The 144,179-nt window shown below is 41.0% G+C and overlaps 1 non-coding gene across 1 annotated transcript; it reads right to left on the bottom strand.

Annotated features, from left to right (window-relative positions):
• Window positions 1-120,373: 120,373 nt before the first annotated feature.
• Window positions 120,374-120,457, bottom strand: TRNAL-UAA (transfer RNA leucine (anticodon UAA)). The gene has a single exon. It is a non-coding gene; the product is annotated as a tRNA-Leu (tRNA).
• Between the last annotated feature and the right edge of the window lie 23,722 nt (window positions 120,458-144,179).

Below are 144,179 nucleotides of genomic sequence, written 5' to 3'. Positions count from 1 at the left end.
GGCGATCAAAAAGCTTTAGTTTGACGCTCGTACAGTGCTGAATCGAGATAACTATCAGGAAAATTCTCCGTGAACATTGAAGCACTCATCTCACCGACGCACGAGGTTGAAGAATACCGTTTGGTAAAGCACCGTGTCCTACTGCGTGAAGAAGTCCTTAACCTACTGCACATCTTCGTCCAACAGGAAGCGTCGACCCTTCAGGGCCTTTTTAAGGGGACCGAACACACTCTAGGGCGGGTGTTCCAGGGTCTCCACCGCCCGCTTGCTGTCCATAATGGATGAGACTGGCGTTCTAGATCGACCGGCGTCTTGTGTCGATTCGTGAACCACACGGAACTTGGAGCACCATTCCACAACGGTTGTATTCGACAGACATGCTGCCCCATACACAGTATTCTCTGATGGATGTCCACCGGTGTTTGATCACCGTCAACCAAGAACAGAATAACAGCACGTTGGTCCTGTTAGGACGCATTTGGTATTAACGTCGTCATAGATCACGTGGCCGCATTTAACTCACTCACCTCGGCACGACACCACTGCTGCACTAATCCCTTTGCCTACATGTCCGTGCTTATATATCCGCATCGGAGTCACGCTACGTTGTGTGTCCGCTGCAGCAAGGCCCTCAGATAGAAACTTTTGATCATGATTTATAGCTAATATCCCATTCACCCTTACGCTAAACTTAAATAAAAAGTTACAAGAAAATCTCCCCATATATTTTAAAGTGATGCAGCGACAAACTAACATTAAACTGAACCCTACATCGGCCACTGTCAGTTTTGCTTGGAATATAAACCAAGTATCAGGTTAATATTTAACAAGTAAACACACAAATATGATTATATAATAAGATGTAGTTGATGACCTGGATCCTCGGTTTAATGATCAGCACAGGGGGCTGTGCTGTGGTTAAGAGGGCCCCGGGATTGAATCGTAGACTTTAACAGTGAATGTTTAATACAGTTCATCTAGCATGGGGACTGGGTGTTTATGTTCCTCTCAAAACACAACTCCATCTGCATACGAGAACATCACACTACTAACCACCATAATTTGTAGCTGTAGGCTGATAGCGTTCATTAATTAATTAATTCATTAATTCATTCATTCATTCATTCATTCATTCATTCATTCATTCATTCATTCATTCATTTTCTCTTCCCATTTGGTGGTCATTCCTGACTGGGAGAGAAGAGTTTTATTCATTCCTACATGAAAATGAAAATCTACAGCCTGTTTTCAGACATTCGACCGGGTAGGAATGGAGTGAAAGAAGCACCATCTAGCGGCGAGGATAGGAAATGTGCCACCTACCGAAGCCTGTCGCATTCCTCTGGGGCAATGTGTAATGCCTGACAGATGAAATGAAATGATATTGGAAAGAATTTCTGGAATGAAAGGTGACAGGGAAAACCGGAAAAGAACCTGTCCCGACCCTGCTTTTTCCTGCACAAATGACACATGGAGTGATTTAAAACACGCAACCCAGCGGTAAGGGGCCGGCGCGCTGCCACCTTAGTGACGATCGCTCTAACTCTGCACAGATTTGCGAAATAAATAAATAGTCAAAATACTAACGACCATAAGAACACGCAAGAGTAAATACAATGGTCAGGAAGGTCGTCCGGCCGAACAACTAGGGCAAATCGAGAGAACATGCCGACCCCAATTAGTTTCGGAAAATGCGAGGAAGGAGACCAAGAAGAAGGGGGAGGAGAAAGATGAAATTTCATAGAGATCCAAGTCTTTCACAGGACTGACAGTAAAAGTGTTTCTAGAAGGATGTTGAACAGTTTTCTCACACTACACAGGTACACTCTCACAGGGTGAGGTAATGGTCTTTACATTCCCGTCCTCCACTTTGGTAGCTTAGCAATCACGAGACTGCCAGAAAATCAAACCGGGGACAACAACAGATTGCAATACGTTTGCTGCTCGCCAGTGAAAGGCTAGGTATGCACAATACTGTGCGGCTCCATCCTGTGCTTGCCACAAGCGCTGGACCCCCTGCCGTTTACTGTAAAAGGTAGAATTCTCAACCTTATGATTGGCTTTGAGCACGCTATCGTGCAAAATCCATCCACCTAACGACAGCACGAATTCTGAACTGTATATAGTGAATGGAACATTGAAGATTGTGCATTGGGCCAACACTATAACACAAATACAGCACATTCTATTGTCGGTTTCTACAACATACGAAGGTATTATTATTATTATTATTATTATTATTATTATTATTATTATTATTATTACTATTATTATTATTATTATTATTATTATTATTATTATTATTATTATTATTATTATTATTATTATTATTATTATTATTATTATTATTATTATTATTATTATTATTATTATTCGTATCGGAATACTAAGTACCACGTTTTTTCAGCTGTCTTCTCTGCGCTTTGTTCTTTCCTGAATGCGACTTCATTCGTTGCCCGTGTTGTACTTTCCTTTTCTCGGTCCACGTCTTTTCCGTCTTCAACTTTTTCCCTCCTTGAAAATCCTGGTGGTTTTTAGTTTCCTCCTGAGTGGTTTGCATTCCTGTATATCTTCATAAGTGATCCCGATTTTCTGTACGTCCTTCCTTGAACCATGTTGGCTGAGTCTCCTTATCTTCAAAATAGGTAAAGATCTGGTTCGAGAATCGTGTGGGTTTCATTATAGCAAGTAGCCATAAAATGCAATTCTCCTTCTCCGCATGACAGTAGAGAGGTTTCTATTCCCACCTGAGACATCCTCAAAGTGGTTTTCTGTGGTTTCCCACTTCTCCTGCAGGCAAATGTCAGGATGGTATCTAACTTAAACGGCCGCTTCCTTCCCTCTTCCTTGTCTCTACCTTCCATTCTTCCCATCCCCCACAAGACCCCTGTTCAGCATAGCAGGTGAATCCGCCTGTGGAAGGCACTGGTTATCCTGTCCAGTTGTATCCCCGACCAAATGCTTCATGGTCCAGGACACTGCCCTTGAGGCGGTAGAGGTGGAATCCCTCGCTGCGTTCGAGGAAAAACCAACCCTAGACGTTGAACGGATCAAGAAAGAAAAAAGAAAGAAAGAAAGTACCACGTTCCAGTTTATAAGTAGGCCTACGTAAAAATTTAAAATTCGAAATTGTAAGAAATATAGAGATGGCCATCAAATATTTAGTACTCTTCTAAGGCAGCGACATTCAAATGTTCTGTGAAAAACAAAAAATACCACATTTCTACTAGCAACATGATCCTTCCATTTTTGCACCAATATTTTCAATAAACCATATTTTGGTTTACTATATAATGTTACGTGCCAGCCCTGTGCTAGCCCCTATCGGTACTTTGTGGGAGGAACTGGTGAGTTAAATGAGAGCTCCCAGTCTGGAGGGCATGGCCGGCCACCAACTGTATTTCTTCTCTTCGACTTGTTTACTCGCGCGCTTTATGGGAGGTGCAACTAGAATGTTCCGTCTTTAGCACATCTCTAATATTCCGGTACACATCACCAGAGCTATAAAACGGAGGCTAGCCGAGGACAGTCAGCCAGTGTTGGAGTCAGTGTGCTAGGATGGTGGGTGACAGTGGTGTTAGCTGTCGCCAGTGACCCACCGGAGTGTGAACGAAGAGTTGCTGTGTGTGTACATTCGTGGACTGAGGACCATCATAGAGTCAGAAATTGCAACCTGTGTGCGGAACAGTGAAGTGAGTAAAGTAGAACAGAGTTAACTGCCCTGCTGTTAAGGCACTGTTGAACTGTTGTTGTTTACTTTTTCGCTGTGTTTGGCTGTGTGAATTACTGGACTGTTCCTGGAGTCGAACCAAGGAATAGGCAATGTGTGTTGTGCGGCTAGTAGCCCTATGATCAGACCTACCTCTCTGCACGCAGCCGCTGTGTGTCGATGACTGGACTTGGAGGAGAAGTGAAACTTAGGCGAGTCTGTCAGTCAGGATAACCGTCTCCCTGGTAATATCAACGGACCGGACTTCCTGCTGTGCAAAGAAGGCAAAGACGTCTAGATACGCAGTAATTAGTGAGTGTGATCGCTCGCGGTTAAATAGAATTCTGCGTGCGTCTATTGGATCAACCTGAAATAAATTGGAACTATAAAACGGACAATATTTTATCTTAACAATATTCAGCTGAAATATTCCTGATATTTGATAAATAACGATATACTACTACAGTCGATAAGTTCGTGGACTGTCGCCTACAATGTAGGCAACACAGTGTACACTTACATGGTGCTGTCGATAAGTTCGTTGACTGGCACCCACAATGTAGGCAACTTAGTGTACACTTACGTACTGCAGTCGATAACCCGGTGGACTAGCGCCTACAGTGTAGGCAACACAGCGTACGGTTCCGTACTACTATCGATCAGTTCTTGGACTGGCACCTGCAGTTGAAGCATCACCCAGTCTTTTGACTTGACTTTTCGTCAGTCTTTCCCTTCTTGGTGATAGTCTGACTTCGCCTTAGTTATCTCAAACGTTTAACTAGGGGATTTGCCTGATTTTTTTCAGTACTTGAAATTTTCCCATTGCTCAAACGAAGACATTCTCAAGTTTCGCCGCTCACATTGAATTACCCTTCAAAACGGAGACCGCAATTCCGCTTTCACTGAATGAAGCCAACTACTTCCTGCTGGGACTTGCGAAGATCTGTCACGGCACCAGGCTGCGGTGCAACTAATCCACTGTAGTGCACTACAGGGACACTAGGTGGACAGTCCAGGAATTTAATGAATGTGCTACGTATTTCTTTTAGTGGCGCAAAGAAATCCAATATCGTTTCCACTGCATATCTGTTCTAGGATTATTATCTCTAAAAGTTTATCATTCACGCTACACACAGAGAACTATACGCAGTACTGTCGCTGAAATCCATACACTAATCGTTTAAATCATGCCGACATATGTTCTCGTCCACAAATCATCCAAATGGTTATTAATGTGTCCTTCTCGCTGATGAACTCCCGCTGTCAGCACATAATATATCAGTTTTTTAATGACGTTGCTAATGCCTCCACTCCTCTGTATGACTACAGTATGTGATAAAATAAAGGAGTGCAAATTAGCGCCTTTCATTCTTTCTTCTGTAGCACAATTCTATTTAAAAATAAATGTTAAAAAGTTAGAATGTCCTCATCACTTCCGCACTCTCAAGGCAACACCTAGTCTTCGCTGTCTTAAATAAGGCAGTGTTATCTGTCGTTGCTGTGAATAATGTTGTCCTGCTGTTGAACACGGCTCAGCTGTTAATGTTTAGTTGTTCACTGCTATTTGATAAATAATATATTTTTGTTTGAGTAGCGCAAAGAAACGCATTAATATCTTTTCCACTACATATACATTTTCGGGGCTATTATCTCTAAGAGTTGTTAACCGCCCAAGGCATGAGCATCCTATCTAACGTCTACAATGGTCTATTTTAGAACATACAGATGTTTAAAAATATTCCTTCGCATATTATTCATGCCTTATTGTCACAGATAAGCAAAACCCTCCTCAAAAAGGTACTAATAATGGAAATGGTAGCGACAAATATTGTCTGATAATGACTCACCAAGTGCGAAAGAGAACGACAGGAAATAAACCTACAGGAAGGGCATAGGGAATCTTTCTAGGTAAGGTTTTCATATACGCCAAAATAAAGGACACCATAGAAGTTCACATAATATTCAAAACAAACCAATAATTGTCACCATAAGTAGTGAATGAAGGATGTTGCACCACAGAGATCACAGACAGTTCACACCACCGACAGTAAAGACAAACCCTTTGGGAATTGCAAACCTTTCAGATTGGCATCCAGCTTTACAGAATGCATAGATAATCATATTTTTATAATGTTGCCCATACCTGGTGACAATAACTTGCTATTCCTTGACATCTTGTCTACGTACAAAAATCACACCATTTTAGAGTTAACTACCTTCCTGGAGAGAGTGTACACTGAAATTCATAGCACTTTCTGCAACTGAACAAATTTAGCGTCTGGATTTTTGCTTCTCCCCTCCCTACGAAACATTATATCGTACTACCTACAAATATGCCCTTACAGCAAGATGCCTCAACTCAATACCCTAGGACGTCGTAAAAGAATGCCCTGCCGCCCAATATGCTGCAGCGGGCGCTGTGCTGACGATATCGTTAGCAGTGTTGGTCCATCGCACTAGTTGTTCATACCTGAGCATATTAACCTTAACACTAATGTTAACATTTAATTTAATATACCGTGCGTTCATTCAAAAATGTCCCACCTTCAATAAATGTGTTTATTTATTTATTTCTTATTTTTTATTTTTTTATTTATTTATTTATTTATTTATTTATTTATTTATTTATTTATTTATTTATTTATTTAATTGACCCAGGGTATTCTATGGGTGATAAGGATATAAAATAATACGCACACACAAAATTTATAAAATATGATTAATTTTTGAACAAATAAATCTGACTAATCTTAAAAAATAAATAATAAATTAATAATAATAAAAATAATAATGAAAATAATGTGGGTTATAACTGACCATGTTAAATGCTATGAATCCATTTACATGGTGACGAAGAATCGACACGGAGTATTCTTGAGACGACTATATAATTTTCTCGACATTTGATTATTTTATATTTGTTTCTTAGCTCTTCTTGAGGAAAAATACATGTCGATTTAAGGGTGGTACATAAAATTTAGTCATCGTTAATAGAAATCGAACTTCTAGGCAATAATAGGCAACGTTAGAATGCAAACTAATTTGGTTAATGGAAAGTGTCTTACAGCCCTCTCTTCCGTAATGTACTGAGAGTATCATAAATTCTAGGGGCTCGATCAGGTGTACCCTTATTGTGTATGCAAATTTCATAGCAAAACCATTGTACGGGCTTCACAGTATCTATTAATTGCTTCAGTAAGATTGCATTCTGACCTATTGCCGAGTAAAATTACGAGCTCTAATCAATAGTTCCCCTCAAAAACTAAATTGTTACGCTTTCCTTCTAAAAGAACCTCACGCCTACCCACCCTCCCCCCCCCCAAACAAACAAGAACCGTTAAGTCGACACTCCGGAGATAACAATATATTTTTACCTAATGCATGGATTTTCACAAAACTTTGTGGGAATGTCACATACCTAATAGTAGAGATACCACGAACATTTCTTTCAGAACTTATTACAATTTTTTTTCAAATGTTAATTCCATTTTTATGAAATTTAATTAACATGTTAACTTAAATTCGTAATTAGTTAGATAATACTTCTTTTAAAAGCACAACGTATCTATTTTTCCGTACATAATTTTGTATAAGGAAGTATATCGTACTAAATCTTGTGTAATTTTTACGTTTTAAAATTTTGGACATAAAAATCCCTGCTACTTGAAAAAATTCTTCAATCAATAATTCCATATGCAGATTTTTTAATATAGCTGTGATCCATATGCCATACAAATTGGCAGAATATTACGGAAAGAAAAACGGAATTTAAATGTTAAATTACAAGTGGCAACCAAAGCATTATTACAGTGATAAATATTGTTTGAACTCACCGGAGTAACTTCATGACAAGAAAAAAAGAAACTCAATCTTTTCAATTTCAGTCATGAAAAATTCACCAAATTGACCAAAATATCTATTTTTATCTTCGGAGTGTCGCCTTAAATGTATTCAAGGTGACATGTTTTGAGATGAATACACTTTATATTGAGGTAATGTATAAAATCAATTGATAGTAAACGAAATGTTTTATAACATCAACCAAATTGATTAGTTCATAAATTTCATTAATTATATTTGAAACATTCTCAAGAACTTTTATAAATAAATACACATGTTTAAAAAATCATTAACAATGTCTGCCTCAATGGCAGATAGTGAAATTCTGTTCGTATTTTCAAAATCTCATTGTTAGTATAAAGTGTTTTACGTAAATTTAAAATAGAATTGTTGGTATATTTCTACTGCATATGCATGATCATTCAACGTCACCTTGGCTTAACTATCCCGAGAGATCAAGCTATTCTTGCTTTATAAATCCGTTTACCCTCCAGAGTTGGTTATTCCCGCCGTACTCAGCTGGGGATCCCACCTCCACCTCCTCAAGAGCAGTGAATTCTAGCGTATGACATTTGGTCGGGGATATAACTGCGAAGGATTACCAGTACCTCGCCCGGGTGGCCTCAAATGCTGTGCTCAACAGGGGCTTTGTAGGGCATGGGCAGATTGGAAGGGATAGACAAGAAAGAGGTATATTTGCGCTCACTCATCGTTTCAGATTTCCATACACGGCCACATGCAAGGAGTAGAGTAAACGCAGCCTGGATGAAGTGACGCGAAGTAACGGGAGTCCTTTCTGATCGGAAGATTCCGTTGTACTTAAAATCTAATATTTATATAACGGTCGGTCTTCCTGTAGCGGAATACCGGCCAGTCACAGAAAGACTGGAACATTTCCATGTCATGGAAATGAGGAAGCTTCGATGCCTTCAAATACTCACTAAATTGGACCACGTAAGGAACCATGATATCAGAACGGCAATTGGGTTGGCTCCAATTACTGACAAAATGCGAAAGACTCGTTTAAAATGGTATGGTCACATACTGAGCAGCAAACGTACCTCAGTTGCAAACGTGGCACTGAATGCCTTCGACCACAGGAACGGGCAAGGAAGAGATGACTTGACTCACTACAGACATGTGCATGGAGGCCATTACTCCAGTCGACGCCAAGGATCGAAAGAAATGAAAAGCAAGGTGCAGAAAAGCAAACCCTGCTATTACTCGGGATAAACGCTATGGAGAAGAAGAATATAGAGTATGGAAGAGGGAAGAAAGCTGCCGTGGCCTTAAGTTAGGTACCATCCCGGCAATTGTCTGGAGAAGAAGTGAAAAACACGGAAAACCACTTCGAGGATGGCTGAAATGGTAATCAAAACCTCTCTACCCATTTGTTCTCCCGAGCTTGAGTGGATTCCGTTCTAGTCCTCTCGTACCACTTTCCAACTTTCGTGGCAGCGCTGAGAATCCAACCCGGCCTCCGGGGATGGCAGGTAATCCAGCTATTCTTAACCTATCAATTATGACAGTACCAGTGAATTCATGCCACTATGATTAGTACCATTAAATTTGAAAACGAAACTCCACACCCTGTGTCTAATTTCAACCGGATCAGAAATCGAATGAATTAAGACCCCCATCTAGCGGCTAGGATACGAACTGTGCCGTCGAACTCCGATTAATGACTGAGATTAAATGATATTGAACAGTGTTGCTGGAATGAAAGACGACAGGGAAGACCAGAATACCCAAAGAAATACCTGTCCTGCCTACCCTTTGTCTAGAACTAATCTCACATGGAATGACCAGGATTTGAACCACGGAACCCAGCGGTGAGAGGCCGGCGCGCTGCTGTCTCAGCCACGGAGGCTTATATGACTGAAGATATGTTAACTGATGATTCATCAAATTTTCATTGAGATCTTTCAGTTTCAACATGAACAATTCCCTTGGTAGTATTTTGTCTACTGTATTTTACTTTTAAATATAAACTTATGCTTATTGTTGGTTTCATTGTCTATCATCAGAACCTCAGACGTCATTCTGTGCATCTCCTTCGTGTCTCACTGTGTGTTACACATTACGGTATAAATAGCTGTGGGCAGCAGTAAGTGTGTACGTATTGATGTGCATAACAGAGTTTTTCGGAACACAATAGCCGAGGCAGGAGCGGTCAAGAAAATCAATCCGTGTACCTGTGCAAAGCGTCGTTCTCTGTTTCATTTACAAGTTACATTTCGCATGAGTGAGTTTCTATTGCGATAGTACCGAACGTGAATTATACAAGCGCGTCTGTGCCTTTGTTCAAAGAAATCGAATAAATTTGAAATCCTGTCACAAAATTATTTCTTCATGAATAGGTAGGTTGTAACATCTCTATGGCGGTGACTACAATAGCCTGAGCATAAACACAGGGAAACATGACAAGGCTTTGTCGATATGGAACGATATGGACGCCTTTAGTCGGCTGAAAACTCTGCATGACAATATACACTAAATGAGAAAATAGAAATCTGTCACCGCGGTCTAGAGCGGATTTTAGTAAAGTGGATATACCACTGTTGTCAACACTGTAACCAGGTCTGAGTTTACACTTGGGCAATGTCTGGGAATTGCGTTCATACTACTAAAATATATGTAATGAGAGAAGCTCAACAAGCAAAATGTGAGCTTAAAATTTAAATCGCAATAATTATGATTATAACTAGGGTAATACTATTTTAATAAACGACAGTTTAGAATGCAAACGTATTTGAACATGGCGCAAGTATGATCTAGCCGCTCTACCCTTGTGTCGGTGAGTTGCATAATTTTAGGTGTTCTGATAGTTCAGATCGCTTATAGTTAAGCAAATCTTGCTGCACAGCCATTGTGCGGGTAGGATACTCTTGCGCCTTGTTCAAATACGTTTGGATTCTAAACTACTCGATCCTAAAAATCATTTCCTTACTCATAACTGCAGTATTCTATTGTTGCTATTTACGGATGGGTGCAGTATTTCATAATCTTTCTCTTTAAATAGGCCAGAGAGAAATGCAGCTCCCATCGAATTTTTAGTCTTTCAGAGAACTGGTACTTCACCAACTATTTTTACAGAATTATCTTTGAAACGTATTTTCCTTATGACGTATGTGGATTTTAATGACTTGACTTATTTCCTTTAATACCAAGTGGAACATAGGGCCTCAAAGAAAATTCTCCAGCTTGTTCTATCTCCCGCAAAATCCAGTTGGCATAAATTTCGTCTGGTTTCTGTAACGAATTTAATTCAGGTATGCGAGTTATTAGTCCACAGCACCCTAAGTCCAATGGAGAGGGGCTGCCTCCTATCTGTGCTAGACCGCAGGATTTTTCTGTAGGGGTTTTGTCCCGTAGCCTTTAAACATCGCCCTGTACCACAAGACAGTGGTTTCTTTGTTTATCCCCAAGAATAAGGGATGCCTCCTCCACCAGCTTTGCCGTACCAAAGGACTCCTTCTCCGTCGTTGCTGCCGTTGAGGTCTTCACCAGAACCCCGTTAGGCGTCACTTTTACGGGTTCCTGTAGGGCCCTCACAGCTACCGTAGCGATCATGGGGCACACACGTCCCCACTGTACATTACTTCTACTCCATACCGTTGCCCACCTCCTACGACGTGGACGAGGGGTTGGCCTTGTGGGAGACGTGGGTTTTAATAGTTCATTATTGTTCATTTACTACTATTCTGTTCAGAAATATGGAAGGTCTAGAGAAAAGCGTGATCCCCGACGTACAGTAGATATAAAATGTTCCCTAGACCTTTCTCTAGACGAGATATTATTTAAATAGTTTACTAAAACTACACAGTCTAAGCTAGTCAGCGGTCGGAGGCAAACGTGCTGACTTGAGTGTGGCTGTAGAGCGGGAGTGGAGTGTCAGCGACGAGTGGAAAAAGAAAGACTGGTGGGAAGAGGAAGATGATTGGTGTAGATCAATATCGGGTAGTTATTGGAAGATGGCAGGGGAGATGGAAGAAGGAAACAGCCATGAGTGAAGGAGGTAAAGTGGAAACAAGAATGATGGGTGAGATGATACTGGTGGCAACGGTGATTATGGTACTGCTAGTTATAGGGGCTGTCTAGGTAAACAAGGCCCGACTTCCAGTGGCAACATGAGCTGGAAAGACGTGGAGGTCATAAGAAGAGTGGTTAAAGAAGTTGTGGAAGAAGTATGCCCGTTTGAGCAGATTAAAAATATGACGAAGGAACAAGTGAAAGAATTTGAAAATATGAGGCGTTGGATACAGGGAGAAACAGATGAAACAATGAACAAAGTGGAAACCAACGAGAGAGAAATTATATCACTCAAGATGAAAATAAGGGAGATGGAGGAAGAGATGGTGAAGCTGAAGGCAGAAATAGAAGACGGTAGCACAGAACGCAGGAAGAAATGCTTATTTATATATGGAGTGCCGGACGAAAAAGGAGAGGAAAAAGTGCCGACTATCTCCAAAGTTGTGAAAGTCATCCAAAAAATGATGAAAATTAACTTTAGTGAAGCTGATATTGACGATGTGGAATAGGCCGATAAAAGTGAAGTTGTTTTCCACCCTGATGGCGGAAATTGTGATAAGAGGTACGGAAGACAAAAATTTGGATTAAAAGAGACATGGGAAGAGAAGGAATAAGAATATAAACATTCTGAAAAAACACTTGGTCAGGGCTAGATTGCTAGGGTTAAGAGCCTACATTAAGGGTCAGTTATTAGTGGTAACCAATGGACAATGGATCATATTTTGGACAGTAACGAAATTACTTGAAATGGAGGAGATTATGAAGAACGAAGTGGTAATGGAGAAGAGAGCGGAAGAAAGGCTAATTAGAGACAGTAAAGTTGGTGAAGACGGGCATGGGGATAAAGAAAAAACCAAGGAACATAGGGCATTGGAACAGAGCTTCTAGCTAAAAGAAAGTAACAGGACAGATGAGGTAGCTCAGGCTATCTTCGAATCGTTCATAGAAGGAGCCAGGGAAGCAGCAACGGAGATGAGGAGGGAGACCAGGGCAATAGTTAAGGAGATGAGGACGGAGATCAGTGCGAGACGATAAAAGAAGATACAGGGAGTGAATGTGGGGAGTGAAGCACAAGATGTGACAAGTGTACATAAACGAAGTGAAAATACGGCCTGGAGGGAGAAAGCAGAAACACGGGGTGCCTTGAGGAAAGGGAGAAGCTTGAGCCTAAAAGAAATGTGGGATAAGACGAGTAAATTGGACGTAGGCGTAACGACAAGAAGTAAAAAACAAGCAACAACAGTAAGGAAATTGGTTAAGCACATGGGAATAGTGGAGGGTGTGTGTTACTTGTAACTGAGATAAGAGCGATTAAGTAGTTAAATAATAGGCGGTGAAGTGTGTATTTAATATAGTGAGATGGTAAAATGTAGCGGTATAATTTAATAAGGCTTGTGTGGATATAGTTGAGATACTTTGGTTGGTGAATACAAGTAGGTGGCAAGATGAGTGCGATTCAGAGTTGTGATGGCAAGTATGCTGGCTTAGTAAATAATCACGAGGTTTCGTGATTAAGTTAAAGTGTGGAGTTGGGTGGTATACGGTAGTTGAGTTATTGTAAAATATATGTGATGAGTCAAGGCTGGCGGATGAATAGGGAGATAGTGATTTTTGGCTGGTAATGTATGGAATGGCAAGTGAGATGGGCTCATTTAATGTCGAGAGTTGCCTGAAATTGTAAAAGAAAGTAAGTGTAGCAAAATAATGGAGTTTAACAGTGGGCAATAGTAATGAAACGTAAGGAGAATAATTGTACACCGGCACGTCAGTGGATGTAGCATGAAACCTGGGTTTGCAACTTAAGTAGAACAACAGAGAGGTCAGTGTTCAGAAAGGATTGCGCTGAGTTGCGAACCAGGCAGTAGGTGATATGCTGTTTGTTTAAGTTACAGATGCCGTCTGCTGACACTATTGTACTCTACACAGCAATATGATATTGTTTAATTTTTTATTATTAAACTGCCTTACTGCTTTCTGCCATGGCCAACAGACCACCAATAAGGGTTTATCTCGGGCCAGGCGACAGTGATTATCCTGCCTCATTCCCATTTTATCATTATTATTTATATTGTTATTATTTTTTATTATTTTTATTATTATTACTATTATTATGTATGGTTTTGTTCATGTGTCTGTCTATCTGCTGACATTCTTTTCCTTTTCTTTATGTGAGCTGGATTAGGTAATACTTGTTATTTTTTCTCCACATTAATGGATAATATACATATTATGTAGGCCTGGAGAATGAATAAAGAATCACTTTCGTTTACAAAACTCTTACATAATTCTCTGCAAAATAAACATATATACTTAACATCTTACTGCTCGTTCATTCTGTCTATCGATAGTTGGCTAATCACTCGTTCATTAATTCAATAATTCCTGTCCTCGCATACTTCATTTCACTCCACCAATAAGTAATTCATCCATACACTCACAGACACATGAGGCAGTTTCCATAAATTAAATTTTTCTTTATATACATATGAAATTTTGAAAGAGGAAAGTTCTTGACATCCGCTGATAGCAAGTTACATAGCTTTGCGGAACGCCGATATAAACCCTTCTAAAAAGCAGAGGTACGGGGGAAAGGCGGACAGAGGGGAACTCCTTCGCCTCTCTGAGCTGAGCGGTAAACAAGCGATAGACGTTGGAAGAGATCAATTTCTATAGAGGCAGAGAAAGATTGGTCAGTTTCTTTTTCTATTTTCTCAACGGAAGGCAACCTTTTTGGACGGGCGTTGTAGTGACGGTTAATTTTGTCTTTCGGATCGGCGTTGTTCACTCTGCAGCCTGCTCATGTTCTCCGCTGTTGTAGGATGCCAAGCAGACAGTAACGTTTATTTGAACAGTGCCTGAATCTTACTGTTCTGCACTGTGAGTCTGGCCACGGTGACCGGAGAAATGCAGTAGTTTTCTTCTCATACTACTGACCCTCCGGATGGCGAAGCTTATCTCGATGATTTCTATGGCAACCTTGACGTCTCACCTGCCGCAGAGGAGCGCACGGTGAAATTAATGACGGACGTAGGCCTATGTTTCTCCAGCGTGTACTGGAGCACGCTCCCTTCTTTACAGCTGTGCTGTTGACATAACTGTCTTAGAGCTGGGAGTCATCCTAAAAACTGTGTATCGGAATAGTGAATGCAACAAAATGTGTGACGAAATTGTTACTTAGCAACCGTACAGGCTCTGATGTAAAGTACCGATGTTGCCTAGCAACAGTGCAGGCTGTCTTATGGCCGGCGGTCATATGGTATTAGCAACCGTTGATTGATAGTCATGACCGAGGGACATATAAGACTTTCTTATAACTTCACTTTCCCATAGGAAAAATGGACACTATTTTTGAAAATACGAATCATGTTTATGATATCATTTTTATTTCATTAGAAACACCATATTACCTTGGAAAGGCAAAGTTGAGAACGAATTAGAGACTGGAATAATTTATCTAGAGAAATGTTCAATGAATTTGAAATAATAGAAGCAAAGGCTTGTAAATATTTGATAGGGAATCTACCACCGGGACGATGGTCCTATATGCAGGTCATTGATTGATTGATTGATTGATTGATTGATTGATTGATTGATTGATTGATTGATTGATTGATTGATTGATTGATTGATTGATTGATTGATTGATTGATTGATGTGTGGGCGCTGTACTCTATGTGAATATGGGGCACAAAGAAGGGACACGTTGAGGTAAACGCTACAATCGTAGTTTCGAACGGTCGTAGTTTAAGGAATTCCAGTGGTTGTTCTCCTTTTCAACGCTAGACAATTTGTTTCGCTCGCCATGCTTGTTTCTTGGTAATAACAGCAACGTTTGGAATAACTGAGTTCAATTTTTAAGGTAAGCATGGGTTAATATACGTAGTACGGTCATTACATTCGTGGACTGGCCAGCTAGTGTCGCTGTGGTGCACTACAGAGGATTGGTTCCAAACTAAGATAGCTCTTCGCTAGTCCCAGCTGGAAGTAGCTGCGTACATATAGTGTGAGCGGAACTGTGGTCTCTGTTATGGGGGGTATTGTGAGCGGCTGAACTAGATGTCCAAGTTTGAGCAATGGGCAAAATTCAAGTTATGCCAAAAATTAGGTAAATCCGCCAGCAAAACATTTCAGATGATGGAGGCAAATTCGGTCGTATCACCATGACGGGAAAGAGTCGTGATAAGTCACGTCAAAAGACTAGGTGGTGCTTGAATTATAGGTGTCAGACCAAGAAATGATAAACAGTAGCAAGCAATTGTACACTGTGTTGCCTACACTCTAGGCGGTAGTTCACGAACTTTATGCAGTGCGAAAGTGTGCATTGTGTTGCCTACTTTGTAGGCGCCAGTCCACGGACTTATTCTCTGTAGTAGTAAACGTTTTCCTACTAGCTCTTCACGTTAATTCACGTCCAGGTGCCATCACTGTGTTTAGCTGTGACAGTACGTAAGCTGCTGAGTAGTAATTCAAAGCCCGGCTAGTTCACGTGGATGCTATGAAACTTGCTAATCATAGGGCCACTTATGCTTTAGTATGCTTTAGTACCATTTTCTTGCCAAGTGAGAAAAGCAGTCTACCTAACATATCATGCATTTTACGGCTCATCATAGTACCGTTATACATCCTTTCTCTAAAACCGCGTAACGTTTGGAGAAGTGCTATTTGAGGATCAAATTGCCTCTGGACTTAAGACTTAACAGACAGCCACAGGACCTCATAGTTTTGTGGGATTATGGACAATAGGAGTATGGCTTTTAATTTCAAAAATCTTAGGGTAGGTACAAAATTTTATTTCATACCCGGGCAGGTCACAGTGGTCCTCATTGAGTGTGACCTTCTTGGGCCAGAAGGAGGGTGACAGTGATTTGATGTGTGTAGAAGGTCAGAGAGCAAAGGTGTTACTGTTTTAAGAGGAAGTGCAACTCGGCAACCATTCTCTCTTAACACTAATCAGCGGGGAAAATTAGAAGACAACGGAAACTTCAAAATTGAAGGTATCGGTGAAACAAAGAAAAGGGCAATGAAGGACGTGGAAATGAAAGACTCCCCAAGCTTCACAAACATAATTATATCGCCGTCGGAAAAGAGCAATAGTTGACCAAAGGAGTTCGGGTGTGATAAATGAAAGTGAGGAGTCTGTCACAAGTAAGTGGAAATAAGGAAGACTCAGCTAAGGGGCCCGTGGTCGCCAAAGCATTTTCCCAAGTTGCTAGCCCATGGGTCCCCATTTAATAGCCTCTTACAACAAGCAGAGGGAGCTGTGGATGTTATTCTACCTCCCCCACCCACAGAGGGATGAGAGAGTGGAGTGGCTTAAAATAGGAACTGTCTCAGGATTCACCTTAGTGCAGGAGAACGGAAAATCCACGGAAAACCATTCTCAGGATAGCCGACGGTGGGTACCAGCCCTTCTGCCTCCTGAATGTAGATTTGCAAGGGTAGTAAAACTCTCCGCTCTTAACCCTAACTCTACTCTACCCGGTGTCAAAGATATCACATCCAATGGCTGTGATCCAAACCGTTTCTGTCTCGGTGTTATTGCTTGCCTCTCACGCCTTGCACAAAATCAGAACACTTCAATCTTTTTATTTACTAATTTTGTTTGGTGGGGATATAAGTCCGCTCACATTGTAATAATTCATGCAACATGAATATTCAGCCTGGGGTGGATACAACCCGCTCTATAGCAGTGATAAGTGATAACACAGGTGTTCTTGCACTGGAATAGCTAGGAGTTAAGGCGGCAACTTGACCGGCCACGCCGGTAAGTGGATATTCATGCCTTCCAGGCGTTCTAAATGGCGATACGAAAGGACATTTGCCCCACCAAGTAAATTCAAAGACGACAGTATTGAAAGCATAACCGATCTCCAGATTTCTCTGATGTTTAAATGGCTGTCTTTGGGAAAATCCAGAGAGGTAGGAGTGGATTTAAACCACTTGACGATACACAGAGTTCTCTCTCTACCGGTCAAAGCTAGAAATTGGTTTCTTTTTGAAGCACACCCTGCACGGTCAATACATACTGAGTCAATATTACCGAGAGTACACATCAATATACCAGGGACCACCCCCTGTGGGTGGGGGCGGTAGAATACATCCCTTGCCTGTCTTGAGGTATGATTGGGAGGGGAAACCAAGGACTCTGAACTTCGGAGCGTGGGTTGACGAGCACGCTTCCACCAACTGAGTCTGTCATTGCTTCCACTTATTTGTATGAGGCTCCCCACTTTCATATTCATTACCCGACGGCCCTTGGCCAATTCGTGTTCTCTTCCGACAACGACGGTATTAGGTTTTACAGCCCCAGGGAGTCCATCATGTTTTTTTCCTACGTGCCCTTTGTATTTCTTTTTTCGATGACTTCATTTTCTAATATCCCTCTGAATACTGTTAATAGAGGACGGTTGCCCAGATGCATTTCGTCTTAAAACAATAATCACCATCACCACCAGCATTAACCTTGCACAGTCAGTATTTCAGTTTAGATTCAATGTGTTTTTTAATGTTGAAAAAATTTCTTAGCAGACAAAGTACCTGTCCCCATACTACGAAAAAAGTAAATCTAAGCATTTTCCTCAATTGTGCAGAAAGTTGAAGGGCTAAAGGGCCCGGAAATATCTTTAATTGTAAGTCCTGGATAGCTCTATCAAACTAAAACAAATTCCGAAAATCACTTCCGGTCTAAATGCAATTCTGGAAAAACAGCCTAAAATCGCATGTTTCTCTACTCCTTTTCTTTTTTATTCAAATCTTAGCCAAATTTACTTATTTACATAATTATTTCTGTAATGTGTTCCTTGGTTCAATACCCTCAGGAGTTTTGTGATTTTTTGAAATATGCTCACCCCGAATGTAGTTATAAGGGCTTAAGTGAAACTCTGCATTGACTCGCATTAGCGCTCGTAGTGGTAGGAAAACGCAAACTGCTAATCCAATCGATCGGATAACGGTGATTAAGAAAAAATTGTAATTTTTAGGAATAAATAAAGAATATATTCTCGTACTTTATTATATTTTATTTACCTAAAATTCATAGCTCATATCCCTGGGATGTTTACAACATTGACTTGCTTGCCTGAATGGCTGGAACTGTGGATTTTGTTCACGGTGCAAAGCTGACAATGGATTCAAATTAGTCCATAGCATGTATATATATAGTTACAGCATTGGTAATCTCAAAATAACGTCTTAAAATTAAAATAGTGGGTGGTGGTAAAATGTGGTTGAAAGGGTAAAAAAAGTATTCCCAATGGAATCTGTTGGGGAAAATATGGCTTTATGAAGCAGATGATTATAAAAACCGTTATCGATTGACTGCGGAGTACCTTCATGAATTACCGGATGTGTCTTTGTACCAAGACAGAACACAAACAGCCATCATGTGTATCAGTTGAAGACGTGATTATAAATGGCACTGGGATGCATTGCAAATAGAAGGACTCTCGGGGGATTTAAAGCTCTCTGCTTGTCAGTCCCTAAGTCTCATTTTAATGTATTCATTTACTAGCAGCAGTACTGCCATCAATCAATCAATCAATCAATCAATCAATCAATCAATCAATCAATCAATCAATCAATCAATCAATCAATCGATCAATCAATCAATCAATCAATCAATCAATCAATCCAATTATCTTCACTTAGGACTAACTCCCAGGGGCAGATTTCCTATCAATTGTTTAACTAATATTTTCCTAAGCTATTCCAAAAATCTTCGAAATTTATCGAACATTTCCTTTGATAAGTTATTCTAATTCCTAACTCCGCGTCCCATAAAAGGATATTTTCTCCAGTTTGTCCCCTTGAATGTAAACTTTATATTGTGATCATTCCTACTTTCAAAAGCCCCACTCAAGATTGATGATGATGATGCTTGTTGTTTTAAGGGGCCTAACATCGAAGGTCATCGGCCCCCACTTAAGATTATTTTATTTGTCTACTAATATACTTTCCTTTCCATCACTCGACCGACAGCTCGGAACATACCACGTAGCGGGGCAGCTCGTTTCCTTAATCTCATGTCATCTAGTGGAGATGGGTGACAGAATTAAAGCTAAAGCATACTTCATCAATGTAACCTTACTGTTATCAGTTGTGAAGGCTCTGAAACGCGAGATTTTACACCTAAAAGCGTACTCCTGGGGATCTGTTTGATAAAAATGTTACTGAGTTTACTTAACCCTGATAGTATTTATGGTATTTGGAGAGTCAGGGGTGACATAAATTTGTCTTGCATGAGTTCTTTAATATGCCAATAAATCTACTGACGGGATGCTGAAGTATTTGAGTTGAGTACCTGCAAATACTACCGGACGAGCACAGAAGGGGAATGCATTACCCCTGAGCTATTCAACTCAGAAGAAAATAACATGTTAGAAAGAAAATTGCATATGAGACTTTTTGTAGAAAAAACTTTAACTGTACACGCTGGGCTTTATTTCGTGATAAGATCAATCGTTTACACATTAGATTTGCTTATTGAAACATTTTGAAGTGCGTGAAGGTTAATTATAGAAAAACCTGTATAGGTTTTAGTACTGTGGAGGAGAGCACTGATATGCAGTAAAATATTTTTTTTGAAATATTTCATAAAAATATAAGTGAAATAATAAAATTTAATTCAGTAATCTTAGAGCTGATGATGAAATTGTATGTCTGGTATGAGCTGTGTTAAAACCCTTGAGAAGACGGCGGTGACCCTGATCTAGTCCAATATCAATTTTGAAAGAAAAGAGGAACATAAGGTGCTTTGTTATCTCACGTATTCAAGACAATTAATAATTTAAAAATAAAATGTTATTGTAAACACAGAAGAGTTGTGACTAAAAACAACTGGCGAAGAAACAAAAATCTTTCAATTTCTCTTGAAAAACCTTATACCAATACGTGACCGATGTTGTTATCTGACCCACGGTACCGCTAGTTTTAAGTGGAATCATGACCACAGAATCGTGCAGTCCAATCTCGTTCAGGAACTGAGCAGTTGAATTCAATTGTTGGGACCCAATACGTCCGGTAAGAAGCAGAGCAAGCGATAAAAAATGTTGTTGAGGATATCTTCAATTACGGTACAGAATTTCAGCCTTCCAGAAGTTTTCTAGTGGAGGGCGAAAGAAATCACGGTTGGGGTTAAGTCGAAATCATGTTCATGGATTTAACCGTGCGCGTTAACACTGTGGACGTGGTGCGATCAATTCTATGAAAGAAACATGCCTTCTCTTTCAAGAGTACAAAATTTATAGACCTGAGAGGTTCTTTGTACTTTTAATGTAATTAGGGGGTAACAATGTATAACCTATGCAAATTTCAGCTGCTTAAACGTTGCCGTTTATCTTTAATATCACTGTGACAGAATACCACGTCGCCCTCCAGTCCCATACTTTCTACTTACGCGTTCCGCATGTACTAATGATAAGAGGGATGCCTGGTCGCCAGTTTACAAAGGGGCGATAAAACGTGCTCTATTTCGAATTTGAAGCAAATAGCAGTCATTTTGCTACACATGTTCTGTAATAGGGTTCATTTATAAACGCACCAAATATGCAGAAAATAGAATTTAATAACTCATGCATTTATAAATAAACGAATAGACATTGCACTGTACGAAAACGTTGCTTGTATATATGATCCTTGAATGATCCATTATCTCCTAAATCCAACTCTGTTTGGGGAAATACCTGTACTGAAGGCAGGCGGCTATTTAGAAACTCCGGCTCATACCGTCTGCGAGCTTCGGTTGCATTCCTACCATATTACCTACAGATTAATAGGATGCCTTTGTATTCGCCGTTGCTAAACACACCAGACGTTGCCTATATGTTGACAGCAACTGTAGTGGTACTGGACCAAATACGAGCCTATTAGTATACACTCGAAAACGAGGCTTACTAACGCAAGAGGGCGCATTTGACGGGTAGCGCTGAGGAAAGGATCATTCAGCGAGCGGCCGTCCGGTTGTTATCTCATCGTATTTTTTAAGTAGCCTACCTGCAGGTAATAAAATCAATTATTAGACGTCTTCCCTCGTAACTCCTGCAGAAGTAAGACAAATTGCACCATCAATAAAGACAACTGCGACAGGATGTGACGAGATTGTTCCACAGTTACTGTTAAAAACTCTAGATGTAATCCTACCAACTCTAACCCACATCATAAATACCTCACTGATAACCGGCATATTCCCTTCCCTTTGGAAATATGCAATTGTTCGCCCCCTCCCCAAGACCAACAATCCCGTGGAACCCAAAGACTATCGATCCATTTGCATTTTACCATTTCTGTCCAAAATTTTGGAGAAAATAGTTCACAGACAAATAACCGCATATTTAAATAACAATATGCTTCTTGACAAATACCAGTCCGGTTTTAGAAGCAATCATAGCACAACTACTGCACTGCTTAAAGTTACAAACGACATAGGAGTAGCTATGGATAAGGGAGAAGTTACTGTCTTAACTCTTCTAGACCTTAGTAAGGCCTTTGACTGCGTTGACACGGACATACTAATAGCAAAATTACGTGCTCTTAATTTCTCACAAAGCACACTATCCTGGATGTATTCCTATCTCTCTGATCGCCGGCAGTGTGTATCTACAGGTGAAAATTTCTCTTCATGGCAATCTGTAGAGACTGGAATACAACAGGGGTCAGTGCTAGCGCCACTCCTATTTTCGATCTTCATTTCAGGACTAACACAAGTAATTAAACATTGTCAATATCATGTGTACGCAGACGACATACAGATATATACACATGCACACCCTCGTGACTTACCGACTGCAATAAATAATATGAACGACGACCTAGGAAGAATATGTAGGTGGATCGATGACCATGCACTAAAAATCAATGCCCAAAAATCACAGTGTATTCTTTTAGCTACCCAAAAAACCCACGCACGACTTACAGACATCCATACCCACTCAGTAACATTAAGAGGCACTCAGTTACAATTCAAAGACACAGTTAAAAATTTAGGGATGATAATGGATAAAAACCTTAGTTGGAACGATCATGTAACAGGTATATGTCAGCGAGTGTTTTATTCCTTACATTCCCTTAAAAGACTCAGAGATCTACTCCCCCAAAATGTAAGAAAACTGCTTATCCAAAGTATGGTAATGCCAATATTCGACTACTGTGACGTAGTATACAGTAACCTGAATGCCTCACTTTCCATCAAGCTCCAAAAGGCACATAACGCATGCGTTCGATTTCTTTCAGATATACCAAAGTTTAGCCATATTTCTCCCGCATTTGCTAGGCTTTCATGGCTACGCTTAAGAGAGCGACGAAATTTACACACTCTTTCCCTGTTACATCGTATACTGAACCTTAACACACCTGAATACCTTGCCACACAATTCCATTACCTAGCATCACCTTCTAGTATTCCTACCAGATCATCAACCACCGCAGTACTAAGCATTCCCATTCACCGCTCAACTGGCTACAGTAGATCATTTATAGTCGCCGCCAGCCGAATTTGGAATTCCCTACCTGCTGAAATTAGGAGCGTGTCAAACCACCTCCGCTTTAAAAAACTCTGTCAAACCTGGTTAATAAATAATAATGATTTCTTATAACATAGTAGGATTAGATCATAGTTAAGTTTTAGATTAATTAAAACATTTAGTTGCTACCTTAAGATATTAAACTGTAGATAATTTAGTGTATATTTAACTCTTCATGTAGGTGTATGTATGGTCGGACAGAATAGCAGGCTTCATAGCCTGAGTCCCGCCATATAAAACAAGACAATAAATAAATAAATAAATAAATAAAAATAACTACTTTTACGGTCTTCGGAGACGCCGAGGTGCCGGAATTTAGTCCCTCAGGAGTTCTTTTTTACTTGCCAGTAAATCTACCGACACGAGGCTGTCGTATTTGAGCACCTTTAAATACCACCGGACTGAGCCAGGATCGAACCTGCCAAGTTGGGTTTAGAAGGCCAGCGCCTTAACCGTCTGAGCAACTCAGCCCGGGCTACCTGATATAATATAGACGTTTGAACATATTCGGACTTCAGTACATATTTGTGCATGTTCTGTCTTATTTTCATTATTGTTGTTCCCGATGCACATAAAACAAGCCCACTTTGGCCACGTCCACAAGTTCACGAAGGAAGGGCCCGTGCTATGTGTGGAGTTCCCAGAAGAATCATACTAATAGACGGAGATCAAGACAACTTGTACCATACTTCCTTCCTCCTTTAAGAACCATTCTGTGGAGAATTAAAGTATTAGCTCCTTGAACTTGACAGGTTGAGGTTAAGATGAGATGTAAAATATTTCCTGTCTTTTTTAAGAACTATTGAACTATTTGCTCCTTGTACTTGGATATAGGCCTACTATGAACAAACCGAGCAAAATATTTTGTATATCCAGGGAATGTAATTTAAGACTTCGCACTTCTCCTCACAGTCCACGGAAATCCTTAAGACAAGCCACCGCCACACGTCAAGTTTGGCGTGATAAGTCCTGAAGCTGACGCAGCAGTTCACTAGAAAGTATTGGACATTTAATGTGCGTTTTATGGTTATTGTAGCGATGGTTACGTACAATACAGTGCAGAGAATTGTTTTGCCCGAGAGTTATTTGCACAAGAAGAAACCAGTTGAAAGGTACCTTCGAAAATTCCGTAAACATTTTCCTGTTTTTAAAGTAACGTCAAAACGTTACGTGCAACAACTCATTCACAATTAGCTTAGTCCTGGTTCCATAACTAATAAGAGAAAACAGCGAAGTAGAACAGCTCTCATACAGGAGAGGTTATAAAATATAAAAGCAAGATCTCAAATCAGTGTACATAAATCGCTTCGTAGAGTAGCTCAGGAAACTGGTATTTCACGTTCGTCAGCACGAAATTCAACAAAATTATTGTATTTACGATCTTAGCGAACTCATTAAGTTGTGAGTTCATTTTAATTTACTAATTTATTTATTTATTTATTTTTCCTGATTATGTATATAGCTAGTGACTTCATATTTCGTTTAGTTTCTATGGGCGTAATTAAGCGGCTTCTTTGAAACGATTACGTCCGCTCGCCACTGTGGGCACCGCACTCGCTGTCACCACCTCTCTGAGCTCCTGTGCCTCGGCACTCCACTACGAAGTCTTAAATTATACTCCCTGTATAAACACTCGTTGAAAGAATAAATTCTTACATTTATTATTGCTCATGTTAAAAAAACTATTGAATTATTTCAAGTATTACTAACCCGTCACGTATTCACTTTCCTCTTTCCAGTATAACACAAACAAGGGAAAATGCTCAGTTAAGGGTACAGTCTGGAGATAAAAATTGATATTTTGGTCGTTTTGGCGGAACACTTTGTGTGGTTGAAAAGGAGAGGAATGAGTTTCTTCTTTCTTGCCAAGAAGTTACCCCGTTGAATTCAAATAACTTATCACTGAAATTATGCTTTGTTTGCCAGTCTGCACACGGCAAAAATGGGTGTGGCGTCTACTTTGCTTTCATTTTTCCACCAGTTATAATTGTACATATGATTCCCCTTTTTCTCCCATAAAATTTTCCCAAATGTAACAAAATGTGTATGTTATCTGTATCACAGCTATATTAGGAAACCTGTGTATAGAATGCTTGATTGCAGAATTTTTTCCAAGCAGTACGGATCTTTAAATCCTAAAAAACTAGAACATACAAAATGCACAAATTTTAGTACAATATATCTCCTTATATAAATTATGTACACAAAAATCAATCAACAGTGCTTTTTAAATAAGTGTTATGTACCTAATTCTAAATTTTCATTAACTCAATAAAATTTCATGAAAAATGGAATTACAAATTTTAAAATATATTTTCAATAGTTTTGAGAAACTATTAACTGTATATGAAATAAATTTTCGTGATATCCCTAGTTTTATTTAGGTTATATTCGCGCAAATTTTGTAAAAATCCATGCATTAGGTAAAAATATATTTATCTCCAGACTGTCCCCTTAAGTATGCATCATTGTCTTTAGAACTACCACATTGCAATGCCTGCAAACTCGCCATGTCGGTCAAGAAGTGAAATGGGAATGCCGACAGATTAATATACTCATATAACAGTGGATTTCAGAATATATCAGCCCCGCAATCGAAGGAAGTGTTATTTCTTGCCAAGTATGTAACGAACATAAGTAAGCCAATGTCTTTATTAATATTTTGATATTACTTGGGAGGTTTACGTTCGTGTTTGTTGGTTGTAGATAAAAATTTTGTTCTCAAACATCAACCATATCTGTCAAAAAATCCGGAATAAATCAAAAGAATGAATAACAGCATACCATTCATCATTTTAATCTCAAACCTGTGATCTCGTTGTTTCCTTCCCTTAGGTGAAATGAGATAAAAAGTTCCACTTACAGAAGAACGACACCTGTAAACAGCGTTCATAAGAGAGAGATAAAACTTTAAAATGTGGTAATCTTATTTTTGTGATAAGTACAATAAAACTAAAATTATTTCTGGAATAAATACAGCGTGGGCCATAAATCGTTTGAGGTTTGTGTTTGTTAGAAAGATGGGCTAGGAATTGAAAATATCCGTAGGAGTCACGAGTCACAATTCGTCGTATTCTCGGTCCTGATGTTCCACTCGAAGAGACAAAGGAAGTTAAATTTGGACGTAATAGCTATAAAACATGCATAACTTTCTGGTAAGTTAAAAAGGAACTGTTTCATGAATGCTTTCCCTGTAGTGTTCTTCGTAGATCCACAAACAATGCTGCGAAGTTTTCTGAAACTTAAACTGAGAACAACATGTGAGAAATTCACTTTCTGTAGAGTACAAATGTATTTCAAAATGGCTGTATTTTCTCGAATTCGTTGTTTATTGATAAGGCATACGAGTTATAACTTTGTGCTTCTTACCTTACACTCCAATTTAGAGTATTTTGGTAGTTTGCTACCAAATTTCTTTTTACACTCATTTCGAAATATTTATTGAAGGTGAATATTTTCTGTCATTTTATGCTTACCTGCTTGATATTTATTTCCCTATTATATCCAAAACTACGTTATTTAAAAAGGATAGTAGTTATTAACATTATGACTACCAAATTGGGAGCGGTGTCTAAGAACACACCACACTGTTACTGCCTTACATGACCACCAATTCTGTTAAAGGTTAAAATCCTGAGCCTGGCCTCGAATCCTGAGCCGAATACCAGTATTCCGTCCGTTAAACAAAGGATTCGGACTCAGTTCTTCACTGTATGAATTACATATAGTTCATTACTTTTATGATAATTTTTGACATGTGATTGTTTAGTAAAATATGCACTTATAACTCGCAAATGACATAACGGATAATGCATGTATTTTCATCAAGGCATTAAAACAACCAAATATGAACAATAAATCAAAATAATAAGGCCTTCTCATTCACTAGGTAGTCTCTGTGGCTCAGGCGGCAGTGCTTCAGCATCACGGCGCTGGGTTCCGTGGTTCAAATCCTGGTCAATTCATGCGAGATTCGTGCTGGACAAAGAGGAGACACTCCGAATTTCCCTTTCATCTTTCATTGCAGCAACGTTCTCCAATATCATTTCATTTCATGTTTCAGCCATTAAAGATTGCCCCAGAAGAGTGCGACAGGCTTTGGCAGCCGGCACAATTCCTATTCTCGCCTCCAGATGGGGGCTTCATTCATTCCATCCCTGACCTTGTCGAATGACTGGAAGCAGGCTGTGGATATTCATTCTTCTCATTTACCGAATTAGAACCACTTATGTATTATTATTATTATTATTATTATTATTATTATTATTATTATTATTATTATTATTATTATTATTATTATTTCCGACTCGTTGGCTGAATGGTCAGCGTACTGGCCTTCGGTTCAGAGGGTCCCGGGTTCGATTCCCGGGCGGGTCGGGGATTTTAACCTTCATTGGTTAATTCAAATGACTCGGGGGCTGGGGTTTTGTGCTGTCCCCAACATCCCTGCAACTCACACACCACACACAACACTATCCTCCACAACAATAACACGCAGTTACCTACACATGGCAGATGCCGCCCACCCTCATCGGAGGGTCTGCCTTACAAGGGCTGCACCCGGCTAGAAATAGCCACACGAAATTATTATTATTATTATTATTATTATTATTATTATTATTATTATTATTATCATTATTATTATTATTATTGTGTATTAGTGATTATCCGAGTACAAACCATATTTTACACAGGGTATATTATGGCTATAGATTACACAACTATTAATACATAAAATAAGAAATAATACCTAAAACTGAGAAAACTTGCAAATACAGTAAAATGGAGAAATTTAGCAAACATTTTGTAGCCGTAGGTTTTTTGAAGTAATTCCGGTTCCGTGGCTGAATGGTTGGCGTGCTGGCCTTTGACCACAGGGTCCCGGGTTTGATTCCCGGCAGGGTCGGGAATTGTAACCTTAATTGGTTAATTTCTCTGACACGGGGGCTGGGTGTATATGTCGTCTTCATCATCATTTCATCGTCATCACGACGCGCAGGTCGCCAACGGATGTCAAATCAAAAGACCTGCATCTGGCGAGCCGAACTTGTCCTCAGACACTCCTGGCACTAAAAGCCATACGCCATTTCATTTTTTTGAAGTAAATCATTAAAACGTGGTTACAATTGTATAACGTGCATATATAAGTGAGTTACTAATTCATATTACTTATTTCAAAAATGGACAGTCAAGTAAAAGATGGTAAACCGTTTGTGACTTTTCAAAAGTACACGTGTAGGACCTCTGGATGTTGATTCTAAACCTTTTAAAATATAATCCAAATTTTCCCTGTCCTGGCATAAACTGTGTTAAAATACGGCCATATGTTAATCTACTTTTCAGTCTATCCTGAAACTTGAGAGAGAACAAATTCCTTGTAAACTGACCTCTTGAGCTAGTTGCTTATGTAATATGAGAATCGATTAAAATTTTAAGGAAATATGTACATCTGACAGAGTTATGAGAAAATCGCTAACAACTCTGAGTGTATTAATTATTTTTCGTGCCAAATCAGCGCTCAGATGCAGGTAAAAATCCCTGATCTGGTCGGGAAACGAACCCTAGGCCTCAAGGTAAGAGGCAGGAACGTAAACCCTACACTTACACCAACATTTTTTAAATCGTATCTGTTAATTATTTTTCAGCTGCAGACGCATTCATTTCTTAAGATAACACACTGATGTCCACAGATAAAATGTTTAATAATCTTTAATATATTATTGTAATCTGTCAAAAGCAATTAAATACTAAAATTGATTGAAGTATGCGCAGAATTAAACTCGTTAATGCATCTGTAAACATGCCGTTTTTAGAGGATGGTATTTTTATATCAATGTCTCAAGTCTAATGTGTCGTTTCAGTAACCTAGCAATGTCTAGCTGATTCTGGCATACTGCAATGGGTGGTGGGTGTGCAACTTTCCTCACTATGCTCAGCTTTACAGTCAGCTGTCTTTCCAAACGATACCTTCGTAATAGTCGTAGAATATCACACACGGTATCCCCTGACTGTTGAAAGTAGTTACTAAAATGGGGGCTCCACATGTGGGCGCAGTGAATATTATCGAAGAAAAAAGCCGTATTAATCAATTTCTTTTCTTCAAAGTTTATATTACGTTAACTGAGGTATGCGTAGTGTGCATGTATAATTACTTCAATATGATCTACGTATATTCGCCATTAAACGTGTTCAAGTATATTTAAGCAGTGTCATGAGTTACACTTCAGTAAAATGTGGCGTTTAATACACAATACTGCAGCACGGTGTAGGGACTGCGTTCCTGCCTCTTACATAGAGACTAAGGGCTCGATTCCCGGCCGGGTCAGGGTTCTTTTTTTTACCTGCATCGTAACCATATTCGATTAACGGCCAGGGAGGCTCCCAACTTGAGAGTGTACAACAACATACTATCGTTAGCGCATCAATTCTAATGTTAATTACTAAAATTATGATTTCCGTTTGTTCAATATTAATAATTTTTTTGTCGCTATGTCTGATTTCTGGGCAGGACAGAGCATTTTCCACTGTATCCCCAGCCTGTCTTAATTAGTGACTAAATGGATAAAAATAATCAAAGAAAAGCCGTATTAATCCATTTTCTTCAAAAGTTTATATTACATTACCTGAGGTGAGGCAAATGTTGAGACTGTACCTTATTCAAGTATTCTTCTTACGATATAATTAATCGCATTCAATTACGTTTAAAAAGTGCAACAATTGTTAACTCTCCAATTCTTCACTGTGGCAGAATATGCTGTTTCATACCAAGTGCCAGGGGGCTCCCAACTTAGATAGCGCATCAATTGTAATGTTAATTACTAAAATTATGATTCCGTTTAATCAATAATAATATTTTTGTGACTATACGAAGCTGCTACGACTAGTAGCCAGGGTGTCTCCCCTTGAGGGATTTGAACACATCAGGTTTGATGTAGATGAGACTTAACTGTCCATTTCAAATGTGCCTCAATTATCGTCTTCTTAAAAAATACACCTGTAGATGTTCTTTTCTGTTCAGAACACAAGAAATTGTATGCTGACTGTTCAAATATTTTCTGCTTATTACAAAATAAAGTATATTTCAAATTTGTGAACAAGGTAACTTAACAACAGACAATGTATGTTCAAAACACAAAATATATAGGTTGCATACTTTCAAAAAATGTCAGGCGTGCAACCATCTTGAACACAATGTATTTCAGGTCCCTCTATCCTCCATCCACGTACACAGCTGAGACAGGATTGAACCTGCACAGTCTTGCGACGGGAAGACCACCGCAGTCCGAGCCATTCAGCGTAACAGGGTGAGGGAGGTAGTGGTATACAATTTCTAATTACTAGATTGTGTGTGCTAGAAAAGCCTTCCAGTCCCCTTCGCAGCGAGGGGCATATATTGCTGATAATGGATATTTGTCTGTCGGATGGAGACGTAAAGCCTTATGCAGACCTCTCGATGCTAATCGACAGGAGAAGAGGTTTATTACCCTCTCCCTTCCTACTAATATATATATATATATATTGACATTCATTTTATCACATCAACTTCCCTGATGATATTGACGTTAGGAGGGGTATTGAGTGGTATATAATTTCTAATTACTAGATTGTGTATGCCGAAAAACCCTTGAATAAATTCGAATCCTCTACGCAGTGTGGGCATATAACAGTGTTCATAGTTATTTTGTCCGTCGAATGGGGATGTAAAGCCTTGATTAGACCTCTAACAGTAAAACTAGGCCGTCTGTCCGTAAAACTGAGCCAGACGAGGAGCAGGGAAGTGCATCTGACCGTAAAACTAAGCCATATGGGGTTAGACCACTGCAAAATTGCGTCTGTGAGAGGGGAAGGACATATAGCCGTGAAACAAGTCTGATGAGGAGGAGGGAAGGGTATCTAACCGTAAAACTAGACTCTGTGAGCAAAACGGCGTCTGTGAGGAGGGAAGGCTATCTGGCCGTAAAACTAGGTCCGATGAGGAGGAGGAGGGAAGGTCATCTCAACGTAAAACTAGGCCCTGTTATCAACATGGCGTCTGTGAGTGGGGAGAATATCTAACCGTAAACTGGGCTAGATAATTAGAAGGGAAGGGCATCTGGCCGTAAAACCAGGTCCTGTAAGCAAAAAGGCGTCTGTGAGGAGATAAGGTCATTTAAAAGTAAAACTAGGTCAGACAAAGAGGAGTGAAGTGCATCTGGCCGTAAAACTGGGCCCTGTGAACAAAATAGCGTAAGTGAGGAAGGAAGGCCATCTGGACGTAAAACACGGTCCAATGAGGTGGAGGGAAGGGCATCTCAACCTAAAATTAGGCCATGTTATCAAAATGGAGTCTGTAAATGGGGAGAATATCTATCCGTAAACTGGGCTAGATAATTAGAAGGGAAGGGCATCTGACCGTAAAACTAGGCCCTGTAAGCAAAATGGCGTCTGTGAGGAGATAAGGTCACCTACAAGTAAAACTAGACCAGACAAGGAGGAGTGAAGTGCATTTTACCGTAAAATTGGGCCCTGTGAACAAAACAGCGTATGTGAGGAAGGAAGGCCATCTCCCCGTAAAACTAGTTCCATGAGGAGGAGGGTAGGGCATCTGACCGTAAAACAATGCCTTGTGAGGTTAGATGCCACCAAACTGGCGTATGTGAGGGGGAAGGACATCTGGTCGTAAAACTGGGCCCTATGAGTTTAGGCTTGCTTTCGTACGCAAAAGGGAAGGGTATCTGTCCTTAAAACTGTGCCCTGTGAGGTTAGGCCCATCCAAAATGGCGTCTGTGAGATTAGGCTTGCTCTAGTCTGCAAAATCCGCGAACCGCCATACCACTACTACTCAACTAGGGGTCAATGACCTCGTGGGAAAATGCTGACGTAGCATCAATTGTTTTAGAACATACATTGCTACACTACTGTAAAGGCAGTGTTAGTGAAGCTTTATTTTGGTGTCAATCTAACCCCATGTCATGCCAACCATGTGTGTCAATTAGGTACCCCTCTACCTGCAATATTCCACGAAGTATTGCCTCGTCAAATGTTAACGGAGTTTTGGGTCAGTCTGTACATTTTCAGGCACTACTGTTCGGATATCTCTTTCCTTCAACTAAAAGTGTGATGGGCAATTCCCTGCGCACCTCTAACGATTGAAGTCAGTTCTTCAATCAGTACGGCTACTTTTCAAACAGTGCTGTCAGACATGAAATAAATTTGATTCAAAGAGAGAGTTTGTTCCTCTTAATACTCACCGATTCACTTGCTCTTTTCAACAATATTGTAACTAAAATTTACCCATACATGATATTCCGATCAAAAGGTCGCTTCTTTCAGGTTCAATGAAAACACAATACATGGCAAATAATATCAAATTATAGTTGAGGATGTTTCACAGATATAGGAATATAGAAATGATAATTTCAACGTATAGGGCACTCTTAGGAAGTGGATGTTCAGAATTCTGTGATAATAGTTCAAATTAAGCAATAAAGTTTGTAGATTTACTTGAATGTTAATACATGATCATAAGGAATTATACTTGTCATCCGAACCACTAGTGCATGACTTTCCATGTCAAAAATATCCAATACATTTTATGGGATTGGAATAGTGGACACCTCGGTGAATTTCTTTAGGAGATTTTTCCAAACTCCGTTAATCTTTTACAATCGTTAATATGTTTAAAACAATTTAGGGCGTAATGATGTGTAAGTATTCTAGCAATAAACGAAGACAGTTATTGGTAAGTTCAACCGAGCGTGAATCGACTTCCCAGAACGTCGCGCAGAAATGTATCGACTCAATTGTAAGATCAAAACAGACAGCGGGCAGAGGTCGACGGTGGAGAAGATACGAACAGGTAGAGTGGAAAAGGAGTATTTCAGTTGCGAATTTCGTTAGTTTGTATCCCTCCGCTTATAATGACAGCAAGTTCTGTCCCTTCTGAGGACGTCGGCATTCTACTACATCTAAAAGCAACAAATCCACAATATTTAGCTTCTCGCGCGTAAAAGAACTACCTCGGGATAAAATTCCGACACCCAGAAGTCAGTTAAAAAGGGCCCTTCTCCGTGTATGACTGGTTTTCATCCTGGCGGTCGGCCGAAGGGGTCTCATGTTCGATTCCCGGTAATTGGGTAATTGGGTAATTACTCTGCCTTAGGGACTTCTTGCGTGTGCCATGTTACACGTTATATTTCATTGTAGGTAGTGCCCAATATAGTAGATGCACAGGTCACCCGTGGGCGTCAATACCAGACCTCTCCGTGGGCCATACGCCATTCTTACTGAAAAAAATCCATTAGGATTGAAGGAACTTTAACCAGTAACTCCATTATTATTATTATTATTATTATTATTATTATTATTATTATTATTATTATTATTATTATTATTATTACTTCGTTATGGCCAATTAAAGAGCGCGTTTGAACTTGTTAGCTTGGTCTGACGGCTTCCCATTATTATTCTCCTTCTTCTCCTCTCAAAATAACTTGACGAATTCACTGTTTGCTCTTATTTTCTGCGCGTTCTTCTGTCCCTTGTTTTCCAGTGGTCCTTTAATATTTTCCACGCATGTGTTATTCACAATCAAGGTTCCAAAGGCTTAACGATTTTTATCGTATCTTCTATAGCGTCTATTTCTTGTAAATCCTGCTTCTTCCAACTAGTTGATTTTGATCTTCTTCGAATTGACTGAATTAATTAGTAAATCTGTTACTGTCCACTCTACAGATGTGGTCATAGATTTCAAGCATCTACTACGTACGGCATTAATAAACTTATCTGTTGCAGTGTACAAGGCTCTAGTTTTTCTTTTCGTCCATATGCCATTTACATGAATGGGACTCTATATTTTTCCTAAGAATATTGTTTGTTGTTGCTTTCCAATGCCGTCAATTTTAGATTAACCTGCTAGTGATGTAGTTTCTGAGACATATAATACTTCCGGCAAAACAACTGTCCTGTAATGATTAAGTTTAGCGATTAGCGATATCATTCTTTTATTCTATAGTGATTCCGTGTTACCCTGTACGTTTTCTGGAATTTAGCGGCTCTTGCTAAAATGGCTTTACTGTCCAGTCCGGACGGTTCTATTTAGACCAACACAAACAACTAGCACCCGAGCTTTATTATTATTATTATTATTATTATTATTATTATTATTATTATTATTATTATTATTATTATTATTATTATTCCTTGTGTTTTTGGAGGCCTTTTGAATTTTCTTGAATGCGGTATTACTCTAGTTTTGAGGTGTCACATTGTAGTAAATGTTTCGCATATTCTAAATTTATGACGCTTCCGTCCGGTAATTTTAGGGCTGATAATTATAACTGTCAGTGCGTGTTATCGAATGCAAACTTCATAGCTCGTTACTTTCTCCTTTACACTCAATCTCGACTGGGAGATCAATTGTGTTTGAAAGCACTGATTGAAATGGGTATTTCCGAGCGCCGTCCCTCAGGGAATGAGGAACGCCGTGATGTGGTTAGTCTAGGCTTCCCTTCAACGAATACTGTTGTGCGGGTTGCCTGAAGCGGGATGTTGGGCGCATCAAGTGTTGAGTTTGTTTTGAACTAACGTGTTTAGCAATAGCGGTTGAGTGGCGAGGCTTAGAATTCCGAGTTAAATTACATTTCTGTGTAGGTATTGTATGATATTATCATTTCCTGCAACCAATAAAACTTAAGGACCTCAAAGTTTATAAAAGCATGATATATTATTTTCTGCTTCGCTTGAAAATCCGTAAGATATTTGGAAAAAAATTCATTCATTCATATTCTTGATAACATAATTTATAATTATTAAGACATGAATATGTCCTAGGTCTGGGCATTATTAGAAATTATGATCGACGTGAAGTGATTCGAAAAAGTATGTAACGGAAGTTTAAAATATATTTTCCCCAAATTTGAGTGGACATTCTGTAACTAGAATGTTTTGATATCACAAAGTATTCGGCATATTCCTAGAAATTAAATGTCATACATCCTAAGAACAGGTAAACCAGGCAACGCATTGTTTGTGTTACATTCCCTACACCGCTCACGTAACTGCCCTAGGTGATGTTCTAGGAACTCAGCGTATGCTTTGTAATAATGAAACATTCGAATTATATAAATTCTACGTAACATGTGCAAAAATCCACAGTCCTACACCTTCAGGCAAGTAACTCAATGTTGAAAACATCCTAGGGATATTGGCTACGAATTTTAGGTAAATAAAATTTAATAAAATATGACAATATATTATTTATTTATTTATTGGCTCCATAGCTAAATGGTTAGCGTGCTGGCCATTGGTCACAGGGGTCCCGTGTTCGACACGGCAGGGTCGGGAATTTGAACCATCATTAGTTACTTTCACTGACATGGGGACTGGGTGTATGTGTCGTCTTCATCATCACTTCATCCTCATCACGAGGTGCAGGTGGCCTACGGGAGTCATATTAAAATAGCTGCACCTGGCGAGCAGAACATGTTCTCCATTTCCTTTCATTTATTTATTCGTAAAAATTACAATCCTTTCCTTACCCATCATTATCCGGTCTATTAGATTACCAATTTGCCTTTTTACTATCACTACGAGCATTAATGTGAGTCAGTTCATTGTTTGAATTAAGCACCATTACGAGCGCTAATGTGAGTGAATGCAGAGTTTCACATAAACCCTTATAACTACACTATGTGTGGACATGTCGCAAACAATCAAAAACGCCTGAAGGTATTGAACCAAGGAATACATTACAGGAAGAATTATGTAAATAAGTTAATTTGGCTAGGATTTGAATGGAAAAGAAAACGAGTAAAAAAAAACATTTTTAAATTTTCCCGGAACTGCATTTCGGCCGGAAGTGATTTTCTAAGTTGTTTTTTAAGTTTGATAGGGCTATCCTAGACTCACAATTTTTAAAAATCTACTATTTTGAGCAGTTGTCTTTGACCCATTCGAGCTGGGTTTCAAACTGAGCATGATGATTAGCTAGGGGGCTGCCATGCCAACGTCAACACAGTAATGAAATGAAATGGCTCATGGCTTTTATTGCCGTAAGGGTCCGAGAACAAGTTCGGCTCGCCAGATGCAGGTCTTTTAATATGACTCCCCTAGGCGACCTGCGCGTCGTGATGAGAATGAAATGATGATGAAGATGACACATACACCTAGGCCCCCGTGCCAGGGAAATTAACCAATTATAGTTAAAATTCCAGACCCTTCCGGGAATCAAACCTGGGACCCCTGTGACCAAAGGCCAGCACTTTAACGATTTAGCCATGGAGCAAGGCGTCAACGCAGTTTTTTGTGACATCACCCCACTGCGCTCTCAAGCTCAGTAGCTCTTGTTTCCCGTGATGGGTAGCTCAGATGGTTAGAGAGCTGGCGTTGTGACCCCAACTTCGCAGGTTCGATCCTGACTCAGTCCGGTGGTCAGCCTCGTGTCGGTATATTTACTGGCACTAATGCGGGACAAAATTTTGGCACCTCGCCGTCTCCGAAGATTATCAGAGACGTTAGTGGCACGTAAAATCAATAGAATTATTATATTTGCTCCTATGGAGCGTAACGAGTGCAGAATGGAACGAACAGTAGAATTTATATAATGCAGAAACGGTAAACAAGTTGGTCATACGTATTCATTATAAACAAGCAAAATTTGTTTTGAATATTCCCAGTATTTATGGGGCACGCATTAATCCACCTGAGCAACGCATTTCTTTTTGCTACATCAACATTCAAAAATTGAAGACGTTATTATGTTATGACCCTTTAAATTTAAAGCATCTACAGGTCTGCTCTGCTCTATGGGGTTGAAGCATGGACATAAAAACAGGCAACCATCAAACGACTGAAATCTCCACAACTATGCCTTTATAAAGAAGATCTATTGGGTTAAACATACCGCTAATTAACAGGTATTACAAATAGGAAAGTTCAAAAGGGAACTTTTGAACACTATCAAATGCAGAGGCATTGTATATCTAGGACTTGTGTTACGAGGTGAAAACCATGCAGCTCTACTGGTAACCCTGAAAGGAAAAAATTGAAGGGCACAGAAGAGTGGTCAGGAGGCGAAAAATATTATTTATTTATTTATTTATTTATTTATTTATTTATTTATTTATTTATTTATTTATTTATTTATTTATTTATTTATTTATTTATTTATTTATTTATTTATTTATTTATTTATTTATTTATTTATTTATTTATTTATTTATTTATTTATTTTACGCTACTTGTTTAACGTCGCACTGACACATCTAATGTTTGCGGCTACGGAAGGATGTGAAAGGTCTAAGATTGGGAAGGTGGCGGTCATGGCCTTCATTTAGGTGCCTGGTGCGAAAATAGGAAAACACGGAAAACCATATCCAGGCCTGGCGACGGTGGAATTTGAACCCAATACATCCCGAATGCAAGCTTACAGCTGCTCGACCCTAACCGCACGGCCAACTCGCTCGGTCGAAGAATAGTCGAGACTGGACGGGCATACAAGGCACTGAAGAACTATATCCTGTAACCAAATATCGCGAATAACACTCTCCTCACAGATAACCAACATCTGAGATGCTTTAGGAAAGAAAAAGGAACATTTTTCCACTTAATTAGTGTAGGTTTCTTCTATTTTATCGGTTCTGCACCTGTAAGCTCTAGTTCTCTTTGAACAACGACGGTTTTAGTTAGACTTGCACGATCTCATTCCCACAATTTTCAAGGCCCTCGCTCTTATGTCGGGACCCTTATTCTTCAATATCTCTTCTCCTTTCTCATATGAATGACGGTTGTTGTGTTTCTGTGTGTGTGCAGCATTTCGCCCAGATTATTCTAATAATTGGGATCGTCAGTTGGACTGGCATGTCTTTCTCAGACGCTGCTTAACAGTGGCAGACAGTCTACTTCTATTTAAATGTTTTCATTGCGTACCGTAATAGAGTACGGAAGTTCTACTAGAGCGTGACACTCTCTTCAGGTCAGGAGAAATCTTGTGGTGCTTAGAAAGTCAGAGGGAAGCGACCATGGCATATAAAAGGAACTGCACCGGCATTTGTCTTACTGAGTGGAATGTTTGATGACGATGATGATGTCTGTTATTTAAAGGGGATTAACAGCTAGGTCATCCGCCCCTAACATTACGAGGTGTAACGAAATGAAACGATAATTAAAACTTCAAAATGTATCCACTGACTAAAATCTAAAACGAATGATGATGACAAAATGACCATAATCCAAAACAATCAGTGGATCCGATTCGCAATTCCTTATTTTCACAGATGATGCTTTTTGTCCAAAGGGGAGCAAAATGCAGATCACCGGCCCCTTCTACTGGTAAAGCAGAACGTATAGTGGTACTCATTGCAGGTAACATAGTCTCATTTCATGGTGGTACTAATCACAAGTAAGGTAGACCCATAGTATGTCACACACAATGGCACCACTCACAGATAACACAAACACATGGTGTTTCGCATATAAGCATCCTCATAAAAATAATTCAACCCCCTTTTCACTTATTTTACCCCCATTAAGTGAATATTCCGAAAACAAAAATGTACGTGTTACTTTATTGTTAAAGGATATTACAAATATCAATTTTCACAACCTTAAACTGTTAAATTTTTGAGCTGTAGATATACTCATTTAAAAATTCAATCCGCCCCCTTTCAACCCTTTAGTGACGGAATATCCAAATATCCTTCCTTAGTGAGTACCTACACTGTTGTATAAATGTATCCCGAAAATTCCATTTCCTTATGTCCACTAGTTTTGATTCGGCGATGGATGAATCAGTCAGTCAGTCGTCAGTCAGTCAGTCAGTCAGTCAGTCAGTCAGTCAGTCAGGACATGTTATTTTAAATATATGGGTCTTTCAAATCTACTGGATTTTGTATCTGTACCAGAAAAACTTAATTTAGATCCACTTTTGAAGTTTAATTTGTTAACATTATAATACTTTAGTTAGTATGTTCATAAACGTTTCAGCCTCAGTACATAGTTCAAATATTTTAGACATATTTGTAATTTTAATACAGGCAAATCGTTTTGGGATCCAGGAGTAAGCACTCCAAAGATATGAAACAGGATTAATTTTGTTTTAAATATCCACAGCTCTAGCCCTTCAGGCAAGCAAATCACTGTTGAAAACATCCTAGGAACATGAGCTACGAATTTTAGGTAAATAAAATATAATAAAGTATTCGAATATATTTTTATTTATTCCTAAAAATTACAATAGTTGTCATAAAAGTCTTTATCCGGTCGATTAGAATAGCAGTTTACCTTTTTTCTACCACTACGAGTGCTAATGTTAGTCAATGCATTGTTTCACTTAATCGCCACTACGAGATCAAAAATGGACTGAGACTCAGCACTTATAACTACATTCGTTCTGGACATTTTTTAAAAAATCATAAAACACCTGGGGGGTATTGAACCAGGGAACACATTAAAGAAATAGTTATGTAAATAACTTAGTTTGGCTAGGATTTTAATTTTTTTAACTAGTAAAGTAACAAGCGATTTTAGGATGTTTCCCGGAACGCATTTAGGCCAGAAGTGATTTCCGAAATGTGTTTTTTGTTTAATAGAGCAATACACGGCTCATGATTGGAAACCATTCCGGGCCTTTTAGCCCTTCAACTTTCGGCACAATTGAAAAATTGTTTAATTTTAGGTTTTTTCTTAAAATGGGGACCTCTACTTTATCTGCCAAGAAATATTTTCAGAATTATAAAAGAATCCTATTTTCCTTTTGCGAAAATCAAATGATCATAGATATGTCTCCCGGTCATGGCCATCCATCAAAGGTTTCTAATTTCAGATGACCATCAGCCATAAGACATAGCCTGCACGGTTGCTAGGTAGCATTGTCTGACCATCCATCCATACCTTACACCATCACTACTTGTGGGGTTGCTTGGTTACACATATTGTCGCGTCTTCTTCTTCTTCTTAAGCCGTCGTCTCCGAACGGAGGTAGACGATCCACATGGCCAGCTCTGATCTTGACGTTGCAGCCATGCCATGTGGATTTACTGGAATATCTCTCAGGATCTTTAATGCAGTGGTTCCCGTTCCCTTCTGCATCCTAATGCCGGTGATCAAACTGGTTCCTCCGCCTTTGGGAACAATTTCTTGTCCACAGGACAATAGAGTGCCCTTACCCATACCCGCTCATCCACTCTCAAAGAGACTGTTGGCACTTGGTATAGGGGATCTCCGTATACCGAGAGATAATCGGTCCCTTCATTCGTTAGCCGCCTGCATATAAAATATAACTTTAATACGCAGTCGTTGCCCCCTCTCTACCGCGGGGAGGTGAATGTCAGGATTTCACCGTCACTGAAACAAGGACCAAATGGCATTTCATTGTTTCTCTGGTTCTTTAGAGAGGATTGTCGCGTCACGTTATACAAATTTTCAGTTGAACCCAAGCCATAAGACATATTTATGTCAAAAAATTTGAAGTTTATGGTAACCACAGCCACCAACAGCCAATCATTAGACTAGGAAGGGAAGGGTGAATCTCTACATAGAGGAAATATTTTTGGCAGTGATGATAGAGGCTGTGTGTGCCCTCTGAGACGTGTTAATTAATGCTCGCTTATATAACTGTGTGCTCAGGCTGTGTATACAACCCGCGACACCATACCGCATTGCAGGTCCACAGTGCTATCATTATCCTAATACGTCAATTACAGTAGATTAACGTGGTTTCGGAAGTGCTTCGTGTTTTGATCTACCATTAATTTTGTGATACACATCCTTTTCACACATGAATATTATGAAGTAGAGTGAAAACATTTCCTTCTTTTTTTCCTGAAAGATGTGTTTCAGAAAACCATCTAGTCCAAGTGACTGAAATTTGTTAATTAAAATTGTTGCAACTTTTTGAAGTGTCTTTCTTTCCTTTTCTGGTTAGTGGTTAAACATCACTCTAACTCAAACAGGTTTTCAGCGATTATGGGACAGGAAAGGGCTAGAGCTTAGAAGAAACCGACAGTAGCTTTAACTGAGGTACAGCTCTAGTATTTTATTTGGATGAAATGAAAAACCACGGAGAAAGACTTGATAAAAGTGTAAGCTTTAGGGCTATTGTCGTGTCAGAAAGGAAGGTGAAATATCTTACGTTTCACAGAAAACTTTGCTTCAACGTCTTCAGAAGAAACTCCCGACTGTTCACGAGCACGACTTGTCTAATAATGAAAATTTGAATTTAACAATGCTTTACTGTTGGTGTCTTGAAAAAGTGGTACTCTCGTTCGTCACTAGATGGCTCACTGTGCGCTGGCCTTCCGAGTGCTAGATGACGACACCATTTTAGCTCCAATTAAGATGTTTCTTGTTCCATACCATGTGCGTGCGAAGTAAACAGCAAGGTCATCAGAAGAAATCAGGGACAAATGTGGTTAAATAAATAAATAAATAAATAAATAAATAAATAAATAAATAAATAAATAAATAAATAAATAAATAAATAAATAAATAAATAACTAAAACAGTTTAGATTTCGGCCTACAAATGGCCATGGCTGGTCCGTGGTCCAGCAGCTTTGCATTCCGTCCGACCAACCGAGCAGAGGAGGGGTGACAACGGCTCAACCGTGGCTCTACACCTCTGTATTCGGGAGACAATGAAGGGCTGGTCCCCATCGTCTGTTGTCCTGAGAATGGCTTTCAGTGGTTTTCCTTTCTCTGCACTAAGGCGAATGCTGGGACAGTTCCTAGTATAGGGCACGGCCGCCAACCCTCTCACCTTCCCCGCACATCTCCTTCACCGTATCACATCTTCCACGGCATCACCGTTTAGGACAGTGGTATTCAAAGTGTGTCACGCGTACCACTAGGGGTAGGTTGGATCTTCTCAAGAGGTATGCAAATTTGTCGCAGCTTCTGTATTCAGTGAGCGGTTCAGAAAGGAGTTGTGACTGCTCATTTTTAATAAAGTCTTGTTTAGATTTAGTGCTTTTGTGTACCAGTACAGAGTCCCCTTTTCGAACTATACACTGACCGGCAAAATTAATGGATCACATGAATTGTCAAAGGAAAAGTCGTATGTTAAATTGTGAAACATTTGTATATTATTTACATTGAATATTTTCATGAAAAATGTCATCAAAGTAATGTTATCTGTCTGTTATTGCTACAATTAGTTAACGCTGCATTAGCCATTTGTAATTTATTTCTTTCGAAATCCACTCATTCACTTCCATTTTTAAGTAGCAATGTTTCAGTTGAAAATCCCATGGTGACAGGAAGGGCATGCGACCCTAAATCAGCGGTCACAAATCTTCCATACTTCAGTGCGTGCGGGGACCTTGAGCAAACGCGATAACCTGCGGATTATTACTATAATAATAATTATTATTATTATTATTATTATTATTATTATTATTATTATTATTATTATTATTATCACACTGACCGACAAAATTAATGGATCACTTGAATTAATTTTCAACAGTGAATTGCTCTCAGACACAAAATATATGAATTACCATGTTTTCGGGCACGATGATCACAAAAATAACATTACGTTTTGATATCACCTAACATTGTTGAGATGTTTGTATCGCACCCTATAAGGGAATTGTTACTTTCTTCGGAAGTGGAAGGCGCTATTTTCTACCTGCCTGGTAAACTTTATTATTGTACCTCTTGGTTTTATTCCTCTAAAAGAATGTTAAGCCCCCAAGTTGCCTGTCCCGTTAATATGAAATAAACATATGATAGTATGGAACAATTCTTAATGCTTTCAACTGTATAGAACATGGGTGGTATATTTGTGCATATCTAAAAGTGATAGGTATGCTAACACAGGAATGCAGCCAGGATCGACAAAATTTTGTTGCTTTCTCTGTGGCTGAGACAGTCGAGATACGCGTAATCATTATGAAATTAGAGAGTGGTCATCAATAGAATGTGTAGTATTATGACAAGAAAAGTTTCAAAATCTTGCCACTTGTTGATCTCACCAAAATAGTTTTTCTCCCTTTGCATATAATACTGGGGTTGATGAAGATCTTAGTTAAGGCGATAGACATATCAGGAAGGACATTTCGATATTTAAAGGGAAAATTTCAAAGGTTGAGTGAGGCAAAACTAAAGGAAACTATCATTATAGGACCACAAATATGCGACCTATTACATGATTCTGTATTCGAGGGGACTCTCATTCCTGTTGAAAGAAAAGTAAAGCTTGCTTTTAAATCGGGCAGTGTAATTTTATGAGAAACTATACTGTAGAGAAGACAGTTACAGAGATATGTTGGAAGATTTGTTGAGGGATTACAAGACATTGGGATGCAACGTGTCCCTTAAGATTCACTTCCTCCATTCGCACTTGAATTTCTTCCCATCGAACCATGGTGAGGTTAGTGATGAGCATAGGGAAAGGTTCCATCAAGACATACTAGAAATGGAAATCCAATACAAAGGGAAATCAGTGTCCAGTATCCTTGCCGATTAGTGCTTGCAACTTATCACAGAGATTTCGAAGCCATCCTACAGGCGCAAGTCTTCGAGGAAAACGTTTTAAGGAGGTAAGCACTTTTACTATATCAAGTCTTAATTGCAACTTAAATACAATTTTATAATAATTAATATATTTCTGTTTTTGTTTAGTTTGGAATATGGATTATTTGGGTTTAAATTACACCAAATATAATAGTAGAAAATATAAGAAAACCTCAAATTAACAACAGTAAACTCTATAACCTATGCAGTATGTTGCGGGAAGTTCATCATGTCCTCTCATATAACTGTGATGCGATAGAGAAAAAAGAGCTTTAGATTCAAAATGAACATATGCGAATTAACTGAAATCGCAAATTTTCATTTCTGAGAGCGAAAAATGTTGAAAATTATTGTACAGGTTATTATTATTATTATTATTATTATTATTATTATTATTATTATTATTATTATTATTATTATTATTGTGTTTGAGTCATCAGTCCATAGACTGGTTTGATGCACCTCTCCATGCCACCCTATCCTGTGCTAACCTTTTCATTTCTACGTAACTATTGCATCCTACATCTGCTCTAATCTGTTTGTCATATTCATACCTTGGTCTACCCCTACCGTTCTTGCCACCTACACTTCCTTCAAAAACCAACTGAACAAGTCCTGGGTGTCTTAAGATGTGTCCTATCATTCTATCTCTTCTTGTCGTCAAATTTAGCCAAATCGATCACCTCTCACCAATTCGATTCAGTATCTCTTCATTCGTGATTCGATCTATCCATCTCACCTTCAGCATTCTTCTGTAACACCACATTTCAAAAGCTTCTATTCTCTTTCTTTCTGAGCTAGTTATCGTCCATGTTTCACTTCCATACAATACCACGCTCCACGCAAAAGTCTTCAAAAACATCTTTCTAATTCCGATGTCAATGTTTGAAGTGAGCAAATTTCTTTTCTTAAGAAAGCTCTTCCTTGCTTGTGCTAGTCTGCATTTTATGTCCTCCTTACTTCTGCCATCGTTGGTTATTTTATTACCCAAGTAACAATATTCATCTACTTCCTTTAAGACTTCGTTTCCTAATCTAATATTTCCTACATCACCTGCCTTCGTTCGACTGCACTCCATTACTTTTGTTTTGGACTTATTTATTTTCATCTTGTACTCCTTACCTAAGACTTCATCCATACCATTCAGCAACTTCTCGAGATCTTCTGCAGTCTCAGATAAAATAACAATATCATCGGCAAATCTCAAGGTTTTGATTTCCTCTCCTTGGACTGTGATTCCCTTTCCAAATTTCACTTTGATTTCCTTTACTGCCTGTTCTATGTAAACATTGAAAAGGAGAGGGGACAAACTGCAGCCTTGCCTCACTCCTTTCTGGATTGCTGCTTCTTTTTCAAAGCCCTCGATTCTTATCACTGCAGACTGATTTTTATACAGGTTGTAGATAATTCTTCGTTTTCGGTATCTGATCCCTATCATCTTCAGAATCATAAATAGCCTGGTCCAATCAACATTATCGAATGCCTTTTCTAGATCTACAAATGCCATGTACGTGGGCTTGTCCTTCTTGATTCGATCCTCTAAGATCAGACGTAAAGTCAGGATTGCTTCACGTGTTCCTACATTTCTTCTGAAGCCAAATTGATCTTCCCCCAACTCAGCTTCAACTTGTTTCTCCATTCTTCTGTAAATAATACGCGTTAAAATTTTGCAGGCATGAGATACTAAACTAATAGTGCGGTAGTTTTCACACCTGTCAGCACCGGCTTTCTTGGGAATAGGTATAACAACATTCTTCCGAAAATCGGATGGGACTTCTCCTGTCTCATATATCTTGCACACTAAATGAAATAACCTTACCATGCTGGTTTCTCCTAAGGCAGTCAGTAATTCAGAGGGAATATCATCAATTCCAGGTGCCTTGTTCCTATTTAGGTCACTCACAGCTCTGTCAAACTCTGACCTCAAAATTGGGTCTCCCATTTCATCAGCATCAACGGCCTCTTCATGTTCCAGAACGAAATTATCTACATCGTTACCTTGATACAACTGTTGTATATGCTCCTGCCATCTTTCTGCTTTGTCTTCTTTCCCTAGAAGTGGCTTTCCATCTGAGCTCTTAATATTCATGCACCTAGATTTCCTTTCTCCAAAGGTTTCCTTGATTTTCCTGTATGCAGCATCTACCTTTCCCAGGACCATACAGCCTTCGACATCCTTGCACTTCTCCTTCAGCCATTCTTCCTTAGCTACCTTGCACTTTCTATCCACTTCATTCTTTAATCGCCTGTATTCTTTTCTGCCCTCTTCATTTCTAGCATTCTTATATTTTCGTCGTTCATCAATCAGGTCTAGTATCTCCTCAGTTATCCATTGATTCTTAGTTGATCTTTTCTTCCTTCCTAACATTTCTTCAGCAGCCCTACTGACTTCATTTTTCATGACTCTCCACTCTTCCTCTACTGTGTTTCCTTCGGCCTTTTCATTTAGTCCTTGTGCAACATGTTCCTTGAAACAATCCATCACACTCTTTTCTTTCAACTTGTCTAGATCCCATCTTTTTGCATTCTTTCCTTTCTTCAATTTCTTCAACTTCAGATGGCATTTCATGACCAACAAGCTGTGGTCAGAGTCCACGTCTGCTCCTGGGAAAGTTTTGCAATCCAACACCTGGTTTCTGAATCTCTGCCTAATCATAATGAAGTCTATTTGATACCTTCCAGTGTCTCCAGGTCTCGTCCACGTATACAGCCGTCGTTTGTGGTGTTTGAACCAAGTATTGGCGAGGACTAAATTATTCAACCAGCCGACTTCCTCTTTCGTTCCTTTGTCCCAATCCAAATTCTCCTACTGTGCTACCTTCTCTTCCTTGGCCTACCACTGCGTTCCAGTCTCCCATCACAATTAGATTTTCGTCACCTTTGACATATTGTATTAAATCTTCTATCTCCTCATATATTCTTTCAATTTCTTCATCATCCGCTGAACTAGTAGGCATATAGACCTGCACTATTGTGGTGGGCATTGGTTTGGTGTCTATCTTGGCGACAATAATTCTTTCACTATGCTGGTCGTAGTAGCTTATCCGCTGCCCTATTTTCTTATTCATTATTAAACCAACTCCTGCATTACCCCTGTTTGATTTTGTGTTGATAATTCGGTAGTCGCCTGACCAAAAATCCTGTTCTTCCTGCCAACGTACTTCACTTATACCAACTACATCTAACTTTAGCCTATCCATCTCCCTTTTCAGATTCTCTAACCTACCACAACGATTCAAACTTCTAACATTCCACGCTCCGACTCGCAGAATATCAGTATCCATCTTCGTGATGATCGCCCCCTCTCGTGTAGTCCCCACCCGGAGATCCGAATGGGGGACTAGTTTACCTCCGGAATATTTTACCCGGGAGGAAGCCATCATCAGTACATCATTCATACAGAGAGAGCTGCATGTCCTCGGGAGGTGGTTACGGCTGTAGTTTCCCATTGCTTTCAGCCGTGTAACAGTATCAACACAGCTAAGCCATGTTGAGTATTATTACAAGGCCGTATCAGTCAATCATCTAGACTGCCGCCCTTGCAACTACCGAAAGGCTGCTACCGCCCTTTCGATGAACCATTCGTTAGTCTGGTCTCTCAACAGATACCCATCCGATATGGTTGCACCTGCGGCTCGGCTATCTGCATCATTGGGACACGCAAGCCTCCCCACCGCGGCAAGGTCACATGGTTCGCAGAGGAGGTATTATTATTATTATTATTATTATTATTATTATTATTATTATTATTATTATTATTATTATTATTATTATTATTATTATTATTATTATTATTATTATTATTATTGTAGTTTGTACTCTTTGGCATCCAGCAACAATAATTTGTTATTTCTGGTATAATCGTAATATATTCCTCTTTAGGCATACGAAAGTAAAACAATTGGATTTTGAGAATACGTCAACTAAAGAGTTGGAATACCAGTGGTCTAGGAGGTCCGTCGACCTCTTCAGAGGAGGAATGAAAACTTTGTAGTAGTAATAGAAAGAAAAGTGTGTAGCAGAAAAAAAACGAGAAAAGCAGTGTGAGTGAGGCGAGAGGGAGGTGGTTGGCATGACGTACTGCAACGAGTTTCAAGACACGGGAGATAAATAAGTAAGAATACGGTAACAGGTGTATACAGGTTATGAAATTATGACCCATAGCGCATATCTTACACTTCCCTGGTCAGAGGTCAGAAGAACTGCTCACATTAATAAACTGAAAGACATGTGAGCAAGCATAGGTATACGTGGTTGGAAACCTAATTAAGTGGTGTCCAATGAGGCGGTAACGATGTTAAAAAACAGTTAAAAACGTCAAGAGGGCGGCGCTAAATGATCACTCAGTGCCGTCAGACTGAGGTCAGCATCTTGTTTCCAGGTGCATTGGTCATTACTATTTGAAATGACCTAATGAACACTGTCCTCATACGCGTTTTAATATGTTCTTATTTTTGGAAACACAGTTTCGAAGTACCGTATTATACATCAAAATTATAGTCTAAATAAAGTGGGTACTTAACTGAAGACACGTGTACGTGATTTATTTTCAAAAAACTCTTCTTGGATTTTTGTGCATTATTATTCTTTGAAGTTTTCTCTTTCACAATACACACAGTTCAAAAAAATTAGGGGAACATGTTTTATAACGTCTGGTATGTGAACGTTAATGTGGTAGATGGGGTTCCAATGGTCGTATAGCATACCTTGAGACCTTAGCTACTCAGGGTATGTCAAATCGAAGTTATACTCCATCTGTACGCGTAGCCATGCATTAAGCTGTCAGGTGACCCCTCAAAACAGAGTGAATAGCGGTGCGTCCGTATGTCGTTGTGAGGTACACAGACTACTGCGGTCATTTGAGCACGTTGTACGTAAACCAACACATCCCATGAGACATCTTAACGAGGTTCAAGTCGCAAGGGCCGTCACTTTGATCCAGCAAGGATGGACTTGTCGTCGTGTTGCTGTGGATCTCAATGTCTCTCCGTCAGTATTCACCACTTGTGGAATCTTTGCAATGAGACAGGCCAGTTCACAAGGAGGGTTCAACAAAGTCGTGAACGCATGACAACACCATAGGATGACTGATATCTGACAATCTGTGCGTTGCGGCATCGTGCCAGTGATATGCAACAAGACATGAGGAGGGTCACTGGAGTCACGGTGTTTGACCAGACAGTAAGGAACAGGTTAAGAGAAGTGTCCTTACGACCCAGACGTCCTGTTAGAGTGTCCCGTTTAACGCAGCAACATCGCGCAGCTCGCCTTCTGTTTGTCCGAGCCCACGTCAACTGCCAACTTCGCCAATGGAGACCTGTGTTGTTCATAGACGAGTCCAGATTTCCCCTGATACAGCGTGATGGACGTCAACGTGTATGGAGACGCCGTAGTGAGCAGTACATGCCAGGAAGGCGACCGATTCGGACAAGGTTTTGTGATGCTGTGGGGTGGCATCAGTATTGGTGGCCTTACGGATACTGTGATCGTCCGTGGTAATCTTACCGCTGCGGGGTGCGTAGAGCAGATACTGATACAGCATGTGTTGGTTGCTGCATACGGTGTTGGCCCTGAATTCGTACTCATGCACGACAATGTCAGGGCTCATGTGGCGCGCATCACCAGAGCTATCTTGCGAGAACTAGATATTCAAGAGTTTAAATGGCCAGCAGTGAGTGCCGACCGTAATCCCCTCGAGCATGTGTGGGATAGGCTTGACAGAAGTGTTCTTCGGCGTCATGTTCAACCACAGACTCTCCAAGACCTCGAACAGGCTCTCATTGAAGAATTGGACCTGATATAGCAACGTGACCTCCGCCGACTTATACGGAGCATGCCACGTAGGTGGCAAGCTGTGATAAATGCTCGTGGAGTTCATACACCATACTGAAGCTCTCCAACTGAGATAAAAATCCACCCTGGAAGAGTGTTATCACTTTGTTTTCGCCCCTGTTTGGACATTTCCGTTTGTATTCTGAAAATGAACGCGAATCCATCGATCTTCTTTTGTTTACACAAACAGTAAAGAATAAAGGTTTAGTTGGTAATATACCTGGGTGTGAATTACTGTTTTGTGAAGCATGGCATACGTTCAAAAAATGTCCCCCTAATGTTTTTTGAACTGTGTATATGGTTTACATACGTTAGCAAGTTTCATAGCCTTAAATGTTGGTTTTGAAAATGTCTTCACTAACTAGCCACGCCCCATTTAAATGTCAAACTCCTCGTGTGGGTACCAAAAAGCAAAGACTGAGGGTGAGGGTTATTCTCATAAATATTCATTACCTTATGCTGTTATTGAAGCCATAACACCTGTTTAGCAAGACCTTAGTGACAAAAAGACTCTTGGAAAAATGCTTACAACGACAAACACAGAACCCTAATGAGAGTTCCCATCACTGTATTTGGGAATGTGTGTCAAAAGGTGTATTTGTAGGTCTTTCGACACTAAAATTGGGTGAGTTGGACGCAGTTATCTGCTTCACCGAAGGTGCTGCATCCAGGTGTAAATATTTGGAGTCCTTAGGAGTGTCATCGGGAGAAAATATGGCCTCAGCACTAACTGAAATTGATCGTCGTAGAATAAGTAAGGCGGATAGGGCCATGTTTTATAGCTCTAAATAAGACAGAAGAAAGAGGAAGGTTAGGAAAAGACAGCGGGACGTTGAGTGTGTCCCCAGTCATGAGGAATATGGTGCTGGAGTGCATTGAGACTATACATGTTGGCCATAAACTTATATTTTTACCTTGAAGTGCTCTCATGCAAAAATTGTATTTTTTAGAATATTTATTTTACTATCTCTGTAACTGTTAATAACAGGTTAATTGAATTTGGTTCTCAGCCTTAGTGTGAAATTCTCTTAAAAGCAGACTACCATTTCGAGTGAAGCTCTTCACTTATTAAAAAATAGGCCATAAAATATGCAACTAAATTAATAAAATTTGAAAGAATTTTTTTTAATTTCTCCCAAACAAAAAATTACTAAATTTTCCGATTTTAGTCTACTTTGTAAACAAATGCTGTGATTTCAAGGTGAAAAATATAATTCATGTCACATGAGTATTTTCTGACTTTACCCTTTGGACAGGTTGGTGTTAATTTTCAGTCCTAAAGTTCATCGCAAGAATTAAACTTTCATAAAAAAGTAACCATGAGTTATAACCAGTAACTAAACATCTAACAACAATTTAGATTCACCATCCATTGCACATGATCATTTTTGTCCACCTAGAATAAGTTTATCTGTCGAAATAATGATGGTACATATAGTGATTTTTCACTACTTTACAATGATCTTCACAGACATTTGCCCAAAGAAAATATTGTACTTAAATCTAAAGTTGGTTCACTCAAGAGGTTTTCTTCGGTAACGACCGTCATCATCTTAAAAGAAAGGCCAATTGGTGAAGCTTTTAAGAAACATGGTGGCCATATTTTCTGTTTTGTAGCTGTCAAACCCGGGTAACGATATCGATGGTCGTAAATCGCAAGCAGGTAATGTTTGCGAAGTGGCCGGCACAGCAGTCTCGTGGGATGCTAGTAAGTAGCCGTGTGACAGTATTTCTCGCTCTGGATTTATTGTTACAGCTTGCCGCCAGCAAAGATCAGAGCACAGGTAAACGACAGCACAGTAGATGGTGCAACATTACTCCATATATGGAGAGTTCGCTGGATATAATAATAATAATAATAATAATAATAATAATAATAATAATAATAATAATAATAATAATAATAATAATAATAATAATAATAATTTTGCAGGTATTTCAAGTTGACTCCTTATGGGCGACCTGAGCGTATGTTAAGATGGGACCCTAACTATGATAACTCCAATGATGAGAACGGCACACACACACACTCAGCCCCGAACTACCGGTATGAACCAACGAAGGTTAAGATACCAGTTCCGACCGGGAATCGACCTCAGGACAACTTGGACCAGGTGTCAGAACGCTAACCATTTACCCATATAGCCGGATTAGCTGCCAAACCCGGAAGTCCAAATTCAATTCTCGGCTCTGCCGCTTAATTTTTAAACTGGTTCGAAGACTGGAATAGGGTCCACTCACCGCCGGGAGCTCACCTAAATAGAGGGGAGTTCGATTCCCACCTCAGCCATTCTCAAAGTGGTTCTCCGTTGTTTCCCAGTTCTTCTCCAGGCAAATTCCGGTATAGTACATCACTTACGGCCACGGCCGCTTTCTTCCCTCTTCCTTGTCTATCCCTTCCAATCTTCCCATACCCCCCCCCCCAAAGACCCCTGTTCAGCACAGTAGGTGAAGCCGCCTGGGAGAGGTACAGGTCCTCCTCCCGAGCAGAATCCCAGACCTAAAGTCTCACGCTGCAGTAAACTACCCTTGAGGCTGTAGAAGTTGGATCCCTCGCTGAGTCCGGCGGGAAAACCAAGCATGGAGGGTAAATGGATTAAGTAGGTAACTATTATTATTATTATTATTATTATTATTATTATTATTATTATTATTATTATTATTATTATTATTATTATTATTATTATTATTATCTGACTCCTTCGGTGAATGCTCAGCGTTGAGGCGGTCACTTCAGAGGTCCCCGGGTGTGTCGGTGATTTTAATCGAGTGTGATTAATTCTTCTGGCTCGGGGACTGGTGTTTTTGTGTTTGTCTCAACATTTTCTACTTCATATTCAGATAACACATCACACTACCAACCACTACTAAAACACGCAATAATTATTACGTCCTTTCAGATAGGGTTGTCACCAGGTAGAGCATCCGAGTGTGAAACAGGTCCAAATCTACATGTTCTACACAATTGCACCCGCGACCCCACAAGGTGTGGAACATGCGGTAAAAGAGAAGAATAAGAAGACGAGCAGTAGCAGTGCAAATAGATTATGGATACTGCCCCTTGTAAATGAAGATACTCCCTTAATTATCTTTATTATATATGATAAGAAAAGTAAAGTACGAATTCATAATGTGGGAACTAGAAGTCAATTATACAGTAGTAAGACGGGATATCTTTCGTGAAGAAAGATTGTAATGAAAAACTACGAATTAGGAAAGAATAAATTAAAACAATCAATAAATTCAAATATTCGGGATCAAGAGTACAGTCTGAGAGAGCAAGCTCGTTCTTCCAAGGGAGGAGACTAAATGAAGGAGACTAATTGGGACGTTAAATAGAGTATTATGAAGTAAGTGCATATTAATCAAAACTTGTGTGCAGTTCCTCGGCGTCTAGTTATATGGAGCAGAAACGTAGAAAATAAACGAATGAGAAGCGGACACTTTACAAGCTTGAGAGAAGAAGTGCTGCTGGAAAATTGCATATGGATAAAGTCAGAAATATTAGAAAAAAATGTCACGGAACTGCAGAAACATGCGCTAGAGGTAATGGAAAGTAAAACTAATAGAGTTCGAATATTTCATAATGACTAATAAATGACACAATTCTCTAAGTGATGCTGATGGTAAGAGGAAACTTAAAAACCGTAGTGAATGACGGATAGATTGTTTTAGAAGGTGAACGGCGATCGGACGATTGATTGAAGACGATGAATAAGGCAAGATTTCGAAAGGAAGTAAAATTATATTTGAGTTATAGGAATAAGTACACAGTTCAAAAAATATTACAGGAACATGTTTTGTAACTTTAGGTATGTGAACGTTAATTTGGTAGATGGGGTTCCAATGGTCGTAGAGCATACCTTAGCTATCAGGGTGTGTCAAATCGAAGTTATTCTCCATCTGTAGGCGTAGCCATGCATTAAACTGTCTGGTGACCCCTCAAAACAAAGTGAATAGCGGTGCGTCCGTGTGTCGTTGTGAGGTACACAGACTACTGCGGTCATTTGACCACGCTTTACGTAAACCAGCACATCCCATGAGACACGTTAACGAGTTTCAAGTCGCAAGGGGCCTCACTTTTATCCAGGAAGGATGAACTTTTCGTCACGTTGCTGTGGATCTCAATGTCTCTCGGTTACTTATTCACCGATTGTGGAATCGCTACATTGAGACAGGCCAGTTCACAGGTAGGGTTGGACGAGGTCGTGGAAGCATGACAACCCCATAGGATGATCGATATCTGACTATCTGTGTGTTGCGGCGTCGTTCAGCAACTGCCAGAGAACTGCAACAAGACCTCAGGAGGGTCACTGGAGTCACGGTGTCTGACCAGACAGTAAGGAACAGGTTAAGAGAAGTGTCCTTACGATCTTCTATTGCCCGCTTAACGCAGCAACATTACGCAGCTCGCCTTCTGTTTGCCCGTACCCACGTCAACTGGCAACTTCACCAACGGAGACCTGTGTTGTTCACAGACGAGTCCAGATTTCCCCTGACACAGCGTGATGGACGTCAACGTGTATGGAAACGCCGTGGTGAGCAGTACATGCCAAATATTGTCCAGGAAAATGACCAATTCGAACAAGGTTCTGTGATGCTGTGGGGTGGCATCAGTATTGATAGCCGTACGGATCTTGTTGTCCGTGGTAATCTTACCGCTGTGGGGTACATCGAGCAGATACTGCTACAGTATGTGTTGGTTGCTGCATACAGTGTTGGCCCTGAATTCGTACTCATGCACGACAATGACAAGGTTCATGTAGCGTGCATCACCAGAGCTATATTGCGAGAACTGGACATTTAAGTGATGGAAATGCCAGCAGTGAGTCCCGACATTAATCTGAGCGAGCATGTGTGGGATAGGCTTGACAGAAGTGTTCTTCGGCGTCCTGTTCCACCACAGACTCTCCAAGACCTCGAACAGGCCCTCATTGAATAATGGGACCTGATACCGCAACGTGACCTCCATCGACTTATACGGAGCATGTCACGTACGTGGCAAGCTGTGATATATGCTCGTGGAGGACATACACCATACTGAAGCTCTCCAAATGTGAAAAAAATCCATCTTGGAGAAGTGGATATTTCCGTTTGTGTTCTGAAAATGAACGCGAGTCCACCGATGTTCTTTTGTGTACTTCAACGGTTTAGTTGGTAATATACCTTTGAGAGGAAGGAATGTTGTAAATTTTGGAGCTCAGAGGGTGGTCAAGTAGGAAGGATGAAAGCGATGAGTCTGGGACGAGTAAGTGGAAGTAATATCAGACTCAGCTAGGGGAACCGTGGTCGACAACCCACGGCCCAAGGTTGAAAGAACCTGCTCCTACGTTCAGCCACCTACGACAGGCCCTGGTTTGCCCACACCCACAGGAGAAGAATGAAGAAAATTAAGAAACGTGGCGCCGTGAAAACAATCCCTCTCCTTCGCCCCGCCAGAGTGAGCGAGAAACGTCATACGAAGAAGAAGAATTATCTGCGTCTCATACGTGTCAGCAAAACCTTGACTTGTAAAGACGACTACTGCCTAGCCAGATGGTCTACGAATGGTCAGCGAGACGAAATCCTCAGTGCTAATACCTAGTTTTTCGACCGGGTCCCCTCGTATCGCAACTCACTTGTCATCGCAAGGCTTGAGTGAACGGTGTCCCAGTTTACAGTGCAACATCAAAATCTTTGGACAAGTCGGGAGTTGGACTAGGGGCTTCGGAGTAAGAGGCGGACACGCTAATTTCACACAACTGAACTTGCATTATTATTATTATTATTATTATTATTATTATTATTATTATTATTATTATTATTATTATTATTCCGAAGGTACACCTTCTCCCTGTATTTGAACTGAGCGCCTTTTAGAAGGACATCTGTGTTATCAATCTGAAACTATGTATTGGAAGAAGTTTACAACTTTAATCTTCAGATGTCTCTACTGTCGACGTATGTACCCACTCTGGTGGGAGGAAGGACAATTAATTGTCAAAGGAATTTTGTATTTTCTACGTTTGTAAAAATGAAGTGTTTCTAGATTGTTTTTGGTGTGCTCATGTTACTAGCACTTCTATCACTTTCTCCTTAAATTACTAACCAATAAGAATTTTTTGTGTATATATTTCGTAGCCTATCAAAATTGGGTGTGTGTACAGGCCATCGGCCTAGAGAGTTCTGTAACTTCCCCTCTGCTATAAAATCTGCGAGCTTTTGGGCGATGTTGTCTTCTTCATCGCTCCAGTCTAGAGTGCGTGTGGTTAGTGGAGGCAGGAGAAAACCTTGACCGTCATCGGAAGACCCACCAGCTCAAGGTAATGGCAGACATGTTTTAAATATACGATAGCTCCAGAAAGCTAACTTGAGGAGAAGATTTCAAAATTCTTTCTTACTGTAAATTTCCAAAGTTTAACATTAGGCTACCTTTTAAATGTAAATTTTGAATCAAGTCTAAGGACTATATTCAAATCCCTGCTGGGATATATGTAACCTACGAAATAAAGGTTGTTCACCCTCTTTTAATTCCTATTCAGTTTGGTATTGGGGTGACTATGATTTTCTAAAACTTCAAATTTTAACTTTATTTTTGGAACTTAATATTTTTCGCCACCTAGTCACCCTCTGTAGTACAGGCCTAGCCCCTGTAATTTCGAGCCATATGCCCTTATAAGATTTTAGGTGTTTTTAAATATGTATGTCAAAAGGTGTGCAAGTGCTTCGCCTCCTAGCGTTTTGTTCATGGCCGATTTTCTTAAATCTTCTTCTTTTTGTACACGTAGGCCATTCAGTATATTCACTTATTGCCCTTGTTTACCTTCTAATAGTTTATTGACAATTGTGAATCAGACTGTTCAGCAGAAAAGATAGTAAAAACTGTTTTAAAGTGATATAATGTAAAATTGGATTAGAAACTCGTGCCTTTGAGAGGCAGGAATGTTGTAAATTTTGGAGCTCAGTCTCCTAGAGTGTAACTGAGTGGAGTACAAGTCCTCGTACCGAGCTCGATAGCTGCAGTCGCTTAATTGCGGCCAGTATCCAGTATTCGGGAGATAGTGGGTTCGAGCCCCACGGCCCTGAAGATGGTTTCCGTGGTTTCCCATGTTCACACCAGGCGAATGCTTGGGCTGTACCTAATTAAGGCCACGGCCGTTTCCTTCCCACTCCTAGCTCCTTCCTGTCCTATCGTCGCCATGAGACCTATCTGTGTCGGTGGGACGTAAAACAACTAGCAAAAAAAAGTCCTCGTTGGAAAACTTTGGAGTTACAAGGTTATTTTGTAATTTATTGTGTACCTGAAGTTTGGCCTACGCCTTTCCTGTCATAAGTGCTGACGAGCTCATCGTAATTCTATTTAACTGTAATTTGTTGTTGTACGTCAAAGTTTAAAGTCAGAGAAAAAAGAAAGGAAAGAAATAAAATTTCAAAATTTTATTGTTTTAAATTATGCTCTCTTCTTTTTTTCTGTCCACCCATTCAATCTCGCGCCTTCTTATACCTCTGGAAACTACCAAAACACCCTAAGAAGTGGTAGCAGCGCGTGGTTGAATGGGACTGGAAAAAGCCCTTTTGACGGCTTTTCATAGAATTTGGAATCGAACTCTAAAATTTGTTGTGCGTTCGGACTTTTCCAAATTTTCTCAAAATTATATTTCATTATGTCTGGTCCTAGAGAATTCCTTGCTCCGTGGTATCTTCCCGAGGATGAACTAATTTACGAACTCTCTATTAGAAAGGTCCAGTCTGGTGGCACGATTGCAACAGACGTAGCTAGACCTAAAGATTCTTTTAGGGGTTCCCCATCAGTATTCCGGTGTGTGGGGAGAAAGAAATTGGTGACGCTCTACCAACCATCACTGTCAATATTACCGAACTTACCTCCGTTCTTAGCTTTTTTGAAGGAGATGAACCCTCCGGGAATCAACTTAAGTGTGTTCAAGCTAGGTTATTCCATTTCTATAATAGAGCGAGGGACCTATTGTCTCTGAAACTCAATGAGGATCATTCTAGTATGGCCAACACTCTGGTTGAACATATTTCTGATTTGTCGAATAAAGTTAATCAATATTGTTTTCTGGACCGCTTGTACTAAGAGTGATTTTCTTACCCCCATTAAACGTACAAACTGATGAGGACCCTAATAAGTCTTCTTAGAGTAGGAAATCTGTTGATCTACAACAAGCTTCTGTCCCATCTGAATAAGCTGTTAGTCATTCGCCACAACTTTCAACCTTCATCAGTAACGCAGATTTCAAAACTCCGTCAGGTGATATAAAAAGCCCTAATAAGGATATAGATGACTTAGCAAAAGATACCTTTGATAACTTGACTTTCGATCATTCCAAAACTCAGGCAATTCGTGAATTTAAGCCTCCTACTTATATTAAAGAGATTGATAGATTCATCGGCGTGGTAATTTTTTTTAAGAAATTCATTCCCGACTTTGCAAATAGGGCGGAGCCCCTAAACTTTCTCCATAGGAAAGGTGTCAAGTTTGAATGGAGACCATCCCAGCGAGCTGCGTTCGAAGACTTGAAGTTAGCTCTCTGTAACACCCCAGTCTTAGCAATGCCATATTTCTCTAAGAAATTAATTGTTGAGACAGACGCCCCATTCTCTGCGGTCGCTGCTCTGCTTCTTCAGGAATCTTAACTTTGGAAGGCGGCCAATTGCCTGTATGTCTATGACCTTGTCGTCTCAAGAACCCTAGTACTCCACATACGAGTTAAAAGGACTGGCTGTCCTTTCTTGCCTTGAAAAATTCCGCCTTTAAATTGAACATATTAAGTTCGAATTAGACACCGACAATCAGGCTCTGAGCTGGGTTTTGGCTAGTCCCCGTCGTACAGGGCTAATCACCCGTTGGTCTATTCGAATTTTGGCGTTCCAGTTTGACGTGCGACACGTTCAGGGATCCCAGAATGTGGTCGCGGATGGGTTAAGCCGAATATTTGCTGACGAGGTCGATTCTGTTGGAGCGCAGGAAAGTTATTCTCTTCCTATTTCTATACCGCCTAGGGTTAGTGCCATTTTGATTGATGTCCCTATGCTATTTAAACGTGAAGATCCAGTGCTGGTTCCTATTATAGAAAAAATTATTCTGGGGGAACACGTTGTTCCATATGTCTTGAGGAATTGAGTTCTGTGTTGCCCTTCGAGGCACGATCAAAGGGGAAAATTGTGCTACCAGCTGTTTTTGTGCCTATGATCTTCAGGTATTACCACGAGACCCCATTAGGGGGACATTTGTGCATTTTTCAAAACTAGGAAGAAGATTAGGTAAACGTTCATCTGGGAGGGTATGTGCGGCTAGATTAGGAAGATGATTAAAACATGTAAATCATGTTTGTTTAGCAAGCCCATGTTATCTACGAAAGTAGGGCTATTGTCATCTCACCATGCATCTCGCCCTATGGAGCGATTATACATAGATTATGACGGGCCTTTCCCTCAATCTAAGGGGAACGGGAACAAAGTCATCCTTGTGTGTGTAGATGGTTTCACACGGATTTCATGGCTATTTCCGTCTAGGCTTGCTACCGCTCAGTCCACTATTTCTCGCCTTAACACTACTTTTGCATGTTTTGGTACTTTCTTCTGATAACGCCAAGACATTCACGTCTAAATTATTTGCAAATTCTGTTTTGATCTATCCACCTCACATGTTACAACGTCAGCCTATTGCCCACAACCATCTGTAGCTGAGGGGATTAACCGTAATCTTCGATCTGCTTTGATCGCTTTTCATCATGAAGATCATTCTCGGTGGGACCCTTTACTGCATTGGCTATCTTTTGCATTCGACTCGGCGGTTCACGAGTCACACAAGTTTTCTCCGGCTTCTCTTTAGTTTAAGTTCGTTCCAAACATTTCGTTGTACAATTTGTGGTCAATTAATGAGATTTTACCAGTGACAATAGACCCAGATAATATTAGGGACCTATGGAGAAAGGTGAAAAGTAATCTTAAGGCCTCTCATGAGAAAGTGAAAGAGAGACATGATCGTGGACGGAGATCCACCATTCTTAAGTTCGGAGATCAGGTAATGATAGAAATCTTTGTTCCAGCAGGCAAGCTTGCCCTCAGATTTCACGGACCGTGCATCATTCTTGATTTCTTAACCCACGGTCACACCCTTGGTGAGTAATCCCGACACAGAGGAATGTTAGGGTTCATCTGTCCTAAGTAAAACCTGTATGCACTCTGTGCTTATCAGTATTGGCCACCAAGTGATGGCATTGACAACTTAATTATGTTTCTTTCCTTAGCATCTTAGTAATAGTAAATGTAAATAAGGAGGACTTCTGCCCCTGTTAATAGGGAAAATTTGTAGGTAGTTTATTTTCAAATCTCATTCGGAAATTTGTTGTAAAAACCTTCCCTTAAATAATTTCCTTCCTGTCTGCCATTACCTTTCCCCTGACTCCAAGGCTAAGGCAGAAATTCCTGGCACGCGTCCTAACGTGCCGCCAACCTTAACTGCAGCACCATAAAAACACTGTCCATAAAATCAGGTACTGTTACCCAAGAATTATTCATTTTTGCAGTGCTCTAATTTCTACTGAGGTCGGATCGTAACAACTGTTGAGAGGTGCCAGCACGGGGTAAGAGACCGCCTCGTTCCGGCCAAGTCTGCTTCTCAACGGCCAACGTGGACAACATCATGTGGTAATGCCTTGGATGCTGAACCCCAATCCCGCCGACTCCATCATTGGGCAGAACTATGATACTTGATCCTTAGTGACCATCACCACGGCTACCCCTCTCAAGTAGCGGAGCAGAGGTATCTGAGGATACTTTGGGGGTCCGGGGGACCTCAACTTGGCATATGCAATGGTGGTCGCTCTTACCGTCAACCTTCGGCAAAACTGACCGGACTTCTACGACTTCATAAATTACATCAAGAAATTTTTTCAAAATACCTTTTGAAAGCACTCTCCATCGAGAAATTCTCTTTGATCTCTATTTTCCAATTTTATAAAGTTCTTAAGTGTCAGATTCCAAAACTGGTCCGATGGTGGTAAAACCTTCGTGGGTGAAGGACTGTCCCGAGGATTACCTTCTCAGTGCATTTGAACTGAGCTCCTTTTAGAAGGCTATAGGTGTTACTAATCTGAAATTATGGTATTTTAATTTTCAGATATCTCAACTGTCCACGTAAGTGCCCCATCTAGTGGGAGGACGGACAATTAATTGTCAAAGGAATTTTATATTTTCTAGGTTTGTAAAACTGAAGTGTTTGTAGATTGTTTTTGGTGTGCTGAGATCACTAGCATTTCTATCCCTTCCTTCTTTCTTAAATTATTAGCCAATCAGGAATGTTTATATATTTAATTTTAAGTCAGTCAAAATTGGGGGTGTGTACAGGCCATCGGCCTAGAGAGTTCTGGAATGTTGCCATCTGCTATAAAAGCTGGAAGCTTTTGGGCCATGTTGTCTTCTTCTTCGCTCCACTCTATGATGTGTACGGTTAGTGGAGGCAGGGCAAAACCTTGCCGTCGTCGGAAGACCCACCAGCTCAAGGTAATGGCAGACATGTTTTAAATATACAATAGCTCTTGCTAGCTAACTTGAGAGGAACGTTTCAAAATTCTTTCTTAATGTAAATTTCCAAAGTTTAACATTACCTTTTAAATGTAAATTTTGAGTCAAGTCTAAGGACACTATTCAAATCCCTGCTGGGATATATGTAACCTAGGGAATAAAGACTGTTCACCCTCTTTTAATTCCTATTCTGTTTGGTATTGGGGTGACTATGATTTTCTAAAACTTCAATTTTAACTCTATTTTTGGAACATAATATTTTTCGCCATCTAGTCACTCTCTGTAGTATATGCTTAGCCACTGTAACTTCCGGTCATATGCCCATATAGCATTTTAGGTGTTTTTCAAAGTGTATGTCAAAAGGAGTGCAAGTGCTTCGCCTCCTAGTATTTTGTTCATGGCCGATTTTCTTAAATCTTCTTTCTGTACACGTAGGCCATTCAGGATGTTCACTTATTGCCCCTGTTTACCATCTAATTGTTTATTGACAATTGTGAATCAGACTGTCCAGCAGGAAAGATAGTAAAACCTGTTTTCAAAGTTATGTAATGTAAAATTTGGATTAGAAACTTGTGCCTTCGAGAGGCTGAAGTGTTGTAAATTTTGGAGCTCGGTCTTCTAGAGTGTAATTGAGTGGAGCAAAAGTGTTTTTTGGAATAGTGTAACTTTGGAGCTACAAGCTTATTTTGTAATTTATTGTGTACCTGAAGTTTGGCTTACTCCTTTCCTGTCATAAGAGCTGACGAGCTCATCGTAATTCTGTTTAACTGTTATTTGTTTTTGTTCATCAAAGTTTAAAGTCAGAGAAGAAAGAAAGGAAAGAAACAAAATTTCATAATTGTAGTGTTTTAAATTATGCTCTCATCTTTTCTTCGTCCACCCATTCAAGCCCGAATCGTCTTGCACCTCTGCAACCTACCAAAACATGGTAACAATTATTATTATTATTATTATTATTATTACTATTATTATTATTATTATTATGATTATTATTATTATTATTATTATTATTATTATTATTATATTAAAGATTTTGGCCACTACGGGCGACAGAGTAACAACTTCAGTATATTGGATTCGTTGACATCTTCTTCCACCCTTGGCTTTGATATTGTGCACTTTTGCTACATTCGTTCGCTTATAAGTTTCCTGCGTTCATCAAAGAAAGCCACATGCGTTTGCATTTCCTCTCGAAGATCCTATAAATCTGATATCACACGTCTGAAACGATTTCTTTCCTGGATATCCTCCTGTTTGATAACCATTTTCACGATTTCAAGACGGCTTTTAGTGATCTACGTAGGCACATCATCCTTTCGATCAAATTGCGTCAGAATTTCCCGTGTAAGTCTTTCATCGTTCATCCTTAGGAGGAGCTCATAAAACCGGAATCGTCTTTTCCTCATGGATTCCACAATTATTTACCTTTCTTTGTACATGTTATTGTTTGGTCTAAGTCTTCGGCTCAGGCCATAGAATCTCCCTCAAAATCTTCCTCTCCTTCTTCTCTGCTTGTTAGACCCAACGTTTCAGTAGGGTACAATACTTTTCGTTAAATAAGATGACGTTGACATGTTTCACAATAATAAAGCAACAAAACTAAGATGTTGACATATTTTAAATCTCAAATCGTCGAAAAAGTGTCTAAAGAATTTTCAACCAGTTCTGCGGCTGACCATGTTTTAAGTAGACACCAAGTTAACATACGAATCTCTGTAATCTGCAGGCAAATAATATTTTTCTACATATCAGTTTTTATTTCAGATTTGATGAAGTTTCGTCATGATATAGCCGTGGTAAATCCTGTGGCAATCGCACATCTCGAAGAACTCGGCTCGTTGTTTCTTCTTTGGCAAATAATATCCCACCGACTGTGTTATGAAATGTTTTGACACTAACACAGCTTGAATCAGTGGAAAACTGCAATCACATGGCTTCCGATACTTCTAAAATGGCCATATTTCTTAAAATGTTCCTGAAGTGGAGTTATGTCCTTGAGAATTTACTGGTCAAAGATCTGTTGTATAATGAAAGACTTTAGTCATCTTCCTTCAGCAATTACATATTTACATTGGTTTGGTACAAAAACAGTAGAAACGTTTCTCCTATTCTCTATCAATGCAAACTACCACAGATCCTTATTCCACGTACCTGTACTAGTCGCTTCTTTGCTGCTTTGTGGACACCTTTCCTGGTAGTGTATTCTTCTCCACTATTTGCTTGATTTTTCTTTTATTATCTTTCCACTATGCAAAGTTTATTTTTTCCTCGTTTTATCGAACTCACCTCGCCTGGGCGGATACCACAGCTGCTGCTGCTGCCATCCTCCGTGTGTTTACACATAGACCCTTATTCCAGGGAAGACAATTTTAAAACCTACAAATTTCCTCTTTGAAATGATCCAACTCCCATTTAGTGGTATGTGGGACATTTTATATTTTCTATAGACCAGTTTTCCACTGTTAACTCAACATATGATAAAATGTACCTATGAAAGTTCTCCCGGAAGTGTATTCATGTATTGAAGAAATTTTTTTTGTTCGTGTTTCCTTCCATATTATCATATTTCTCACTCACCCGAGGTGGGTACGGACCACATTACCTCACATAATGAGAGTTCTATGAAGCAGAACAGAATTCTTACACCTGGGATATTATGAGAATGGACCAAATTTGTTTTAAAAGAGACCACATTTTCGGAAAAATTGTATTAAACTGTATAAATTATAACTATATTAATCAACTACCTACTGAAAGCTTCTGTAAATAGGACTACATTAACAGAAAATATCGGGTTGGGATGAAAGGCCGTTCGTATCGTCATTTAGAACGCCTGGGAGTTATGCATACCCACATAACGCAATGGACGGACAAGTTGCCGGCATAACTCTTCCAGTGCAAGGACACCTGTGTTATCGCTACTGTAGAGCGGGTAGTGGTCTTCCCAGGCTGAACAGATTACGTTGCGAACGGATTTACAGTACCTCCTCACCAGATACTAATTTCATTGGGGGCTCCCCATAAGTACTCCCTAATATCAACTGACTAAACCTAGAATCGATCCTGCAACTTTGAGTGCAGGAGGTGTTCATCTAGCTGATGTCGTAACTCAGCCATCTTTAAAATTAACGGCTGTTTCCAATCTAACATCGGACCATCCTTGTAGTGTAGTTACTGATGCAACCAGCGTTCTTGCAGGTCACAGTGTCTGGCGGTATATGTAAGAGTATATTGATCTCTGCAAGTCCATATTATACTGCCATAAAAACCAATCCATAAATCAAAATTTTGAAATCTGTCGTAAAATATAGTTATAAAAACCTTATATAGGGTCTTCTTGCATAAAATCCCGTACACTTTTATTACCTTTAAAGAGCAGCGACCATCTGGCTGGTGTCGGTAAATTTGTGATCTTCCTACCCATTTTATGGATGCAAAATATACAGGGTGTGCGAGGATGAATTACAGAAAATCTATAACGACAGAAGATACAACAATCTACGACAGAAACTGTAGTCTTTAGTCTATTCCTCGGCGTTAAGCCTTTCGTTTGTCCAGATCTTGCTACAGGGAAGACCATATAGCCTTTACTTTGTTCTTAAAGCTATGTCTCTACTCTTGAAAACACTTTCGAGACTAACCATTGTCCTTCTCTCAAGAAGCAAGTGTCTCAACATTTCGTGAGTCACCATCAGCAGTGATCTTGGAGACTAGGTAGATGAAGCTGCGCATTTCAAATATCCTAGTGTTATTTAATCACGGTATAAATGCACATTTTGTTGAAAACTTATATTTTTAAATACTCTTCTTGTACTATACCTCCAGATTGGTAGAGATAGCTTGTATATTTGTAGTAAAATACACAAAAAAATTAGGAAAATGTTTTTAATAAGCAGGACAGATCATCCGCATAAAGTGAAAGGTATTTCGCAGAAAACTAACTATGGTAAATATTCGTTTGTGAATCGGGGAACTGATTATTGGAATGCCATTACCTGCAGCTGTCTTAGATCCGTTTCCCAAAAATGTAAGATGATTCAACAACAGACTCCAGAATTCTGTAAATCGTGTATAAATTTCTATGTGATGGTGTCATATTTTAATGCAACGCTCAACCCATTGTAAGTTGTATTATTAAGGCATCTGAATTATTTATGGTATGTGTTAATTTGTATATGAACGTGTTGTATTTACAATGCTAAGGTAATAGCTAATAATTGGGCCGCACAATACACTGTGAGTCATGAAGTAAAATTTTTAAATACTTAGGGTGCGTATGAATGTGTATATGACAGTGTTATAATGTTAAGCTAGTAGTAAGCTCAACGTATAGTATTGTAAGCCGTAGTGTTAAGCATTGGAAATACTTAAGTGGTGTGTGAATTTGTGTGTGATGATACTGGATTTGGAATGTTAAACTAGTAGTATTTCTTGTAATATTTTCTTTCCGTGAATTGCTTGCTGTACTCTTGTTTTAGCTGTTGTTGTTATTGGGTAACTGCGTTTTAACTTTACTTTAATATCACACTACTGTAAGTGATAATTGCCACCGCGATATTTCCCAATTGCGATGTACTTCTTAATAATAATAATAATAATAATAATAATAATAATAATAATAATAATAATAGTAATAATAATATATTATTTGGAATTTTCTGATGAATTTGGTGTACGATTTATTAAATTTGGCTGATTGGAAGTATATTTAATTTATTTTATTTTAATTAGCTTCACAGGGCATTTTTAGGATTTCATAAACCATTGGTCAGTTTAAAAGTTGTTATCTCAAGAAGAATAAGGTTTGCAAGGCTGGGGTTTCACTTAAATTCTAGTAGAAACCTTGCTGGGTAAGTTGGTAGGACTAACATAACAGTTGTTAATCTTGCTTACGTTTGCATGCGATATTCTTGGTGAAACGTGTGTAATTTGTTTCATTATTTGTGCTGTTGTGAAAGTGTTCTATTGACTGTGTGTATTATCATTCTTCAGACAAATAGGCTGTTTTCTCAGGAACTATAAAAGAAAACTCTGGATTTTCTCCCAGTTAATTGATAATACTCTTCTAATATTATAGCTCCAGAATGGTAGAAGATAGCTTGTATATTTGCAGTAAAATGCACACAAAAATTAAGGAAAAATGTTTTTAAAAATGCAACAGAAAAGATTTGTGTTCTAACTCCTAGGCTATGTTCTTTAGTCAAACTAGAGGAGTAAGTACATGAAGCATGTAGATGTAACCTGCAAACGTTTCAATAAGTTGCATTAAGTAGTCCTCTGAAAAATGAAGTTAGCAAATTTAACATTAGTGGGATAGGCCATTCACTATACTATGAAATACTATGAATAATAGATATAAATGCTGTAATAAGATTAATATTATTCGTACTGTATTGTTATATTTTAATACAGTATTAGTTGCTTCCCTAACAGTAGGTGTACGTATGTTGACAATAAAATTAAGGAAGATAACAAAACCTAATGACCACGTCTGTGGTGTAGCGGTAACTCTGATTAGTTACCATCCTCTGAGGCCCGGGTTCGATTCCCAGCTCTGCAAAGGAATTTAAAAATGTGGTACGAGGGCTGGAATGGGGCCCACTCAGCCTCGAGATGTCAGCTGAGTAGAGGGAAGTTCGATTCCCACCTCAGCCTTTCTCGAACTGTTTTACCGTGGTTTCCCACTTCTCCTCAAGGCAAATGCCGGGATGGTACCTAACTTAAGGCCACGGCCAGTTCCTTCCCTCTTCCTTGTCTATCCCTTCCTATTTCTCCATTCTCCCACGAGGCCCCTGTTCAGTATAGCAGGTGAGGCCACCTGGGTGAGGTACTAGTCACCTTTCCCAGATGTATCCCTCGACTTAAAGTCTCACGCTCCAAGACACTTCCCTTGAGGCGGTAGAGGTGGGATCCCCCGCTGAGTCCGAGGGAAAAACCAACCCTGGCGGGTAAAGGGATTAAGAAAGGAAAAAAGAACAAAAACAAATATTTTTGTACAATTCTACACTTTTAACTTTCTGGAGAAAAGGTCCTTTATTAATGTTTTTATTACAAAGAGCTATGTCGTTTCTTTCTACAAGTTCGGCAGAGTATTCAGGGCCAAATTTTAGGAATTTCTGCATTAAAGAGTAATGTATGCTTTAGATTTACTAACCTGACTCGGATAATACGGCACCGCTATTTAAAAGAGCTCGGATAATCAAAGTTCTACTGTATTTTGAGTCTTATTTACACACATTAAAGTTTTACATCATCTCGGACCGAGGAGTTTTGACCATTTACAAAAAAATGAAAGCGAGATATACACAAGTACCATATAACAGTTATTTGTTGCCCAGCATAACAACCATTAAAGCCTCTATAACAATTGAGCTTTGCTTTCTTAATTTGAATTACAGAATACAGCATACACCAATATCTTTAATACCGAGTTAATAATAATAACCATGCTATCAAAATGTACATCGCAAAAAGGTAAACAAGTCAATATCTATGACATAATAATAATAATAATAATAATAATAATAATAATAATAATAATAATAATAATAATAATAATAATAATAATAATAATAATAATAATAATAATAATAATAATACCCGTGCGGGGATTTCCCGGTTACTTCCATCGGGAGCGTCCCATTGGAATTGGGGAAGCTCGCTGGCTCTGCCTCCAGCAGAGTCAGAGGGTAGTATGGAAATAAAATACCACTGTGAAAAAAACTGGTCCCTTGCCAGGGTTACGGCGAAGACTGGTAAATGACCAGAACCAAGAAAACATATTGAGGCAACCTCTAGGGGTAACAACCCTAGTTGTAAAAGGATGGGTACCCGTCCAAAGCAAAGTCAAGTCAAAAAGCATGATGGCACAACATTTCAAGAAACATACTCCAGGGGGTAAATCTTCGGATAAATCCCTCGTCGTGAACGCCACGGCGCATGAGTCTCGTTCGGATTCTGGGGGAGACTCGACATCATGCAAGAGACGAGTCGAGGCGTCTCGGTGTACCCCCAAGAGTCAAAAACTCAGGCCAAAATCTAAAACCTTTCTATCAACTTTCAACATAAATTCACTTACACAAACTGGCAAGCTGAAAACCCTCACCAAAGCTCTTCACGAAAATCAGATATCCATAATGGCCCTACAGGAAACAAGGTACCCAGATGAAGAGATTTTTGAGTCCAAAGGCTACCGATTTTTCAAGAGCAAAGAGGAATCCTCAATGGAGCTGTCATGTTTGGAACCGCGTTGCTGTTAGAACCAAGATCCTTAAATCGGTTGCAAATTTCGAACCTGTGAATGACAGATTGTCTATACTCACAATTAAATGCGCGACAAAACCTACGCCCTAGTTAACGCACATGCTCCTACAAACGATAAGAACAAGTCTGATCCAGACGAAGTTGATAATTTCTGGGACCTACTGGATGAAAAATTAAACAAAATCCCCAAACACCATGTCAAGCTTCTTTTGGGTGACTTCAATGCCCAACTAGATCGTAAACAGAAGTACAAGAAAGTTATAGGAAATTACCCTGCTCACAAAAGAACCAATCCCAACGGCAAAAGACTGGTGTCCATTTGCGAAAATCACAACCTGCAGATCATGTCGACCCACTTTCGCCATCTACCCAGAAAGCAAATGACTTGGCGTTCTCCCGTCCAAGCTCTCGGGGAGTTCCAAATTGATCATGTTGCAATCTCCAGGAGAAACAGCCTTGAGATTATGAATGTCAAGGTAAAGAAAGGCATCAATGTGGCCTCAGATCATTATATGTCTCTTATCAAATTCAAACCAATTCCCGCAAACACAAGGAAGACAACCAAACAGATCACACGCTTCGACAATGATAAACTTCGGCAAAGGGTCGAGGAGTTCCAGGAGAAGGCTAGACCAAATGACTGTGACTTTAACAACGCCAAAAGTCTCCTTGTTGGGTCCACCAAAGACGTTGCAGAAATCAAGAGAAGCAAAAAGCAGGCCTGATGGAATGGTACCTGCGAATCAGTCCTCCAAGAAAGACTCAATGCGTGGAAACAGTACTACTCTACGAAATCAGAAAATGATTGGGAAACCTACAAAACTCAACGTGCCCAAGCAGCTAGGGTATTCAGAACTGAGAAACGTAAATACGAAAAATCTCTCATTGAAAAGATAGAACAAAACTTTAGGAAGAATTAAAGCAGAGAGTACTACAGAGCCTTCAAATGCAAACTCACTGGCTATAAACCACCATCTCTATGCTTTGAGCGGAAGGAAGGCACACTGGCGACGTCAAATGAAGAAAATTGCAGCGTTCTGGCAGATTATTTCAAGAATTTACTTAATTGCTCTAAACCGCAAAGCGCCATTGAGACCAAGGAACCCATACTCAGGTACCCAGATTCCAGACCACCCGACAGAGATGAAATCAAGCGCCAAATTGCCCGTCTCAAAAATAACAAAGCGCCGGGGGAAGACTCAGTGGTAGCAGAACTATGGAAATATGCCCCAGAGGAATCACCTGATATCTTGCAAAAGCAAATAGAAGAAATTTGGAACAAGGAGACCCTACCCGGAGAATGGAAAGTATCTTTGATCCACCCATTACACAAAAAAAGGCAGCATGAAGAACATCAACAACTGCAGAGGAATATCTTTGCTACCCGTGACTTACAAAATTCTATCACTGGCCATCCTGGAGCGTTTGGAAGCACAAGTCGAACATCAAATAGGTGAATACCAAGGAGGGTTCAGAAAAGGTCGCTCAACAGCTGAACAGATCCAAAATCTCAAAACGATCATCAGATATTGTACACTAAGGTCCAAGCACTATGTGTCTGTCTTTGTGGACTTTAAGAAAGCGTACGACTCCATTGACCGGGAAGTCCTGCTAAACATCTTAAATGAATTTGGAGTTGATTTGAAACTGCTGGCATTAATTAGAGCCACCCTGACCGATGCAAAATCCAAGGTGATGTTCCACGGATGTCTCTCGCATCCCCGATACTCTTCAACTGTGTTCTTGAAGAGATCATCAGAACCTGGCGGGTGAGATTACAGGAAACCAACTACAGTCCACTGAGAATAGGAACCAAATCCAAGGGGATCGCAACAGACTGCTTAGCATTTGCCGATGATATTGCTGTTCTCTCAAACGACATAGAAACCGCTAGAGCTCAAGTTGAAATTTTAAAGGAAATTGCCGAACAAACTGGTTTGCAGATATCGTTTGAGAAAACACAAGTAATGACTAACATCAAAGAGGCTCCACCAAAACTCCATACAAAATACGGGGACATCACCCGAGTAGACAAATTCAAATACCTGGGTGAGATCAAAATGAAAAATGGACTGGACAAAGAAGCACTTCAGGAGCGAGTACGCAAACTGGAAATAGCCTACCAAACATTCCGCATAATCTACAACAAAAAACGCCTTTCGCAAAACACCAAGATACGTCACTATGAAACAGTTCTGAAGCCAGTAGTTCTATATGCAGCCGAAATCCTGTCTCTAAATGCCAACAAAGGACTCCTTGAAGAACTGGAGAAAAGAGAACGCAAAATTGTGAGAGGAATCTTGGGATCAAAGTATAGAAATGGAATCCATCAAAAGAGATCCAACAAGAAAGTCTACAGCAAAATAGAGAAGATTGCCGACACAATCCGAAAAAGACGGGCAAGATTTTACGGTCATCTGAAAAGAATGGACGGAAGTAAGTTAACTAACGAAATCTTCCACTTTTTTATTCAAACTCCAAAACTACAGTTCTCTGGTTTAGAAATACCAAAGAAGACCTGCAAATGCTACATATCTCATCTGAAGACGCCCTTAACAGAGATCTCTTCCGCAAGAAAATATTGACGAACGGGCTAAACCGAGACGAGCAACCGAAGAGAAGACACGCTGCCCCTTGGACAGAGGAGCGTAAGCAGGCCCACTCACAAAGAATGAGGGAAATTTGGGCTCTAAAGAAGGCCATGTTCAGTGTCAAATGCAACAAGACTTAACGTGGTCCTTGATGGTCCCAGCGAATTATATAATAATAATAATAATAATAATAATAATAATAATAATAATAATAATAATAATAATAATAATAATAATAATAATAATAATAATAATAATAATAATAATAATAATAATAATAATAATTGCAATTACAATAATATAATATAATATAATATAATATAATATAATATAATATAATATAATATAATATAATATATTATTATTATTATTATTATTATTATTATTATTATTATTATTATTATTGTTATTATTATTGGGCCAGGCTGAGTGGCTCAGACGGTTGAGGCGCTGGCCTTCTGACTCCAGCTTCGCAGGTTCGATCCCGACTCAGTCCGGTGATATTTGAAAGTGCTCAAATACGTCATCCTCGTGACGGTATATTTACCAGCACGTAAAGGAATTACTGCGGGACAAAATTCCGGCACCTCAACGTCTCCGAAAACCGAAAAAGTAATTAACATTAACATTATTATTATAATTTTTGGGATAGATCATTGGTTAAAGATTTAGAAAAGCAAGAATTCACTGGGGGTTATCACATTAATGAGATTGAAATAAAGATTGAAGATCTCTTCATATGGCTATGAGGATACTGAGGGTTGCAGAAAATATGTAAAGGAGAGTACATATTAATTATTTGCAAGGCCCAAGGCCCCAAATAGAGCATGGTGCTAGTATATGCTTATTCTATAACCTGCAAAAATCGACAAAAAAGCAGAGCGATTTGACATGCTATTACATTAATAGACGAATAATAAGCTTAAGTGCACTTTTTTTTGCTAGTTGTTTTACGTCGCACCGACACAGATAGGTCTTACGGCGACGATGGGACAGGAAAGGGCTGGGAGTGGGAAGGAAGCGGCCGTGGCCTTAATTAAGGTTCAACCCCAGCATTTGCCTTGTGTGAAAATGGGAAACCACGGAAAACCATTTTCAGGGCTGCCGACAGTGGGGTTCGAACATACTATCTCCCAAATACTGGATACTGGCCGCACTTAAGCGACTGCAGCTATCGAGCTCGGTAGTGTACTTCTTATAGGTAGCAAAGACAGTAAAATGAAGGTAATGCTGGTGTTCGACAAACTGGGGTAAATAGTTGTTTATAGGAAGGTGAATTAGGGATTAGCATGACTTACCCCAAGGGAAAGATTCGAACATTTTCCAGCTTCGTCGCAGTCACTTAAGCAAATTCTGATAGAAAATTTGTCTCTGGGCTACAGCCCTAAATTCAGATGAGGCGTAAATGAAGTTAGCATCAGTGTGAACAACACAAAATTCTTCAGAGATATTCAGTTTCTTCCGTGTGCTTTATATTTTATTTTACAAGTTGGTTTCGTCTCACCTTTACAGACAGTTCTTACGGCGACGATGGGGTAGGAAATAACTAGAAGTGGGAAAGAAGTGGCTGTGAGCTTAAAGTTGGGTTCGAACCCACTATCTCCCGAATACTGGATACTAGCGGCACTTAAGCGACTGCAGCTACCGAGCTCGGTTTTCCTAGTGGTCATCAGCTGGCAGTATCCTCCTGGATGTGTCATAGTCTTTTGAACAAATATGGACGACTTCCGAACCCCGATTTTAAACAGAACACTAGAAATGAGAGCTTCTCACGCTCGTGTCTCCGTTTATCAGTGACAGGAACATCAGAATCGCATGGTAAGAAGATGTAGCCAACTAGAATAACCACTGTTTTCCGTATAATAAACGTAAGTAGATCAAGCACCGTTCAAACATCGTTCTTCTAGGTATAAGTTATTGCTACGTTAAATTTGCGTCATTTCGGCACTTCGCACCTTTCTGCCTTATGGTATACAATTGAAGTAGTTCTATTCACTTCTTCTCCACATACTCTTGGTAATTCTACAGCATTCCACATCCTGCACTTTTATAGCTGTGATCTTAATTCATGGACAGACACATTAATCTCTCTATTTTATACCCATCAGGAATATCGCTCCAATGGTTCATTTTCAAATGTATTCATTATTTTAACATGGTATGCGCTTGTGTTCATGTGCACCAATTATAACACAATCAACAAAATGTTAACCTCGGTTCATCGCGTTTTAATCACCCAAACATGGCAAAAGAATGAAGTCATGTTTTTTCATTAAGCGCCCTTTTGATATCTAATAGATATCAAACAGTTTTGTTTAAAACATTAATTAGTGCTTTTTCCTGGAAATATCAAATTTCAAAGCAAGCAAAGCGAAAAATATTTTTAAATCAGAACTTTATTCATGATCCAAATAAGAGTCTAAAATTAATACATACGAGGGCTGCAAGTAAAGTCATGGCAATATTGATGGAACGCAATGACATTATATTCCTTCAATTCAGTCACCCGCAAAGTCCATTACCCTTTGCCACATGTCGGGAAGCCATCGGGGACGGTTTGTAAGGCGTTCTCTGTTTATGACAGCGATTGAACGCCCCATTGCGCTGAGTAAAGAAGCCACGTCAGGAAATCGGCGGCCGCAGAGGGGTTCCTTCAACTTCTAAAACAGCTCGAAGTCACAAGGACATATCTGGTGAGTACGGAGTGTGTTCCAAGACCTCCCAATTCCACTGTAGCAATAACAGCGTGACATTGTTTGTGACATGGCAACGTGTATTGTGCCACACCATTTGATGACTGAGACCAACATCTGCGGATAATTCCTGGAGAGTGCATCGATGGTATACGAAAATTAAACCACTGACGAAGTCAATCTGATCTTCAAGAATGGACGGCCGACCTGTGAGGTGGAAATCTGCTGTCTCATTGCGAACCGCACGAAACGGCTTGACCCATCGTGCAACCGTCCTATACGATAATGCATTATCACCACAGGCTTCACGTAATCCTCGATAATATTCTGATACATTTTCTCAAGGGCAGCCTCAGTTTTATTCCATGAGCGCTGATCTCGTTTGAAAACATACTTTAGAGCGGTGAAATAGACACTCCTCACTTCAACGCCACACAGCAACAACACTCCCAACCGGATGCTCCTCAAATTCACACTATACATCGACAACAGTGCCACCTGACCGCTCCCATGTCCTGTTTGCGCATTCCCGTTCTCCCGCCAGTGTCTGGACTACATTATTTACAGCTCCCGTTCGTACATACATACATACATACATACATACATACATACCTCTGTGAATTTACTAAACACTGCCACAGTCCTTTTGTCTGTAACTAGTTCTGTAGCCTCCATTAGTTCTATGCCTCCTATCTTTAAATTATTAGAAACTTAGTCTAACCATTGTCGTCTTGATCTCCCTTTACTTCTCTTACCCTCCATGAAAACAAAGCCAAGTCGCATGGCGCAACAGCCCCGAAGGGCCATGGCTTAGCAGGAGACCGCTGCTCATCCCGATTGCCGGCAGATTATGAGGTGTCCTGCGGTAGGCACGACGAATGCTCTCGGCAGTTATTTTTTTCGAGGCCGGGGCCGCTATCTCACCGTCAGAAATTGTAATGACGTAGGCTAACAGGACCTCGAACCAGCCCTCAGATCCAGATAAAAATCCCTGACCAGACCAGGAATCGAAGCTGGGGTCATACCCTCCGTGACACAGTCCATTATTCTCCTAGGTAACCTATGCTCATCCATTCGCCACACAGTCCATTATTCTCCTAGGTAACAGCTTCATCAATCCGGTTCATTCTTACCTTAATCTTTACCTTCTCATTCAGGGTACCCTCCTGCCATTGCTTCCACCTGTTTGTACCAGCCATCATTCGCGCTGCTCTCATGTCCGTTATTTCTGACTTGTAAATAAGATAACCTGAATCCAAGCAGCTTTCACTCCCGTACAGCAGAGTTGCTCTGAAAACAGACTGGTGTAAAGAGAGTCGTCCTGGAGCTGACTTCCTTCTTACAGAATACTTATAACAATACGATTATCACCTTCGAGCACCTAAAGAAGACTCTATGGACAAACGGACCTCGTTCGACACACTAGAAGAATTTCGAGTGGACAGAAAGACCAAAGAGTTGATTCGTCAGGCCCTCACAAACATAAAAAAACTAGGGTTAATTTGTTGGGGGGGAAATTTCTGACCCTTTTGAAGTACACGCGGGTGAACGGCAAGGAGATGGACACTCTCCTCTTCTGTTTAACTTGGTTTTATACAAAGTCATCAGAGAGTGGGAAAAGTACACTGACTTAGCAAATGTCATGGGATAGTCACCTAATAGCGTGTGGGGCCTCCTCTGGCCCTGCGAACTGCACTGAGACGCCGTGGAAGTGAGTCGACAAGTCCCTGGTAGTCCTCTGGACGCAGCTGACACCAAATCGTTTGCAGAGCGGCCGCCCATGCTGGTCTGTTCGTGGGTGCAGGATCCATGGCACGGAGCCTACGTTCCAGGACATCCCAGATGTGCTCGATAGGGTTCATGTTGGGGCTCCTGGGTGGCCATGGCAGTCGTTTCCGCAGCATGTTCCTGGAACCATTCCCGGGCGACGTGGGAGCGATGTGGCGGCGCGTTATCATCTTGAAACACCGCAGAACAGTCTGGGCGCTGGAAGGCCAAAAATGGGTGGAGATGGTCTCCGAGCAGCTCAACATACCGCGTACCATTCAAAGTCTCTTCCAGAACAACTAGAGGGCCCATTCCATACCAGGAAAATGCACCCCAGACCATAACAGAGACACCAGCTCCCTGGACCACACCTTCGAGGCAGGCGGGATCCATCGCTTCATGTGGTCTGCGCCATACACGGTGCCTCCCATCGGCATGGTGCAGTTGAAATCGTGATTCGTCCGACCATATCACGTTACGCCATTGTTCCAGTGTCCATCCCTGGTAACTGGCGACAAATGCGCGTCGTTGTGCCCAATGACGTTGGGTTAACAGTGGCACCCGTGTGCGGCGCCGGCTCCCATACCCCATAGAACCTGTGTTCCTACGGATTGTCCACTGGGAGAGGAGTGTAGCACGGCCTGTGTTGAATTGAGCCGTGATTTGTTGCACGGTTGCCCGTCTGTCACTTTTGACAATCCGTCTCAGATGTCGCCAATCACCGTCACCGAGGCCGGTCGTTCGTCTGTTGTGTACGGTGACACCCGCATTCAACCATTCACCATACAATCTGGACACGGTTGATCGTGTGAATCCGAATTCCCGCACCACTTCCGAAATCGCACTTCCCATCCGTCGGGCACCGACCACCATACCCCGTTCGAACGGTGTCAGCTCACGACGACGTTCTATGTTACACCTGTCACATGCACAGCCACTGCTCACAAGGTCTCCTATACAACTGCCGCTGGCACAGGGGGCGTGTGGTGTGCAGACAACACACCTGCGCATCAGTGCTCCGCTATCCCATGACATTTGCTCATTCAGTGTATATCACAGGCATAGACATCGGGACTTCTGGGAACAACATCAAAGTGCAATGCTTGATTTTCGCAGATGACCTAGTGATCGTCTCTAAGAACAAGGAGGAAGCCAGGTATGCTATCGATACATTACACAGAATAGCATCACAGGCAGTCCTTCAAATATCATTCGAAAAAAAATAAGTATATATAGTTTATACTAAAAGTGCAAGAAACATCAAATTGAAACGGTATATGGGACAATCTCTTCCGTATCCTTTCCTAAATAACTGATTTCTTGTCTTTCTGGTGTTCTCATGGTCGCAATTAGACTCCGTTGTCAGGTTGCAGGGAGCGCTGACAGCTATACGTTATGCGGGCATTCTTTCAGACCATCTTCATACACTCAGGAAATACACTGAGTGGCCAAAAGTCACGGGAAGGGGGTCCCATTAAAAATGTGCCCTATATGACCCGCTGAGCGTTGTGGCTACCTGTGGCGTAGTTGAACGGTATGTCACAGACACCATTGTTGTGAAGATGGCAACACTTCGCGAGTTAACCGACTTTTAACCTGAGATGATCATCGGCGCACGGTGCATGGGCCATAGCATTGCGGAGATTGCACAGGAATTCGGGTTTCAGGGTGGATCTTCAATATCGCAAAGAGAATGTTACCACCCGCGTAAACCACCGTCGCTTCCGCACGTCCCCTCCGCAGGACTATACTGAGAACTCGACGGGCTACTGTGAGTCAGATCACCACCCAGTTGAATGCTGGGAGTCAGGAACCCATTTCTACCAGGACTGTAAGGAGGCAACTGCACCGCATAGGCTTCACCAGCAGACGACCAACTCGTGTCACTTTGCTGACAAATCGACACAGAGCTCAACGACGTGAATGGGCCCGCGGACATCGGCAGTGGACCATGGAACAGAGGTGGCATGTGGTATGGTCCGATGAATCACGGTCGCAGTTGTATCGAGTTGATGGACACGTGAGAGTGTGGCGTATGCCCCATGAAGGTATGGATCCTGCATGTCAACAAGGTTGTGTCCAGGCGGGAGGTGGCTCAGTTCTGGTCTGTGTGGTGTTCTCATGGTCTCAATTAGGCTCCATTGTCCGGTTGCAGGGAGTGCTGACTGGTGCATGTTATGTGGACATTCTTTTAGACCATCTGCATCCCTTTCTGGCCCGAGAGAACCCTGATGGAGATGCCACGTTTCAACAGAACAATGAGCCATATCCACCGTTCTGTGGTGGCACGCAGGTGGTTGGAGGAGCACTCCAGTGAAGTTACGACCATGGATCGGCCTTCCAGACCCCCCCATCGTAACACAGTCGAGCATTTATGGGATGTTCTCGATACTGGTATACGCTCAATGAACCCCGCACGCACTACACAAGACCAATTGTGGGTAGCAGTGGAAGATGTGTGGGTCCAGATCTTTCCAGAACGATTCCAACACCTTAGCCAATGCCTCCCCGCATTGTTGCAGTTTAGAGGACTCGCCGAGGAGCAACTCGTTATTAACATTCATTCAGTGTCTTCCTATGACATTTCGCCACTCAGTGCAAGTCCTCCTTCGGAATTGGACAGTTGGCCGATATAAAAAGGGCCTCAAAATATCAGAATGCGTTTAGACTGATATGAGATCACTACAATAAGCGAGTAATGTCATGTAATGCTAAACTGAAACATTTCAAAACAGTTATTCTGCCAGAATCTCTATATGCACCAGGAACCTTAACTTTAGGAGTTAATTATAAAATTGCAAATACTGAAAAACAAGAACATGAAATTCTTAGGAAAATTTTCGGCCCCAACAAGCAAGTGGAATTTGGATCAAAAGGCGAACTGCAGACCTCTTAGTCACAAAGATAGTTTAATCAATGCTGTACGAGGGAGAAGTTTGAAATTTAATTGGACACATTTTTGGGATGGATAATAATAGACTCGCAAAAAGGTTATTCAGTGTAATAAATTCCCAAAAGAGGAGAATACATTGGCTGGAGGAAACAAGAGGGACTGAACAAATTGAACATCAGGGAAGACATCGTGCGAAGTCGCGAATTCTCCAGGACCTCAGTAAATAAACACACATTTATGGTGAAAACTAGCAGCAGGCCTGGTAAAAAGTGGTCAGAAGAACGGAAAAGACAATAGAGTGAGTTCATGAAGAGAATTTGGAAGAATAGGAAGGCCAAAGTCATCAGGCTAATGAACAAGTTCATATGCGTTCTATAAATTGAAATAACGAAACAACAATAATAATAACAATTATGATAATAATAATAATAATAATAATAATAATAATAATAATAATAATATATGCGAAATAACCTGTACGGTCATTTTAGATTTGGCATCATCTAAGTTGCCTGCGCGTCATTTTCGACGTTACGTTTTACTCCACCAGATTAAAAATAAACCGAATCTCTCTTAGGTAATATATGGCTGGGCTTTATTGTATTTTATTTTATTTTCGTGCAAACACCAAGTGCATCGCTGAAGAATTTAATGTCGACATTATACGACATGGAGTGCGGAACAGAATGTCTTTGGACTTTTAAACAGCCTTCTATGTCCGTCGGTTTTGAACCCGCGATCATGACGTCTGAAGGCCGATACTTCATCACTGATCCAAAGAGGAAGCTATCTATATTAAGCTACTGAATATAATTTAGTGTCAAATCATTCATCATATAGGCAACAAAATTCCTCAATATAGGTAGAGGGCCCTCGCGCCTCCGCACTGTTGTGCGTGGCGAACTAGCAATGTTGGTTGCATATAACAGGACTTTCAGGAAAGGTTGAAATTATTTCAGGGAGTGTTGAATAATGCTGCATCTCGTCAGTGTTAAAATACTGAATAAATGAACCTTTTTCTCAGTAGCCATTGAATGTAGAATGATGAATTTTTAATTTGTGTCAGCTCATTCCTCTTTCATACACGAATGTATAATAGGTTTAAAATATGTGCTAATGAAAATGTATGATATTTTTTAAAATATTCCCCAATTTCAATTGTTTACTGCAGATATTTTATATAAAAAATAAACTATTCAAGAAATGTCAACCAAAGTAGATCCATAATACCACAACAGTATCACAAACATTTCACGGAAATGCACCCAGTAGTTTCTGAGAAAAGGGATAATTTGTTTTGGAAACACTGATTTTGAGTAATGAAAATGCGATTTCCAGTCATTCCACCGGGTCAGGAATGGAATGAATGAATCCCCCATCTAGGGGCGAAGATAGGAATTGTGCCGCCTTCCGAAGCCTGTTACACTCCTCTGGGGCAATGATTAATGAATGACAGATGAAATGAAATGATATTGGAGAGAGTTGCTGGAATGAAATATGACAGCGGAGAACCAAAGTACGCGAAGAAAAACCTTTTCCGCCTCCGATTTGTCCATCACAAATCTCACATGGAGTGACCGGGATTTGAACTACGGAACCCAGTGGTGAGAGGCCAGCGCACTTCTGCCTGAGCCACGGAAACTCGATTTTGAGTAAATTGCATATAAACGTAAAGGTTATACTACTATAAAGCTCACCTACTGCAGAAGCTTTAAAATCCTCCCTGCATCCGGCTATTGGAGCTCAAGCAGGGTGACCAACCAATGAAATAGATATTTCTCTTCAAAACATGCCAAACCACAGCCTCCTAGAGTGAATAGTCCCTGAGATATAAGTAAATCAGTGATACATTGCACAATACGTATTTTGAAATAGAAGCGCACCAATATAGTAAATACATTATTTAAAACGTTAAATATTCGAATATTTGAATGAAACAAATGCCACATGAAACATAATGATTCACACGTTAATAAAATGTAAAAATGTAAAATTTGCCGATTTCGACTTCCCTTAAATTCAGTTACGAGTTGTGTCTGTAGTACAGTGCTGCGTGTTTATCAAAATAAATTTGATTATCCCGAATACGGCGGATTAAAATACGTTTTAATTTCGTCGATTTCAGTTAATGTGATGTAGCTGAGATGCAATGTAAAATGGTTTGTCAGTATAAGGATGTTCCATGGAATGCTAACGTCACATTCCTTATTTTTATTTTTTTATTTATTTTATTTTATTTTTATTTTTTTGCTATTTGCTTTACGTCGCACCGACACAGATAGGTCTTATGGGGCAACGATGGGATAGGAAAGGCCTAGGAATGGGAAGGAAGCGGCCGTGGCCTTAATTAATGTACAGCCCCAGCATTTGCCTGGTGTGAAAATAGGAAACCACGGAAAACCATCTTCAGGGTTGCCAACAGTGGGGTTCGAACCCACTATCTCCCGATTACTGGATACTGGCCGCACTTAAGCGACTGCAGCTATCGAGCTCGGTATTTTTAAATTCTTAATACACAAAAGAAAATACAGATACTAGAGGCGGCTTTGTCTTGCCAATGGCATCATTGATTTCTCTTGCACCCAGATGTTTTATCGAGGATAGTGAATCGCCTCTCCCCTGTGATCTGTGTTTCTGCTCACCTCTCTTTCCCCTACAGCGTGATCAGGAAGAGAATGTTGGCTTCCGGTCCCGATGGACTAGTATGTTCCCCTCCGCTGTTTCAATGTAAGAATTTGTGGTTACTTAAAGACAGCCATTTTAGATTCTGCTCTGTAGAACCTGAGTTGAAGTACTATTCTGAGTGGAGGAGAGAAGTCACCTCAGCTCCAGACAGTACCTAAACAGCGCGCATTCTAATTGCAACTTTTTATCGTTAATAGATTTCCAGTTTTTTGTACCGGAGTTATTACTTAAGGGCAGCTGTCTGTGAAGACCATAGTAAAGCAGTGGAAAGTCACTAATTTTGTCGTCATAATTTGGACAGATATACTTATTCCAGGTGAACAAAAATGGCCATGTTCAATGAAAGCACATTGTAGATTGTTATTAGCCTATTAGTTACTAGTTACACTTCTTTTTCTTTCTTTGCGAAATTCCGGTAATGACTGGTTTGCCCCTGCGATGAGTCTTTTCCAACTGGGTCGATCCTGTGCAGTAGTCTACATTTTGCGTCTGCATAACTCCTGCATCCTGATTTCACAATAAATGTCATCATGAATGTCTTTCTTGGTCTTCCATGAGGGCGTTTCCCTGGTATTTCACCTTCCAAAATTTCCATCAACATATTCCTATGTCGAAGCCTATGTCCCATGCAAGAAAGTTGTCTCTTCCTAATCTGACTCAACAGCTGTCACTTTTCTTGGACAACCTCAGTGTTGGTCTTCTCCACGCAACTTATCCGTTGTAGCCGACGCCGACACTACATCTCAAAGGCTTCTAGCCTATTAACGCGGATGCAGTGGGTCTCGGCCCCCAAGTGGCCACGGCTGGTCAATAGTTCAACAGCTCTGTGCTCCGACCTACCAACCGAGCAGTGGAGCAATGGCCACGGCTCTACTGTGGTTCTACGTCTCTGCATTCGGGAGACGAAAGAGGGCTGGACCTCACGGCTGGCCCCAGCCCTCTGCTGTCGTGAGAATGGTTTTCCGCGGTTTTCCATTCTCCCTCACTAAGGTAAATGTCGGGACAGTTCTTAGTATAGGCCACGGCCGCCAACCCCCTCACCTTGTCCGTGCATTTCCTTCACCGTAACAAATCTCCCGGCCTGAGAGACGGCATTAACGTCTATGAGACCCGCCTCCCCCTTCAGGGAAGGAATTAAAACATTTTAGTAGTGGTAACTATACTGCTAATAATAAGAGTTGGTGTCTGACATTTCTTAGAGGGAGGTCCGTTTACTGCCTGCCGAGGCGGGATAAAGGGAGTGGCTGTGTGGTTGTCATGGAAACGAGGGTGGGGCGACTGCGGTTGCCATGGAGATAAAACTTCAGGGCAGCTCGTCTTGCAGGGAGTTGCCAAACCTGTCACTGTCACTGATAAGAACCTGATTGTATAAGAGTAATCGCAAATGGGACGACACCGCCTGGCCAGGTAGTCTACAACAGATTACAGCGGTCAGAATGAAGGAGGGAACAAGTGAGCCGGAAGCGAGGGGTAAGAGCATGTAGAAAGGAATGCTGGAATGTGGCAACATCGTGAAATGGCACGTGCAGTGCTCCTCCCTCCAACCTTACCTGTCAGACGCCAACTTTTGTTAAGTCTAGTATACAAAGTAGACTACAATCATGATATTTGATAAAATAGTATTTCATTGTGCTGAAAGTTCAAATATTGTTATTCAAATTTTCATAAATTTTGTCGAATATTTTTCTGCCCTTATTATCACAAATTAAGAGCTACATTTGTGGTTGTAATCTATGTTTAAGGTAATTGCACACTGAAATAGTGGCCGAATTTCATTGGTCCATCATTAATGGTTGCAGAGAAGTAAAATAAATATTCTAAGAAATACAATTTTACAAAACAGGAGGTGACATAGGAGAATAATGGACTCGACTGTGGAAAATAAAAGAAGCAGAGGGAGACCAGGCTGATGATCGTTAAACTCAAAGTTTACTGATTAAAAGATAGACGATGAGGAATTAAATGATGCTACAGAGCTTGTTGCAAACAGACAATAAAATAGGGAGCTCCATAGTTAATTCACAGTCCTGCAGACTGAATGTCGAAACGTGTAACACTCTATAATGAAGATGTTTGCAGATATGATTGATTTATTTATTTATTTATTTATTTATTTATTTATTTATTTATTTATTTATTTATTTATTTATTTATTTATTTATTTATTTATTTATTTATTTATTTATTTATTTATTTATTTATTAATTTTACCATTTTAATTTGTGTTAAGTGTATTTGAATACTTTCGTCTAGAGTATGCCATGTACGGAAGTGAAACATGGACAGTAACTAGTGCAGAGAGGAAGAGAAAAGAAGCTTTTGAAATGTGGTGTTACAGAATAATTCTGAAGGTTAGATGGGTAGGTTTAATCACGAATGATGAGACACTGAATCGTATCAGTGAGAAGATAACGATTTGGCTAAATTTTACGAGAAGAAGAGATAGAATGATAGGACACATCTTAAGATAAACCGGGCTCGTTCAGTTGGCTTTTGAGCGAAGTGTATACGGTAAGAATGGTAGAGGTAGACCAACATGTTAATAAAAAAAACATATTAGAGTAGATGTAGGATGTCGTAATTACGCAGAAATGAAACATTTAGCACAGAACAGGGAGACATGAAGAGATGCACCAAACCAGTCGATGGACTGATCACCGAAACATCAACATTTGTTTACTTACTATTATTTTAATATATATATTACTCATATATATACAATACAGTTCAGATTTCACAAACTAATTGAGACCCGGGCCAATTCAGATTGCCAAATTTTTGGATTATCATAATTTTCTTCCGAAATCTAACATTACGCCGTAGCTACGAATAACTAACTTTGCAAAAAGAAACACTAGTGACTGATATTTGTGAAGCGTTCTGTTTTATTCATTTTTGCATAACAAAAACACTATGGAACCCCATGAAATTTATGACGTTAATGTACTTCGACTTCTGCCTCGAAATACTATAGCTAGAGATTGGAATTTTTCGGTGATTTGAGAACCCAAAAATTTGTATTTTAAAATAGGACAATTCTTGGTTTTAAACATACAATTAGCTGCCTTAAGTGTGCATGAGAGTTGTAGTTGATTTTTAAATATTTAGAAGTACGAGGTTAATATATTTATACATTAGTATATAGCTGAAGAAACATTTAAATTTCAAAATAAATCTCCGAAAAATGATTTGCATTGTGTCTGTAAGACGATGACGCTTATCTGAAAGAATTTTGTTGTAAACAAAACAAAATGATCAGTTCACAATCAATAGAGCTTCCACAACAAGTGTGTACAAAATCAGCTTGGTCATACGGGTTAACACGGAAATAATGCCTACCTTTCGCTGACTGTTCAATTTGATTTTCATTATCCTTTTAAATTCTTCCATACATACAATAATTTTACTCTTTGCTCAGATTGTAACAGAAGTTCATTTAAACATTGAAAAAGTTTCTTAGATCACACGGTATAGGGCCCCACTTTAGCAAAAACATAATGTTAAGCTATTTCATTCCATTGTGACTGAAGTATTGAAGGTAGATGAATGTTGACGGTGTTGGAGAGCTCCATCAAATGGAAAAAGAAACTTTTGGAAATCATGTCCGGTACTAATGTTATCCACGAAAAACTGTGAAAAGGGCAATTTTTAAAAATGACCTTGTTCCAAAATTATTATCCCATATTCATTTTAAATATTTCAATAAATAGATTGATTCTTTGTTTAAACAATTTGTGTACCAGACTTGAATTTCGCAAAACTAAGGTTTTCAGTTCGATTTGAAAGGGCTCACGTATGATGCGACAATAGCGTTACTTGTGGTAGAGTTAGTCAGCCGATGAGTTTCCAGTTTGATGTTATGTTATTTTAACAATGAATCACGTGAGTATGTCGTCAACACGTAAAGGTCGTTTGGTTGCAAGTAATAAGTTAGAAAAGTGGAAAAACTTACAGTGGTCGTTCGGATGAAGATGTCGTGATAGTAAAGCGATCAACATAGACAATTGATGAAGATAATCGACCTTCAAATACTTCAAGCGATATCAAAGTGCAGACTCAACAAGAACAACCAAAACGACTGGATTAAGAAACGATAATTGCATCGTATAAACAGTATATGAAAACCAATTTCTTCTCGGTCAATCTCAATGAATTCTGTCATGTGTGTGAAAGTACAGTATATGTTGGGTGAAATAATTTCGTAAAGGGACATTTTCATTGTTCAGTTGCTTGTCCAAAGGACTATAATTGTGGATTCTTCACATTTCTTTGCAAACTCTTGATTCATTAGTCTACTAACTTGGCCCCATACAGTTTCTAGTAGGACAAGCATGCTCGCTGTTTAATAAACATTATTTGCAGTGTGAATGACTTTAAATTTCATTTAGTCACAGCATACTTTCTTAAATAACGGTAATAGCTTCTAACGGCCATGTCTGTGAAAATGGTGGAATTAAAAATTCGCGTGCTCGCTTCGCAGTTTGCTGCTGAATTCACAGTTACCTCGCGGCAACATGAACATTTTGTGACTTCGTATGAAATTCGCGACTTTCGCAACTCTATTTTCACGTTTAAATTAAAATAGTTGCTTTATAAACATGATTTAATCACGAAACACAGAAGTTATCGCTATTCGCAAAATTCTCTGCCGCAAAATATTCCACTCCTTAACTATAGCAATATAAAATAAAAAATTAGTTTATATTAATCACATTTATGAATAATAAAAGATAAAAATATTTTTGTTCATAAATTGTTTTCATTTTATTGCAAGTTTGTGACTTTAAACATTTTAATTCGGATTAACCGAGTTTACGAATTATCAGGTTTTGGATTAACGGGCGTCTACTGTACTTATTTCCTCATTTTTTATTTATTTCTCCTTCACGTGCTTGTATGGACTGGCAATTATTTTCAGTGTGCTGGAGTTCGTCTCAAGAAGGCAGAAGGAGTAGAAACAGATTTAGACAGAAGTTTACTGGCGCTATCTTTCTTACCATTCTTGAAAAGATGAGCGCAATAAAACCAAAAGTTGTGGACGTGTAAGCGTGGTGGCACCGCAGACAAATATTATACTTGGAGTGTTCTGAAAGAACTACTTGGCAAACTTCCTGACGAGTCGAACTTTGATATGTAATCTGCTTGTGTGTGGAAACCATTTTCAAGGGGAGTGAGCGAGGAATATGCCCACAACTTTCTCCTGACACGCGAGTTCAAGAAAATTGTTGTGATCGAATGAAAATGGCTTCCTCGCTCTAATATATCCAGGAGTTTCTCTCTTCTAGAGTAAGATTCACTGAGGAGTATCGCCACGGGGAGGAGGGAGGGGGCGTCAGAAATGTGTTTTCAATGCTCAGGCACCTGGATACGAGTCCATTGGCAGTGATGATGGACAGTTTCATTTACGGTATAATCTCGTTTATTGTGCTGCCCCGAGTAATATACCCATCCCTAGACATGTCACATTAGTACTTTAGGTGTACGACTTTTCAATACATTAAATGTATCAACATCAGCTACTAAAGACAGTGCCTTGTCGCTGTAGCCACATCGGGCGTTCTTCTGCTAGCCTCTTCATGTTGCTATATGAACCACATGCCAGTTTACCGACGGAGTTCCTGGTGTATGACATCAATGTTCGTCACCTGGGTCTCTTTCCCAGTACCTTATCTTCGATCAGGGCCTCTCAAACGCCCAAAATCTCACGCGTTCAAACCGAGTCACGAGAGCTCCGTGCACTGTGCATCGGTTCCACTCGGCTCGGACCAACGCTTCGTCTCTGGGCTACTCGGCTAAGCTCGGCTCAACTCGGCTCGGATTTGGAGCGCTACGGAGCAAGTGAGGAAGAGGGAGACAATGGGGGCGAGTAAGACAGGTGTGAGGAAAGAGAGAGACACCGCTATCACTCCAAATCGAGGAGTGGGGGTCTGCACTCTGGTCAACCAAGCGAAGACGTCTTTTGCACCGTACACAGTGCATGCACCAGGCGCATGCACCCTGAGAGGCCCTGCCTTAGATGATTGTTTGGAGAAGAGGTTCATGTCTCAGTGCGTGTCCAAGGAAGTTTTATTTCCCTCTTCCTCATCGTATGTAATAAACATCGATCCTCCTTTACGTTTATAAACAATGTAATATTTTATCTATCCAACTTGTATTTTTATTCTTCTCCAAAACCGCATTTCTGCATCTTCAAGTTCTGTTTCTTCCTTTTTCCCTAATGTCCAGGTTACGTATCCATGCTGTTGCACACTCCAAACAAAGGTCTTGAGAAATGATTTTCTGGTCTCGAAACTGAGATGGTTGTTTAGCAATAAGGTTTTCTTATTTCGGAAGGCTTGTTTTTCTACCATTATACTTTTCTTGATTTCCAAAAGAGATCTGTTATCAGAGGTAATTACTCCACCCAAATAGAATAATTCTGTTATTTGTTCTATCGGTGAGTTATTTCATTTTACGCTTTTCTACCTGTAGGCTTCTTTTTGTCTACTATCATGAATTTTGTTTTATTTTTATTTTTTAGTTTAAATTGAATGATCTTAAGCGTCTCACTCATATTCTTTTCAGAATTAGCTAAGAAAGCAATATCATCTGCGAAGCGGATACTGTGCACCTGAATACCATTAAAATTCACCCCTTCAGTATGCTCTTTCGTTTTTCTATGAACATGTTAAAGCGATATGGTGACAGTGAGCAGCCTTGTCGTACTCCTCTTCTAATTTTTGCGTCTCCTGTAGAACCATTAATGATAACTACCGTAGTTTGAGCTTTATACAGATTCAGAATAAGGCGCCTGTCTTTATAATCAAGTCCCATATTCCTCATTACTTGAAAAAGCAACTTCTACTCAACATTATCGAAGTATTTCAATTAAATGCATCCAAGCCCCATGGCGCAACAACCCCAAAGGGCCATAGCCTACCAAGCGACTGCTGCTCAGCCCGAAGGCCAGCAGATTATGAGGTGTCTGGTGGTCAGCATGACGAATTCTCTCTGCCGTCATTTTCTTGCTTCCTAGACCGGGGCCACTATCTCACGGCCAAATAGCTCCTCAATTGTAATCACTAACGTTGGGATATTAAGGAAAAGTCATATTTCATTCCTGAGGTGATTTTCCCTAAAATCTGAGAAATAACGTCTTTTTTTTTTTTTTTTTTTTTTTTTTTTTGCTTTACGTCGCACCGACACAGATAGGTCTTATGGCGACGATGGGACAGGAAAGGGCTAGGAGTGGGAAGGAAGCGGCCGTGGCCTTAATTAAGGTACAGCCCCGGCATTTGCCTGGTGTGAAAATGGGAAACCACGGAAAACCATTTTCAGGGCTGCCGACAGTGGGATTCGAACCTACTATCTCCCGAATACTGGATACGGAGAAATAACTGTGAATGAGGGATCCGTGACTCAGTTTAAAGCAGTTTTATGTTGCATATACTCAAATGTATATTTCGGCCATTTTTTATTACTTTGGTCATATTTCGTTCTAGTTATATAAGGTCATATTTAGTTATATTTTGATATTTTTATTTCAAAATGAGGCGTCGTTTTCAAAAAGGTACGTGTCATTTCCGTCGATTTATAAACACAGTATTTCAAAATACTGTAGCAGATGTATTTTTCTTTCTTTTCTCGGAAGAGATAGCTAGCAGGTTTAGAAGACAACCGTCGGAGAAGCTTTAGTTGTCCCTACACCTGGTCCACCGTTGAGAACTTTCTATTTCGTTGACCATATATGGTTCTTCCGCCTTTGCAGGTGGTTTTCCACCTGAAGGGCAAGAGAGTGCCCCAACCCTTGCTAGCTCATCCGCCTTCACAGAGAGCCGTTGGCATAGTAGAGGGGGATTTCTTATCCCGGGAGTCGCTCAGACGCCAGAGCCTCGTCAGTCGAAAGCAGGGTGCACCACGTGCAGGTGAGGTTGATACTTGAGTAGGAGAACCCACCCCTTAAACAATTTGGGTAGGGCATCTGTTAAGACACGATGGTACCAAGTAAGAGGCCGTGCGGTTAAGGTCACGCAGCTGTGAACTTGCATTCAGGAGATAGTGACTAGGATGAGCAAGGAAGCGGCCATGGCCTTAATTAAGGTACAGCCTCAGCATTTTCCTGGCGTGAAAATGGGAAACCACGGAAAACCATCTTCATGGCTGCCGACAGCGGAGTTCGAACCCACTATCTCCGGAATACTGGATACTGGCCGCAATTAAACGACTGCAGCTATCGAGCTCTGTCATATATAATGAAAACGTTGATTATACTCAGTAGTACGGCTCATACGGCACAGCGGTCAGTGCTCTGTGATTTATAGGAATTTAAAAAATGAGATGAGGAAGTATATTGAAACGTTCAAAGAAATATAAAATGTCAATGTTAGAATTTAGGACTGAATTTCTGATAAGGAGAAAGTTTTTTTTTTGTTTTTTTTTTGTTTTTTTTTTTTTTTTTTTTTGCCAACTGCTTTACGTCGCACCGACACAGACAGCAGGAGAAAGAACGAACACTGACACAAGTATAGTGAAATTGTGTTTGTCATACGCGTCTGACAAGATAGCAGCTCATACAGGACTGCAGATGAATGATTACAAATAATATACTCCCTTAGACAGTTACCTGGTATAAATCTTCTTCTCCTTATTCGTCTACTTCTTCCGCGCGAATGGGTCACTTAGGACCACGTGGAATCAACATTTGTTGAGCGTTTCTCCTTGCCCAATAGTTCATTTCCATAGATTGTTGTAATTTCTCTTCTTCCGACCAAGTACATCGTGCTGGTTTCTTCTCGTCTTCCTAAATCTCCTTCTGTAAACAAATTTCCTGATTAAGTTTCTATCCTGCAGATTTGGTGATGCTAATTCCAATTTGATCTCGCACGTTTGATTTGCAAAATATGTGTATTTTATAAGTATGTTGTTATTCTTCTTCTTTACCTGTTTACCCTCCAGGGTCGGTTTTTCCCTCGGACTCAGCGAGGGATCCCACCTCTACCGCCTCAAGTCAGTGCCCTGGAGCTTCAGACTCTGGGTCGGGATATACAACTGGGAAGAATGACCAGTACCTCACTCAGGCGCCCTCGCCTGCTATGCTGAACAGGGGCGGACCTAAATGGCTTATAAAATGAATTCTTAGCAGTCTCACTGTATGACTAAGTTTAGATGTTTTCAAATATATTTCCGAGTTGGGTTTAGGGTACTTTATCGTACTTGTAGTTCTTCGCCCTAACATTTTTTTTTTCTTTTCATGATTTCCCTTTCGTTAAACTCGAATTGTTCTTTTAGATTGTTACGATGTAAATTGAGGGTTTCTGAAGAATAAAGAGCTTCAGGTTGGATCAGTGTTAAGTAGTGACGACTTTTACTGTTCCAGGACAAACCTAGTATAGATATTAATGAAAGTTTGCAATTAATTTTAGCCTTAAAGATTCGGAGATTCGGTTTTGCTTTATTGTATTCTAGATGATATATTGAGTTTAGATTCAGGTTTTTCTTTGACTTGTTCTAGGTTTAATTCCGGGGTTTCTTCAGGATTGGATGTGGTTTTTTCTCTGGCTTTCATCTCAGGTTTTGTTCATGGTTTTCTCTGCTTTGAACTTTTATTTCTGCCTTTGTTCAAGATTTTGCTTTGCTTTCTTCTTAATCTGTTTACCCTCCAGGGTTGGTTTTTCCCTCCGACTCAGCGAGGGATCCCACCTCTACCGCCTCAAGGGCAGTGTTGTGGAGCGTGAGACTTTGGGTCTGGGGATACAACTAGGGAGAATAACCAGTACCTGGCCCAGGCGGCCTCACCTACTATGCTGAACAGGGGCCTTGTGGGCAATCGGAAGATTGGAAGGGATAGACAAGGAAGAGGGAAGGAAGCGGCCGTGGCCTTAAGTTAGGTACCATCCCGGCATTTGACTGGAGGAGAAGTGGGAAACAACGAAAAACCACTTCCAGGATGCTTGAGGTGGGAATCGAACACACCTCTACTCATTTGACCTCCCGAGGCTGAGTGGATCCCGTTCCAGCCCCCGTACCAATTTTTTAAATTTCGTGGCAGAGCCGGGAATCGCACCCGGGCCTCCAGAGGTGGCAGCTAATCACACTAACCACTATACCACAGAGGGGGACAATTTGCTTTCTTCTACATTTTATTTCGGGCTTTGTTCAAGGATTTCCATTTTTTTGCTCTCGGTGTATTCTAGATTTTGCTTCTTGTTACTTTCGTTACTGTCTGGGTTTTATTGTATGTTTTGTTCAGTTTTACATTGTTTAATCTAGGTTTTCTTAGGTTTGGTTTTGCTATGTTCAAGGTTTCTAACAAAAAAATGTATCGTTTCTATTTTACGTTAAAGTTCATTCGAATTTTTGATCCAGTTTAATTTTAACGTTGAAAATAATTCTTAGTAGACAAAGTACAGGTCCCCAAATACGAAAAACAAAAACTAAGCAATTTCCTCAATTGTGCCGAAAGTTGAAGAGCTAAATAGCCCGGAAAGGTTTCGAACTGTGAGTCATGGATAGCTGTATCAAACTAAAAATAAATTTTGAAAATTATTTCTAGCTACAGAGTCCGCCTCTGTGGTGTAATGGTTAGTGTGATTAGCTGCCACAACCGGAGGCGCGGGTTCGATTCCTGGCTCTGCCACGCAATTTGAAAAGTGGTACGAGGGCTGGAACTGGGTCCACTCACCCTCGGGAGGTCAACTGAGTAGAGGTGGGTTCGATTCCCACCTCAGCCATCCTGGAAGTGGTTTTCCGTGTTTTCCCACTTCTCCTCCAGGCAAATGCCGGGATGGTATCTAACTTAAGGCCACGGCCGCTTCCTTGCCTATCCCTTCCAACCTTCCCATCCCCCTACAAGGCCCCTGTTCAGCATAGCAGGTGAGGCCGCCTAGCGAGGTACTGGTCATCCTCCCCAGTTGTATCTTCAGACCCAGAGTCTGAAGCTCCAGGACACTGCCCTTGAGGCGGTAGAGGTGGGATCCCTCGCTAGGTCCGAGGGAAAAACCGACCCTGGAGGGTAAACAGATTACGAACGAACGATTTTATTTTACCTAACATTTGTAGCTCGTGCTAACGGCCGTAGCCGTGTTGAAGCACCGGATCCCGTGAGATCTCCGAAGTTAAGCAACATTGGGCGTGGTCAGGAGTTGGATGGGTTGCCACGCGCTGTTGGTGGGGGGTAAGGGAATGGAGGAGCGGAAAGGAACTGGCCATCCTACCGCACGTAAACTCCGGCTCAGGAGCACCTCTGCGGAGGTTTGGACCTGCCTTCGGGCAGAATAACCCTTACCTTACCTGTAGCTCGTATCCCTATTATGTTTTCAACATTTGAGTTGTTAGCCTGAAGGACTAGAACTGTGGATTTGTGCTCTGGTTTTGGTTTCTTTTGTTTGGTTTTCGTTACATCTATTTCTTCAATTGTATTTGGTGATTTTCTTCAGGAACATATGAAACTGATATGCATCTTATGTTCTGAACTGCTCAAATGAAACATACGTATGGTTCTTTCACCCCATAGTAGTAAGTTATTAGCTCCATTGTTGCTCAGGCAATAAGGGATATAAGGCATAAAGGAGGAACATTAAATGGAACCCTACTCCAATATGTTTCTATGTTTATCTACGTATTGATAATACATTATCCACGACAGCAGAACACTTTGCAATTGCTGCAGCACCATTTCAGACAGAACTACTAGTCTACTACTACTAGTACTATTACAATGTTGTTCATTCCTCCCCTGAAGGGGGGAGGCGGGTCTATTATCCGGTGACACTGTCTCTCAGGCCGGGAGATTTGTTATGGTGAAGAAGATGCTCGGAGAAGGTGAGGGAGTTGGAGGCCGTGGACTATGCAAAGAACAGTCTCGGCATTCGCCTTAGTGCAAGAGAATGGAAAAGCACAGACAACCATTCTCAGGACAGCCGAAAGTTGGGGCCAGTCGTGAGGTCCAGCCCTGTTCCGTCTCACAAATACAGAGGCGTAGAGCCACGGTAGGACCGTGGCCACCGCTCCTCTGCTCGGTTGGCCAGTCAGAGCGCAGAGCTGTTGGACCACGGACCATCCGTGGCCGCTTGTGAGCTGAGAGCCATTCTGCATCCACCAACCTCAGACGGAAAATAGAGCCTGAACTTTCTTTCTTTTTTTTTTTTTTTTTTTTTGCTAGTTGCCGCACTGACACAGACAGGTCTTATGGCGACAATGGAACAGGAAACGGCTAGGAGTGGGAAGGAAGCGGCCGTGGCCTTAATTAAGGTACAGCCCCAGGATTTGCCTGTTGTGTAAATGAGAAACCACGGAAAACCATTTTCAGGGCTCCCGACAGTGGGGTTCGAACCTACTATCTCCCGAATACTGGATACTGGCCGCACTTAAGCGACTGCACTTACCGAGCTCGGTGAGCCTGAACTTTATATGTACTATTATTGTTATAACAGAGTGAGCGAGCTAATCGATTTGGGTCGATATTATATTTCAGAGGAGCGATAAACTATATCAAAGAGCAGACTTTATATGGTTACGTGTTGCTTCATCAGATACGACAGTACTTGAACATTATATAAGGTCCATCTCGCAATATATCTCATGATATCTCCTCCTTGAAGCAGTTAGAATTTTTGTTATTTGTACCCTTGAGAGCTAGAAAGGAAACATCTGGAGTATTATGTGACAGTGATAGTAACAAAAGAGGATCGTTGAGTGCTGTATCCTTGACAACCGATATCGCTCCATTTGTTCGCCGTCTCTCCGAGAGGACACTCCTCTCTACAGCGCGTACGTTTACAGACCGTTTCCTTCCTTTGAATCAATACATTGTAATATTACAATATTGAACTTAGAAGGTACGACTATATAGCTGAATGGCCAGCGTTAAGACCTTCGGTGCTGAGGGTTCCAGGTTCGATTATCGACCAGGTCTGGGACTTTAACCTCGTCTGAATTATTCCCCTGCTCTGGGACTGGATGTTTATATATGTCCGAACACTCTCCTCTTCAACACACCACAGAAACACGCAATGGTGAGTATTTCCCTCCACACAGGATTTGCGTCAGGAAGAGTGTCCTGCCGTAGAACAGGGATAAATCTGCTGCGGCTTATTATTATTATTATTATTATTATTATTATTATTATTATTATTATTATTATTATTATTATTAATTATTATTATTATTATTATTATTATTATTATTATTATTATTATTATTATTATTATTATTATTATTATTATTATTATTATTATTTTGCTACACAGTTCGTACGGGTGACCCTACAGGTTTGAGGAAAAACAGTAGAAGTAAATGAAAAAGGAGACTGAACCTAGAAGATTATAAATGCTGTCAAGGCGAATGTTTCCAATTAAAGCTGAAAACAGCTAATGAAATCTGAAAAAATATACTATGAAGAGGAGAACTAATCAATGCATTTATGGCAGTCATTCAGGTTGTGGATTCCATATCCGTTGTTTACCTAGACTTTTCTTAAATAATTGCGAAGTATTTGGAAATTTATTCAACATCTCCCTTGGTAAATTATTCCAATCCCTAACTCCTCTTCCTATAATGAATATTTTCCCCAATTTTTCCTCTAAAATTACAAATTTATCTTCAAATTATGATCTTCTCTAATTTTAAAAACACCTCTCAAACCTATTCGTCTACTAATATCATTCCACGCCATTTCTCCACTGACAGCTCGGAACCTACCGCTGTCAGTGGAGAAATGGCGTGAAATGACATTAGAATTTCTTTACTAAACTGATAGCAAGCCTCACAGAGACTGGCTTCTTAGCTGAATGGTCAACGTAACGGCCTTAGGTTCAGATGGTTCCTGGTTATATTCCTGGTTTCTCCAGTGATTTTAGCCGCGTCTCATTAATTTCCCCTGGCTCGAAGAATGGATCTTAGTGTGTTCACAACACATAACACTGTCAACCGCAGCAGATAGGCGCAATAGTAAATACAACACTCGACATAGTGTTAGCGTCAGGAGGGGAATCTATCTGTAAAACTGGATCAGATTCAATCGTAGTCCAGACCCCAAGCAATTAGGAAATGCCCAGGAAGAAGAAGCCTCAACGAGCAGAATTGGTGTAAAGAACCCGTGAAGGACAGCAGTAGATATAATACGGGTGTACGGACTAGTGAATGACCAGATGAAACTTTAACAATCAATGTGTTCTACGGCCTCTGTGGAAGATGTTTATAAACCTCTGCTCTGATACTTCGACTTTCTTTCTTCCCTGAGCGATCAAAAACTGTCTAAAGTATCAATAAAGCAGAATCATGAATTTAAGTAACCCGGCGAACGGATTGAACCTAACTTGCCCGAGAAAACAGGGAGATTAAACAAGCTGGAACTGTCCTATCAGCTGACTCAAAACCCTTACAACAAGCGATGCCTGTCACGAAGTCTGAAGCTGAAACACTAGGCAACAGTCATCCGCCTGGAAGCCCTATATGCCATGGAGTATTTACCACTGCATATAGGGCCTAAAAGGCTTTATTGAAAACTGAAAGTCGCGAAGAGAGAGAAGAATTCTCAAAAAAGTAATAACTTGGACTGGTAGGTATTGGAAGGTGATGAATAGCGGAAATGTTACAATTCAGAGGCCTAATACAGATTGAGAGGAACTCTGACTGTGCCAGGAAAAGGCGGTTAGCTGTATATGGTCATGTGGCAAAACTGTCTCCCAACAGACAGACCAGCCTTCCAGAAAAAAAAAAAAAGGTCTGTAGCACATGGGTGTCGGAGACTGAGAAGGATATACATGAACTGAGGCTGACAGACTGTGAGACAGATCCTGAAGCAAGTCCGTGGTTTTCCGGAATAATCACTGAAGAAGAAAGATACTCCCCTGATCATAGAAATGAAAGGAGCTAAGCCGGAAGAAGATGCGACAATGCTGAGCAACGATCAAAGCCTAAGAGTTGAGCAAGCGTGGTCCCAAGTATCAATCAATTAATCAATCACCACTGACCTGCATTTAGGGCAATCGCCCAGGTGGAACATTCCATATCTGCTGTTTACCTAGTCTTTTATTAAATAATTGCAAATAATTTGGAAATTTATGGAACATCTCCCTTGGTAAACAATTCCAATCCCTAACTCCTCTTCCTATAAACGAATATTTGCCCCAGTTTATACTCTTCAGTTCCAACCAATCTCATGCCACGCCATCCCTCCACTGACAGCTCGGAACATACCACTTAATAGAGCAACTCGTCTCCTTTCTGCCAAGTCTCCCCAGCCCAAATTTTGCAACATTTTCGTAACGCTACTCTTTGGCCGAAAATCACCCTGTACAAATAGAACTGCTTTTATTTGGATTTTTTCCAGTTCTAGAATCAAGTAATCCTGGTGAGGGCCCCATACACTGGAACCATACTCTAGTTTGGGTCTTACCAGAGACTTATTTGCCCTCTCATTTGCATCCTTAAAACAACCCCTAAATACCCTCATAACCATGTGCAGAGAACTGTACCCTTCATTTACAATCCCGTATATGTGATTGCCCCAATGAGGATCTCTCCTCACAGTAACAACTAGGTAATTGCAGTGCCCCATATGGAACTTTCACTCCGTTAATGCAGTAATTAAAACTCAGAAGACTTTTCATATTAGTGAAACTCACAACCTGACTTGTAACCCCTTTTATGATTATACCATTGCCTGCTGTCCATCTCACAGCATTGCGAGGTCTTTTTACAGTTGCTCACAATCTTGTAACTTATTTATTACTCTATACAGAATAACATCATTTGCAAAAATCTTTAACTCCGATTCCAGTTCATTACTCATATCATTTATATATGAAAAGCATCTGTTCCAATTTCCACCCTAGGATAGTTGTGGAAAAACTCAAGGGAACGTACACTGAGTGGCCAAAAGTCAAGGGAAGGGGTGTACTATTAGAAAATGTGCCGCGTATGACCCGCTAAGCGTTGCGGTTACCTGCGGCGAAGCTGAACAGTCTGTCACAGACACCAATGTCGTGAAGACGGCAACACGTCGCGAGTTAACCGAGTTTGAACGTGGGATGATCATCAGCGCAAGGTGCATGGGTCATAGCATTGCGGAGATTACACGCGAATTCGCGTTTCCGAGGTCAACAGTGTCGCATGGGAAGACCACAGGTGTTTAACGAACAGACATCACGTCGCCTCCGCAGAACCATAATGGGCCCTCGACGGGCTACTGTGAGTCAAATCACCACCCAGTTGAGTGTTGGCAGTCAGGAACCCATTTCTACCGGGACTGTAAGGAGGCAACTGCACCGCATAGGCTTCACCAGCCGACGACCAACTTGTGTCACTTTGGTGACAACTCGACAAAGAGCTCAACGATGTGCATGGGTCCACGAACATCAGCAACGGACCATGGATCAGTGCCCGCGTGTGTTATATTCCGATGAATCCCAGTTCCAGTTGTATCGAGCTGATGGGCGCGTGGGAGTGTGGCGTATGCCCCATGAAGCTATTGATCCTGCTTGTCAACAAGGTTGTGTCCAGACGGGAGGTGGCTCAGTTCTGGTCTGGTCGCAATTAGGCCCCGTTGTCCGGCAGTAGTGAGCGCTGACAGGTACACGTTATGTGGACATTCTTTCAGACCACCTGCATCTTTCTGGCCGTACAGTACCCTCATGGAGATACCATGTTTCAACAGGACAATACGCCATGTACCGTTCTGTGGTGGCACGCAAATGGTTGGAGGAGAACTCCAGTGAAGTTACGACCGTGGATTGGCTCTCTAGATCCCCCGATCTTAATCCAATCAAGCATTTATGGGATGTTCTCCGTGCTGGTGTACGCTCCATGAACCCCGCACCAACTACACAGACGAATTGTGAGTAGTTGTGCAAGATGCGTGGGTAAAGATCCCTCCAGAACTATTCCAACACCTTGTAGAGTCGATGCCTCGTCGTGTTGTTGCCTTTTTGAGGGCTCGAGGAGGATCAACTCCTCATTAACATCACATCCAGTGTCTTCCCCTGACTTTTGGTCACTCAGTGTATAATTTATTTATTTATTTATTTATTTATTTATTTATTTATTTATTTATTTATTTATTTATTTATTTATTTATTTATTTTATTTTTTGCTTTACGTCGCACCAACACAGATATGTCTTACAGCGACGAAGTGTATAATAAGAGGCACATGGAATATATCCATGATCGGGTATGGAATTACATTCAAGGAATTCCGTCTTCATAGTCTGGATTGCTCATGGTATTCGATAGTATTCAACCACTGCAATGCAAGCGGACGAAATACTAGAAAAAAGTTTAAGTGGAAATGACATCCTTAGAACAGACACTTTTCATAGAATATATAAGAAAACTAACTGTTGTACCCGTGCTTTGCTACGGGATTCTCAGAAAGACTGACTGTGGTTTTCTAACTGAAGTCAACATAAGTCATTACAAAAACATCAGTAGGAATGTAACGATTAAAAGCAATATTATCATACAAAATACTCGATCAAATGAAAAACCGCACATTTTCTCACTTTTAACGAACAGTACACTACGGTGCCGATCTAACAGTACAGAGTTCCAGTGCTGGAATGACCAGCCCGCAGATAGCTGTGAACACACGTCTGTCATTATTTATGTAAGTGTGCACACTGCACATTCCTATCAGTGCCACAGAGTAGGGACTGAATAGTTCGAATGCTATGATGAGCCAGTGTGTTACGTACCATTAGAATCAGAAAATTTATGAACCAGAAAGAAGAAAGTTATCTAACTCCCCAGCTACTTCCCGTCAATATTCAGACAGGCGGTACGACTGGGCGATTTGGCCGTGCGGTTAGGGGCGCCCAGCTGTGAGCTTGCGTCCAGGAGATGGTGGGTTCGATCCACACTTTCGGCACTCCTGAAGATGGATTTCCATGGTTTCCCATTTTCATACCGGTCAAATGCAGGGGCTGTACCTTAATTAACGCCACGGCCGCTTCCTTCCCACTCCTAGCCCTTTCCTATCCCATCGTCGCCATAAACCCTATCTGTGTTGGTGCGACGTAAAGCAAATTGTAAAAAATACTCCGTACGCAACAGTAATCCCATCTATCGGAGATGAGTGGCAACAAAAGACACAAAGCACATCACAACAAACAATGGTCAATGTAATGTTATTGTTGACCAATTTTATAAGCTTTCTATATTGTAGGCCTTGACATTTAGTTTTCTTTCGACTCGGTGATATTAGGGCGTCTTATAAAATTATTTATAGCTTAGACTGTAGTTCCTTATTCCCCGACTTTACATACCGATTTTCATTAAATTCTGTTCACCCATTTTCTCGTGACTCGGCGCTGATATAGGACTTAAGAAATAAAAATTCAAATTCATGAATATCTCTGTTATCATAGCCGTTACGGTAAAAATGTGTGTCATAAAAGATCGTAAATTTAATACTATATAACTTTAGTTATGTAGTATTTATCAACAACTAACAAATATTTATTAAGTCAAATTTTATGCCCGACATTGCATACCGATTTTCATTAAGATAGGACCACTAATAACATAAATATTTGAAACTTAAATTTTAGACCTTCCCTTAAACTACCATTTTTCTCAGCGAGAATAAAATTATTTATGGCCTAGATTGTAGCGACTTATTCCTCGACGTTGCATACCGATTTTCATTAAATTCTCATCAGCCGTTTTCTAGTGATGCGTGTACAGACAGACAGACAGACAGACAGACAGACAGAAATTATGGAAAATTAAAAAGTGCATTTCCTTGTTACTGTGAAAACGACCGACACAGAAATACCATCCATTTTTTAAAGTTCTGTGCAGTGTACAGACAAAACTCTTATTTGATATATATAGATTATAAAGTTCCAATAATAATGCCCCCCTCTTACCGAGCTCGATAGCTGCAGTCGCTTAAGTACGGCCAGTATCCAGTATTCGGGAGATAGTAGGTTCGACCCCCACTGTCGGCAGCCCTGAAAATGGTTTTCCGTGGTTTCTCATTTTAACACCAGGCAAATGCTGGGGCTGTACCTTAATTTAAGGCCACGGCCAAGGCCGCTTCCTTCCCACTCCTAGCCCTTCCCTGTTCCATCGTCTCCATAAGACCTATCTGTGTCGGTGCGACGTAAAGCAACTAGCAAAAAAAAATCACCCTCTTAATAATTACAGGATCAGATAAAGCTTCATCAACTCTAATTCTCTAAGTTCTGTTTTCTAGAAATAATGCTATCCATTCTGTGATTATTTTGTCGAATTCAATTGTCAGTAGTCTCCCATGATGTACCCTATGAAATGTCTCAGATAGATCAATCGTGGTACAGTTCATTTGACCTCCTGAATCTACGATATCTGCTATATCTTGATGCAATCCTGTAAAAGTACGTTGATTGGAAAGAAACAGAAGAAGAAACAACATTCATGGTGATCTTCGAAATTAAATATTGAACAGAAGGCAGAGTAATGTAGACGCGTGTCTTGGGTCAGTCTGTTATCTAGCAGTCTTACTTAATTATACACTATTGCGATAAATAGTTAACAGTTGATGGTCCTTAAGAGCTAGCGGAACGACCGTGGAGATTCCCGCACTATAAATTATGGCTGCAAAACAACATTACCTTACTGCTCCCCCAGTTGGTTCTGGATGAAAATTACGATTTAGAGGGTTCTTCCCCTCCTCATTTTAATTCTCCTCGTCTCATGATCTGGAAGAAATGTTTGCTGCACCTTGTAGAAACCGATGTAAATAATAGCTAGCACTCATACACAGGGTCCTAGCGAGATAAGTACAAACATTTGAACTGCTGGTTAGTGGCAGGGTCCTGAATACATATGACGTCAGAATAATGTCCTGTTTCAACAATAAAATTTGGAAATGAAAACTTGATATTTGTAGTTCACGTGATGAACAATTTAAGACTTTGCTGACATACATTACGTTATTAATATGGATATGGTTTTGGGCTGATGGTCTGTCTGGAACCTTAACGTCATCGATTTCCCGACGTTATCGTAACCATGACAATCAACGTTCGTCTATGTACACCAGCTCACTAGCGCCATCTTCTCACTGTGCGCTTTCTTTCTGTAACTAAGAGCTTAGGAAAATCTCGTATGAAGTGAACCGCGTTCTTCTATTCATTCCAGAAGTAAAATCCTTTGATCTGGCGATAAAACGAACTGACGACTTTGGAATAAAAGACAGACACGCTGCCTCTATACCAGAGGACAGAATAATAATAATTACAGTGAGCCTCGATATCTCGAATCACCTTGGGAGCTAAATTTTATTTCGAGTTATCGAAATTTCGACATATAGAGAATACCGTTTTTGAGCATATATTGCGTATAACTGAATCATATGTATCTACGGGCTTATACAGAATACATTGTTTTTTACAGTATTTAAAATATACTAAAAACTCTTATTTTACGGTATAGCTTTTTTTTGCCAGTGGCTTTACTTGCCTTTACTGGCAAGATGTGGTGTTTACAGTGCACTATGTCTTCTGGTATGGGCTATATTAATTTTTTTTACTTTCATTGACCTGTCCTTCATTGACCTTTGACAAAATGAAGGTGACTGAGGTATGAGTGATGCTAGTAATACTGGAGAAAACAGTGGAAAGGCCGGAGGGGGTTTCCAAGGTTTCTCGGGAAATAAGAAAAAGGATCAGCGGTTACAAGATTTATTATATAAATAATGTAGAAATAACAACAAAGACTACAGAGATTTTAACAATAATTAATAATTAAATATGATATTCCAGCGCATGGCCTTGAGCCAAAAGTAGCCACAGGCTTTGGGCATAAAAATGCTAGTAAGTAAGACTGTTGTCTTACGACAGCTGAGAAAATCAGAATACAGTATCTGAATGATTACATTAATTTGAAGGCTGGTTAAAACCAGGCCGATAATTAAGTTGAATAATCATGAACAATTAGAAAAATATTAAAGTTATCAAAATAACAAAGTTGAATGTACGAAATTTTGATGAGAAAAGTTTACACAGTAACGCTGCAGTTCTCGAGTTGAATTTTACAGCACTTAATTCTTCACCGTGGAGTAAAAAGCTCAAAGAAAAAAAGGACCTTTTGTCCAGCAACTTAATTATCCTGTAGTAAGCTGCAATTAATAACGTTTATAGACGAACCAGCCGACATATAAATAAAAAAGTGTCCATAGACACGACTGGCTAAAATCGTCATTAAAAATTCAGCAGATCTCGCTGCAAAGAAGACCAAAACTTAGCCTGGCGTTATTTTCATGTCCAAAATGGAAAATACAAAGGCCGGCAAGGGCCACATCAAGTGCAGTTACGCTGGTTGACAAGTCAGGCTTATAGCGCTCAACACATGAGCGAAAGAAGAGGTGACTGACCTCGAACAAACTGCAGCAAAGTACATGCTGACGAGAAGTCGCTATTCCAAAGTGCGTGCGGCAAATATGTTGCCAAATGAAAGTGAAGCATAGTAGCTGACGTAGAGTACCAGCGGCGATTCCGGCCAGGCCCGGAGTGTATCTATCAAATGCTTTCATTCCCCACCCTGAAGGGGTGGGGCGGGCCACCTAGAGGGTGTCGCCCTCTCTCTGGCCAAGAGATGCGGGCGGGTTGGGGAGATGTGATGGAAGAAGGAGGTGGGTAAAGGATGTGGAGAGGTAGGAGATGGGAGAGGAATTGTGCCTATGCCTGGGTATTACACAATTGCTTTATTTAAGTCATAAGTACATGATACATAAAAACATATATGATTTACGAAAGGGTGTGAGGGATAAGGGGGTGTGTAAGGGGGAGAGATGAAGCGTAGAAGGAAGTGCCGGGGTAAAGGTGCAAGGTAAGGAGATGAAGGGTGGCTGTCATGTGATTAAGTGAAGTGATGAGAAGTCGAAGGAGTTCAAACGTTGGGACGGTTGGGAGGATGAAAACAGTTGGAGGAAGGGGAGGACAAACTGGTGGAGATGGGTAAACAGGAGGAGGGTCCGGCCGGGGTCGGCGACGAGGAGAGGTAAATCGTGTCGAAGGTTGGGGAGGCGAACGGGAGCGTTCCACACGATGGTAACGGCCATATAGCTTGATCCCATGAGTGATGAGTTGGTTCACGTCTTCGGGCGTCGGCAGGTGGAGCCGAACTAAAAACGTTGGACCATCAGCGTTGTATATCCGAAACACTCGTTGTACGGGTAGTCCTTGCTGACGGAGGTGAGTAGCGATGTCGTCAGTAGGAATGTTTGGGTCCACACCGCAAGCAACACAGCTGTAGTTATTAGTACGGTTGGGGGACGGTGGATTGGCCATGTTTATTGAAGTCCCGGTGTTTGTTCGCTCGGCAGGTGGCTGGGAGGTTATACACTGAGGTCTTTGTTGATCAGTGGTGGGAGGGTTAGGGAGTGTAGACATCATAAGGGGTAAAGGATGGGATAGAGTTGTAGTGGTGGTAGGGTGGGTTGGGGAGGTGGATGCAGAGGTGGTGGTGATGGTGGTGGTGGTAGTAGTTGTGGTGGTAACAGAGTTGGTATGACTAGAGAACAACGGTGGCGATGGAGGAGGGGGTGAGGTTACGACGGGCGAAGCAGTTGTAACAGGCGTAGCAAGTTCATCTTCTGGCAGCTGGGCTAATATATATGATGGAGTAGAGGTCGCTCGGTGTCGGCAGCCATGGATGAGCGCTCCGGTTGCTTGAAGGTGATTGCGGTCGTCTTCAAAGGCGCAATGCAGAAGTACATCGGGAGATGGGTCGGGGCCATCATAGAGCCGTGAGGCGCTAAGGACGCCGGTCCCGCGGAGGCCGGTCTGGATGTCGTCGTTGGAGAGAGCAAGGCTCACTTCTTCGATGATACAGGTATACATGGTGGGAGGCCGACTTCCAACGAGGTGTCAGGCCGTTATGCGTGTTTGGTATCGGCGGAGTGAAATAGTAGAGGTGTGGAATCACCCGGCCGAACAAAAAGAGACCTTGCGTGGAGAAGCGATGTCCTAGATACTGTCCCCCGGAGTGTGAAGACAAAGCATGCCCGTAGGCTTGATCCTTAAATAGCGCTGAGGAAGATTCCAGATGGGACGCAACATAGTGCTGTAAAACTAACGGAAGTAATTACAAACCTGTACATGAAAAGCTTAACAAAAAATAACAAAATAGTGAGGAAAAGGGAGTCCAGAAAGAATATTTTAAAAATTTCCAATTAATTAATATAACAAAGACTAAATGCAAATAACAAAAATGACCAATGAAAAGACAGAAAAGCGCGGAAGGATACACGTTCGGTACCAATCAAAAGGAAAGTTGCCAGTGACGTAAACAGTCATGCCAAGGTGCTGCAACCAATCAACAACCAAGAAGGAATGATGTAAGGCAGCGAAGAAAAGAAAGAAAATATACAAGCAGAGTTCGTTTAACCTGTGACATGATTGCACGTCGAAGGAAACTTGTAATCAATTAACGAAAAGTAACCAGACCGAAACAACTAATTAAGGTAAGAACAACATATAACATCAATTTAGAAAAATAGGAGAGGTACCGAAAATAGCGAAAATTGCAAACAAATAGTACGTTCATGAACGCATGAACCAAATACCATTCCTTATGCAGCCAGTCCCTGCTATGAAAGGTGTGAAAATGTCGCTCATAGAGTCGGCTGGTGCACACATTTCAGTGGGCTTGGCAGATTGATATGTAATAGCAACTTCTGGCTCAGTGAGGAAAGCAACGGGAAACTACCTCTCTCCTCATTTCCCTAGTACGCCTCTTCAGTGACACCTTGGCCATCTATGACAGGTAATTCTGGACCTGATAAGGATCCAACCAGCCTTCGGGCTGAATACCCAACATACACAGTGGCTTTACGTCGCACCGACACAGATAGGTCTTAAGGCGACGATAGGGTAGGAAAGACCTAGAAGTTGGAAGGAAGTGGCCGTGGCCTTAATTAAGGTTGGTGTGAAAATGGGAAACCACGGGAAAACCATCTCAGGGCTGCCGACAGTGGGATTCGAACCCACTATCTCTCGGATGCAAGCTCACAGCCGCGTGCCTCTAACCGCACGATCAACTCGCTCGCTTCAATTATGGCCCTTATTATAGTAGCATATTAGAAGAGAGAATACAGTACATACAGTAATGAAACAAGAAACATACCTCCGTTAACACCTTTGGAAACAAATTCGTTAGTCTCTTCTGTTTTTTACTCTTAACCTTCTTTTCTTCCACATAGTTTCCAACAATACTTATTTCTGCGAGAAACACTGTCATTTATATTCGACTGACTCTGTATGTAGGTTCGAAACCACGCACCCAGTACTCGTAAATGGAGCTTGTCATCCACGACTTCCTCGGTTGCTTTCGTACGTGACCGGTAATGAATAATTCACACGCGAAAAACAGCGAGGCTTCGCCGATTTTCCGTTCACTGGAAGTTTATTTTTCGGTTCCCGTCATATTAGCTCCCAGCATCTTTACTTCTTTACTTGTTAACTGTTCCTCACAAACTACAAATGCCGTATTCCACAGTCGGTGTTGTACAAAATTTGAGTTACGGAGTATTTTTTTGTTTCAAGTGAGGAAACGTTTGCTTCGAGAATTCGATAAATTTATGTAACTGAATATCGAATAATAGAGAAATAAATACACGTGAAGAATAGGACAAACTGTCAGAAAACCGAGCTCGATAGCTGCAGTCGCTTAAGTGCGGCCAGTATCCAGTATTCGGGAGATAGTAGGTTCGAACCCCACTGTCGGCAACCCTGAAAATGGTTTTCCGTGGTTTCCCATTTTCCCACCAGGCAAATGCTGGGGCTGTACCTTAATTAAGGCCACGGCCGCTTCCTTCTCACTCCTAGCCCTTCCCTGTCCCATCGTCGCCATAAGACCTATCTGCGTCGGTGCGACGTAAAGCATATAGCAAAAAAAACCAAACTGTCAGAAAACTGAAGTCATCTCGAGATACTTAAAATTCGAGTAATAGAGGTTCGAGATATCGAGGTTCGACTTTTTAGATTAGTACTAGTGGGCCCGTGCTGCTCCACAGCATTCCTTATGAATATGTCAGATAAGCCGTCTTGATAATTTATGCCTGTCGCAGTCACATTGTTGTTTCCTGCCCTTTCCAATAGTTTTATGAACATTTAATGCCGGTAAACGGCCGTAGCCGTGTTGGAACACAGCATCCCGTGAGATCTCCGAAGTTAAGCAACATTGGGCGTGGTCAGGAGTTGGATAGGTTGCCACGCGCTGTTGGTGGGGGGGGGGTAAGGGAATGGAGGAACGAAAAAGAACTGGCCACCCTACCGCACGTAAACTCCGGCTCAGGAACACCTCTGCGGAGGTTCGGACCTGCCTTCGGGCAGAATAACCCTTACCTTACCTAATGCCGGTACTTAATAATTCATTCATTCATTCCATACAATATTGACTGTCCTTCGATCATCCGCGTCTATCTGGATCTTAACAATTTCAAGCACCTTGCCCGAGGTAGTACAACATACAATTGGCAGCGACTGAATACTGGTTCGGCACCCACTTTTTCTAGAATAATAACTTGTCCCTTCGCTTTCTCAGTGATCATACAGAAGGCTAGTTGACGTGATACCTTCTCGTCTGTGCGCAGGTCAACTGTTTTCTCATGGCAGCATGTATGTTGTTATTATTATTATTATTATTATTATTATTATTATTATTATTATTATTATTATTATTATTATTATTATTATTATTATTATTATTATTATTATTGTTACCGTGTTTTGGTGGTAGGTAGAGGTGAAAGAAGGTGCGGGCGTGAATGAGTCTCAAACTACGGAATCAAAGTTACTATAAAATTTAACAAGGTTATATTTTCTTTTCAAAATTAAGTAATAACAAAGAACAGGTACTTAGTAGCCGAACCACAATTTGAAATGTACAATTACAGAGATTACAGAATTTGGGCTTCGAGCCCTGAGTTCACAATTCTTGAGCAACTAGCCCAACTTTCCGATATACAAAATTTTAACCAAGGGGCAGAAGACCCCAATCAAACCCTGGAGCACTTGCTCCGAATTACACAGTAAAGCCTCCTCGAGGCATACAAAAATTGAATTCCAAAAGCGCAATCTGCTCTCAAAGTGTAAGCCAATCACAGGCCACACCAAACTTCACCTTCAAGCTGTCCTCTAAGGACATATACACAGGGGTAAAATACCCAACCTACTGAGGTCTATTAAATGAAAAAGAAGGTTAATTAAATGACCTCTAAAATAACAATTTGGGGAGGAGGCAAACTTGCACTCCTAGTACACTTTGATTAAGACCTACTTGGCACTAGGCCGTTAACACAAGGGCTAATCCCATACTAAAGAGGTGACTTAAGAAGAGAACACTTGTTTTACGTTATCGAAGAATAGGTCGAGAAAACTAAGTTCACCTCACAACAATATGAGTGGGAGCTCGAGAGGGTTAGCACTCTCTATCCCAATATGAAGCTTTAAAAGAGAATATATAAAAGAGTAGTTACATTTAGGAAAAGGTTACATGGTAGAACGCTTAGAACCCGCCCCGAAAGTTAAACTGCTGAGCTAGCAAAGAAAGAAGTTATTAATCGGCCATTACCTTGTTGTTGACCGCTGCCGAAGAAAGAGGCGCTTCCCGCCCCCTGCTGTGTACTTAACACACTGAAAGATGGAACAGAAGTGGCACGGAGACCCAAAAATCAGCAGTTTATAACCTCTCGTGGAAGGTTCTAGGCGTTAGGGGAATAAAACACCCGCCCACAACGTTTTTATTGGATAGGACCCCGCAACAGATTCAAGTTGGGGGAAGATACCCCTGATTGGTCAGAAATTAATTAAAGAAATTCGGGATTGGTTACATTCATAACAAGGGGAAGAAAGGGGTAAATATTGCCAACTTAAACAATGACAGAAAGAAATTTAACAAAGAACAAACTCTTGAAATTAAATTTTCTCCAACAAAATAGTTCTTTGACTCCGCACTAGGTTGCACTATTGTAGATCTTCAGTAGTGTCCTCTAGAAGAGAAAGTTCACACTTCTTACTTCAAGCGAAACAAAAACACATCAAAAATGACACAGTTCAAAAACTCAAATTTTTCCACATGGTGACATCTTTTGAGAAAGTAAAGAATTAACAGCGTTAACAGCGTAGATAAAGTTCAGCCCTCCTCCAGCAGAGGAGTTCCAACAGGCGCACATTTTAAATTAACGGAGTGGAGGTGTACCGCCCGGTACAATTATTATTATTATTATTATTATTATTATTATTATTATTATTATTATTATTATTATTATTATTATTATTATTAGGAACGTTCCGCCATCTCTTGAGTGTATTTCGAAACTGGGGAAGGTCAGGAAACAAAAGAGTATGTAACAGAGAATAGAATTCTTCCATGATCACACGAAGTGTATACCCTCTGTCTTTACAGGCAGTAATCAAACATGGCTGCATGCATTCACTTTACTAAGGATGAAAATCACATATACCGTGTGGTCCACCAACCCGTTGTGATCCAGTTTTAAGCTTCCCTTCACATTTACTACAATTCTGAAAGACATCGGTCTCTCTCCCTAAACCGGGGTCATAGAACGACCTCCTGTTTTAAAGTACGTGTTCTGCGTAAATGTGAAGGAACGCATAAAACTGGTGAACCGCCCGGTATATCAAAGTGTTCATCGCTTAGCAACCAGCTAAGTACAGAATGTATTGCAGGCTAGGGTAAACCTTCGCCTGCAATTATTGGAGTGGTTATTTAGTAATTTTATGTTAGTTGACTAAACTTAAGAGACCTGTCAATATCTGATCATTCACAGGCAGATAATTCCGAAGAGAATAAAAAAATAACGAAAGAAAACAGCCCAGTAGAATAGATCTTTTTTTTTTATGCTATTTGCTTTACGTCGCGCCGATGGGATAGGAAAAGCCTAGGAATGGGAAGGGGGCGGCCGTAACCTTAATTAAGGTACAGCCCCAGCTTTACCTGATGTGAAAACGGGAAACCACGGAAAACCATCTTCAGGGCTGCCGACAGTGGGGTTCGAACCCACTATCTTCCGGATGCAAGTTCACAGCTGAGCGACCTTAACCGTACGGGCAACTCACCCGGTAGGTTATATTTACGAGGTTTACAATGTCTTTTATTTTCTCACAATTCAAGAGCCTCTCATTTTTTCTTTTCATTTATTGGAACCCTTTATCTCCTCTGTGGGTTCAGTCATATCGTAAGAGGCTACTAAGAGGGGAATAATCAAAGAAAATATGCTCTCCCTCCCGTCTTCTAAGCCCAAAACATGCCCTTTCCGTGCAGCGTTAAAGTCTGCAAATGTGAAGATTTTTGCGGTTTAATAACTTTCTCTTCTTGTACCATTGACCCATCAATATTTCACGCCCTGGTCAGGTCAATGACACGCTGCAGGCTAGCAGCCGGTTGTATTCGAGCCAATGAAAGAGCAACGGTTTTTCAAACACTTCGCATTGTATACTCGAGTAAAGACAAAGCAGGACTTCATTAGGATAAGTTCCAAATTTCAAATTCCTAGGTGTTTGGACAGAAAAAAAACATAAATACTTCCAAATATTGAGTATGACTCGATAGAATCTGATGATAAAGATTGAAACATGTAATTCTGTGTTTAATAGTGCGTATTTTTGTATCCTATTTAATAGTGTGTACTTTTACAGGTATGTTATAGTGTAATATTTATATTAAACTTGTTTGTTAGACAGACTGAAGAGCTCTTCAGTTACATTTAACTGAGTCGACACTGGAAAATATGGCGTTATTCTTCTTCTTCTTCTTCTTCTTGATAACCTGTTTACCCTCCAGGTTCGGATTTTCCCTCGGACTCAGCGAGGGATCCCATCTAGACCACCTCAAGGGGAGTGTCCTAGACTTTGGGTCTGGGGATACTATTGGGGAGGAGGACCAGTACCTCGCACTGGCGGCCTCACTTGCTATGCTGGACATGGGTCTTGGTGAGTGATGGTAAGATTGGAAGGCACAGGCAAGGAAGAGGGAAGGGTGCGGCCGTGGCCTTAAGTTATGTACCATACCGGCATTTGCCTGGAGAAGTCGGAAAACCACTTCGACAATGGCTGAGGTGGAAATAGAACCCACCTCTACTCAGCTGACCTCCCGAGGCTGAGTGGACCCCGTTCCATTCTTCGTACCACTTTTCAATTATTTTGTGGCAGAGCCGGGAATCGAACCCGGGCCTCCAGGGGGTGGCAACTAATCACGCTAACCACTACACCATAGGGCTTCCCTCTCAACAAACCAATCGCCCAAATATGTACAATTCTGGCAGCTTATTTTTTGTAAATCAAGAAAGAGAGCCATGCTGGTCACCCCTGTGTGAAATATTAGTGTGCGCTCGGGAACAAACCTGAGTGAAGTTAGAAATATATCCGCTCGCTTTACTTGTAAGACTTCACTCTTGAGGAAACTAGAGTTCTGAAGAAACTCTTTACAAGAAAGAGATGGAGACCGTATTTGTCCTGGGGAAATAAAAAGCTTCTCTTTTATGGAAGGGAAACTGCGCCATTTTCTTGGCTGATTATTGGTCTTATAAGCTCAGATCTCCCATACACTCTCACAACATTTCTGGAAATGGCATCCATTGAAGTTGAGAGTCAAAGGTTTCCTTAGATCTGTTCCTTTCCCTGCAAAATATATTTACAAAACACCTTAGAAGTAACTGAACCCATGGCCTTTGTGTGGACCTCCAAGGGTTCAGTAACAAACCAGTGAAATGTCACAAAACGCAGATCGAAAGGTAACCAACACAAACACGAAGTTACCTCTTGTTTCCCACCGTCAACTGACTAGCCGCTTACGTCCTATCTTCGAGCTTGCGGGATCGATGCCCGAGGCAGTTGGTAGATTTCCGATAGCTCGAGATTAATGATTATGTGCCTTTGGCCCCCCTCCCCAGAAAATTAATTGTTTTAACGTGGCAGTCAGTTAACTAATCTCGCTAGGATGGGCAAGGGCTAGGACTGGGAAGGTAATAGGCTTGACCGAATGTGTGAAAAAGGAAAACCACCGAAAACCGTCTTCAGGTCTGCCGGCAATGGCATTCGAACCCACCATGTGCAGAAGCAAGCTCGCCACTACGTGAACTGAACAGTCCAACTAACACACTCGGTGCTCAGCTAATTGTTATTGCTTATTAATTTGACCTCTAATTTTTTTAGCCTTGTGAGGTAAAATATTCTGTTTCTTTTTTCTTTCTTTCAATTTGATTTACGTTGCACCGACACAGATCGGTCTTCTGGCTATAATGCGATAGGAAAGGGCCAGGAGTGGGAGGGAGGTGTCCGTAACCTTAATTAAGGCACAACCCCCAGCATTTTGCCTGGTGTGAAAATGGGTAACAACGGAAGAACATATTCAGGGCTGCCGAAAGTGGGGTTCGAACCCACTATCTTCCGAATAAAATCTCACAGCTGCGCCCCCTAAACACACGGCCAACTCGCTCAGTATTATTATCATTATTATTATTATTATTATTATTATTATTATTATTATTATTATTATTATTATTATTATTATTATTATTATTATTATTATTATTACTTCTTAATCTGCTTGCCCTCCAGGGTTGGCTTTTCCCTCGGACTCAGCGAGGGATCCCAGCTCTACCGCCTCAAGAGCAGTGTCCTGGAGCGTGAGACCTTGGGTCAGGGGATACAACTGGGGAGGATGACCAGTACCTCGCCCAGGAGGCCTCACCAGCTATACTGAACAGAGGCCTTGCGGGGGGGGGGGGTGAGAAGATTGGAAGGGATAGACAAAGAAAAGGGAAGGAAGCGGCCGTGCCCTTAAGCTAGGTACCATCGCGGGATTTGCCTGGAGGAGAAGTGGGAACCACGGAAAACCACTTTCAGGATGGCTGAGGTGGAAATAGAACCATCTCTACTCAGTTGACCTCCCGAGGCGGTGAGGAAACGGTTCCAGCCCTCGTACCACGTTTCAAATTCCGTGGAAGAGCCGGAAATCGAACCCGGGCCTCCGGGGGTGGCAACTAATCACACTAACCACTACAACACAGAGGCGTACATTATTATTATTATTATTATTATTATTATTATTATTATTATTATTATTATTATTATTATTATTATTATTATTATTTATTGAAAGAGTTTGGCTACGAGTTGTAGACCTTCTAAAGTTGGTATCATTTACTTGGGCTATGCGTCAGTTTTGGCGTTTCGTTCGTGCTTCCATCTAACAGCGAAACAGAACGCTACTGAATGTTTCCTAAGATTGGTTTTGTTTTATCGATTGTGTGAAGAGTTCACCACTAGGTGTTCTTTTCTCATCTTGCAAACAGTTACGACATTGGCGATCAAGGTATTTCCTGCGTACAGAAACCTAATATCTCGGCCGAGATTGAAAACTTGCACATGAGGTCGTGCATCAGGCATCTTACCATTTATTCAATGAGATTATTATTATTATTATTATTATTATTATTATTATTATTATTATTATTATTATTATTATTATTATTATTATTATTATTATTATTTTCTGCCTCTGTGGTGTAGTGCTTAGTGTAATTAGCTGCCACGCCTGGAGGGCTGCTTCGATTCCCAGCTCCGCCACGAAATTTCAAAAGTGGTACGAAGAATGGAACGGGATCCACTCAGCATCGGAAGGTCAGACAAATAATGGAGGTTCGATTCCCGCCTCAGTCATCCTTGAAGAGTTTTCTTGTGGTTTACCACTTCTTCTCCAGCAGCAAACTGGGATGGTAACCAACGTAAGGCCACGGCCGCTTTCTTCGGGTCACTGCCCTTGCAACGGTAGAGGTGGGATCCCGCGCTGAAGTCTGAGAGAAAAACCATCCCTGGAGGGTAAACGGATTAAATAAATAAATAAATAAATAAATAAATAAATAAATAAATAAATAAATAAATATTATTATTGGACTTAAAATCTCATTCGAGAAGACCAAGTTTATTTAAACTAAATTCGACATTCAGGAATTACAAACAAAATATGGACACATCAAACGAGTTCCATACTTTAAATATCTCGGTGAGATCCTAGAACCAAGAGGGTTGGAAAAGGAAGCACAGAAAGTTCGATTACAAAAACTCAAAAGAGCATATTGGAGAACCCGTGACATCTACAACAAGAAGTGCATGTCTACACATACAAAAATCAAACATTATAATACGGTGATTAAACCTGAAGTGCTGTATGCAAGTGAAATCTTGGTTCTTAATAATAAAGGTGATCTGGAAAACATCTTGAAGGAGGAAAGGAAGATCTTGAGGAAAATTCTGGGCCCAGATAAAAAGGAGGAAGGGTATAGGCTCAAATCACGCAAAGCTACGGAAAGACTGTCTAACCTTGCCGCAGACGTCAGGAAACGAAGACTGAAATTCTATGGACACGTTCACAGACTATCGTCTTCAAGGCTAACCCACAAGATTTTGAGATACACCGAAAAACTGAAGAACGTACCATGGATACAAGATGTCAAAAATGATCTGGAAAACGCCCAGATAGAACCATCAGAAATAGTGGACAGAAACATTTACCGTCACAAGATACATAGATGGGTAGTAAAGCCAGAGAATGAAGTCCCTAAAAGATCGGGGACTAAGTGGTCAGAAGAAAGAAAACAGGCACACAGCGAAAGAATGAAAGCAATATGGTCTGTTAGAAAGGCGAATCATAAATGTAATGTGTGATCCAACAGGGTCCATACGCAAATAAATAATTAATTTATTATTATTATTATTATTATTATTATTATTATTATTATTATTATTATTATTATTATTATATGCTCCTTTTCTTGATCTGTTTACCCTCCAGGGTTGGTTTTCCCCTTGGACTCAGCGAGGGATCCCATTTCTGGAGCGTGAGACATTGGGTCAGGGTATGAAACTGAGGAGAATGACCAGTACCTAGCCCAGGCGGCCTCAGATGCTATGCTGAACAGGAGTCTTGTGAAGGGATGGGAAGGAAGCTGCCATGGCCTGAAGTTATGTGCCTGGAGGATAAGTGGGTAACCACGGAAAACCACTTCCAGGATGGCTGAGGTGGGAATCGAACCCACCTCTACTCATTTGACCTCCCGAGGCTGAATGGACCCCGTTCCAAGAGCCGGGAATCGAACCCGGGCCTCCGGGGATGGCAGCTAATCACACTAACCACTACACCACAGAGGCGGACATTCTTATATGCTACTAGCTGACGTGCCCGTGCTTCGCTACGGGATTCTCAGAAAGACTGTCGTCTTCCTAACTGAAGTCAACTTAGGCCATTACAAAAACCTCAGTAGGAAAGTAGCGATTAAAAGCAATGTTATCATATAAAATACTCGATCAAATGAAAAACTGCGTATTTTCCCAGTTTTAACGGAGCCGATCTGACAGTCCGAAGTTCCAGAGCTGGAATGACCAGGCCGCAGACAGCCGTGAACACTCCTCTGCAATTATTCCATTAAATATGCACGCTGCCATTACCATTCAGTGCCTCAGAGTAGGGACTGAATAGCGCGAATGCTATGATGAACCAGTTTGTTACGTACCAGTTGTACCAGAAAATTTACGAACCAGAGGAACGCCATACTAAAGACGAAAGTTATCTAATTCCCCAGCTACTTCCCGCCAACATTCAGGCAGGCTGTTATACTCGGTACGACCGGGCGAATTGGCCGTGCGGTTACGGGCGCCCCGCTGTGAGCTTGCACCCGGGATGTAGAGGGTTCGAACCCCACTGTCGACAGCCCTGAAGATGGTTTACGGTGTTCTCCCGTTTTCACACTTGGCAAATGCTGGGCTGTACTGTAATTAAGGCCAGGGGCGCTTACTTCCCACTCCTAGCCATTTCCTATCCCATCGTCGCCATGTGTCCCATCTGTGTCGGTGCGACGTAAAGCAATTTTTTTAAATCAGTATACAGCAGTAATCCGATCTATCAGAGATGAGTGGCAACAGAGACACAAAACACATCACAAAAAACAATGGTCATAGTAATGTTACTGTTGATCAACGTTATGAGCTTTCTGTATTGTAGGCCTTCACATTTAGTTTTCTTTCGTCTCTGTAATATTAGGGCGTTTTACAAAAGTAATTATAGCGAAGACTGTAGCTACTTATTCCCCGACTTTACATACCGATTTTCATTAAATTCTGTTTACCCATTTTGTTTTGACTCGGCGCTGATATGGACTTAGTAACAAAAATCTAAATTCATTTCTCTGTTAACATAGCCGGTACGGTAAAAATGTATAAGACATAAAGGATCGGAAATTTAATTCTTTATAACTTTAGTTATGTAGTATTTGTCGATAGGACCATTAATAACATAAATATTTGAGAATTAAATTTTAGGCCTTCCCCTAAACTACCATTTCACTCTGCGTGAGTAAAATTATTTATGACCTAGATAGTAGCGACTTATTCCCCGACTTTGCATACCGATTTTCATTAAGATAGGACAACTAATAACATAAATATTTCAGAATTAAATTTTAGACCTTCTCCTAAACTACCATTTCTCTCAGCGTGAATAATATTATTTATGGCCTAAATTGTAGCGACTTATTCCCCGACTTTGGATGCCGATTTTCATTAAGGTAGAACCACAAATAACATAAATATTTGATAATTGAATGTTAGACCTTACCCTAAACTGCCATTTCTCTCAGCGTGAATAAGATTATTTATGACCTAGATTGTAGAGACTTATTCCCGGACTTTACATACCGATTTTCATTAAATTCTCTTCAGCCGTTTTTTTCGTGATGCGTGTACATACATACAGACAGACAGATAGACAGAAATTACGAAAAGTTAAAAAGTGCATTTCCTTGTTATTATGGACACGACCGATACAGAAATGCCATCCTTTTTAAATTCTGAGCAATGTACAGACAAAACTCTTATTTTATATATAGAGAGATTTGGTAATATTCTTACGCTTCAGCCTGAACTGTGTCAGTTTAATCCATGACCTTCGGTTCAAGTCAGAAATTACAGTACGGTTCTATCGAAAATAAAGTTCAAAGGGCTGCAAACTACTGTAGGTTTGGCCATACTTTAAAGTATAGCCCTAATATTTATTTGCTTTGTAAATGGGAAATAGTGGAAGACCACCTTAACGGCTGTGTACAGTGGAGTTCGAACCTACTACCACCTGTATGCCAGGTTAACGTCCACAAAACCCGTCGTGCATTGCCAGCTCGTTCTGTTGCGCAAAGATTTCTTTTTTCTCTTTTCTTTCATAACTGTATTGTCGTCAGAATTAGTAAACTTAAATCAGAGCTCAGCAGACCTGACAAATTATAAGTTCAACAACCGCATCCAGTCGGCTGTTATTAGTCGCTAGATTGCAGCACCATGACTGACGCAGTGTCCTGAGTCAGCCGGCGGCAGGCAGCTCTCTCTACAGTCCAGCAAGTATACTCCTCGACTTCCTGACAAACGCAATGCTGTAACATTGCGAAAGCTGCAAGGTGCGTCACGCGGGAATTCCTGTCTGCTTCCTCCATATGTTTAGTGAACTTCCGCAAAAGGCAAGCAGTTAGGACTGCACTTCCAACAAGTTCACATTTACAAATACAATATTACACTAAAAGTTTTAATGTGTGTAAGTGTGTAATTCTTGTAAATGATAAATTTCACTTTGTCTCAAACTGTTTATCATGAAATAGGAAAGGAAGAAAATCAGGCACCGAGCGAATTAAATACGTGGTGTGCACTGTCTTTCTGTAGGCTTGTATTCATGAGATGGTGAGTTCGACCCCCACTTTTCCAAGCCCTGAAGATGTTTGTTATTATTATTATTATTATTATTATTATTATTATTATTATTATTATTATTATTATTATTATTATTATTATTATTATTATTATTATTATTGTCCGAGCCATTGGCTGAATGGTCAGCGTTGAGGCGTACGGTTCAGAGGGTCCCGAGTTCAATACCCGGCCGGGTCGGGGATTTTTATCGCGTCTGATTAATTCTTCTGGCTCGGCGACTGAGATATGTGCTTGTTCCAACACTTTTCTCTTCATACTTAGACACACTACGTTACCAACCACCACAGAAACATGCAATAGTGATCATATCTCCTCTCAGGAAGGGCATCCGGCCGTGAAACAGGACCAAATCCATATGTGGGACATAGTTCGCACCCGCGATCCCACAGATGTGGAAAAAGCGGCAGATTATTATTATTATTATTATTATTATTATTATTATTATTATTATTATTATTATTATCATCATCATCATCATCTGTTTACCCTCCAGGTTCGGTTTTTCCCTCGGACTTAGCGAGGGATCCCACCTCTACCGCCTCAAGGGCAGTGTCCTGGAGCTTCAGACTCTTGGTCGGGGGATACAACTGGGGAGTATGACCAGTACCTCGCCCAGGCGGCCTCACCTGCTAGGCTGAACAGGGGCCTTGTGGAGGGATGGGAAGATTGGAAGGGATAGGCAAGGAAGAGGGAAGGAAGCGGCCGTGGCCTTAAGTTAGGTACCATCCCGGCATTCGCCTGGAGGAGAAGTGGGAAACCACGGAAAACCACTTCCAGGATGGCTGAGGTGGGAATCGAACCCACCTCTACTCAGTTGACCTCCCGAGGCTGAGTGGACCCCGTTCCAGCCCTCGTACCACTTTTCAAATTTCGTGGCAGAGCCGGGAATCGAACCCGGGCCTCCGGGGGTGGCAGCTAATCACACTAACCACTACACCACAGAGGCGGCCATTATTATTATTATTATTATTATTATTATTATTACTATTATTATTATTATTATTATTATTTCCGACATCATGGCTAAATGCTTAGCGTGCTGGCCTTTGGTACAGAGGGTCCCGGGTTCGAATTCTGGCTGGATCGGGGATTACTATCTTCATTAGTTAATTCCGATGGTTCATTAGAAACATCATGGACGCGCAAATCGCCTATACGGCGTCAGTTCGAAAGATCTGCAGCAGGCCTCTTCAGAAGCCACTCACCATTCAATTATTATTATTATTATTATTATTATTATTATTATTATTATTATTATTATAAGATAAAAAAGTAATTTGGAAGTATACTGCTGCTCAGTGTTGCTGGTTCGATTCAGGTTGTGATCGATGGATTCTACTGTAAGGACGGATAAAATCAAAACATGCCATGTTGTACAGATTGGCATGCAAAAGACCTGCGGTCAACACAATGGTTGTTTACTTGGCTAAATTGTCCTGGTATTATATAACAATGATGGTCTTATTGGTTTTACGTACCACTGAATCAGTCAACACGAGGGTGACGTATTTGAGAACCTTCTAATACCATCGGACTGATACGAGATCGAACCTCTTAACTGAGCCCAGCTCTAAACGCACGAGCCTTCAATCCGGCCTGGCCTTAGAATCTATCCACTCAGAGTTCATGGTTTCGCTACCAGCAGCGCTGATAGTAGTCGACAGTGGTGCAACCTGTTAGCGTGAGGGTACCTTAACGCCCAAATTGTCTCGATAATAACAGTGTCCGCCTCTGTGGTGTAGTGGTTAGTGTGATTAGCTGCTACCCCCGGAGGCTCGGGTTCAATTCCCAGTTCCCTGGCTCTGCCCAAGAAATTTAAAATAAACATAATAAAACAGGTACGAGGACTGCAACGGGTTCACTGAGCCTCAGAAGGTCAACTGATTAGACGACATTCGACTCCCAGCTCAGCCATCGTCCAAGTGGTTTTCCGTTGTTTCCCATTATTCTGCAGTCAAATGCAGGGATGGTACCTAACTTAAGGCCATGACTGCTTCCATCCCTCTTCCTTCTCTATCCGTTCCAATCTTGCCATCCCCCCACAAGGCCCCTGTTCAGCATAGCAGGTGAAGCAACCTGGGCGAAATACTGGTCCTTCTTCCAAGTTGTATCCCCGACCATATGTCTCACTGACCTTGAGGTGGAATCCCTCTGGCCTTCTAAGGTGGTGCCATCTAGGCAGCCTGCCTACCAATTTTGTTATTATTCAATTGTGCTGCTGTGTAACAACGAAAGCGGAATTATACTGAATATCTTCTTCTTCTGTTCGCCTCTGCGGTGTACTGTGATTAGCTGCCACCCCTGGAGGCCCGGGTTCGATTCTTGGCTCTGCCACGAAATTTGAAAAGTGGTACGAGGGCTCGAACGGGGTTCACTCAGCCTTGGAAGGTCAACTGAATAGAGGTGGGTTCGATTCCCTCCTCAGCCATCCTCGAAGTGGTTTTCCGTGGTTTCCCACTTCTCCTCCAAGCAAGCCTGGGGTGGTACATAACTTAAGGCCACGGCCGCTTCCTTCTCTGTTCCTAATCTATCCCTCCCAGTCTTCACACCCCCCCCCCCCAACAAAGCCCTGTTCAGTATAGTAACTGAGGCCCATAGGGCGAGGTAATGGTCCTCCTTCCCAGTTGTATCCCTAGACCCAAAGTCTTGCCCTCCATGACACCGCCCTTGAGGCGGTAGAGGTGGGACCCCTCGCTGAGTCCGAGGGAAAAACCAACCCTGGAGGGTAAACAGATTAAGGAAGAAAGCAGGAAAGAAAGAAAGAACTATGGGGACCTGATGACCACTTTAACCATTGACTGTTGAATAATCACTTCGTCATACTGTCCGAATTCTGAATTAAGTAATCGCTGATGCTTGTCTTCATGCCCGGTCTAACAGCGTAACGAAGCTATTTTTGTGAACAATTCTCTTACGTAAGACTGTAACTTAAAATTCACGAACAGTCGGTAAATACTAAGTACTCTAATGCGGGATCCCGTGGCAGTTAATTTACTGGTACAACCTGAAGACAAGAATGTGCCTCTACGGTGTTTCTTTAAAAGTGATAGTCCTTGAAGAGATCTTAAGCATATTATTATTAAGTATTCTCGCGTAGAGCAATCACTGACCTGAAGCAAATATAAATGGCCTAAATGAGAAACTGAATTACACATTTTATGAGATGAACAGAGCAGTTTAATGTACTCCGCTGTGAATCGAACGGGACCCCTCTCAAGGTTCGGCGGCTAGACTTCTCTGCCACCTACATCTCCCCTCCACAACCAATCGCCAGACTCCCCATTCATTGCACGGCCAGCCCACTGCCTGACACAGACTCCCCTTATTTAGGTCAATGAACTCTGATACAAATTCGTCCACTAAATCTTAAAGTTTCATAATCCTGCGGTATGAAGTGCGGCAAACAATGTTTGTGGGTGAGAGTCAAGCAAAGAAATAAGTTATCTAAGCCTTTCTCGGGAAACAAGACATGATGCACTGAATAATTATTTTTTCCATGCTCCGAAATTATCAGGTAAGATGTATTGACTTCCATCCCTTCAAATAGTAAATCCCACTGACGAAACACTATTGTATTAGCCAACCTTTTAAAACAGCTCTACACAGAACAGTCACGCAAATGAATGATTCACCCTTTTTACTCAACTCTTCTCGCCAAATCTTTGACAAAGAAATACTTCTCACTGCTATTTAACGCTTATTTGTTGTTCAATCCCGATTTTACGGCTTAGATTTCGTATCGAGGTACATTCACCTCCCTTGATATGCACATACCTCACAATTAAAATTTTTGTCAGGTGTGGGGTTCGAACCCACGCTCCCAATCGGGAACCAGAACTTAAGTCTGGCGCCTTAGACCGCTCGGCCAACCTGACGCTGTACAAATTGTGGTTTACAAACGGTACATACTGTGATTTCCCCCTCACTATTTATATTCTCTTGCGTCATGCTAGAAGTGTGTACTTCTGATAACGTTACAATCAAATGCACGCTACGAACATGTAACGTACAGAATTTATATCTGTTCCCAGCTAATATGTTTTAGTTATTCATTCAATTCATCCCTAAGGATAACTTGTGTATTTCCACTTTAAATAAATTATAGTTCTCAACACTGTCGAACAAGTATTAATTATCATATTAGATACCCTTTATTTGATTTTTAAATGAATGTCATACACCTAGTCACTAACTGTGGCTTAAAGTGCTTATTGAGATGGCCTACATTCACGGGCCAATGGACTTTCTGTCACTTCTCCTGGTTCCTCCATTTCAAGTCCAGGGAGATACCAGGCTGCACTTTCCTCGTCGGCTTCCGTTCCAGTTTCATGTCTAACCATCCTATCCCCAACCCAACGAGCAAGCTGAGGATATTTCATAAAAATGCCTATTTGTTTTAGGTCAAATTATGACGAATAGAACCAATAGACGGCATTTTTAGCGCCTATAACTGCCTGTTTTGATCGTTAGCGCCTATTTTGGTACGAATTCGATCTAAGTGCCTAGGCCTAAAATATTATTTTTTACTAGTATGGAAGCCTGTCTTGGACGGTAAAAATGAGTGTGTAAAATGTAATCGGAAATTTGAAATGAATATTCTTAATACATCTTAGCAACAAAAGTTACGTCCGCCTCTGTGCTCTGCCACGAAAATTTGAAAAGTGGTACGAGGGCTGGAACGGAGTCCACTCAGCCTCGGGAGGTCAACTGAGTAGAGGTGGGTTCGATTCCCACCTCAGCCATCCTCGAAGTGGTTTTCCGTGGTTTCCCACTTCTCCTCCAGGCGAATGCCGGGATGGTACCTAACTTCAGGCCACGGCCGCTTCCTTCCCTCTTGTCTATCCCTTCCAATCTTCCCATCCCTCCACAAGGCCCCTGTTCAGCATAGCAGGTGAGGCCGCCTGGGCGAGGTACTGGTCATTCTCCCCAGTTGTATCCCCCGACCAAGAGTCTGAAGCTCCAGGACACTGCCCTTGAGGCGGTAGAGGTGGGATCCCTCGCTGAGTCCGAGGGAAAAGCCGAACCTGGAGGGTAAACAGATGATGATGATGATGAACAAAAGTTATACTTTCCACGTTAGGGTACGAACATGCCGAGTGGATTACTCCTCGCTCAGCGCTCATCACTCCTGTGTCTTCACACAGGAAGTTGAGAGATGCAAAACAAACCCATACATTTCAATCGTAGCGTTCATGCCGGCACTTCACTCATCCCTCTTCTCTCCGCTCCTCCCTCAAGAATCAAATCGGTTTGATTTTGGAGCGATGTGCTTCTTGAGCGCTGTTCTGTGATTGGTTGGCTCAAGGCCACGGCCGCCTACTCATAATATTATCGGCCTGCGTTCACTGAAGGAAAAATATCCATGTTGAATATTATCTTTATACTCGGTAAATTTAATCTTTCGATGAAGTACAGATTGCTTTATTGAAGTGGAGAATAATATTATATTACTACTGCTTACGTTATTGTAATGACCAGTTCTTCAATGCAAATATGACTGACATGATAGCTGCTGTACTTCCGTGGTTTCATATTACCTTCAATTCCTTTCAGCAAATATTGAATTGTCTGCATTCTTCTTCTTTTTCTACCGCCTTTTGCCACACCTTGTGGGGCCGCGGATGCGAACCGTATCACACATGTTGACTGACGCTGTTTTACGGATGGATGCCTTTCCTGACGTCAACCTTATGTGGAGGGATGTAATTACTATTGCGTGTTTCGGTGGTAGTTTGTAGTATGGTGTGTTGTCTGAGTATGAAGAGGAGAGTGTTGGAACAAAAGCAAATAACCACTCCCCGAGCCAGAAGAATTAATGTCGCCAATAAAATCTCCGACCCGGCCGGGAATCGAACCCGGGATTCACTGAACCGAAGGGATCAACGTTTGCCATTCAGCCAAGGAGTCGTATACTGAAATGTCTACATTGACATTCTTCAATAGTCGTGACATTTCTGTGGGTCTTTCTTCACTTCTTGGTATAAATGATGGAATTCACCCAATCTCTGCCTTCTCTTATTAACTGGATGTGCGCTGTATCTTCTGTCAGAACTTGAAATCAGGTACAGTTTGCTTGCTATCATAATGTTCATCATCACTTCTGCTACTATACTTAACTATTATGTATGCTATTTTGCTTTACGTCACACCGACACAGATAGGTCTTATGGCGACGATGGGACAGGAGAGGCCTAGGAATGGGAAGGAAGCGGCCGTGGCCTTAATTAAGGTACAGCCCCAGCATTTGCCTGGTGTGAAAATGGGAAACCGCGGAAAACCATCTTCAGGGCTGCCGACAGTGGGATTCGAACCCACTATCTCCCGGATGCAAGCTCACAGCTGCGCGCTCCTAACCGCACGGTCAACTCGCCCAGTACTATTTATGTATACAGAGGAGTATGAACATTTTCACGAAACAAAATTACATTTAAAGAACACAACCCTATCTTCTCGTGAATGCTGCACAATCATAACCGGATGGAAAACTTTTCCTCATTAATGAAGAAAGAGCGAGGGTCTCCTACCCGGCATGTGCGCCTTTGAATGATGAGTGATGAGTGAAGAGCACTGCTATGAGCACTGAGTGAGGAGTAATCCACTCGGCATGTTCGTACCCTTAGGAACATGTCAATTATGAAATTTCCTCTTGAAACATATTGAGTGTAACTGTAGATGGGAGTTTATGGATCTGCGAACTCTAGACCTATAATGGTTACTCATGGGTAAACATTGGAGTGGAGAGATTCATCCCAAAACTACCGTAAAGTTTTGTTAAGTTTGTCCCTTTGCCTTGTTGCCTGTGACAGAGAAGGCTAAATTTAAAACAAATACCACTTAAGAGTCAATGGTAGGCTACCGGTATGTCAAAATTTCCAAATCTAATCTTGGCATTAAACGCATTCTTCCTGAAGCTGAGCCCATCAGAATTTCTGCATGAACAATATTTTTGTCTAGCGTTACCGCAGTTAAACTCGTCCTGCCATTTATATGTAGATTTTTCATTTCTTCCTTAAGTCCGGAAACTTTCATTTTTCTTGCATCTCCTTTCAATATTTCAATACATTCAAATAATAATACTGAATCCTTATATTTACTTTAAGTATAGTAACTAGATCAATAATAATAGACAGCAACCGGTGTATTGTACAATATTGTAGACCAAACAATATGGCGGTCACGCGTGTCCGTTGGCTTCAGTTCTGGCCGCACATTGGTGAGGTGCTCTATCGTATCTTATTCTACGCTCGTTGTTTGCCACAGATAATATTGCTAATATGGCAACGGGCCACAGCGAGCAGTACGAATCGCAATCTCTATGTTATTCTGTGCTCGTTGACCATCATCTACAGCGTGATATGCGTACAAGTACAACACGGTTCAACCCGGAAAATAAATTAAATAATTCTTCACACCGTGGAAGCTTCACAGCGAAGCTTCAGACACGTAATTTTCTTTAAAAACTGCCAAATTACCGGTTGTGAGAGTTTCGTCAAATACAGTAGAGACAATACGCGACACTTCTGGATTTAGCCTTGCTAAAATGTAGATAATTCGCAAGTGGCGCTCCTAGTGGCGTGACGTGGAAATTCGCCTTAAATCCAAATATCAATGGAAATGCATATACGGAAATGGATAAATAAATTACTTCTAGAAAGAAAGTGTGTACCGCCTCTGAAAAGTGGTACGAGAGCTGGAACGGGGTCCACTCTGCCTCAGGAGGTCAACTGAGTAGAGGTGGGTTCGATTCCCACCTCAGCCATCCTAGAAGTGGTTTTCCGTGGTTTCCCACTTCTCCTCCAGGCGAATGCCGGGATGATACCTAACTTAAGGCCACGGTCACTTCTTTTCCTCTTCCTTGCCTATCCATTCCAATCTTCCCATCCCCCACCAAGGCCCCTGTTCAGCATAGCAGGTGAGGCCGCCTGGGCGAGGTACTGGTCATTCTCCCCAGTTGTAACCCCGACCCAGAATCTGAAGCTCCAGGACACTGCCCTTGAGGCGCTAGAGGTGGGATCCCTCGCTGAGTCCGAGGGAAAAACGGACCCTGGAGGGTAAGCAGATTAAGAAAGAAAGAAAGAAAGAAAGAAAGTGTTGTATGTATGTTCAGTCCGTCAGCGATTCCGCTGGTGGGATCCTCAACAGTTCTGCCATCAGCTGTCATAGATGGCCTAGGCATCACTGAAGAGGCGTACTAGGGAAATGAGGAGTGAGGTAGTTTCCCGTTGCTTTCCTCACCGAGCCAGAGTTGCTATTACATATCAGTCTGCCAAGCCCACTGAAATGCATACACCAACCGACCCTATGAGCAACATTTTCACACCATTCACAGCATAAGGATTGGTATTACCAGCATCGCTCATACCTCAGTCACTCTCATATTGTCAAAGCCAAGGATAAGACAGAGACAGATCTATGAAAGTAACAAAATTGCTCTAGCCTATACCAGAAGACATAGTGCACTTTAAACACTAGGTCCTGCCAGCAAAGGCATAAAGAAAGTGTTATAAAGATATTAACTTCAAAGTTGGTAAAGCAATTCTGGATAAATAAATGAAGAATTATTTAGCAGATTATTATTTAAAGACGGAAATTAGACATATAATCAAGATGTGAAAGGGCTTCATCTTTCATTTAGAATTCCTGCCTGAACTTTTACGGCTAGATTTGTCTTTTTTATTTAAAAACATTGCATCATCACATTAAGAGTCCGACTCGTTGGCTGAACGGTCAGCGTACTGGCCTTCGGTTCAGAGGGTCCCGGGTTCGATTCCCGGCCGGGTCGGGGATTGTAACCTTCATTGGTTAATTCCAATGGCCCGGGGGCTGGGTGTTTGTGCTGTCCCCAACATCCCTGCAACTCACACACCACACATAACACTATCCTCCACCACAATAACACGCAGTTACCTACATATGGCAGATGCCGCCCACCCTCAATGGAGGGTCTGCCTTACAAGGGCTGCACTCGGCTAGTAATAGCCACACGAAATTATTATTATTATCACATTAAGACACTTGTCAATAAAAATATCGACACATTCCTTAAACACATGATTCAATGAATTAACATTTAAGAGATGGACAATTTTCCTCTTAACTTGAAGCCTACTAACAGAAAGAAAATCTATAAATTTAGCCTCAAAAACATTCAAAATTTCCCTATAAGCAATACTTGCCATTACAGGGGTAAAGTAAATTTGTAAATTTGTAAATTTGTATCATCATTTTGTTTCAACAAAATATGTACATTTCTTACGTCACCCATATTTTCTTCAGTGCTTGACAAATGGGGAAACTTGGAACACAACAATGCCACACACATATGCATATGCATTTTCCTGAATTACTGTAAATCAAAATCCACAGATCACACCTATAAAAACGCATCGGTATTTACGGTTAACTGCTGCACTATACAATAAAATAAGTTTATTTTATTTTAAGCCAGTTAAAATATGGGTCGCGAAGGTCAGGAGATTAGGAAGTACTATAAAAATCTCTTTGTCATTGAAAAAATATATATACTGTTTTCTTTTCCTAGTGGCTTTAAGTCGCACCGGCACAGATAGGTCTTATGGCGACGATGGGATAGGAAGGGGCTAGGAGTTGGAAGAAAGCGGCCGTGACTTTAATTAAGGTACAGCCCCAGCATTTGCCTGGTGTAAAAATGACAAACCACGGAATACCATCTTCAATATACAGCGTGAAGCGAAATTCGCACACTCGGGCGTCACGGCGCGACTCCTCACATGCCAGCAATAAAAAATGTCTCTCACAAAAGTTCGTCCTGCGAGTATATCCGGGAGAAAAAAGTCGTTGAAGAGTGGCAATCTGGCAACACTGCAATCACATGTAGGGTAACTACCTCTGTCAGCACGTATTAGCCGTGCTGTACAGTTGGTGCAGTGGATAGCGCTTTGGGTTAGCATGCAGGATGTCGAGGGGTCGATTCTGGGCTGAGGCGTACGTTCTTTATTTCGTAGATGTAGTGCAGGTGGTATCTGGCATCTTAATCGTCAACAGCGACTGCAGCGGGTCCCTTAGAAACCATTTGCACTTACATACTACGATCCTAGAAATGGACGAACATTCTTTCTCATTGGTCAGCTTTGAAAGACGCCCTTTCCACGTCGTGGACGTGAATTTATTCCCACCACTTCATCTACTGGATGTGTTACAACGTGCTCAGCGTCCGATTGGCCGAACGGTCAGCGTACTGGCCTTCGGTTCAGAGGGTCCCGGGTTCGATTCCCGGCCGGGACGGGGATTTTAACCTTAATTGGTTAATTCCTACGGCACGGGGGCTGGGTGTATGTGTTGTCTTCATCATCATCATCATCACGACGTGCAGGTCGCCTACTGGCGTCAAATAGAAAGACCTGCAACTGGCGAGTCGAACCCGTCCTGGGATATCCCGGCACTAAAAGCCATACGACATTTCAACGTGTTCAGCGTTACTAAATTTTGTAAATGTAGGATGCATGTGACCTAAGAAACGGTGTCTTACTGTATTACAGTAGGCCTATGTAATGTCCGATGGAAATTAGCAAATAAAAAAAGGCGCCTCAACCCAGGATCGAACCCTCAACCTCCTGCATACTAACCCAAAATCCTATCCACTGCACCAACTGTACATCACGGATAACAAGTGCTGACAGAGTTAGTTACCCTACATATGGTTACAGTGTTGCCAGATTGCCACTCTTCAGCATTCTTTTTTGCCGGATATACTCGCAGGGCGATCTTTTGTGAGAGACATTTTTTTTATTGCTGGCATGTGAGGAGTCGCGCTGCGACGCCCGAGTGCGCGAATTTCGCTTCACCCTGTATATACAAACGCAATATTTACTTACATTTTCTTGTCATGCGGGAAACGGAAGAAGGACCGCGAATCTTTCTGCACTTCATAATTATTGCAGCCAAACACAGCACATCTCTTTCCACTCATGTTGAGAGGAGGTAAAAAGAAATGACACACGCTATTATTTACTTATGTCAACTTACTGCAAACGCATAAATAACGCCAAAAACTTCACAAACAAATACAAGTGATCTTATGGCAGAATCAGTAACTCCAGGTCACTCCGCTAAACAGAGCTCTAATCGCTGTCCCTCGATATCTTGCACACTGTCGCGTATTATCTCTACTGTATTTGGTTTCGTTGTATTTTTCTTCTAAAGGAGAGGCAACAATATGTGTTTGATATGAATTTCAGTTGTTGAAACTGTCTTGATTTTTCATAATCGCTGTGAATAACAGACGGAATGGGGTTTTTATATACCTATAGAGATTTTACATCATTTTTTTATTATTGTTTGGATCTAATGTCGTTGATCGGCACAGATTACAGTCAAGGCCGTCTACAATATCTCAGGCCGAAATTTCAAAACTAAAATGGCGGAAGTCATAGGGATCAGTGCCGGCTGTTCAAGGTCAGGACATCAGCTAAACTTCATTTCCATGCGAAATGTTCGCATATTAGATTACTTTACTCTAAGGAGTTCCAAGATTAACGTTAAACCTGTACTTTGGTCAGCCTCTGTGGTGTAGTGGATGTGATAATTCTCCTCCCTTCCCCCCCCCCCCCCGGAGTCACGGGTTCGATTCTCGGATCTGCCATGGAATTTGAAAACTGGTACGAGGACTTTTAACCTGGTCCACTCAACCTCTGGAGATCAACTGATTAGAGGCGGTTCGATACCCGCCTCAGCCATCCCCAAAGTGCTTTTCCGTGCTTTTCCTTCTTCTCCAGGTAAATGGTAGCTAACTCAAGGTTACGGCCGCTTCCTTTCCTCTTCCTTGTCTATCCCTTCCAATTTTCCCATTCGCCATAAGGCCCCTCTTCAGTACAGAAGATGGGGCCATTTGGGCGAGGTACTGCTCTTCCGCTCGAGTTGTATCCCCGACCAAATATCTCACGCTCCAGGACACTGCCCTTGAGGCAGAAAATCTTTAAATGACTGACTGCATTTTCTAGTGATGTTATGGTTTTTAGTTGGTTTTCATTGTTTCTAGTGATGTTATTGTTTTCACAAATAAAAACGTTGTATTTATCATCGTTATTATAATTAGCCCCCCCTTGTAATCCGTATGTATTGTTAAATTTTCCCTTATGCATGAAAATAGATGATTTTAAATTATGTCCATCCATGCCTCAAGTCTCAGACAGAATCCGGGCGTTTGCGTTTCCTAGTGACGAAGGGACGCGAAATAAAGGGACTCGTGTTTTACACCAGACTTTCTTTCTTTCTTTCTTTCTTTCTTTTCTTTTCTTTCTAATCAGGTTACTCTCCAGGGTTGGTTTTTCCCTCGGACTCAGGGAGCGATCCCACCTCTACTGCCCCAACGGCAGTGTCCTCAGGCGTGAAACTTTAGGTCGGGGATACAACTGGGAAGGAGGACCAGTACCTCATTATGGGGTATCATAGAGAAATCATAGCAACAAACCTGTATTAATTTTGGTGAAATCATAACCATTGCAAAATTTTTCCCCTTTTGGGTGGGAGAAATAGAATATCACCCAAGGTATCCCCCGCCTGTCCTAAGAGGCAACTAAAAGGGGCCTCAGGGGCTCTCCATTTGGGAACGTGGGTTACCAAACACGCGGCCCTTAGCTGAGTTCTGGCATTGCTTCCACTTAGTTGTGTCAGGGTTCTCATTTTCATCTATACTGTCCAATCTCCCTTGGTCAACTCTTGTTCTTTTCTGACCCCAACGGTATTACGTATGGAGGCCTAGGAAGTCTTTCGTTTTCACACCCTTCGTGACCCTTATCTTTCTTTGGGCGACACCTTCATTTCTCGAAGTGTCGGATGCCTTCTATTTTTTCTCTCTGATTAATGTTATATAGAGGACAGTTGCCTAGTTGTAATTCCTCTTAAAACAACAATCACCGCCACCACTAACATTGCAATAATTTGTCGTATCCACTTTCTACAAATATGATTACCGGGAGAGTTGACCGTGTGGTTAGAGGTGCGCGGCTGTGAACTTACATCCGGGAGATAGTGGGTTCGAATCCCACTGTCGGCAGCCCTGAAGATGGTTTTTCGTGGTTTCCCATTTTCACACCAGGCTGTACCTTAATTAAGGCCACGGCCGCTTCCTTGCAACTCTTTGGCCTTTCCTATCCCATCGGCGCCATTAGACCTATCTGTATCGGTGCGACATAAAGCCAGGAGCAAAAAAATTATGATTAATAGCAAGGGTTCTGGATTCCTTTCCTCTTCCCAGCTATAATCATCCATCCTTACGCTGTTATAAATCACATTCTAACAACACAAGAGTGCAATCATTGTCTGCCCAATACAGTAATGAAATTAAATGGGCTAGGAATAGCTGTAGAGCACTTAAAAAGTCGAGCGCGGAACTCTATTCCACAATAATACACCTTCCGAATAAATCTACAAATTCTGCCAACCAGTTCGTGCAAGAATAAAAATTTCGTATTGTAGCCAATAAGGTAATAAGGAGAAGAGGCTACACTAGATTTGAAATGTCTCCAATAGAAAGAAAACATTGATGAACATATTTTACTGCGAAACAAAATTCCACGCGCCACACGCGACTAATATTGGGCTAATGGCTAACCGTGGCTCTACACCTCTGCATTCGTTAGACGGATAGAAGAAAGTGGTATCCTGACACGAGTAAGTGGAAGCAATACAAGGACTCAACTAAGGGGCCCGTAGTCTCCAACCCTTTCTCCCTAGTTTCCCTAGTTTATTTTCTATTTGCTTTACGTCGCTCCAACACAGATATTTATTATGGCGACGATGGGATTGGGAAGGCCTAGGAGGGGGAAGGAAGCGGCTGAGGCCTTAATTAAGGTACAGCCCCAGCATTTGCCTGGTGTGAAAATGGGAAACCACGGAAAACCATCTTCAGGGCTGCCGACAGTGGGGCTCGAACCCACTATCTCCCGATTACTGGATACTGGCCGCACTTAAGCGACTGCAGCTATCGAGCTCGGTAGTTTCCCTCGTTAAGAACCCCTGGGGCCATTTTTAGTCACATCTTATGACAGGCAGGGGATATCGTGGATCTATTCTACCGCTCCCATCCATCATGTAAACAAGACGTAGACGCACGAAAGCCGTGACTTCATCCGTGTAGAACTGTCAACCATAGAAGGCCGGAATTAACCTATCGAGTTCGCCATGGTATCGCCCGAGCACATCCTGTGTAGTCACACAGAGGATATACTCTCGATTTACACATTTTCTGGCTGAAATGAGGAATGATTTTACACTAGCAGACTTACTAATATCAAATCCTTATACAGTTGTTTAACACTTGTAACAGTGAATAAACCCTGTAAAAGCGTTGCATATTTTTCTTAATAATAAATGTGGTACACGCACTGTATTACTAGGTTCACCGAAAAAAAATAGTTAGCCCTGAAGAAATCATTACAATCGCCATCGCCACCTCCGTACAGGCCATGAAGGCCCTTGGAGGAATGGAAGGTAAAGGCATCCACCATTATTAACCTTGGCACGTGTTGGGGTAGAGTGGTTAGCTTCACGCCCGGCCGCCTTTGCCCCCAGGAATTAACCTGGTACTCATTTTTGGTGTAGGCTGAGTGAACCTCAGGGCCATATGCACCTCCAGAAGTGGAAATCTCGTTTCTTAAATTTTACGACTTCCTGTCGGTGATTCGAACCCACGTCCTTCCGGGCGACCGGGCACGCCTTTACCGCCTCGGCCAGACAGCCCCTGAAATTATTACAAGCATCCTTTACTACCGTGTAACTCCACCTCTGGACTTAATAACCGCCTGGATTCGGTTAGGAAGTGAGTGCACAAGGTTGTGCAGGGACGGCTCATCCAGGTTAAACCACTTGCTGAGGATCTGATAGCGCAGTTCCACCAAATTGCGGGGATTATCATGTCGGCGATTTACCCGCTGTTCCGACATGTCAGATAGATTTTCAATGGGATTCAAGTCAGGTGATTTTGTAGGCCAATCGAGATGTAATAGGGTGGGAGAGTGTTCATTAAACCAGTCGCATATGCGACCAGCCCGATGAACTTCCGTTGTCATCTTGAAAAATCGGGGTATCAGTAGCATATTCATCATGCAGGTGTTGACTGATAGGCAACATCTGGTCATCCAGAATGTTTAAATAAACATGCTGGTTCATGTTGGTGGTCGCCTCAGTGAGTGGGCCCAATCCATGATATGACAAACAACCCTAAAACATCACAGGCCCACCTCCGGCTTGAAGCTGACCTTGCACACATCCAGGATGAAATGCTTCATTTGCCCTTCGGTGCACTCGACGACTTCCATCTTTGGAATACAGGTGAAAACGTGATTCGTCACACCACATCAACGTTCCGACAGTCAGCTGCTGTCCACGTTCGATGATTTCTAGCCCTTTGAAGACGCGCAGCTTTATGCACCTTGTGTGAGCAATGGCCTATTGGGAGCTCCAAATGTTCATTGCATGCAGTTCCCGTCGCAATTTTCTCTCGTTAATAGGTTGGGATGGACCTTCGTTCACTGACAGCAGCAATTCCTGTCGGGTTTGGAAGCGATTTTGATTCAAAAGCCGCGGAACGCGTCTTTGGTCTCTCTCAGTCAGGATCTTTTTCCGACCACAATTCTGACGTGTTTCGTGGCCACGTATAGTACACCACTACTTGCAGACACGTTCAACGCACCGCTGCGAAACACCGACAAATTCAGCAACTTCAGGCTCCGAATGGCCATGGGCACGGCGAAACACGTCTGCACCTTTTTGCCATTCAGTCACATCCTTACATAGATGGCTTTTCCTGGTTATTTAGGAGCAAAACCTTTCGACAAGCCGCGTGTTAGCACGATTAGAACAGAATGTTAGAATAAACAAGAACAGAGCAGTAATATACATACTTCAGCGGTATATTAATTCTCACTAGTAATAATTATCACACAAGTAATTTTAATGTAATAAGTTCAAGTAATAATTATGTCACTGATAATAATTACTAACCTCATTCCACGCTCATGTCCGTAGTGCTGTGGGGAACGTCAAGTTAGCAAGGTATAGAGCAAACTCTAGGATCTCTCATTTTTTTGTTATTTGCTTCACGTCGCACCGACACAGATAGGTTTTATGGCGACGATGGGACAGGAAAGGTCTAGGAGTGAGAAGGAAGCGGCCGTTCCCTTTATTAAGTTATAGTCCCGGCATTTGCCTGGTGTGAAAATGAGAAACCACGGAAAATCATCTTCAGGGCTGCCGACAGCGGGGTTCGAACCCACTATCTCCCGATTACTGGATACTGGCCGCACTTAAGCGACTGCAGCTATCGAGCTCGGTAGGATCTCTCATTAATAGTCATTTCTTTGTTAATGACAATTCGAACATGCTCCTTCGTAAATCGATATTTCATTTTGAAACTTCCGTCATCTAGGAGAAACGCGTCGCTCTGCCTCTTTAAGTGTTTTATTTTCCAGCCTCCGTAATCACTAAATGTTCTGCCCTATGTCTTCCATGTTAAAAATATCGTATTTATCATCAACGTTATTTTCCATTCTTTCAATTTTTGCTTAATGGACAAGTTGGATGTTTCACCACGTCTGTATTACTGCAGACAGCTAATACCACTAAAATAAACTGATCACTGGTTCCTTTCTTTTACGTCACGCGCTACTGTACAACGCTTATACAAGGCTCCTGGTCTCTATAAGCAATTCAGTGAAATTTTCCCCCAGTATTTTTTACTCACTGCGTATCTTAGTAACCATTTAAACTTATTCTACCGCTTTTCCCACACATGTGGAGTCGTGGGTGCGAACTGTGTCGCACAAGTGGATTTGGCCCTGTTTTACGGCCGGATGCCCTTCCTGACGCCAACCTTATATGGAAGGATGTAAAGACTATTGCGTGTTTCTGTGGTGGTTTGTAGTGTAGTGTGTTGTCTGAATATGAAGAGGAAAGTGTTGGAACAAACATAAACCCCCAGTCTCCATGCCAGAAGAATTAAACAAACACGATTAAAATCTCCAACCCGGCCGGGAATCGAACCTGGGACCCTCTGAAACGAAGGCCTCAACGCTGACCATTCAGCCAATGAGTCGGACTTAGTAACCATTTCAACTACTGAAGAGTTTCTTGTAGAACAGAACGAGCAATGGATGTCTAAGTGAACTTGCTCCTAAGTTATATCTATCCACTATTCAACACCAGTTATGGTTGAGGAGGCAATAACAGAATGAGGCTGCTTTCATCAAGACAGACCTACATACTTTCTCAAATTAAACTTAAGGGGTTTTTTTCTGTGCATTGCTCAGAATTTAGAAAGAATGGTATTTCTGCATTGGACGTGTCAGCAGTAACAAGAACATGCACTTTGTAATTCTCCGTCATTTCTGTCTGCTGTATGTACACGCATCACGAGAAAGTGGCTGAAGAGAATTTAATGAAAATCGGTATGTAGAGTCAGGAAATGAGCCACTACAATCTAGGCTGTAAATAATTTTATTTACTCTGAGTGAAATGGTAGTCTAGGGAGGGCCTGAAATTAATCCTAAGATATTTATGTTATTAGTGGTCCTATCGATAAATAATACGTAACTGAAGTTATATAGAATTAAATTTGGAATCATTTATATCTTATACATTTTTACCGTACCGGCTGTGATAAGAGAGATAGATATTCATGAATTTGTATTTTTGTTGCTAATGCATATCAACGCCGAGCCACAAGGGGTAAACAGAAGTTAATGAAAATCAGTATGTAAAGTCGGGGAATAAGAAAATACAGTCCAGGCCATAAATAATTTTATTCACCTTGGATGAAATGGTAGTTTAGGGGAAGGCGCCTAAAATTTAATTTTTAAACACCTATGTTATTGGTCCTATCAAAAATTATTACATACTGTAACAAAAGTTATAGAGAATGCAACTTCCGATCATTTATGTTTTATTCAGTTTTACCGTACTGACCATGATTAGAGTGGTTTCAGAGTGGGAATAAAACTGAATGTGAAGGCCTACAATATCAAAAGCTCATAAAATTGATCAACAATAACATTACATTGACCATTGTTTGTTGTGATGTTGTTTGTATTTTCTGCTACTACTCATCTCCGATAGATGCGATTACTGCTGCGTACTAAGTATAACAGCCTGTCTGAATATTGTCAGGAAACAGCTGGGGAGTTAAGATGACTTTCTTCTTCAGCATGGCATTCCTCTGCTTCGTATATTTTCTGATGCCACTGATACGTAACACAACTGGTCCATCGTAGTATTCCAGCTAATAGATCTCTACTCTGAGGAGCTGATTGGAATGAGCAATCTGCACACTTAACGGAATAATGGCAGAGGAGTGTTCACAGCTGTCTGCGGCTGGTCTTTCCAGCTCTGGAACTTTGGACTGTTAGATCGGCAGCATAGTAACTTACTGTTCGTTAAACGTGAAAAATAGTGCGGTTTTTCATTTGATTGAGTATTTCATACGATAGCATTGCTTTAAATCGTGACATTCCTACTGACATCATTGCAATGGAAAAAAAACACTAAGACAGTATTTCTGAGAATGTAAAAAGGCAGGTGTAGAGTGAGGTCTGCCATTATAATGAAAACTCCCCAACTTGATTTTGACTGATGGTAGGCAGAAAGGCCTGCTGTTACACTTAAAATTCCCTAACCCAGTCTTCACATGAGTAAAGACGCATGGTAACTTCCCCGTCGCATTTCTGGGGTAACGTTAATAGCTATGCAATTTAATATAATCTTACTCACAACGTGTAGAACCTACACTACCTAACATAGAATTCTGTATAGAATGCAGAATTTCGTAGCGAAGCACGGGTACATCAGCTAGGATATAATAATAACATAATCATGTTTGATTTGTTTGTTTCACTGAAATTATCTCAAATATTCTATCAGTTAATTTCATAAATCTTTGAAGTTGATATGAACATTAGAATTCGAAATGACTTACATAATTGTTTACTATGTTGGTAAGTTTTTAAATAGCTATGTTATGCGAACCAGAATTCAAAGAGAAAAGGACAGTGCGAAGAACTGGGAGGATCTGAGAACAAAATGATCTAAAGCTGCACAGGAACGATGCCCTCTGAAGAAGAAAAAGAAGCATAATGGTGGAATGAAGAATGTGCAGTGGTCATAAATGAGAGACTAACAGCCTGGAGCAGACGGCATTCCTCTAAAACTGATGGAAATTTACAGACTTTCAAATCAGTAGACAAACAATTTTCTAAAACTGTAAGAAATGTGAAGGAAAATATGAAAGAAGCCGTCTCACGCAAAATTGAAGAAATTGTCACTAAACATAATACAAGAATTTTTTACAAAACATTCATGAAAAAGCAATAAAGTATCAACAACCCAGTCTCGGTTTAAAAGACGAAAATAGAAAAGTCGGATTAAACAAAAAAAAAAAAAAACGAAGAAGAAAATTGCGAAATTTTGGCACGTTGTTTTGAAAAACTACTGAACTTAGAAGAAGCTAAAGAGATATTAGAATTCAGTGTACGACAAACAGAAACTAAAACCGGGCGATTTGGCCGTGTGGGTGGGAGTGCGCAGCTGTGAGCTTGCATCCGGGAGATAGTGGGTTCGAACCCCACTGTCGGCAGCCCTGAAGAAGGTCTGCCGTGGTTTCCTAGGTAAATGCTGGGGATGTACCTGGCTACGGCCGATTCCTTCGCATTCCTAGCCCTTTTCTATCTCATCGTCGCCATAAGACCTGTGTGACGTAAAGCAAATTTAAATAACAACAGAAACTAAACCCTCGGACCTACCGGGAAACAAGACGTATACAGTAGAAACCGGCTATACAGAAAACGAAGAGACCGCCAATTAACGGTCGTTATAGGCGAAAGTCCTGTTTGTTTGTTGCTAAATGTGTCATATCTGTAAGTTTTTTGATGCACATTTGCACGGTTTATTAACGGAATAAGATAAAACTTTAATAAACATAAGTGAAATTAAATGTATTTACAGTACAGTATTTGTGAAATGGAACTGAGAGGAGCTTTACTTCTGATGTTTACACAGCACATACAGCAATAATATGTCAGCAACATATCAAATTATATGTGAGGAAGAAACTAGCAACAATTTAAATTGGTCAATAATGTCGCACACGGTATTGACTAATAAAATATTATGTTATCTCTGTCCTCCTAAATTGTAGAAGTCGTTGAATGTGATACAGCCAATTCCTTCGCCGCGATGCTCACCTGTGTTACCCTATCTTGTAATTGCCATATTAATTATGACTGTTCCCTTTCTTTTGTGACATCTTCACAGCGATGCTTGCCTTGACTATTTAACAGCCAGACTGAAAACAAGAGTTTGAAAATAAGTTTCACATAGTTCTCAGCAATCTCCAAACGGGTAGCGAACAAAAATCAATATCGCAAGTAATAGCTGATACATTTCTCGAAAAATGTGTTAAAAATACGCCGTTTTGTGTGATATGCCTTAATAAGCGATGTCGTACTAAATATTTTTTAAATACAGTGTTTATATAGGATTTAGACGGGACCGTTAGATTCCGCCGTTGTATCTAGTACGGTCCCTCTCGGTGGTGTAGTGGTTAGCATGATTAGTTGCCCAAAAGGTCCGGGTTCGATTCCCGGCTCTGCCACGAAACTTGAAAAGTTGTACGAGGGTGGAACGGGTCCACTGAGCCTCGGGAGGTCAACTGAGTAGAGGTGGGTTCGACTCCCACTTCAGCCATCCTCGAAGTGGTTTTCAATGTTTTCCCACTTCTCCCGTCAAATGCCAGGAAGGTACCTAAATGCCACGGCTGCTTCCTTCCCTCTCCCTTGCCTATGCCTTACAATCTCTCCATCCCCCTACAAGGTCCGTGTTCAGCATAGCAGGTGAGTCACCTGGGCGATGTACTGGTCCTCCTATCCAGTATATCCCCCTACCCAAAGTCTGACGCTCCAGGACACTGCCATTGAGGGAGTAGAGGTGGGATCCCTCACTGAGTTCGAGGGAGAAACCAACCTTGGATGGCAAAAAAATTAAGAAAGAACGAAGAAGAAAGATATCCAATACGTCTTCGCAATAAACGGTCTTGGTTGTATGACATAATCCGAAGTCTGAAAAGCAATAAGGCTGCAGGGGAAGATATAACAGAGATTGGAATAACAGACGATTTAACACAAGACAGAACAACTTTCAGCAGAAGATCGACAGAAAACCTCAAGGTTTCCCAGGAGAAGGAGAAGAGGACACGTAACAACAACAGCTGGACACAAGAGAGGAGGAAACAGCAAATTGAAAGGATGAAGAATTATTGCAAGTCAAGAAAAGAAGTGTCGAGATGAATGCACAGGGTTACTTTCGGTGATCCTTAGATTGCCAAAATCGAAAAGAAGCTTTATTAGCAGTAAATTTCTACCACTTACTAACCGAGTGAGCATAATAAAGCGGAACCGCTTCATCTTCTGTACAGGAATTCCTGAGTGAGTGAATCGGCCGGTGATTGTACTGACCAAATACAGTGCCGTATGTACTCAAGGCCACGCTACCGCGTCAGGTTTCAGTCTTTGTTGAACGTTTGCACGTTTTTCGTTGGTGACATTAGTACAGTGTATGAATTCTGTGAAATGGCTCATGCGGATCATGTCGGGTATTGGTATTGTGTTCCCCAAAGAGTTCATTTTTACGATTGATATGTCCGTACAGAAGTGCGACGGCCATAAGGAGATTATTTCAAGAGACGTTCCCTCGTGTTGAAGTTCCAGGTCGAACTTCGATTCATGAAAATCCACAGCCTGCTTCCAGTCATTCGATCGGGTCAGGAATGGAATGAATGAAGCCCCCATCTAGCGGCGAGGATAAGAATTGTGCCGGCTGCCAAAGCCTGTCGCACTCCTCTTGGGCAATGATTAATGAATTTATGAAATGAAATGATATTGGAGAATGACAGGGAAAACCGGAATACCCGGAGAAAAACCCGTCCCTCCGCTTTGTCCAGCACAAATTTCACACGGAGTAACCGGGATTTGAACCACGGAACCCAGCGGTGAGAGGCCGGTGCGCTGCCGCCTGAGCCACGGAGGCTCTGCTTCGATTCCTAGATTAGTAAATAAATTACGTAAGACGGGAAGTCTTCTTGATAAGAAACGTAATAAACCACGAACAGTACTCACATAAGAAACTGTAGGTAACATTATCAACGCTCTGGAAAGGTCTCCAAAAAATCACTTCGACGGCTTGCTCAGGAAATGGAAATTTCCTATGGTTCTGTTTGAACGGGTACAAAGTTACTGAATTAAAATCCGAAAAAAATTACTACAATGCAAGAATTTAAACCGGGTGACACTGCATTACGAATGCAATTTTGTGAATGGGTTTTGAATGGGGGAAATGGCGGATAAATTGACCCTAATCTAATGTTCTTTTCGGACGAATAGTTTTGTTTGTGTTGTTTGTTTGTTTGTTTGTTTGTTTGTTTGTTTGTTTGTGTGTTTGTTCGTTTCTTAGAAATAACTTACGCGACAATGCATTTACTGCGGACTTCCTGTCACGCACTCACCTCCCGTGTGCAGGCCGCACTGCCGTTCTGCGACACTGGTTCCGCTTTATGTTGCTCACCCTGTACTTTTACGAATTTTGAAAATATAAAAGTGCCAAAATGTTGTGCAACAAGAGTTATTTTATGTGGCAGTTAATCTACGGATACAAGACGAGAGTATTTGAACACCTTCAAATAATACTAGACTGAGTGAGATCGAGCCAGTGAACTTGAGGTCACTCAGCCCGGCAATATTCATGACACTCGACAAGGAGATGCAACAATAAAGAAAACAGGCAGGAAATAAATGTAAAAAGGTTTTAAAGGAGCTCTCGTTTTTTTCGTCTAAATGAATGCTGTTCATTAAGGGTGGAAGAAGACGCTGCCTTACGGCCGAATGAAAGTCATCTTAAAACAATTATGTAAATAAGGTCTCAAGTAGTAGTTATTTATAAGAACTCTCTCGTTAAAAGAGAACCAGTTTACAAGCCAACGAGGTTTAGAGCAGGTTGCAGGTTGGCTATGAATTGGAGTTTTAAACTCATCGAGTCAAGTACTCCTTGGGAGTTTATTTTCAAAGTGACGCAACTCCACTTTGTTCGGATTTCAAGCTAGACTTGCAAATATATTCCCACAATCGTACACGCCGCAGAGCCAATCTAAAGATAATTAGAGCAAAATTGTAAATACTTATTGGTTTGCCTAAGTTTTTATTTCCAAAGTGGAGTATCTCGTGGTTGGAATAGCATGCAAAAGTTGTCTTTATTTCCAAAGTAACGCAACTCCACATGACCGATAGGCCGGCACGCACATTCCACGTGGCCGCTCACCGGTTGTGGCAAGTCTCTGCTCTTTCCCTCGTAGTTTTTCTGTGTCAAATACACCCTTCTGAAAAAGAAAGGAAATGGTCGTTTCTTTAAATGGAACGAGGACCTTTGGACAATGTATTGAAAGAAGACAAAGTCAAGGATCTTACGAGCCTCCTGGGTGTACGTTAAGGACATCCTGCCAATGCCATAGCATTTTATGATAGAATGTTTTTTCTACTTCAAGTGGTCAATATTAAAACCCACAAAGAAATACAGTACGTTATGTCTTACAACGCGAATATAATAATGATTTCTTTAAATTTTATTTTTTGAGTTGAACATGTGCTGTGTGTGGATCAATAGGTCCTTCCAAACAATTTCCCCCGAAAATTTGTGTGTTCCAAATTACGAGATATAGTTAGAGACAGTCATATTTATGCTTGTTTCCAGTCAACCCTTTTACCTCCAGTGTTGGCTTTTCCCTCGGACTCAGCAAGGGATCCCACTTCCACCGCCTCAATCGAGCTCGAGACTTTGGGTCGGGGGCATACAACTCGGAAAGAAAGACCAGTACCTGGCCCGGGTGGCCTCACCTGCAATGATGAACAGAGGCATTGTGGGGAGATGAGAAGATTGGAAGGGACAGGCAAAGAAGAGGGAAGGAAGCGGGCGTGGACTTAAATTAGGTACCATCCCGGCATTTTCCTGGAGGAGAAGTAGGAAACCAAGGAAAACCATGTCGAGGTTAATTGAGGGGGGAATCGAACCCACTCTACTCAGTCGACCTCCCGAGGCTGAGTGGACTCCGTTCCAGTCCTGGCAGAGCCAGAAATCGAACCTGGGCCTCCGGAAGTGACAGCTAATCACACAAAATAGGCCTACTACACCACATAGACGAATATTTTTATTTTTTATTCTACGTAAGCAACCTTTATTTTTCTCTAGACCTTACAGTTTTACAACCTAACCGATCTCAACGGAGAAAAATAGAAACAAAAGTTTAAAAACCCAAGCAAAACTAGGAAAAATTACAAGCAATAAACAAGCGAACAAAAGACATCAGACAATACACTATAAAGATACAATAATACTTCACGCTAGTGAACGAAACAAAACTGAAACACAAAAGAAAAAGAAAAACAAAGGCAACGCTCAAATCAAAAACAATACTGAAACAAAACAAAAATACAAAATAATGGCAACACGGCAACACGGTAACACAAGGTTAACTATCTCCCTACTTCCTGGGTACGGCTACCTGTGTCATGATAATCTACTGCCTGGTTCGTTCTCCTCTTGGCACAACTGAGATTTACTGTAGCTTTTAAGGCGGCTGGCTGTACATCTGCTACTAATTCTGATCAAAAACCTACATAAATTACCAGCACACTTCCACTCAGACACTAACCACCTTAAAAGCTTATTTCTGTTACACGGATGAGCAATCAACTTCAACTGCTGTTCATTCATAACCACCCGCCTCTCTTCAATCGTTTCTTTACATACTGTCAGCAAATGAAAGTCCTCTTTCTCATCACCACGTAATACACACAACGTACTTACTTGTGACTTCGTCCATCCTCTATTCATATATACCTAAAAACTACCAAATTAAACCTCTTCTCACCATCCTATTTACATTTATCTCTCTCAAATTCACCATCTGATTAATCCTCAGAAACATCTTTAGGGTAGCTGCCTTCATACATAAGGCTTCCAGCTTTGTTCAGCAATATCTCTCGCCCTCATAATCACATGTTTCCAATACGTACCCTTTCTCCTCCCCCATTTAATATTATAAAACTCACTTAACGGAAGTCTACTTAAGGCATTCTTCACCTTGTGAACTCAGTAATCCCCATAATTGCACTTCATGTGATATTGGTAAGCCGACTGCAGAATTAGGCACCCTTCACCTTCTCACTATCTGCACCAGTAGCCAAGCACTCTTTTTAAAATATCAATCTTGATATACTCTTTATACAACATCCTTACTCCTGCAGTCGCGGTACACAATGTCAACCCTATTACAATCTTACAGAACTTACTCTCTACCTGCTCTAATACTCCACACTCCTTCTCCACACCCCAAACCTCAGAAGCATGCAGCATTTTACTCTTCACCACCGCATTAAACACCATGCTTTGTATACCATAGCTTACGCCCCGAAATTTATTCTCCAATGTCCTCGTTACTCCATTTCGTTCGCCTAATCTGCTCCACCCAACAACCATTTCTACTTATCACCACCTCCAGATACTCCGTCTTTTCCACCACCTCTATCTCTTTCCCATTTATTGCTCACTTTATCTCCGGTTTCCTTTTGTTCCCTTTCCTACAGACCATCACCTTAGTCTTTTTACTGTTGACCATTTCTTCGCAAAACTCCAAACCACGTTCGAGCTTTTGTGCAGGCCCCAGCTGTCAACTCAACAGTAATATATCATCCATAAAAATCAACCCTGGAATTTCTTGTATGCCTAGGACCTGATAGGCCCACTTATTCTCTACATGACCACCTAGCAAGTCGTTAATAAACCCAAGAAGAGAGTTGGCGACAATTTACATCCCTGTTTCAGCCCAACTTTCGATTCAGTCAATCCTGTAACCACCACTTCCTCCACCTTAATGCTACAATAGACTTGTTCATATACCAGTATGCTTCTGATCGCTCTTTTCATCTTCTACCCCTCCCCTACCCTCCCCAGTCTTTCAAACAAGGCCTCCCTGCTCACTGTATCGAATGTCTTCTAGAAGTCAATTGCAGCTATAAACACTTTAGAGCCGTCTTTTCTAACATATTTAACTATTATTGTTCTCACAATCTTTTAATTATCTGTCGTTCTCCTCCCTTTTCTGAACCCACTCTGAAATATCAATATAATTGTGTAATCTTCTGCCCACTCCCTCAACCGTACACCGTGTACACCTTACTCACGGAGTCCAGCAGGATTATGTCTCTATAGTTACTGGGATTATCCCTCTTTCCTTTGTTTTTGTAAGTAGGACATATGATCCCCTTTTGCCATTTCTTCTGGAATTTCGCCCCCTCGAATATATTCTTTAGAAATGTAACCAAACTCTTCGTCATCTATCTATTTTTTTTCTACTTCCAATACACATTTTTTATCCCAATTTCCCCTACCGTAGACCTGTTCTTCAATTTACTTATCACTCACATCACCTCCTCGCTTGTTACACGTTTAGCCAATTCCTGACAACCCCTCTCTATCCTCCTTTCAACTTTATAGCCTCCTTCACCCTAACCCATCCTTCCTTCTCCCCTAATAGTTCCTGGTACTCCATCCATGTTCCATACTCAATTTTAGGTTTAGTCACTCTACTCATCCCCCGATGAACTTTATTAACCCTCTCCCACACCTTATCTTCTTCCCTGTCTTTACACTCCCTGTTTAATGCTTCCGTTTGAACTTCCTGCCATGCATTTTTCCTCTCTCTTAGCATTTTCTTAAATTCCTTTCTCAACCTGCAAAACTGTTCCCTTAACCGCCTCCCACCATGTTTCCTGTACTCAACCAGCGCTCTCACCACTACCGTCCTCTTCACCTTACACTCCTTATCGAACCACCCCTCCCCCTCATCTCTGGTCTTATTCCTGTATGCATTTTCCACCGCCAGTCTCCTACCAGAATATTCCAGTAGCTCTAAAGCCCTATCGATATTATTGCCCTCCACTGCTACCTCGATACCCACCTTAATGATCTGAAATTCTGCTTCTTCAAGGTAGTTGCTTAACTTCGCTTTTTCCTCCTCAGTCCAAATATACTTGGGAGCTCTGCGATCTTTTTTCCTCTCCCCTCTTCCTAATCCCTTCTCTTCCACTCTCTCACTCCTATTCATGATTACATATACTGGAGAATGGTGTGATTCCACCTAATCATCCCCCACCATCCTGTTAATTCTGTTTAACATATCTTCCGAACTAATTACCAAACCAATAATACTTCCTCCCTCATTTGTAATATACGTCATTTTTCCTTCCCTATTGCCCTTTCACCACCCATTCATAATGTGTAAGTTGCTCACCCTACATAATTCTAGCAACTTCTGCCCGTATCCGTCGCTCCCTTTATCTTCACTTCTCCTACAACCCATCAATACTCCCTTTTCCTCTTTACCAATTCTCGCGTTCCAATCCCCTAACAAAATCAAACCATCATCTTCGTACTCCCCGCTAATACTATTTATTTCCTCTATCAGACCATCAAAAGTATTCATTTATATCGAGCCCCTTGGTGGATTGAATATAAAACCCAAAAACA

The sequence above is a fragment of the Anabrus simplex genome, chromosome 1 (assembly GCF_040414725.1).
Source record: "Anabrus simplex isolate iqAnaSimp1 chromosome 1, ASM4041472v1, whole genome shotgun sequence".
Classification (NCBI taxonomy): Eukaryota; Metazoa; Arthropoda; class Insecta; order Orthoptera; family Tettigoniidae; genus Anabrus; species Anabrus simplex.
Note: the sequence above shows the minus strand (reverse complement) of the source record. Positions and strands in the feature narration are given on the sequence as shown.